Here is a 144,179-nt window from a genome sequence, read left to right as displayed (position 1 = left end):
CATGTTCATATTCTGCAGGGCACCTTCAGAATTCCAGTGGGCATCCAGGTACAGAATGACCTTTCAAAGATGGCACAAATGCAAGTGATGCCAATCTTTAGGTGGGTATCAAATGGTAAGTTCTTCCAGGAACTGTGGGAAGTTGGGGAGGGAATTGGATGAGAGGGATGCACTAGAGTTGGGGTAGGTAAATAATGAGGCAAGTTTGGCAAGGTTCAGTGAGAAAACTCAATAGGCCTCATGTGACAATCCCTTCGAAAACCTCAATGTAACTTGGACTTAACAAAAAAAAATTCAGCCTATACAATTTTTTTAAACCCAGTTGAGGTGTCAGAAGTCTTGGCTTAATGCTTCTCAGGGATATTACCATTGACAGTGCAGCATTCCTTTCGTATTGCAGTAAAGTGTTCAATCAGATTTTGTGCTCACGCCTGTAGAATGGGACTTGAACAAACAACCCTCTGACACAGAAGTAAGTATGATCTCACTGAGTACACCCAAGAACAGGACATATTCTGCAGTTATTGTATCAATTTATATGCGAGGTGCCTTTCCATACCTTCTTCTTTACTCTTGGGAAACATTCTATTTCAACATAATTACTGAGCTAGGATACTGGGGGCTGCACAGTGGCATCCCAGTGGGATTTCTGCTTTACTTAATCCATATACTGCAGGAAAAGGAGTATTATAAGCCTGTAAGGGAAACTAGAATAATCAGGCACAATGGAGAGCAAGAGCATCCAAGTATGACCCATCCAGCAGAGCACACCGACTTAGGGTTTCTGAAAATTGTCGCAGTTCTCTCATCTTTAGAGGCTTCACATCAGTAATGGAGGAGCTTCGTTGCCAGTCCCATCATAAACTAATGTACACAGAAAGTTCTCAATATTTATGCCTCAAGCTTGTTTCAAGGAGCCACAGGAGATTTTTGTTGCACCAGTCAATTTGTTCCGTATTCCTTTAGGAAACAAGTTACTCCCTTTGTCAGGGTAGCTCAATTTGTACATAACAATAGCACACACAGACAGGTGACTGAGAGGCCATCACATGCTACAGATTTGCTGGACTTTCTCAAGGGTGGGAGCACTATTAATTGAATCCATGTGCCAACGTGTGTGCTCTATCTAAGCCCCATTCTTAATATTAAACATTCTCTACTCACATAACTGATTTGTGATGACAGGCACAGCTACTTGCAAATAAGTTCTTGCATTATATGCATCAACTATTCCCCTGATTTATCACACTACTTAGAAAAGCATCATTCAATTTTGTCACTATGCACAGTCCCCCTGTGACTTTGTGAGTTTTTTCTCTGCCCTATCTTAACACTTCATGTGAGGTTCCCAACTTTGTCCCAGCAGTCTTATTGAAATTAGCTGACTCTGGAATCGCTGATGGGGTCAGCCTCCTCCAATTTCAGCAGGAAGAAGTTCCATTCCATTACACTTACACTGGCAAAGAAACACCCCAGTGATTTCCCAAGACTCAGAAAAAACGCAAAATTGTCATTGTAAAAACATCTATCTGAAATCAGCAAAGACGCATTTCCTTTCAGTGAAATAAAAGTTCTGAAATAATTGCCTTCATCTCCCACTCCACACAAGCTCTCCCTGAAGATTTTTAAATTAAATTATGTTAAGAGAAAGGTTAAGAAAAATTGAACCAATAGCAAATAATTGGATACTGAGGATGATAAAGAGCACTTGGCCTGTCTTTCACATAGCAATGTGTCCTTTCCAGCTTTTCCGCTGTAAATTGCACTAACCTCTTCATGAATCAATACTATAGAAACTAATTTGCCTTGTTAAATTATTAGAGAGACTTACACCTTAATGCTTAGCCTAAATCTATGCCATTAAGGAGTCCTTCTTAAACCCTTACAGAATTTGGGCGCATTACAAAGATTAGCAAGGATATTTCTGCATAAAGGAAAGATTGTGTTTGAAGAAGGAAGGTTAGAATGTCAACAGTATGATTACTAATATGAAAGAATCACTGTGATAGATGAATATTTGCTCCAGGTTAAATGTTTAGATCGTACAAACATCAGAATCAACACTATGCAACAACTTAACATCTTCACTCCTACTGGCTGTTTCTAAATTGACCATTTAAGACTTGTTTTCTCTTCTCCCTATCTGAACCATGATTTAAAGCTTCCTATCACTCATTGCATGTCAAGAAAACCCATGAGACTTTCTGTATAAATGGTCTCTGTCATTTTTTGGCTGCTCCATTGGGCTGTTTTTACTCCTTTTTTTACCTTTTTTTTTAACCTAATAATAATGTAAATCCTGCATTGTTGAAATTAGGAAAAGTCATCAACAACTGCTCAAAAGTAACCAATGACCTCTTCATGATTTTACACCAGAAAGAATAATATAATTGTGTTACTTATTGATGATCCATTCATTGCAAAAGATATTTATATAAAATTGATCTTCACCAGAAACATGACAGGGCCTCACCAGCCTGTGTCTGAATTTCCTTTCCTTTGAAATCAATTTCTCAATACTGGCAACAGATCAATTGAGGAATGAATGTGACGAGTGAATCCTGTTCATCACAGGTGAAGACCAGATCCAGTCCTGTGGGGATGCCAAGACATCCATGCTCGTCCAACCGAGTAACTACCACCCTTCATTCCACTGCAACTCTCACATTGACTCAATTGTCAATGCCATTCATTGCACAGCACTTTTAACTATTGGCCATGATGCCTTCTTTCTCTTGGGTCTTGCAAGTACTGTTAACATCGCCACCACAACCACAGTCCAATTAATCAGCTCCCCCAGAAGGCACCCCCTCATTCTGAGGATAGTAGTACTGAGGCTATCGGGGAAGCATCAGCATGGCTGCTTCCTGCATCTCCCCTCAGCAGCCCAAATATCGACGCTTGTTGAAAACACAAGCCTCAGAGAGTGTGGGAGCACAGTCTAGTGAGCACCTCACTGCAACAACTCTGATGTTGGGCAAGGAAGAAACACCCCATGCCACTGGTGCTGAAAATTCTACCAGAGACCTGACACCTGCTCAGCCCCAGGCAGGAGACGACTCAGAGTGTTGGCAATCCGAGACTTCATCCACATACACAGGGAGGAATAGGAACAGTGGATAGATGTTTGGAATGCAATGGTCCTCATTGCACAGCAGCTGTAAAGATGCAGAGAATTGTGTGATTTTTTTTAGATGCCTCCATGGACAGATTGGTGACTGTTGTAGAGAGTGAGATCCAGCTCCCTCGGAAAATGCTGGTGAGACTCACACACCAGCACTCTATCATCCTAGCTACTGGTCCTCAGGATCAAAGACACGCTGACAAAGAGGAAAGGAGAAGTTGACAGTCACGCCAGGTGCCCCTTCCTCACTGGGAGATGGGACAATACACCCAGTCACACACACTGAAGTCACATCTCTGGAAACTCCATAGGTGGCCAGGTCTTCCAGCTACTCCCTCCCTGCCCCCCATTAACACATGGGAGTTCATGCTGAAGTTCATTCCTCCGGCAAAAAGACCCTGGCACATCTGCACTGTCCAGAATCAAATGCTCCCCATGGTCAACCCGCCCAACCTGCAGTGCCAACAGACCCCACTGACAAACAGGCTGTCTGCAAACAAGCAGTGTAAACAGGAAACACACCAAACCATGTCGTGGGAAGGGGATGAAGAAAATAGCTTACTGAGAGCACTTCGGTGGCATGGGTGACAATGCATTTTATTTGGCACTTTTCTATGGTGCTGTGTTGATGGTATATGTGGTTATTTGTCTCTCTGAACATAACCGTGTCAGCCAGTATCCATATAGAATATACAATACATGGATTGATGGCCATGCTGAGAGCCCACTGCAGCATTTCAAAGCTGGAGGAACAGTGTATATACTGGGTGAATATACTTGCTGACACAATTGCTCCTTGTCCTACAACATCCCTACACATGCTCTGGCATCCACATCCAAAGGTGTTTCTGTGAATGAGTTAATCAGCAATACCTGGGGTAGGGATGCACACAGCAAATAGGGAGCCAATGCATTAGGATGACCTGGGATTAGTGACCCTGTATATCTATATACTGTGCAGTGCACAGATTCTGTGTGTAATGCTGTTTGCCTATCAAGGTCCTCACAACAGTAAGTCCTGAAGCCCACTCTTACTGGTGAAATCGCTGTATTCGCTCACTCTGAGCATGCTCACAAATTTATTCTTCCCTGTTGTGTACTTCTGATTTCCAACATAATGGAAGGAGACAGTGAGTGCTCCTCAGTCAGTATCTTCTATCCTTTGCTTCTACATGTTGGTGACCCCATAAGTATTCACATGCCCTTCTCGTAGCCCTTCTCGTGAACTCTATATGTACCAAACTTCCCCAGGCCACCACTCAACCTGTTTATGTGAGCCTGCACCTAATCATCTTACCCCCACGCCACCTGGCATTTGAGGTGGCCATGCCAGCTGTGGTCCTCCACCGTTGCCTCATTGAAACCAAGGTGGCTCCTGACTGAGGATGAACCCCCTCTGACATGAATCTCTTCCCGACCATGCTTTCCAATACCCACCCTGTCAGATGCAGTTGACACTCCTCCTTCATAATTGTCACCCCTATTTCACCCTAGCCTGCAGATCCCACCCCCACCCCCTGCAGTCTGGATGACTAACTAGCCCAGTCTCTTTCACACTGCAAAACTCCACTTTGTCTCTCTGAACGCATCCCATCCTCACCTTAGTTTCTCTAGACAGATTCAACAGCCTTACTATGACCTACCCTTTCAGCAATGTAACCAACCAGCCCTAGAAGAGAAATATCCAGACACCAATTGATGTCTGCACATTTTCATAACTCAAATATCCTTACCCTCCAGACTGGCTGCTGTAAAATCATCGGTCTGACTGTGACCCATGCCCCGGACTAGAGACATGGACGCCCTCCCTGAGAATATCCCTATCAGATGCGTATCCAGTCCCCTGGACTGGCATGGGAGTCTGCATTTGATTTACTGTGCCTTAACCCACAGACTGATGGGTGATTTCACGGAGATTGGCCAGGACTATTCCCCATTTTGAAGTTTGTTGAGATAACATGGCCATAGTGGAGCAGATCTTAAACAACAACAATACAGAGTGCATGAAAAAGAGAGAGAGCTTAATGGCATCGCATAACAACAACAATCTTTCTCTCAGTGCCAGCAGAACAAAGGAGCTGGTCATCAACTTTAGGAAACAGAGTAGAGAAAACACCCCTGTCTATATCAATGGTGCTGAGGTGGAGGTGGTTGAGACCTTCAAGTTCCTAGGAGTGAGTATCACTAACAAACTGTCCTGGTCCATCCACACCAATGCTACAGTCAAGAAAACACAAGAATGCCTCTACTTCGTCAGAAGGCTAAGGAAATTCAGCATGTCCATAATGACTGTTGCCAATTTTTATAAGTGCACCATAAAAATATCTTACAGCTTGGTATTACAACTGCTTTGCCCAAGAACACAAGAGATTATTTATAGAGAGTTGTGAACATAACCCAGTCCATCATGCAAACCAGCCTTCCTTCCATTGACTCTACCTACACTTCCTACTGCCTCGGGAAAGTAGGCAACATAATCAAAGACCCCTCCTACCCCATTCTCTTCCATCAGACAGAAGATACAAAAGTTTGAAAACACCTCTTGCAGCTATTGGACTTTTGAATGGACCTCTCACATATTAGGGTTGATCTTTCTCTGCACCTCTGTTACTGAAACAATATATTCTGCATTATGTCCTATTACCCTGAGTATCTATGTGAGATGTGATTCACCTGGATAGCATGCAAATCAATACTTTTTGCTGTACATGTAACAATTATAAATCAAATCAAATCAAACTAAATCAAGACTTTGAGATGTGGCTGCTTGCTAGCTGCACATGCAGTGTGTTTGCGAGGGTAAGCTGCTCGCTCAGGTGTGAAATTAATGTAGCACACTGCCAAACAGCAAGATTTACACCTTGTTCACTGAGGACTGAAGGCCATCAAAACAAACTCCACTAATTGGCATAGAAAGGCAAGGCATGGTATGGATGCCCTGAGCATGCAGGTAGGCACTAAATGAGCAGCTGTAAGAAACATAGCAAGAGCGATAAGATGCAGCCTGGTCCAATCCATACACCTGTCCCTGTGTGTTCAGATACTTTGCAGCAACCTTTCAATGCGGGTTGCTGGTGTGCCATACAATGCAAGTCTGTGCTTCTAGTTTGGTCTGCAAGTCCATCAGAGAAATGTCATGATGGTTATAACGAGTTGGCAAATGCTAGGGACCAATATCCATGAGCATGAGTTCTTTGCAGCTGGTGCCCAGTATAATACACTGTGCTGCTGTTTAGGTACTCTGGAGTATGTGATGAGCTAAAGCTCATCTAGCTTCATTCTAGCTTCCAATGCTGAACTTCTTTGTCGAGATGTTTCAACACTTTTTTGACACATTTTGTAAAATAGGAGGATGAATATTAATAAGGCAATTGGGCCATTAGGTTAGGCAGAACAATCTGAAATTCTGCGGAGGGATATAGATAGGTTAAGTGAGTGGGCAAGAGTCTGGCAGATGGAATACAATGGTGGTAAATGTGAGGTCATCAATTTTGGCAGAAATAACAGCAAAATGTACTATTATTTAGATAATGAGAAGTTGCAGCATGTTGCAGGGGTCCTGGGTGTCCTAGTGCATGAATCACGAAAAGGACAAGGGAGCAGACATACGGGAAGACCACCATTCCAACATCCTGATTTGGAAATATAGCACTATTCCTTCACTGTCACTGGGTCAAAATCCTGGAATTCCCTCCCTAATAGCATTGTGGGTCAACCTACAGCAGGAGGACTGCGATGGTTCAAGAAGGTAGCTCACCACCACCTTCTCTAGGGAAACTTGGGATGGGCAAGAAATGCTGGCCAGCCAGTGACACGCACATCCCACAAATGAAAAAAAATGGTTTAGGTTAATGGGCCAAAATTTAGCTGATGGAGTTTATTATGAATAAGTATGTTATCCATTTTAGTCATAACAATAGAAAGGCAACTTATGATCTAAATGGAGGGAATCTTCAAAACACTTTAGTGCAGAGGGATCTGGCTGTCCTCGTGCATGAATCCCAGAAAGCTGGTGTGCAGATGCAGCAGGTAATAAAGATGGCAAGTGGAATTTTGGTGTTTAATGGTAAATGAATAGTGTATAAAAGTAGAGGGGTATTGTTGAAACTGTAAAGGCATTGGTGGGATCATATCTGGAGTTTGCGCATAGTTTTGGTCCACTTACTTGAGGAAGGATGTAATTGCAGTGGAGGAAATTCAGAGACATTCAATAAATTTAATCCAGGAAGGAATGGTTTATTTTGTGAGGAGAGGATAGGCAGTTTTGGTCTATACACATTAGAGGTTAGAAAGATGCAAGAAGATCTAATTGAGGCCTATAAGATCTTAAAGGGGATGTTTACACTTGTGGGGCAATCCAGAACAAAAGGGCATAGTTTTAAGATAAGCGATGGCAGATTTGTAACAAATATGAGGACAAATTGCTTGTCTCAAAGGTTTGTGAATCTGTGGAATCTACTACCCATACCAGAGTGAATGGCAGCAAAACTGAATAAATTTAAGGGGTTGGATTGATTTTTCATAAGTAATAAATTACAGGATTATGGGGAGCATGCAAGAATGTGGCACTGAAACCAAGATGCAATCAGCCATGCTCATATTAAATGGCAAAGCAAGCTCAAGGAGCCAAATTGCCTATTCCTGCTCCTTGTTCTTGTGTTCTTGCTAATAAGGCGTTTGATAAATCTTAGTTTCCCTTGATTGACAACTGGCTCGCAATTGGCAAGAAATTCAACTCACTGTTCGTCAAAAGCATGAAGATGGAACAAGATGCTCCATGTTCAAAATACTCTCAAGAAAAGCTTCTCTGGCCTTCTCATCGGCTTCTGCCACAGATCTCACTGTAGTTCACATTGCTCAGACCCCTACATGATTCCACCCTTGGAATAAAGAAAAGGAATGGCATACTAGACTGATTCTTGGCATGGCAGGACTTACGTATGAGGAGAGGTTGAATCCGTTAGCATTACATTAGTTGCAGTTCAGAAGAATGAGGGGGATCTCATAGAAAACTATAAAATTCAAACAGGTCAGGACAGGCGAGATGCAGAAAGATTGTTCCCAATGATGGATGAGCCCAGAATCAGGGGTCACAGCCTAAGGATGAGGAATAAATCATTTAAGTTTGAGACAAAGAGAAATTTGCTCACCCAGATAATAAGACTGTGGAATTCTGTACCACACAAAGCAGTTGAGGCCAGAACGTTGCACTATTTCAAGAAGGAGTTGAATATTGTACTTAGGGTTAAGGTTTCAAGTGATATGGGGCTGGGAGGGAGACTGTGTGAAATGAGCAGCCGTGACCGTATGGCATAGCAGAGCAGGCCCAAAGGGCAGAATAGGTCACCTCTCTCCTATTTCTACTCCTTTCTAATTTATTCCTACAACCAATAATGCTGGGCTATTTATTACTTTACAGTTTTTTGTTTCCAAATAATTCAATTTTAAGCATCAGTACCTAGGTACCTTTGTACCTAAGATGGTGCTGTAATGCAGCGACTATAAACTTTTCACCATACACATTTCACCATACACATTTCACCATACACATTTCACCATACACATTTGAGTACATGTGACAGTAAAGTCAATCAATTATTCAGCATTTTCTACGTTTCTGTCTAAAGTACCACAAGGTACCCTAGACACAAACAATCAAAGTTCACAGTTCCTTTCTGGCTTTTCTAAGTACAGCATCTAATTTTACTTCTTTTTTCCAATAAAAACAACAGCCTTTAGTCCTTTTACCCCAAATTTAAATTGTGGTTTTTAATAAAAGTTTATTAAAACCTATCATGTTTAAAGAATCATATGACTTGGGCAGTAAAGTTGAACCAGTATTAATATAGTTTGATCAAGCCCTTTAAAAATATATCAGTTAGCATTGCAGTCATCCATTGTAAGTGCTAAAAGAAAAAGCAGATACTAAATGAAATGTCTTTCCTACCTCTTGATTCCAACTTGTCTGACTTTCTGTCTTGCTTCTTTTGCTGATAAGTTTTCTATCTGACTTATTTTTCTTCTTCTTCAACTTTATTGTATTACAACAAAACCTCTACCTTCCCTCCTGATCTCTTCGAAATGTCTCCCTGTGTATTTTAAATCGCTTTTGTGTTATCTGATCTTCTATTTCAGTATCAGTTCTAAAAGATCACAAAAGCACCATGCCTGGATTCTATGCCTATTGACAAATCAGCAGCAATTCACCCACCAAGATAATTGCTGCACATATCTCCAGAGCCTTTGTTATCCTTGGAGAGCTGCTTAGAATCAGTGATAGAGCTGCAGAAACTTACCATTATTTCAAAAAGATGGAAATATAGTGCTGTTGCAAACTGTTTCCAGTCAGTTAAATTGGGCCTTCTGACCGGCAGAAAGTACAAATGAAAGGTGTTGGTTAGCTTGATTGGCTGTACAGTAAGTCTCTGATCCAGAGTGATTCCTGTGGTGGCTGCGGTCAACCTTGCCTGAGGTGTAGTGACCCTCGGGTTAAACTCAAGCCTTTCAGACTATGGTTTCTTTATTTACTGTGATCCCTATATAAATATGTGTTTGGTCGTACAGATTATTAGCACAATTTACAAGATGCACCAAAATATTTGGAAAACAATATTTTTACTGTATGACGGGAGAGTGCTGATAGATGGCAAGTGGTCTGATCGCCTCTGCAACACTTTTGCCTGTCAGAATCCATGTACCAAAAAAGTTAGTTCTCTCCTCTTGTGTAGCATAAATATTAATTTCACTTTGCTTTAGTATTTCTTGCAAATAAATGCAATAATTTTGATAAAACACTTTTTCAGCAAACTCAACATGTTATATTTTTAACCTGAGGTTTTTTTTCTCAAATTTACTCCGAGTTAAACTTGAAATGTCAAGTCGTTACTGAAATTAAGTATTGTAGCATTTTGTAATATCTAATGTATGTGACGAGTGTATGAAAAGGAGATCATGTATAATTTGCCACTGATTATTTCAATATCTGCCACAAAAAAGAAGAAATGATACTGGTCAGTTTTTGCACAGTACAAAACATACTATTCAAAAAATATTAGAATGAACATTCCAAAGGTAAAGGGTTAAAATATTTCCTAGAAATTCTTCAGCTGGTGGTCATTCAGTGTTTGCCTGGCTCAGTAACTTTATTGCTTCTACAGGAATAATCAAACATCTTTTACTTGTGTGAGCAAACACTGTTCAAATTAGAGGTGTTATTTCATGGTTGAAATCTTCATTCATGAAACTGGACAACAGCAAGGAAGCAATAAGATTGGAATCCCTACATAACACAAATAAAAGTGAAAGAACAAGAGGATTTAGAATGAAGCCATTCATGATGCTTTAAATTCCACACTTATATCTGCCTTTAAAAAGGAAATGATTTGGGTACAGGCAAGGTACATTCTCTTGAAGGGGAAAGGCAAGGCAATCAAAACTAAGGGCTGCATGACTGATGTAAAAGTTAAAGATGAAGCAGAAAAAGGTGCTTGCGATAGACATCAGTCTGATCACAACAGTAAGACTGATTATAGAAAGTTGAGAATCAATCCAAAAAGTGACATGAGAGGCAGTCAGGGAGCATGGAAGAGCCTGGCAGTTACCATAAAAGGAATCTAAACATCCTCCCCTGGCACAAAGAAATAAAATGTGAGTAAGAAGAGGATGGTACATTGGGGAACCAACATGGAGATTAATGCATAGATCAGAAGTGCATGGCTGAGATAGTGAATGTGTAATTTTCATCTTAAAAAGAAAGAAAGTGCTGCTACTGTAATAATTAAAGAGGTATACAAAACACTTGGTAGTCTGAAACTTATAAAAATAAGGCATTAGGAAAACTTGCAGAGCTGAAAGGTTCCCAGAACCAGACTGTTTGCATCTCAGATTTGGAAGGAAATAACAATTGAAATTGTGGAGGTTTTGGCCATGATTTTCCTGCCCTCTTTAGATACAAGGTGGTGCCAGAAGATTGAAGAATTGAAAATGTTATACCTTCTTTCAAAACAATGTATGATATATCTCGCAACTACAGGCTTATTAGTCGAACCTCAGTGATGTGAGCCTTTTGGAAATGATAATCCAGGAAAAAAAAATGTTTGGTCAACAATGCATTGTCTAAGGGAAGTCAACAAATATTGTTAAAGGCAATCTTTTTTGACTTTTTGAATGAGATTAATTAGAATGATATTGTTGACGTTTTGCACAGTGAATGCATAGAAATACGAACTGATACTTCTTTTATGGGGAGAGTGAATTCTAAATTCTAAATATTTCTAAAGAGATGGTAGGAACTGCAGATGCTGGAGAATCTGAGATAACAAGGTGTAGAGCTGGATGAATATAGCAGGCCAAGCAGCATCAGAGGAGCAGGAAAGCTGACGTTTCGGGCCTAGGCCCTTCTTCTGAAGAAGGGTCTAAGCCCGAAATGTCGGCTTTCCTGCTCCTCTGATGCTGCTTGACAGAATTCTAAAAGTGGTTTTGGAGCAGAGAGATTTGAGAGTATATGTTGATGGTGAACATTCAGCTGTAAAGTAAGTTAAAAAGACACATAGGATCCCTATTAGAAACATTTGACATTATCCTGTGCTCAACAGTATACAATCATTTGTGATTATCTGCATTCCAAACTGTTCATTCAATCATTTCTTTATATCTTCTTTATATTTTCTTTATATTCTTTATTTCTTTATAGGTCAACTGACAAGTTGGTGATGGTGGTGGAGTGGTGGGGGGTGGGGGGGGGGAGATGAAGGAAGGGAAGAGGAATTTGAGACCTGAAACTGCTGACGGTGTAAAAGAGAGGATAAGACACCAGCCTCGGATAATTAAGGACACAGAAGAAGGTGGTGAGCCCCGAGATTGTTGGAAATGGGTGGTGTTTTAGCACTGAGCCTGGATAAGGGGGCCCATTTTTATCACTGAACTGGGCTAAAGTTGTGGGTGGTGGGCTGGCAGGCTGGTATTGTAGCCTGATATTGGAAACATTGCAGCCCTGAGCCTGGAGAAATGTAACTCTGAACTTAAGAAAAAGTGAGGTGGAGGTGATGGTTGTAGCCTTGCTCTGGGCAGGTTTGGGGTGGGGTGTGAAGAGAATGTGAGGTGGAGTGGGTTCAGACATAGATGCACCGTGGTATGTTGCAACAGGCTTGATGGGTTTGACATGGGTTTTGGGTCATCTCAACTCCCAGCACTACAGGAAAGTGATCTGGTGGAGGATTAGAAGGATAGGACGAACTGCAAGAAATAAGAGTCGATAGCCAGAGACTTTTCCCCAGGGCAGGAATGACTGGCACGAGGGGTCATAGTTTTAAGGTGTTAGGAGGAAGGTATAGAGGAGACGTCAGAGGGAGGTTCTTCACCCAGAGAGTTGTGAGCGCATGGAATAGCTTACCAGTGGAAGCCATGGAAGCAAAGTCATTAGTGACATTTAAGCAACTGCTGGACATGCACACGGACAGCAGTGAATTGAGGGGAATGTAGTTTTGGTTATTTTATTTTTGATTAGGATTATTCCACGGCACAACATCGTGGGCGAAAGGCCCTGTACTGTGCTGTGCTTTTCTATGTTCTATGTTCTAAGAAACACATGTTGTCTAGTAGAGATTTTGCTTTAGCATTTTTATTCACAATGCCTTTCTATATTCTTTTTCATCTTACTCTTTTAGCCTTGCTGAGATATTTGTTTAACTTAAGCAGCACCACAGACTGGAAGTTGAGTAGGATATGTTCTGGGCTAAGGCAACTCCTGTCAGCAGCCTCTTGAGCTGCTCAGCATTGCAAATGGCTAGAGATAGCAGTTGTGTGAGCCTTCTTTGTTGCCCTGGGTCATGTTGTTTCGCTGGCTCCAGGATTTCAGTGGCCAGCTTCTCTGGAACAACAACCAAGTAGACAGGGGACTATTGGGAAGGGATTTTGACCCAGCAACAGTGAAGGGAAGCTGATGTAATTCAAAATCAGGCTGGTGGGAGACCTGGAAGGAACTTAGAGGTAACAATGTTCCTATGCATCTGCTCCCCTTGTCCCTCTAGGTGATAGAGATCACAGGTTTAGACAGTGCCATCAAAGGAGTCTTGGCGAGTTGCTAGTTTTTATTTTTTTTGTTATACTTTTAAATTTAATTCAACTGCATTCTTATTTCTCCAATATTGCCTCATTTACATTCTTGGTCATATGTCTATCACCTCCCCAACTCTCACTCTTATTTTCACACAGTAAGTCACCATAACAGATTGGGAACAGCAGTCACCCTGGCAGAGTCAACATTGAGGTGCCAATGAATGATCAAAAGGAAGGGTAGTGTGCCAGTTGAAGTAGAAAGGGTGAGGGAAGCTGCTGGGGATAATTTTGAAAATATGTAGTAAGATATGTTTATTTTCTTCACAAGCAGTTCTCCAGTTGCAAAGAACTTCAATTCCCGAGTCTGTTCACTAGTCAGTCTGCACACAATTTGGAACACAATGCAGGATCATATAAATAAGCGTTTGTAAGTACAGGAAATGTCTGTATGTCAGATCTTTAAAATTACACCCTGCTGTGGGATGTCATTCAATAAGTACAATCGTGCACAAGTTAGACACTCATAAATTGTAAGAAATTGCATTCAGTGCTTATGTGCTCGCATACACAAATGTTATGCACTGCGACTGCTTTTGAATTCTCATAGACAAATTTGACAAACTGATCATTTTTGAATACTGGCTGTTGAACCATGATCATCTGTGTCTAAGAATCGTACAAAATTTAATCATTCCTGCTGCAGTTTTGAGGGTTTTAGAGCGTAATTGAGAACTTATTTTTCTCTGGTAATGATTCTAAGCTTTATAAATAATGATACATAATGTAAAAGCAACGCAGTTATGATGACTCCTTTTAAAATTCTGGTTTGGCATCCTTTGGAGTATTGTGTCCAGTTCTGGACATCATACTTTATGAAGGCCTTGAAGGCATTATCCTGAGTGCAGATTTCTGAAAATGATCCCAGGGATAAGAAATGTCAGTTATGTGGATAAATTGGAGGGGGTGAGGATCACCTCACATTCCTTTCCTCTCTGCTTCTCCTTACAGAAGGGAAAATTTATGGAAAATTTAATACAATAATACACAATCATGTTGGGTCTTGAAAATTGGATAGAAAAAAATAACTTTCCACAGTGACCAATGGTGTGAAAACTAGAGGATACTAATTTAAATCGAATGGTGAAAAAGCCAGAAACTATTAAAAAAAACATTTTTACACCGTGAGTGATTGGAATCTGGAAGCATCACCTGATGATATGGTGGAGGTGGATTCAACTGTTAACTTCAAAAGAGTGCTGGAAAAGCACCTGAAATATGCTATAGACATAGATTTTTTGGGTGCAGGAAGGACATGACAGGCCCAATGGGCTCCTGTGGTTCTGCAGTTTAATCATTCTATAATTTTACTTTTGAGATCCATCCCAAAAGCTAAATGGCATTAAACATTGTGCAGGATTATAACATGCTAAGGAATGTGGGTCTTGTGTCTATGGCAAATGGGGATGAGAGCATGTTAAAGCCTTGAAAAATGACAGTGAGTCAGGAACCCAACATGACCCCACCTTCAGTCGCGAACCATTTCAACTCCCCCTCCCATTCCTTAGACAACATGTCCATCCTGGGCCTCCTGCAGTGCCATAATGATGCCACCCGTAGGTTGCAGGATCAGCAACTCATATTCCGCTTGGGAACCCTGCAGCTCAATGGTATCAATGTGGATTTCACCAGCTTCAAAATCTCCCCTCCCCCCACTGCATCCCAAAACCAGACCAGCTCATCCCCGCCTGCCTAACCTGTTCTTCCTCTCACCTATCCCCTCCTCCCACCTCAAGCCGCACTTCCATTTCCTACCTACTAGCCTCATCCCGCCCCCTTGACCTGTCCATCCTCCCCGGACTGACCTATTCCCTCCCTACCTCCCCACCCATACTCTCCTCTCCACCTATATTCTCCTCTATCCATCTTCAGTCCACCTCCCCTTCTTTCCCTATTTATTTCGGAATCCTCTCCCCATCCCCCTTTTCTGATAAAGGGTCTAGGCCTGAAACGTCAGCTTTTGTGCTCCTAAGATGCTGCTTGGCCTGCTGTATTCATCCAGCCCCACACTTTGTTATCTTGGATTCTCCAGCATCTGCAGTTCCCATTATCTGTGATGATCCCACCTTCTTCTGAGTTTAGCCCAAATGCAAGCAAGAAACCCACGCGTAACGATCAGATAAGTAATCAACTCAAGACTTAATCCAGAATTCATTAGCAATCAACACAATATGGAATTAAAAGTCTAATGATGACTGCAAATTCATAATCAATTGTTTGAATATACATTTGGCTCAATAATATCCTTTAGGGAAAGAAACTTCCATCTTTACCTGGTACAACCTACATGTGACTCCAGACCCACAACAATGGCGCAGAACTGTGCTCTGTGCAACTAGGGATGAGCAATAAGTGCTGGCCTAGCCAGACCTTATCCCATGAATTAATGAAACATGTATTTCTTCAGTTCTGTGGAACTCTTCAAGGTCAAAATGCAACAGAAGTGTGGGGAGTGCTCCTTCATTTAAACTGACAGGCCAGGAAGCCGTGACCCGGTGAGAGAGAGATGCTGCTCACAGTATTTCTTCGGAAAGAATACTTACACTGCATGACAGGTGATTTACAATTTTTTAGAAGTCAGTTCACCTGTTCTGGACTTCACTCACCTCAACTGCAATTCCCTGATAACAGGCTTCAGAGCAGCTTTGGAGCAAATTATGCAGCTCCACTTTGTACCTCTGATGTGTGTTATGAAGAAGCCCGTAGGGGTGAATAAATCTCTTTTCACTCCTGAAGTCAGTATAACAAAGTTATACATTTTTAAACAGATGTGGTTTCTTCCAGATTCAATATGCACTTGAACATGCATTAAAGCTATGAAGTACATCCCAGACAGATCTTCTGGGTTAATCAGAATTAAGGAGTGCTCACTCAGGTGAAGTATAACATTTATTAAAAAATTCAAAAAAAACATTTCTGCAGCATAAACAAACACAGTCACGGTATGCAAATAAACAGAACAATGTATGGGGGGTGAGGAGTGATGGATTTGAAACAAAGTTTTTATTGCTTTTAGTGAAGGATGTATGCAATGAGTCGTTCTTCAGGAAACAATTGTATAAAGCAGATATCTACATTTCAAAAAGATCTCAGTTCTCAGTCAATTTTAATTCAGCTTTTTTAAGACTGTGACTGAGATGAGTACATTGTCTCTCTGTGGTCCCACAAGTTCACTGGTCAGAACATATGTGAAAAAAATTGTTTTACCCAGTTAATGGTAGGGCTAAATATATATGCTCATCTAACTATAAAAAAACAAATTTGTCAGTCGGATTTTGTTAATGAATAACAAAGCTACTGATCTATTATTTTTTGAAAATTATTTAATAAACAAATAAGGTTTATTAGCACAGTCTGAAAAATGACTACAAATATGCACCTTTTTAAATAACCTGATGCACAAATACAAACGCACATTTGTTGAAAGAAAAATAAAGAAACATTCTCTGCAGAGATCAACATTAAAAAAAGTACATTGGCTAATAATTGTTCATTTGTGAAGAAAAGTAGAAATATTCCAGATAGCTGCCCTGGTATACACAGGTGCATGTTACTAAACACAGGCAGTTGTCTCTGGGATTTATTCAGTGCAGTTCATGCAGGAGATACTGAAGGGAAATTTTCTATATCATAGTTATCCTGTTACCCTTTGATACAGCTGAGCTGTGGTGACTTTCAGGTTAAACCACAACAAGTCGTCTTTCTCCAATGAGAGAGCAGATCTATGGTCAACTAAGACGATTGCAACTTTAACTTTTATATAGAAGGTTTGAATTCTCCGCATTCGATATTGAAATTTGGAATCACAACTTTGTTCCTGCAAGATGTTTTATGTCCAGAGAGAATTAAAAGTTTCATTGTGAGCTAAACATTCCAAATGGTGAATTTTTATGTTTGGGTAATTACACTTAAAAACATCTCAGGAAGTAATAGAGATCCCTTTGTAAAATCTTTTGACGTTGGTGACTTTCACATCAGGTGACTTTGGGAACTTTTTAAAGTGGCCCAGCACATTTTCAACTGTTCTTCTCTCAAACAAAAGCCCAAGGTTTTTATTGAGTTAATGATATTTTAAAGATTAACAGGCCTTATTTTAAATCATAATGATATGGGAACCAAATGGCATAGCACCAACAACATCAACAGCATGAAGTGTAGCGTCAGTACCAGCACATGTCATTTTACAAAACAGAAGAATTGGACATAGCTCTTATAGACATAGGAATAGATGTCATGATATAACTGAGCATCAGGAAGGCACACATTGTCAGTATCATTAAGGTGCCTGTCAGCAGAGAGCCATCCTAATTTCTCCCTTGATTTCTGGACTTGCAACTTCTTCATATGTGAGCTAGCACAAAGATGCCAGTCAGTATGAGTTTTCACTGCTGAGGTAGTGATGTGAGGGGATACCTGGAGACAGCAGAATAAGCAAAAATGGAATGCATTTTGGTTTAAGGCATCCTGTGTACGACAATGCTGGAAATGTCAGAGTGTGGAGATTCTCACCTGTGAATTAATGTCACCTAGCTTCCTTGCCCTTCTGAGGTCCTTGAAACTCTTAGTTCATTGTCTACATTTTCTGAGGGATTACATCCCTTCTCCAACTCTTTACACTTTCTCAACCACTTTAATCGCCACCAGTTGTTTTAAGAAAGTGGTCTCTTTCATCCCCATCCTTAACAAACATCTCCCCACTTCAATCCTCAGATCTTATAGCAGCATCTCCAAATAAGAAACTGAGACACAAGGAGCAGCCTTCCCTTGTTCTCCTTTTCATTTCTCCTATGTAGTTCAGCCATTTGAACCCATGGTGCAATCCATTTAAACACAACACTTTCTTTTGTAGATTTAGTGCATCATCTACCCACCTTCCCTAGTCAGAAGTTATATGATACCAGGCTGTAGTCCAACAGGCTTATTTGAAATTGTAAGCTTTCCTACAGGTGCAGTGAGAGAGAGAGCACATAGACACGGAGTTTATAGCGAGATCAAGAGGCGAGAAATCAAAATATTTTACTTACTGTCTACCACTTTTGGTTACCTGCGGAGAATTTTTATCTGACACTCCACTCACACCAGTTGTACAATCTTTTGATGCCTCAGCTCTTGATTTCTTTGCTTATAAACTTTGTGTCTGTGCACCCTGCTGTCTCACTGCACATGAAGAAGAGGCTTTACTCCAAAAGCCTGTGATTTCAAATAACAATGTGTTGAGCTGGATGAACACAGCAGACCAAGCAGCATCAGAGGAGCAGGAAGCATGACGTTTCGGGCCTAGACCCTTTTTCAGTTTCTTCAGCTTTACAAGTTGAAGATGGGTCTAGGCCTGAAACGTCAGCCTTCCTGATCCTCTGATGCTGCTTGGCCTGCTGTGTTCATCCAGCTCTACACCTTTTTACCTCAGATTCTCCAACATCTGCAGTTTCTGCTATCTCTGAATTCAAATAAGCCTGTTGGCCTCTCACCTGGTTTTGTGTGACTTCTGACTTTGCCCAGCCTAGTCTAACACAGGCACCTCCACATTATACCTTCCCTAGGCCAGTGAAAAATCTAAAACCATGATATTACTGTCATGATTCAATTAAAGTCTCATGGTACATCCCGCTGACAGAACAAATGGATTCCTGTCTCTCTGTCAGCACCCCCACTGGCCAGAGCTGCTGAGAATTTCCAGCATTTTCTGTTTTTATTTCACAGAATTAAAATGCCCTTCCCATGTACAGTTACACCATTGTTCACGTCAGATACAACAGCCCAGTAAATAAGTCATCAATTTATTACAATTAAAGTATGCAATTTAACCTCATTTTTACTTTACAAAGGTTTCAATTGAAACTAAACAGATTGTGGAACAATGAAATGCACACAGTTAATGAGTGTCTAAATAACATTGTGGTTTCATGTTCGATATTTTTTATTCAAAAGCCTTGCCTACCAATTTTACTTCAAACAAAATTTATATTAGTTGAAGTTGATTTAGAATAACAGATACGATTTAATGGCAAAAAAGAGCACAAGCTATATTTCCATGGTTACAACTGGAGCACAGAAACTGGAGGAGTACAAATTGAGTAGATCATAGTCATTTGTGGTGTGTCCCCAGTCCAAGATTTTGGGGGGAGTAGCTCAGCTGCATGTGGGCTCTTGCCTGGGGCTTATCCATTCCCGTCTGCTTTCTTTGTTTTTTTTTTCTTTTTTTACCTATGCTCTTTCTCTTTTTTTGTGCTTTTGTTTTTGTTTTCTCTGCCAGGTTGGCCAGCAGAATCGGTGTGGCAGCAAGAGCGGGCTGTACGCAGTGTGGTGGCAGCCACATTTTTCAGTCCCATGTTAATTTCTTTCTCTCTATTTTGCTTCCTGTACATGATTTTAGATTGAATTAAATGTTCCAACTTTACTTTTGGTTTTATCCCTGTCTCAGTAAGGATACTTCAGAGTGATAGGTAAAAGTGAATGGTGCAGCCTACTCTATTCACATATGATCCAGATTCCCTATAGAGGGCACTAAGCTGAAATGTCTTAAAAGTGCCATAACTTGTCAAGCTAGAGCCTACTAAAAGTCTACCAGCAGCTATAAGCAAAATAAAAGATGGGTGTGGTTCATTCACCACCAATAGCAAAGTCCAGGTCATGGATATCTGCATAAATGCAATTAATATTACTGTTATTATGTTAATTGATTGGAACAACTATAAAAATTGACACATTGTGATCCAAATAATAATTAATCTTAAAAGTGCACCACCTCATAAATAGAGGTGTAAACATTTCAATAAGAAATATGAGCAATTATTATTATTTTTGGTTTGGCATATACTGCTGCATTGCCAGGCAATTGACCAAAAAATGTAACTGGTGCTAAAATTGTAGAAAAGATCATGCATAAATTTTATAGAATATGACTTGTTTAGTTGGAAAGGACACCAATTCCTCTCGAAATCTTTCTGATTTAGAGTTTGGAATTAATCACATTCTCAATTATTTAGTATGGGAAGCTGAATGCATTTATATTCTTGGTGCTTTATGAACTTCACATCCTAACCAGTAAATCTGGATTGGATTTTCACACTCACACTGCAGATGTTTATATGCCAGCCCTATAAAATTGAATCTCATGAATTGGATGCCACTCCTATCAATAAAATGTACCAATGCAAATGGAATGCTGTATGTCTAATCGAAAATGCCTTATAAAATAAAACTATTCACCACAGGTCATTGACTTTGATCAATGGCTTATTCAGGCACATAAAATACTCACAGGTACAATAAAGACCAGCTAAAGGTATGGAGCAGTCTAAAAAATCTCACAGTGTTGCTCTTGGTTGAGTTCTAAGCTATGAAGAATAATAATAACTCTAAACATTAATAAGTTATGACTTGAACAACTTTGAGTTTCATAACATTCTCCATGAATTTTTTATTTTCCATGTAAAGGATCCATAATTGAGATTCGTAAATTGTTTCTGACATTTAGCTATGGCCATACTCCTGCCCAAGCTATAATAAACACTACTTACAGAGAAATACAATACTCTCTAAGTAATTTTATTTATCAAGGGAGTAAAATGTGCAACTGGGATGTGGACAGTGTGATCGTCATTCTTACTCAGTGTCTCTGGTATCTGAATTACATAAGACAAGTCAGCTGGTGCAGGAATAATATTATTTAAAGTGAATCTCCATTGTGCATTGTAGCTATCCATCATGACAAGTGAGGTATTGGGCAAATTAATGGGTCCCCGTACGCATTTTCAGATCGTCTGCTTTCATCTTGTTCATCCTGTGCCCGGTCACCTGAAGCTAACTTAAAATTCCACAACAATCCACATTACATGCATTTTATATCAACTATTCATTTATTTTTGTTTACTTTCATTAGCAATACTTGGACTAAAGAAGCCATTTAAGTTAATAGAAAACATTATTTCTTACTATGGCTTAAGTACTCTGGGTTCTCAATTGCAAAATGGTACTTGGAATGTGTTAAATATATTATATAGTTTTAACATCTCAGACTACCAAAAATGGTTTATTTAATATGATAAAATAGTTAAGGAACTAATTACACACTACAGTTGGTGGTGATGTCAGCAGTAATATTTTATTGAACTGCATGACTTTACAACATTTAATTTTAAATTTCTCAAAAGGTAATAACCAAATAGAATTACTAAAATAGAAGTTGGTTGGAGATGCTGCTGTGATCTTCAATGGATTATCAGGTGAGCAAAGACAATAATGCAATTGACATTACTGGTAAAACAACCTACTTTTGAGAAAAATCTGATAATTAAAGATTTAACACAGAGAGGCTATACAGACAAATGCTAAGAGGTTTTAGAAGTTTTGAGAAAACAATTAACAGTAAGATTTACTTAAGTACAATATTCTTCCCATTGATGCAATATCGAATTACTATTAATTTGTTCACAATTTTAGCCTTGCTTTAAATTATTTTACTTTTACTTTAATTTTTGTCTCAGCTTCTTGAAACATATATTCTACACGTAACTATATATAACTAAGGTCATACTGAGGTAATGAAGATAGTCACATATCTGATTGTTTGTAAAAACCAAAAGAACTGCGGATGCTGTAACTCAGGGACAAAAACAAAATTGCTGGAGAAGCTCAGTAAGTCTGGGACCATCTGTGAAGTAGAAAACAGAGTTAACATTTCGGATCCGGTGACCCTTCCTCAGAGGAAGGTTCACCGGACCCAAAACATTAACATCTGATTGTTATTGTAATTTTCCAAAGTAATACTTCAAATGTCATCAAGTATCTGCCATTTTCCTCACTTACAAATTCCTGGTTTGAAATTTGTTTCTTCAGTTTCTATTGAGTTTAAGTTTTTATAGTTTTGCATCAGAAATATCAGGAATGAAGCTATGGGATTCTACTGCATACAATCAGAATCATTAATGAGAAGACAAATGAATAATCAAGTAAAGGTGCTCTTTAGTATGAGTAACTGGGCACAAAATTCAGCTCTGTTCTTCAAGCTCAGAGTGCTTCTTTCCCCTCAAAAAGACATCTGGAGCATACTCATTCTCAATTGCATACTGGCTGTGCCAGATGCCATTTCATTGAATGTGTTAGAACAAGTACGTGTAGCATCTGTCTGAAGTATGCAGAGTAGGAAGATCATAACATCAATCATTCTGTAACAATGATTTGACACCAGTGTTACCACTTTTGAATGCAATGCTCCAGCTAATGATGTCTCTTACAAAGTAAAACTGAGCATGTATTTGGCTGCACAGAACAATCTGTACCAGCACTATTTAAAAGAATCATCAACTATTTTTAGGTTAATTATGGAACCCTTTTTATTGGGCTAAATAACAATGTGTCGGGTTCCTTGGAGGATTCCTTGCCTCTTGGCCTGGAAAGATCTCTCTCCAAATCTTACCAAACTCACCTCATTAACTACCTATCCAGCCTTTAAGGCATCTCACTTGCCCAATTCTGTCCGCATTGTACTCACATGCCAGTCCCAGAATCATTCAGTATTAATTAGATGTCTGCAGAAAATCCAGCATCCCTTGGATCCACACCATCTTTAAAAGGCATCAGCACCCCTGGGCAAGTACTGGAATTATGAAGCTGCCCTGCTCAGTGACAGACTGTCAGAACATGCCATAGAACAGAAAGATTGCACTGTAATTCTTCAACATAGATCTGGAAAATCTGACCAAGGAGGTGGTACAGAGGAGGAGCACCCTCTTTCCTACTGCATTCTTCAAGGATCATACCTTCAACAACGCCCTTGACCATGTCTCCCGCATTTCCCGCAACATATCCCTCACACCACACCCCCGCAATAACCGCCCTAAGAGAAACCCCTCGTCCTCACATACCATCCCACCAACCTCTGGATACAACGCATCATCCTCCGACACTTCCGCCATCTACAATCTGACCCCACCACCCAAGACATTTTTCCACCCCCACCCTTGTCTGCTTTCCAGAGAGACCACTCTCTACAGGACTCCCTTGTCCGCTCCACACTCCCCTCCAACCCCACCACACCCGGCACCTTCCCCTGTAACCGCAGGAAGAGCTTTTCCAGCAACTTTGTTTTTGTCCCTGATTTACAGCATCCGCAGTTCTTTTGGTTTTTACAAAATCAGATACGTGACTCTTCATTACCTCAGCAGGAAGTGCTACACTTGCCCCATACCTCCTCCTTCACCCCCACCCTAGGCCCCAAGATGACTTTCCATATTAAGCAGATGTTCACCTGCACATCTGCCAATGTGGTATATTGTATCCACTGTACCCGTTGTGGCTTCCTCTACATTGGGAGAACCAAGCGGAGGCTTGGGGACCACTTTGCAGAACACCTCCGCTCAGTTCGCAACAAACAACTGCACCTCCCAGTCGCAAACCATTTCAACTCCCCCTCCCATTCTTTAGATGACATGTCCATCATGGGCCTCCTGCAGTGCCACAATGATGCCACCCAAAGGTTGCAGGAACAGCAACTCATATTCTGCTTGGGAACCCTGCAGCCCAATGGTATCAATGTGGACTTCACCAGCTTCAAAATCTCCCCTTCCCCCACCGCATCCCAAAACCGGCCCAGTTCGCCCCCTCCCCCCACTGCACCACACAACCAGCCCAGCTCTTCCCCTCCACCCACTGCATCCCAAAACCAGCCCAGCTCGTCCCCGCCTCCCTAACCTGATCTTCCTCTCACCTATCCCCTCCTCCCACTTCAAGTTGCACCTCCATTTCCTACCTACTAACCTCATCCCACCTCCTTGACCTGTCCCCTCCCTACCTCCCCACCCATCCTCTCCTCTCCACCTATCTTCTCCTCTATCCATCTTCAGTCCACCTCCCCCTCTCTCCCTATTTATTCCAGTTCCCTCTCCCCATCCCCCTCTCTGATGAAGGGTCTAGGCCCGAAACTTCAGCTTTTGTGCTCCTGAGATGCTGCTTGGCCTGCTGTGTTCATCCAGCTTCACACTTTGTTATCTTGGATTCTCCAGCATCTGCAGTTCCCATTATCTCTGATCCCACTACCAGACCTTGGCAACTAGATCTGAGGTCATCACCTGGGTCAATGCAATCTCCAAGGTCTGCAGGAATGGCCAGTGCAGCTGGAAGAAGATCAATTACTTTGTTTACTGCACCACAGTAAGTGCTACACTCTTCTCTCTGCCACCTCACTCTCGATTTCTTCTATGGCATTCACCTCACCCCCTGCCTCAAAGATATGTGCCCTAACAATTGCACTTTTTCTTTTAACATCTTCCTTTGCTCACTGCCAATCCCCCCGATCCCTAACCTCCAACACCTTTAACCCTGCATACCTACTCACCCTCCCCAGATACCTTAATACCTGCGACAGCACTAATGACCATGCCATCCTCTTTTACCTCACTCCATCTCTCCCTTTTGATCACTACAAAGGAATAGCCCACATCAAACAGGAAAACATGGCATCATGCTCCTCACCCAATATGATGAGAGAATCCTGGTCCTCACAGGAAAAGACGAGCATTGCCCCTGTGGGAAAGCCAAGACATCTATGCCTGCCACCTGAGTAGCTACCACTCTTCAGTTCATTGCAACTCTCACAGTAAACCCATTATCAGCATCATTCATTGCATACCACTCCTTACCAATTGCTGCTACATCTCTTCTCACTTGTGTCTTGCAGGTACTAGCAGGATAGCCACAAGGCCAGTAGAGAAGACACACCAGAAGCCACCTCCTCAACCTCCGAGGATGACAGCACTGAGGCCTCAGAGAAAGCATTGGCAAGGTTGGCTCCTGCACACACATCAGGTCAGACACCAACACTAACAGCAGCAGATAGGTGTGTAGGATGTGGTGGCCCTTGTAGCCTAGAGGTTACAGCTGTGTAGCTAGATGATTGAGACCCAGCAGCCTCCAGCATGGAATCATCTGGCTGCCTCCATGGTTGCATTTATAGGCGCTACCCAAAGTCAGATCCATCGCCCCAGCCTTTGACATCGGCCTAGCCAAAGACAAAGTAACAAGGGTCACAGAATCCTGCGTTCCTTGCATATGCCCTTCCTCACAAGTGGGCAGGGTGGTGCTAGGAGACATCCAACCAGAGTAGGTACTACGTACAGGACCCTCAGGCCTTCTCTCAGGACACCTCCACCCTGCCTGCACTCCCCAAACCTGGAGTTTCAAGGCCAAGAAGGTCAAATTGCCACTAACAAGAAAACCCTAAGTGAGCCTAGGCCATCAAAATGCCAGACCAAAGCTGCAGGGCCATTGGGCTCCATTGGCAGGCAGTTTCCCTGAAGTCCAACTCTGGAACCCAGCGCTGAACACTGAGACCTAGTGGGAGAGAGAAGAAGAAAGAAACACTTTGAATGCTCTTTAGTTCTCACAGTATATACAGGATCACTTTGTGTAAATTTCCTGAGAGGACCAACATATCCTTGGTTTTTTCTCTTGGTCGTAATGTACTCATAAAATGTGTATGGATTTTCCATAATTAACCTTAATTTTAGTGGCTTATTCATTATAACAACCTTTCTTTGATTTCCTGATTTCTTTTTACACTCCACCCTTGTATTCCACCAAGCTTCCTAGCGTATTGTAGTTTTATGGTTGTCATAAGCTCTATTCCTATCCTGTTTGTTTTTGCATAATCAGGGGACTCTAGAATTGGCAAGAGCATCCTTTTCTTTGTGAATGTAATGAATTGTTAGCACATATTGAACTAAATAATTGTGATCTGACAGCCAGTACAGAGACATGCGTGCAGGATGAGAAGAGTTGCATGCTAAATATTGAGGGATATAGGATATCCAAGAAAAATAGGAAGCTCCATAAAGGTGAAGAGGAAGCAGGGTTGATCAAGGGTAGCATTTGTGCAATAGTTAGTAACGACTTTGATGCAGAATATCAGGATGCAGAATCAGTTGAGGTGGAGAGAAGGAATACTGGGGGTAGGTATTCACTAGTGGGAATGTTCTCTAGGACCGCGGCCGGTCACCATTATATGGGACAAATATACAAGAATATTTGATATGGGAATAATAATAATAATTAGTGACTTTGGTCTATAGAACAAACTGACAAAGGGCATCTTGTGGCACAGAGGTGGTGCCCCTTCCTCTGGGTCAGAAGATCTGAGTTCAAGTCCTGCTTATTCATTAAGTGTGTCAGAACATACATAAACAAATTAGTTAAAAACTGCATATTAACTCAAAACCAGATTGCCAGTATTAGCCTAGATGTGAAATTTTTGAATTATTTTCTTGGAGCAGTAGATTGTGGACAAACTAGAAGTAGAATGTACTGCAGAGATTGGTATAACAGAAGTTGCTGGAAAAGCTCAGCATGTCTGGGAGCAACTGTGAAGAAAAAATCAGAGTTAACATTTCCGGTCTGGTGCCAGACTTCACCATTCTTCACCGATGCTGCCAGACCTGCTGAGCTTTTCCAGCAACTTTTGTTTTTGTTTCTAATTTAAAGCATCCACAGTTCTTTCAGTTTTTACAACAAATTGATACCTGGACTGAGTGAGTTATCTAATGAAACTAGGTCGCATAGGTTGGGTTTAGAAGTGTAAGGTTGACATGACTGATGAGTTTCAGATCTTCAATGGTATTAACAAGGTGGATGTGGTAGTAATATTTCCTCTTGCTGGTCAGTCTAAAGTTGGAAAACACTGTTTTGTAGTTAGGTATCACCCTTTTAGGACTTTCCTTTTAGTGAGATTGTTTTCTCTCTTGGAGGGTTACATTAGCATTGAGCTCTCTATCTCAGAAGATGGTGGAGATGGGTCATTGGATACTTTACAGAGGTGGATAGATTCTTGTTAGGAAAGAGCATGAAGAGCATTTGTGGATGCTAAGGGTTGTGAAATTTGAAAATAAACAGATCAGTCACAATCTTATTGAATGCCGGAGCAGACTCATTGGGTCAAATGGTCAATTTTTACTTCTATTTCATATCTTTGTATGAGTTTCTTGAATGTTCTTGGAGTTGCATTTGGAAATGTGGAAAATATTCTATCACCGTCCTGACTTGTGCCGAGCAAACGATAGACAGGCACTGCAGAGACGGAAGGTGAGTTATCCCCAACAGTATTCCAAGCCTTGGGCCTGCTGTTGTAGTCACAATATTTATGTGGCTTGTCCAGCTCAGTTTCTGGTCAATAACAATAGCCTGGATGCTGATATCAGGTATTCAGTAATGGCATTACTATTGAAAGTCAAGGGGCAATTGTTAGAGTGTCTCATGTTAGCTATGACCATTGCCTAGTATGTATTTTGCATGAATGTGACTTGCCACTTATCAGCTCAAGCCTTATCCAGGCCTTGCTGCATTTGATTGCTTCAGTATCCGAGGAGTTGCAAATAGTGTTGAAAATTTTGTAACCAGTGAACCCCCTCATTTCTAATCCATTGACAGAGAAAGATCATTGATGAAGTATCTAAAGGTGCTTGCATATAAGACAGTACTGATGGAGTTCCTCAAGAACTGAAATGATAGACCTCCAATGACCTCAACAATTTTCCTTTGTATTAGGTATGATTCCAAGCCTCCGACAAAGAGTTTTCCCATTGGCTACAGTTTTTTTTTCAGCCTGCTTGTTGCCATATTCAATCTGAAGGGGAATCAGTCTCATCTCACCTCTGCAGTTCAGCACTTTTGTCCATGCTTGTACCAAGGCTGCAGTGAAGTTAGGCAATGAGTGTTTCTGAGAGCACCCAGAACGAGTGTCAGTGAATGTGTTATTCCTTTGCAAATGCCACTTGATAACACTCTCAATAACCCTTCTATCAGTTAGTTTGTGAGAAACTCATTTGGATCCACATGATCCTGTCAACAGGATGCCAACAACTGCCAACATGTGATGAGTAAAATAGTTGCCTACATCCTAATTTTATGGCTGGATTTACAGGGCCTATTTGAGCTAATTTGGTAGCGGGAAAATCACTAGGTACTCAAATGAGAAAAGGCAATAGTCTTAAGCAAGATGTATTTTACAGCTTGATGGCAATCAGGCACAAGTTAAAATATGAAGATAGACATTATTTCAAGACTGTTGAGAGACCTAGGTTTGCAGGTCTGTCCACTTCAAAATCCTAAGATGGTCTGACTTTCACCACCCAAGTCCAATGATATCATTTGATTGGGTGGAGCTTAATATAACCTTCAATATTCACCCTTACAGAGCCATTATATGGTACAAGCATTATAACTGGTTAGGAACTGAGTGGGTAATGAGCCGATTTATCCTTCGTTGCTTATCACTCTGGTTTCCATGCAGCAGTTAGGAATGATGTTAATCCCTCATAATTAGTGTAAATTTTTTGTTTTAAAATTGGCAGAAATCCTTCAAGCCACCTGTCTTAATTTATTTAAACTTTAATACAAGGACAGTTCATATTGAAACTACTAATTTGACACCAGCCTTACTTTCTGTGTAACTGTAATAAAAAGCCTTTTGTACTTTGCGATGAATGAACAGAATGACAGATGGATGAATGGTAAGCCCTTTATATTGAGTATTTTATCATCTGTGCATCAATTTTACTTGTGCCTCCAGAAAGTCATTTAAAGATCATAACTGGCTGGGTTTTGATGAAATAAAAACTAGTTAAATGCAAAGTGTTAATGGAACTGACTTGCTGAATCATTGAAAGGAAGCAATTAAGGAAAGATGCTATTCCCTGGACTCAAAAGCAAATTTTATGAAGAACAATTGCTTTGGGATGTTTAATTCACTTCTATTTACTTAGGGGTTTTGAAAGAAAAGTTTAACAATGTATTTTGCTCATTCTGAGAAACAAAATTGTGGAGAATTTGGCAATTCACCAATTGTAGCTAGACGAAGAAACAATTAAAATATTAGATTTCCTGATAGAGATTGGTGAAGCTGATAAAGGTTTCTTCATTTTAGGAGTGAAATTAAGCTTTGACAGTAGCACAAAATAAGTTCATAGTAAATTTCTAACCAATTTCACACCATACCTGATTTTCTTTCTCATTTACATGAATTTCACTCCCCAGCCTTATCAATTTGCCAAATCTCAAAGCACCACAATCTAATTCACCATGTCTTAAGGCTACAAATTTGCAACTCACTGTGTCTTAAAGCTACAACATTCAATTCATCATATATTAAAGATGCAGTGCCTAGTTCCTAATCTCTTAAAGGCACAAGTATCCATTTCACCATGTCTTAAACCTGTAAAATAAAACTCATTATGCTTGAAAGCTGTCATACTCAATTTACCATGTCTTAAAGTTGGAATTATCCAATTCACCATATCTTAATACTGTAGGATCCAATTCATCATCATGTTTTAGAGCTTCAGTAACCAATTCTTTTAGCTTTTGATGACCCTTACCTTGTGAAAAATAGTGACTATTGTTTGAAATCAGTAATTTCTCACAGTATGTAGTTTGAAAGTTGTTGAAAAATGTTGTCATAAGTATATTTTATTCTATTTTGCCTGTAACTTTAAATTTTATATCAACGTGTGTAAATTTAATACATAATTCCAAACATCTTACAGCCATGTCACCTTCTACATGCTAAGAAGCTAGGCCATCAGAAATTTTTAAAAAGCAGAAGCTGGAAACACTCAGAAGTTTGGCAGCTTCTTTGGAGAGAAAAACAGAATTAATATTTCTGATCAATTAGTTTAATTAGTATGAATAATTGAAAGATAATGTAATTAATGCAAATTTATTGACAATACCATTCTCGCAAGTGTCTTAGTTGAAGATCTGAGGCATAGAATTTCTCTCAAGCTCAAAAGCATGTTGTAAAATCTATGTTCAGGAAAGCCATTACCAGACAGTAATCCTAAATTCTTCAATGGATAAAGCAATGCTCCCTGATGTCAAATACCATTTGGAAGAAGCACAGAAGTTGTCAATGGCACAGAATGTACTCTGGGTGAGAAACTTCAATAGTATTAGTAATGGCCAAATGGCCCAGATTCTGGAGGACATTGCTTCCAGACAGGTGATGGGAGAACCAGCACAAGGGAAAACCCTACTTGAAATTGTCTTGACTGATCTGACACTGAAGCATTAATCTATTATTGAAGTATTGTTGGGAGTGACCAATGCAGAGTGTGAAAATAAAGTCCTGAATTGAAACTGGAGAGGATACCCTCACTCATATTGTGTGACAATACTACTCAGCTCGATAGGATATATTCAGAACAGATCTTGCTGCTCAGAACTGGACATTGATGTCATGGAGTTGGCGATCATCTGCAAAACTTTATTCAACCAGAATCTGTATCCTCATGGTAGAACATCTCTCTATGTTTATCATTATTATCAAGCTAGGGGGCCAACACAGAGGATTGTTTAAAAACCTGCTGGAGTAACACCAGACATGACTAGAAATGAGATAAGTAACTTTATGAAATCACAGTTCAGGACTACATACTTCCTAAAGCAGAGAAGCAGCTTACGTTAGACAAAGTTAAGTGATCCCACAAAGAAAGGTTCACATTAAAATGCTGTAGGTCTACCACATTCAGTGGTGAATACTGATGGACAACTAAACAAATAATAAGAGGATACAAATTCTTATTCTGTACGATTCTAGGGTTTAGCTTGTGACTGCAAAAAACAAGGTTGAAGCATTTGCGGCAATATTGATCCATCTTGTCATTCCCTTTACACCACCAGCAGCATAGATTCCAGTTTTCAGTCAATTTAATAGCAACAAAAGGATCAGTCCACTAGATACAGCAAAGGTTATATGTCCTAACTGCATAGACACTAGAGAGCTAGAGGCCCAAATGAGCTGAACGTTAAGCTAAGCTTTTCCAGTATAGTTATAACACTGTAACATCTACCAATAATGTAAAAATTTTCCCAAGTATACCCTGTCCACAAAAAAAATTCACCAAAATCAGTTATTTCTAAATTATCAGTAATATTACCCTTCATTGGGGTGATTCTATGCAAGCCTGCCCCACTTTTCCTGAAGTCATCGCAAATGTTTCTAAAATTTTATCAAAGTTCCCGATTTACCTGCCTGATAGAATTGGGTTGACAGAAAAGGTGGCCCAGATTTCTGTACTTAACAAGCGCTGTTATTTATTACAAATAAATAGATTTGAATCAGAAGTAAACAATTATAAACTGTCAACTCTTCTGTTAACACTCTAACACTCTTCTAAAGCCCCTCAAATTCACAAGCAGGCAGACACAGGGAAAGCAAAATTGAAAAAAATACAAAAATCTGCCTAACAGGAATATTTAGTAAAAGAAAGAAAGTTGTGAGAATTTTCACAGAATATTGATTCAATCACAGAAATTGCTGGAGAAACTCAGCAGCTCTAGCAGTATCCGTACGAAGAAAGCCCAGTGACTTTTCAACAGAACTGTAGATGCTGACAAACATGTTGAATTTTGCCAGCAATTCTAGTTTTGTTTTCGATCTCCAGCATCTGCAGTTCTTTGTTTTGATAGAGTAATCAGCTGGATGAACTGTGTCTAGTTTTTGGGCAGTACACTTTAGAAAGGATGTGAAAGTATTCTGAAGGGTGCAGCTAAGATTTGAGAATGGCTTTGGGTCTCAGGGACTTCAGTTACATGAATAAAGTGAAGAATAAAGGATTTTTCCACAGAGAGGAGAAAATCATTATAACCTTCTCAAGTGCATTTGGGAAAAGGCAATAAATGCTTACCTGTGATGCCTGCATCTAGTGAATGAATAAAAAGGCCGTGACAAAAAATAAATAGCAAGGTTGTTTTACAACAAGAATTGGCAAACTCAATTTATCTAAAGACAATTTCAATGTTTACTGCAGCTTCTTATTGTTTTTTCATTTTTGTATGTTTTCTTCCACAAGTGTCATTTCTCATTTGCAATTTGCTGTTCTGCTCCAGAGAGTTTCTGGAAGAGCAGGACAGTTGAGATAGTTAAACAGTCAAAATGGCGAGGCTATACAACACAATTAATGTAGCCAAGGAAAGAAATTGTCAAGATAGCTAGGATAGTTAGGCTAATCAAGTGAATCAACACAGGCAAGCCAGTCAGGGTAGACAAAATGGAGAGGATAATCAATGTATTTAAGACTGTGAGACAGTTGGGGCTGTCAAAGTACATAGGATAGGTTAGATTCGTAAAGGTATTCAAAACAGTCCAAGCTATCACAACAGACAATAAAGCCAAAGATCGTCAACACAATCAAGACAACTAGGTAATCACGATAGTAAATAAAATCAGATCATCTGAAGCAGCTAGTGTGGGCAGTAAAGTCTATACAAAGTCAAGGCTGTCAATACTGCTAAGAATATGAATCTAACAGCGCCAGTCAGGGCACCAACAGCAATCAGAGTAGGCAGGACAGTATAGACAAAAGAAAAACAGTCGAAATAATTAATGCCAACACGACAGGTAGAACAGATTGAACAGACAGTGCTGTCAGGGGACCTAAGGGATTCAAGGCAGCCAGAAAAGTTAAAGCAGTCCAAACAGGAAATATATCATGCCAATTAGACTTAATGTTCAATCAGGAGAGCCAATGCAGATCAGACAGTTAAGGTTAGAAATCAATTAGGTTAAGTGACAAAATATAGCCTGCAAACCTTTATTTGATTGCTGTGGTTTATGGCATTTTCTGGTGATTAAGATAAGTGTATCATTACAATCCCTCAGCCTGGTGTTACGCTGTACCACAGAGCTAGAAGGTCTGGCTTCAAGTCTTAGCAACTCAAGAACACTTCTGAACAGGTTAATTAAAAAATAGCGACAAATTAAAATCTTTTGGAGCCTTCAGGCATGATTCCACCTTGTGAATGCATTAAAACTGGTGTCATTATTACAAATGCTTATATTCGTCAACATGGACCTTTGATCCCAGAGGTTCATCAAGAAGCTCTTTATCCAGTTTGTACATAGATTAAAATCAGCCATGATTATTCCTGTTCCTTTATCACAAACACTTATGAGTTCGTCATGAACATTTTGCCCTACATTATGTTTAGAGGTTTGATGAGCAATCCCACTACTGGCTTCTTTCTACTACATCCTGATCTCCTAAGTCAAAGACTTGTCTAATGATTGCACAAATGTCATGCTTAATTAACAGTGCAACCCCTCTGCTTTTTCCTAGTTTCCTATTCTTCTTGATTTCTTAACACTTTTTTTTCTCTGCGATAATATCCATAATTTTCTATAAATCCATAGTAATTTTTATATTTGCAACAATGTCCACCAAGCGGCTTACTGCAAGCGTGCATAAGAACGACAATAATGCTTATACAAAGTGGAATCAGGACAGATCATGCAGTGCAGATGACAGAAAAAGAAAGCCTCAGGTTAAATTTTAATTTCAGCCATAAATGGCAAGAACATGTAGCAGAGGAGTTGGGCACTGCTGGAGAAAAAAGGCAAGTCCAATGATACTTATCCTAATGATATTTCTTTTTGCTCGCTGATTAACTCAATATTAAGATTTACAATTTGTTCTTTCTACATTCTCATTTAAAAGGTTGGGATAAGACAAACATAAAGACAAAAAAAAGCTATTCTCTAAGAGCATAAAGACTTTCAGGTTAAATTGAATTATACTTACAGCTTTAAAATTGATTACAATAATTCTAACCAGTATTTTGATACTATATCAGTGTAAAAAAGTATGCTGTAGTAAATCATGCACCATCCTCTATAAAGAATCATGACCGAAGAGGGATAACCTCATTCCAAATTGATTTAAATGTTGAGATACATCAGTTTCCCTTGGTTGAATTCTTAGAGCAGTGAAACATAAATTCATAGAAATTACAGCACTACAAAAAGCTACTTGCCCCAGTATGTCTGCATTTGTGCTGCCTCTTTTGATAACATATACTGTCATTCTATTTCACTGTATCATTTTGTGTTCCTTTTCTTCCGTACATATATCATTTCCTTTAAAATAATACAATTGTATTTTGATGCAAACTCTGCCTTACGTAATATGTAACAATGCATTCGACAAGAAGGGGTATCATTTGATTAATGTTCAGGTGATCTACGGTCACCATTACCATTTCCTGGATATGTCTATCCACTACCCTGGCAGCTGTGGTGACTCCTATATCCTGAAACACACTCACGTTATTGATGTTTTTGAAGGTTCATACAAGGTTGGTTGCTGGGGACAAGGAGTGATTGTGGCTTATGAAACATTTGGTGTTGTGGAGCAAAGATGCAACACGGCCTGTACTTTGACCAGAGCTATCATTAAACAGACGATAACAATACTTGAGATGATACTTGTACTGTTCTGGGGTAGCCCTCTGTTGTAGCCCGGATTAAGTATGCTGCATCATGCTGTCGTGCTGTGCTCTAGACAATTGAAGGAGGTAACAAGGTTACATAATAAATGCTGAAGGACTGGAAGAATGGGAGCAGTCTTCTGAGGATGATGATGAGGACAATGAGGAGGAGGAAGCTCTCCCTGTGCATGGCCATTGAATATTTTTAAGGGTGATTTTGATAGATTCTTGGCTGACAAGGGGTCAATGGTATGGTGGGCAGACAGGAATGTAGAGACAACATTTGGTTCAGCCAGGACCCTATCAAAAGGTGGAGCAGACTTGAGGGACTAAATGGCCTACTCCTGCCCTTAAATCTTATGTTCATATGTTTGACAAACCTGAGTCTGTGGCACATTTAGTTTATGACTTCTAAATGAGTCACATAGCAGTGAATGAAACAATAAGAGTGTCATTAAATATTGCACACCAGTACTAATAACCAGGAGATTCAATGATAGTGTCAGTATATTGATTTTGAGTATTTTAGATTAGTTCTGTTGATATATTCAATATTGCATGCATTAACTATTTAAATTAGCATTGACTATGCTGTTGCTAGTTGAATTCAGTTTTGAAATTAACCTCTTGCCCTTATGTATGAATTATTTACATATTAAAGATAGTTATGTAACTATCTTTACTTTATTTAGAAGTTTCAGTAATTAGTGTTGTCTGGAATCTCACTTTGATTTATGTCTTCCCATTACGCTCACAGACAAGTTGTTCAGTAGCGAATTACTTCTGGATTTGTTCTAAATGGTATTCACACGTCTAATGCCAGAGAAAGTGATTATAAATTGGGGCAAATATGGATGTGAGTTTGTTCGCTGAGCTGGAAGGTTACTTTTCAGACGTTTCGTCACCATTCTAGGTAACATCATCAGTGAGCCTCCGATGAAGTGCTGGTTTTATGTCCCGCTTTCTATTTATCTGTTTAGGTTTCCTTGGGTTGCTGATGTCATTTCCTGCATTGGTGATGTCATTTCCTGTTCTTTTTCTCAGAGGATGGTAGATGGCCTCCAAATCAACATGTTTGTTGATGAAGTTCTGGTTGGAATGCCCTGCTTCTAGGAATTCTCGTGCGCGTCTCTGTTTGGCTTGTCCTAGGATGGATGTGTTGTCCCAATCAAAGTGGTGTCCTTCCTCATCTGTATGTAAGGACACTAGTGATAGTGGGTCATGTCGTTTTGTGGCTAGTTGATGTTCATGTATCCTGGTGGCTAGCTTTCTGCCTGTTTGTCCAATGTAGTGTTTGTCACAGTTCTTGCAAGGTATTTTGTAAATGACGTTCGTTTTGCTTGTTGTCTGTATAGGGTCTTTTAAGTTCATTAGCCACTGTTTTAGTGTGTTGGTGGGTTTGTGGGCTACCCTGATATCAAGAGGTCCGAGTAGTCTGGCAGTCATTTCGGAAATGTCTTTGATGTAGGGGAGAGTGGTTATGGTTTCTGGGCCCGTTTTGTCTGTTTGTTTGGGTTTGTGGCTGAGAAATCAGCGAACTGTGTTCATTGGGTACCCGTTCTTTTTGAATACGCTGTAGAGGTGATTTTCTTCTGCTCTTCGTAGTTCCTCTGTGCTGCAGTGTGTGGTGGCTCGTTGGAATAATGTTCTAATGCAGCTTCGTTAGTGGGTGTTGGGATGGTTGATCCTGTAGTTCAGTGATGATGTTACCTAGAATGGTGACGAAACATCTGAAAACTAACCTTCCAGAACAGTGAGCAAACTCACATCCAGAAACTCAACATGAGCTACAAATCTTCTCAAAACTCGCTGGGGCAAATATGTTATATTAAGTAAATAATTGATGTAAATGGACATGAATGTTGAATGTGTATTGTATTAAATATTACAGATAGATCATTGTGAGAGCCAAGTGTTCAATTCTGTGCTGTATGAGGCATTTAAGATTTTACAAAAGGAAATGGTTGAGAATGGCATTACTCGGATACCTTAGCATTTTTTTCCAATTCTTGTCATTGCAATGTGCAGACGTTGAGAAATTGCACCCTTCATCCATCTGATTTTCCACCAATGAAAATTAATGGGTAGAATATTGGAGGCAGTGAATTAGTGATTTTCTAAAATGCACTTGCATGGTATCGCACTGTGGTGACAGTGAGGAGAATCTATGGACTAGAAATTATAACATCGTATTTGTTATTTTGGGCAACTAACCCTCCAATACTGTAGACATGAAGTTCATGCTCATTATCAGTAAGCAATTTCTATCCCACTATTTTGAGGCCGAAAAGAAAAATCACCTTTGGGGCTTGTATCTGAAATAGAGTTTAGGCACTGTTCTGCTGATGTAGTGACTCAGTCTTCGAAGTGTTTTCATCATTGAGCTATCCAGCTTCCTGGGGACTGTCTGCAACTCACAGGACAGATGACATTTAGGGACAAGTTAAAAGTTTGATACAGCTCAGACCTAACCATTCCAGTAATTTTTATAATTCTCTAATTTTTTTTGCTGCTCAGTATTAGCCTTTCATTCTATTGCTGAAATATTTAAATTGCATTTTCCTGTTAATTACAGACAAGGGCTGTAACTCGAACACACTTTCATACAGAGGAAGCATATATTGATTTATGAGAAATCTCGCAATCTATAAAAGTCTAAAAGCTATATATTCTACTGAGACAATCTTAAAAAAATCTATCCGTCCTATGCATATAAAATAACTATTCATGAAAAATAGGAAGATACTTATTAATGCAATCAATTCTTGATTGCACATTAAGAGTCAAAGCAATGAATCTGTACCATCCTTATTTATCAAAGCTGCATCATTATTACTAAATTCTTTCAGGACGTTGTAGTTGGCAAATCAAAATAAGGCGCATGTTTTGCTTCTTGGCATTCAAACAGTATTTGGTAGGGTACTTAACAAGAGATTTATGGTGACAGTGAAAGCTTGTCACTTTTAATACTAAGTATAGCGGTGACTTATTAATTGGTTAGACAATAGAAAACCAGGAGAAGATAGCAATGGCAACAGTTCTAATTGGGCAGATGTGACTGCTGAAATCCCCAGGGAACTGTACAAAACTTTACAGGTAGAATGGCTACTTTTGCGAATAATCCAAAGTTGCACAGAGAGATAGAGTGTTTAGATGTTGTCAAAGAGAAATAGCTGAATAAAGGAGCAGAAGAATAGCAAAATAAAAAAAATCAGATATCTCACATAGTATTTACTAGCACTGGAATAACAGGAAGAATTAACCATAGCAGGAAGCGGATCATTGTGGGTGAAGAATGAGCTATAATTTAGGAGAATAATCATAAATATCTCCCTGAGATTCCACTGCCAGGATAGTTTTGGGAGACAAAAACAGAAATTACTGGAAAAATCTCGTCAGGTCTAGCAACATCTATGCAGAGAAATCAGAGCTAATGTTTCAGGTCCAGTGACCCTTCTTCAGAACTGATGGTAGCTAGGAAAAGGATGGCATTTATTAGAAGATGGATAACCATATAGACGTACATGGAATAGTGTAGGTTAGATGGGCTTGAGATCGGTATGACAGGTCGGCACAAAATCGAGGGCCGAAGGGCCTGTACTGCAGTACTGTTCTATGTTTTATGTTATAAGATGGGGTGGTGGGGTGCAGAAAAAATGATTGGTGGACGTAGATCTCAAAGAGAGAGAGGGAGAATAACAGTTCAACAGACAAAGGTGCCATTAAAGGTCAGTCTGGGAGAATGAATAGCTGCTAATAAGGACTATTTGTAGCTGACAATGGGCTGCGAGTGGTAGCAGCCCATGTGATGACAAGATGACAAGTGTTGTCATCACAATGTTTGCACAAGTTTGAAAACACGTACCAACAGATTCAAAAACAGCTTCTCCCTAGCTGTTAACAGAGTTTTGAAAGGACCTCTCACTTATTAAAGTTGTTTTTTCTCTGTAGCTGTAACACTATATTCTGCATTCTATTACCTTGATATACTTATGTAGGTTATGATTTGCCTGGATAGCATGCAAAACACTTTACATTGTCTCATGGTACATGACAATGATAAAACTAAATCAAATCAAATCATTCACCGTTCTTTTGATTTTTTTTGTCTTAGGAGACATGTGTTGTGATAAAACATAATGTTCTTTTGCTTGTAAGTGGGGTAATTAATGGAAAATAATGTATCACAGACATATATTTTACTCAGGGAATGCTAGTAACTTGAGCCAGAATTTTTCAGATTGTGGTATTTCCATTCTGACTGTATAAGTGTTATTGAGGAACATATCACTGCCCTTGACATATGAACCTCAAAAGGTGCTCGCCATAAAACATATTTTTGCTTCAGAGCAGCCTCCAGACAAGACAGGCCAGGCACCTGATTGCTGTGTTTGCAACATCCCCAATGAATCCCTCTAATTACCTGTAATGAACAGGACTAACCATTGTCCAATCCCAAGAATGTAGTTTAAAATATAACCAGAGAGTGACTGGTTCAAGCCAAATAACACATCAATACAAAGCTTTCAGCACCAACAGGGATGGCACTGCAAGGGAAAGCAAGGCAGAGATGCTGTAATCATGTAGCTAGGTGCTACGTGAATGAGACAGCAAGCTCAGAACATTGAGATGCAGTTTGGTCCAATCCTAAACTAGACATCTGTCCATTCATTCAAAGAGTCCTTTCGGTACCGATTGCTGGTGTGCCCTCTAATGCAGGCCTGTGCTTTCTGAATATCCTGCATGTAGATCAAAGGGGTGACATGCAGATCCTGAGGGGGTCAAAAATTTTGGATGCCAGTGTCTATAGATGAGAGCTGTGTGTGGTCACTGCCCATGGGATGCTGCTTGGTGCTGAACAACATGGAGGCTCCTTGTAGTCAGTAGAGAGCTGAAATCATCTGGTATCCTGTTTGTTTGTCATTACGACAAGATGGAATATTTACGTCAATGAGGCAGGCCGTATCATTAACATAGTTTTAATAAACAATAACCCCCTTCATAGGCAACTCACAACTCCCTAGCGAGAAACTCACTCCACCAGCTAGCAAATGCGAGTTGCTCCTGACATTCAGATAGGACTTGCCAGACTTTTCATGTAACTCTATCACAAATCTCACCACAGCCCTCATCATTCGGCCACTTAGAAGATTCTGCCCATGATTTCAGTCTATAACATGAACTGAAACTAGTCGAAGATATCTTTAGGTAACAAGGTGTAGAGCTGGATGAACACAGCAGGCCAAGCAGCATCAGAGGAGCAGGGAGGCTGACATTTTGGGCCTACACCCATCTTCAGAAATGGGGGAGGAGAAGGAGGCTCTGCAATAAATAGCATGAGAGGGGGAGACTGATAGAACAGGGATAGACAAGAAGATAGGTGGAGAGGAGACAGACAGGCCAAAGAGGTGCAGATGGAGCCAGTAAAGGTGCGGGTAGGTGGGGAGGTAGGGAGATGATAGGTCAGCCCAAGGAGGACGGACAGGTCAATGGGTCAGGATGAGGTTAGTGGGTAGGAGATGGGGTTGGGTCTTGAGGTGGGAGGAGGGGAGAGGTGGGAGGAAGGGCAGGTTAGGGAGGCGGGGATGAGCTGGGCTGGTTTGGGGATGTGGTAGGTGGAGGGGAGATCTACCGCATTCTAAAACCTGCTCAGCTCGTTCCCGCCTTCCTAACCGGTCCTTCCTCCCACTTATCCCCTCCTCCCACCTCAATCCCCACCCCCCCCTCCTATCTACTAACCTCATCCTGCCCCCTTGATCTATCCAAGCTCCTTGGATTGACCTATCTCCTCCTTACTTCCCCACCTACTCTCATCTTTACTGGGTCCACCCACCTCTTTGACCTGTCCATCTCATCACCTACCTTCCCCTCTATCCACCATCTATCTGCCTCTCCCTCTCTCCCTATTTATTTCAAAACCCTCTTCCCCTCCCCCATTTCTGAACAAGGGCCTAGGCCCGAAACGTCAGCCTTCGTGCTCCTATGATGCTGCTTGGCCTGCTGCGTTCATCCAGCTCTACACCTTGTTATCTCAGATTCTCCAGCATCGGCAGCTCCTGCTATCTCTGAAAAGGTATCTTTAGAGTTAGCACGTCTGTTGACATTAATTACATCGACAGAAATTAACATAGGTGTGATATCATTCTATTAAAATACTTGTTTTGATGTATTGATTTATGTGCAGGAACTTGATTGCTTTTCACAGACTCAATATGAAATATGTTATTTATTGACTATATTGTCCACAAAATCTGTTGCACTCTTTATTCTCAATTCTATGATTTTCAACAGACAAATATAAAATGGTCTAATTGGAAATTTAAAAAGAGCCTATGAATCAAATAATGTTTATGGTCTAAACATAATATTTAAAATCAGTATATCTGCTAAAGAAACAAAAAGGAAGCAAAGAGTATTACATCGGGACATCTAAGTGTCCCAAAGCACTTACAACCAGGTATGAATTAAGTTCAATCCCAGAAATAATGTAAATAATTTGGTTATAATGTAAATAATGTGTTTACCAATCAATGCATAGCACAACGCCACAAATAGTAATTAGTTAAAAGACCAGATACTATGCTTGAGGAATTATGTAGAATTCCTGAAGTTATTGGAAAAGAAATGTCAGAAGAAATGCACAGTTACACCCTGACATGTCAACTCAATTTGAAGAATAGTAAAGGTTTTTATTCATAGAATCCCTACAATGTGGGAACAGGCCATTTGGCCCATCAAGTCCAACCAGACTCTCTGAAGAGCATCCCATCCAGACTCACCCTGCTAGCCCTATCCCTGTAACCCTGCATTTCCAATGTCTAACGCACTATTCCACTCATCCTTGGACACTAAGGGCAATTTAGCATGGCACATCTACATAACCCGCACATCTCTGGACTGTGGGAGGAAACCAGGGCACCTGGAGGAAGCCCACGCTGACACAGTGAGAATGTGCAAACTCCATACAGACAGTTACCTGAGTTGGAATTGAACCTGGGTTGTGAGGCAGCAGTGTTAACCACTGAGCCACTGTGCCACACCCAGAATTCAATGACTTCCAGCTGATGTACAAAGTCAATTACTTTATTCTGCACGTGCAATGTTAGGAATCCAAGAAGCTGTCATGATACTTCTATCATGTGGCAATTCAGTGTGGTTACACTCATTACTTAGCCATATATCACAGCAGTCAATTAGTGTTCAAGCCTATTCTCCAAGCCCTTGGCCCGCCCGCAAAACCTGCCACACATGATGACTCCAATATAGCTGTATCTAATGCCACTCTAAGGCATGGTACACATTTGACAATAAGAAATTCTAAGTCCCATTGAGGTGTCTGAATAAATTTGATGGACAGCAACAATATATCCTAAACATTGTTTGTCAGGAATCATTATAACTGACTCCAAATCTTCATAATATAACTGTAAAGCTGAAAAATACATTAAGGCTCCTATTCAGTGACTCTTTATTCCAAAGGCATCAAATGTATTACGTGAAAGGACTAATTTTAAAGAAACTGAAAACAAACATGTTAAGAGCTTGTCCCTGAACTGTGCTTTCTGTTTTCATGCCAAAAGCACTATCTCTGGCTCTGACAACCCTGGAAAAAGCATTGCATCAGTCAGAAGCTACCCAGGGTGTAGAAAGAAGTTACTAGCAGTTACTGTGACCAGCCTTGACTGCGCCCAATCAAGCTGGCAATGTCCATGGCAATGGTTTCAAGTCCATGCAGCAAATTCAGTGAATACCCTGCAAAGAATACCCAGCAGAATCTAGAAATCAGGAGTCTAGGAGAAATCCCAATAACCTCAAAAATCCCTTTGCTACAAAACAATCATGAAAGGATTGCTACTTCCAGAAGCTGAATGCAATGAGGCTGAAGAGAGATTGAATGGCTGTCAGCCTGTGTGGCATGGCGATAATGAATGAGAAAGAGAGGACACAGGTTGGAATTGCTAACAGACAGCAATTAGACAGCATAAATGATAGCCCAGCAATTTCAAAAACTTCAATTACCTTGGCAAATAATACAAACAGGTACAGTAGAAGCAGAAATAAGCTATTTAGCCTTTCAAACTTGTTCTGCCATTCAGTAGGATTATGCCTGATCAGCTTGTGTTTCAAATTCCACATTCTCCTCTATTCCTGACAACCTTTGGCTCCCTTGCCTAATTCTAAGAGTCTATCTACCTCTGTCTTAAAAATATTCAAATACCCAGCCTCTAATTGCCTTCTGAGGCAAGGAGTCCCAAAGTCTAAGAAAGGAATTCTCCTCATCACTGTCCTAACAGGTCAGTTCCTAATTTTAAAACAATGTCTTTCAGTTATGAACTCGCTCACAAGAGGTATTATCCTTTCCAGATCCAATTTGTCAAAACCAGTCACAAATTTCAATCAAAGCAACACTCTTTCTTCTAAATTCCAGGAGAAACAAGCCCAACTTGTCCAAACTATTATCATAAGTCAAACTGCTCATTCAGGTATCCAAATTGAAAACCCCTTCTGAACTGCTTCCAATACATTAACATATTTCTTTAGATAAGGAGACCAAAACTTCACCTTTTTTTGAGATGTGATCTCACCAATGCTCTATAAGCTGAAGCATTACAGCTGTACATCTTTGCTCCGTTTCTCTCAGAAGTAAGCACAGCATCTCATCTTCCTTTTTCATTATGTGTTGTACCTGCACACTCGCACTTTATAGTTCACACACTACAAAACATAGACGCCTCTGAACCTCAGAATTCTGTAGTTTTTCTCTATTCAAATAATACTCTGCTTGTTTATTGTTTCCTGGCAAGTGAGCAACTACACATTTTCGCACATTAAAGACCATCTGCAAAATTTCTATCCACTCATTCAATATATCTTTATCAACCTGCAACTTCCTTATATCTTCTTCACAACATGTTTTCCTAATTACATTGGCGTGGTCTGCAAATGTGGTTACCGTGCCTTTGCTCCATTCACCGAAGGCAATGATGGAAATTGTAAAACGTTGAGGTCCCAATCAAAGACTTCTGTGAGACTCCACTTGTCACAGCCTGTCAATTGAAGGCCCATTTATGCAGTCTTTATTTTCTACCAGCCAGCCAACCAATCTTCTAACTATGTTAAGATGTCATCCACTTTTTATTTTCTGAAATAATCTTTGATCTGGTAACTTCTCAAATTCCTCTGGAAATCCAATTACATTATATTTAGAGGATCCCATTACTCCCAACATGTTACTTCTTAAAGAACTCCAAAAAAATTGGTTATACATGATTTCCCTTTGATAAAACCATGTTTCCAGAATACCTTGAACATTTCTAAGTGCATAGCAGAATCTCTTTCATAGCCACTTCTAACATCTTTCCCTCAACAGGCATCAAGCTAACTTCCCTACTGTTTCCTGTTTCCTGCCTCTCTCCCTTATTTGTTACTTTCTAATTTGATAGAAGCTTTTCTTTTTCTCTCCACAGATGCTGCCATACTTGCTAAGGTTTTCTAGAAGTTTCTATTTTTACTTTAGATTGCCAGCACTTGCAGTATCTTGCTTTTATTGAAGTGGTGTGATATGTTCTGGCCCCAAACTAATTCATCATCTTCTGCAGTTTGATGGTACACCAGTTAATGAAAGACATTGAGGAGAGAATTCACATATGCTTCTAGATGGATGGAAATCTTTGCAACCTCACACACAGGTCATCTGTGAACAACTTATCACTGATTACTACATTCTCCTGATCCCAGTCAATGAGCCCTGCAATATTATAACAACACGCTTTTTTTCAAGATGGCAGAACTCTTTGGACTAAAAATCATAAGAGCATAAGAATTAGCAACAGGGGTAGGCCATCTGGGCTATCAAGTCTGTTCTGCCATTCAATAAGATCATGGTTGATCTTTTTGTGGACTCAGCTCTACTTACACAACCACTCACCATAACTCTTAATTCCTTTACTGTTCAAAAATCAATCTTTGCTTTAACAACGTCCAATGAGATAACCTCAACTGCTTCACTGGGCAGGGAACTCCACAGATTCGCAGTCTTTTGGGTGAAGAAGTTCTTCCTCAGCTCAGTCCTAAATCTACTCCCCCTTATTTTGAAGCTATGCCCCCCAGTTCCAGCTTCATCTTCCAGTGGAAACAACCTCCCTCCTTCTATCTTATCTCTTCCCTTCATAATTTCATATGTTTCTATACAATTCCTCCTCATGCTTCTAAATTCCAATGAGTATAGGCCCACTCTACTCAATCGCTTCTTGTAAACCAACCCATTCAATTCCAGAATCAACCTAGTGACCCTTCTCTTCCAGAACCGTCCAGTGCCAGTACATCCTTTCTCAAGTAAGGAGGCCAAAGCAGTCCACAGTACTCCAGGTGTGGCCCCACCGGCACCCTACACAACTGCAGCGTAACCTCCCTATTTTTAAACTCCATCCCTCGAGCAATGAAGGCTAATATTCCATTTGCCTTCTTAATTACCTGCTGCACCTGCAAACCAACTTTTTGTCATTCATACCAAAGGACATCAAGCTTCCTCTGCATCTAAATAATAGCCCATTTTGCTGTTATTCCTACCAAAATGGATGACCTCACATTGACCAAAATTGTATTCATTCTGCCAGGCCCTTGCCCACTTATTTAGCCTATCTATTTCCCACTGCAGACTTTTAGTGTCCTCTGCACACTTTACTCTATTACTCATTTTAGTGTCATCTCCAAACTTTGACATACTACATTTAGTTCACAACTCTAAATCTTCTATGTAAATTGTAAATGGGGTCACATAAATGCCATCTATCTGCACCCCAAGAAGAATATGGGCCATCAAGTATCGGTATCAAGGGACCTTGTCTGCGAGCTATCAAGCATTATCAGTTTGAGGATTATCATCTCTTCTGATTCTGTTATTGGGAAGGAAGTGGATAATACACTTTTAAAAGTAAACAGCATGCTCAGCACACTTTAGTGATGAAGATGAACCAATTTTTGCCTCAGAGCAAAGAGTGCAAAACACTAGTCCTCATTACCCTTCTCTATGGCATGTTTTTATGGCTTCTGCGTCACCATGGCTTCTGTGTTCTAGAGTGCCACCACCAGCCCTGCCTCTCCAGCATCCTGATGATTCACTAGTAGGACCAGATTGTAAACATTGAATCACTGAAAACAGCTAACGTCACCAACATTGAAGATTTATTCCACCAAAGTCTATTATGTTGAGTGAATCACATTGTATAGATGGATGACAGTTGCATGCCTAAGATTACATTGTACACACAGCTGGTAAATGGAACAGATGGGCCTCATTCAATTATTTCCTGGACTCCCTGAAAAAGTCCCTCTCTATATGTGACATTGACTGCCACAGGGGAAGTACAAGCCATACATTGTAATGCTGGCAGATGTTATATCAGGTGTGCTGCTGACACCTTTGAGGCAGAGAAAAGAGTCACCATGAAAGAGAGAAGAAACAGAAGGATAGATTCAATTTTTCCGAACATCAACTAACCTTCACCTGCACCTATTGTGGGAGAATGTATTAGTCACACATGGACCTTATCAGAAACCAGCAGTCTTCTTACTGATGAGTATTAATTTCCAAAAATCACCAAGAAATACCTAGAGTACCAATAGCTCCAAACACATATAGGAGCCCTCTCTCTTGTTTACTGTTTGATTTCATGTGATTTATCTTTTTGTTCTTTTTAGGCAGTCCTTCAGAATTAAGGCTGATTTGCTTCCACTCCAGTTCAATGGTTTCTGGGATGTTCGTTATATCTAATGCACAATCTGTAGACTTTGTCTCATGGAGACGAGGTTGTCCATGGCGCGTCAGACAGATAGGTTTTTGAGAATTTTATGCACTCTCTCTAATGCTTCAACTATGCTTCTACATTTCTAAACATTATTTGCACCTACCCAGGCAATCCTTCTCCAATGACAGGGTACTGTATTGGTAATGTCATTGGACTAGTAATCCAAAGATCCAAGCTAATACTCTCATAATATGGTATCCGATGAAAACTAAATTCAAGATATAAGAAAATTGGAATTAATAAGCTAATCTCAGTAATTGTCAAGATAAAACTATCAATTGTTGTAAAATACATTTGGTGATTAATAACTTTTTGGGAAAGAAATCTACTATCTTTTTTTGTTTTGGCATATATGTGTTTCTAAACCCGCAGCAACATTGTTGACTCATAACTACACAGCAAAAGTGCCCTGCATGTCATTCAGTTGTACCAAATTCCTACGAAGTCTTTACGAAAAGAAAGAAACTGGACAGACCAGATACACTAAGCTAGGTACCAGAAGTAAGAATGGAAAATCTAGCCATGTATCAGGACAAGTTCATAGATGCATGAGAATACCACTACCAGTAATACCCCATCAAATAACACTCCATCCTGACTTGGATAAATGTCATTGTCACACCTTCATTCTGTTATAATTCTCAAACTCGCTCCCTGAAAACATTTGGGTGTCCCCTCAATCCAAGAGCCTATGACTCAGGAAGGACCATCTACGCAAAAGAGATTAGTGATAGGCAGTTAGAGTGATAGGTAGAAATTTACTCATAGTCCAAGTACAACAAGTTAATGTTCGTTGATCACGAGACAACATTTTCCATTAGTCATGGGTATTTCTGACCTCCATTCCAAGAACAACAAACCTAATATTTGGTTGCTCACAGGACAACAATTCCCATTAGTTAGGCATTTGTGATCTCCTCAATGATCCTTGAAGTATTTCCTTTGACTTGCCAGGAATTTTCTGCCATGACCAATTTCAAATGGGGAAGTGCCTTTGAGGATCAGGTGTTGGACACAAGAATGGTACGTCCAAACATGATGACCTTGATGTATTAAGTGTGGTGGAGTGCTCATCAAGAAGAGGGAGACAGCCAGAGAACAGTTTGAACAGATCATCAACTAAGACTGTTCTCAACTATTTTCCTCAATACACTGTCCAGTTAGGCCTGCTGTCTTCCCAGTCCTGAGTGATTAAAGAAGTCATTCAATGGTTAAAAAATTAAAAAGACTCTAAAAACTACTGAAATTTTGACTCACTCTGAAGATAACATAGGGTGGAGATACACTGCTGGCAGAATCTTATATCGCTCAACTAGGAAGAGGAAGGACATTTTAATTGCATTTAAGCTCAAAAAGGGAAGCCAATCTGAGTGTGGTAATTCATGTTTACCATATTGAAGATCATGGAAAAGATCCTCAACATCTCCTTCCAGTGGCCAAAGAACATCTTCCAGAAGCCACAGTGTGCTTCTCATCATTAAGAGGATTCATGGACATGATCTTCAATCCTTTGCAAAGCCAAGAAAAATGCAAGGCATTTTTTGACCTCTTGAAAGCCTTTCACTCTGTCAAGCATGAGATCTTATGGAACATCCTCCTCAAATCTGGCGGTTCTGAGAAATTGGTTGCTGTCCACTGCATACTTAAGATGCAAGTCATGAATCTTCACCAACCAAACCACTACAAATCTATGTCTGTGAAGACCAGAGTCTAGCAAGGCTATGTCACTGTTTTTTTTTCCATCTTCTCCTTGTAATTCTGCTCTGAAGGTAGTATGATGTTTAAATACCACCTGCCACAGCAGGACTGAGCACAGGGTAATTGCAAATGTTCTGAAAATATGGGAACTCAAATCTTTCCCATGTTGTGTAAACTTTGAAGGTAGGAAAGATATCAGACAACACAGTGAATAGTTATTAAGAAGAAGTTTCTTCACTCACTAATATATTGGTCATCAAGCAAATGCCATGTTGCCTTTATCTCCATTCAGTAATCCAACATCTGGATTATGGTGCTGAAAATGAACTGTTGACTGGACAGCATGTTGGCTCAGTGGTTAACACCGCCTGCCTCAAAGCACCCAGCTATGGGTGACTGTATAGAGTTTACATGTTCTGTCTGAGTCTGCAATGGGTTTTGACTAGACTCTCCACTTTCCATCCACAGCTCAAAAATGTGCATGCTAGGTAGATTGGCTGCCGTAAATTGTCCCGTACTGTCCAGGGATGTGCAGGTGAACTCCATTAACCACAGTAAATACAGGGTCATGAGGGTAGGGATGGGACGGTGTGAGGCGGGGCAGGGCAGGAGGCAGGATTCGGTCTGATTGGGATGCTTTGTATGGTCAGTGTGGACTCGATGAGTTGAATGACCTCTTCCCGCACTGCAGGGATTCTATAATGAAGAACACAAGTATGAGAAATCACACAAAAATATTCCAAGAGATTTATTAAAAATGTTGGTTAATAAAAGAAGAGTCCCTCATGTTATGCATCTAATTTATAAATATAAACCAATGCTTAAATTATTCTTTGGTGATTTTCCTTTATTAAAAAGGATTGTTGGAGGCAATTCTCATCATAAAAATGCTTGTTCTTATTCCTAAAATTGCACCTCTTAGTTGGATTTAGTGCTATTCAACTGTTGTTAACTGACTGAAGTATTATGCATTAAGATTGCTTTTATAGAACAATCCAGAAAACACAGCCCAGGCTGCAGCTTCAGCCAGAAAAAAAATCATATGAGCATAACCATATGTGGAGCTGAAATAAGATGACACATTTATAATGAAGCTATTAGTACATTCTGAAGCTTTTGTTTTGACCACGACTCATTACTGGCGATGAGCTGTGATACACATTCTGAATTCCAATCAATCTGTGTTTGGCTGCCTTATTCCAAATGAGAATATTGTCCCAGTTTATGAAAACGTGACTATTCTAATGAGAAAAATATTGGCCCGCGCACTACTTTTCTATTTTCATACATTTTCCATATATGTTGTTCTAACTGCTGTTTCTAAAGTAAGTTTGCACACATCTACAGTTATCTCAAGTAGACACAACTGAAAGAAAATCTTTTAACAAAGAAACATTACAGAACTTCTTATTTCTGTATCAATTCATGTATTGATTTAAGAAGCTGCCTGCCAGTGACTGAGAGATCTGGGATGAGCAGAATCTATCATGCCACCATATTTAAAAGTTATGGAAACCTTTTGCTGTCTTCCAATTGGGTTTAAGAGGTGGTGCTCAGAAGTAGCAATTGAGGTCATTTCTCAGCTGCCAAATCCTACTAACTGTTGCCTGACCGCAAACTGACAAAGTCTCATTCTGACCTGCAGTCATCACACATTTCTGTTTGCAGCGCTGACTACTTTCATTCTGTAAAAGCAAAGCACTGAGGATGCTGAAGATCTGAAATAAAAGCAGAAAATGTTGCTTTTGTCCCATGCCTGCCTCAAAAGAGCTCATAATTCTGTTAAGTGATGTGTGCAAACTGGAGGCTGTATCGATAAGCATTGCTTTGAGCATTATTACCAATCTCCTCTAAAGTTAATCCAGACTGCTGACCCTTCTCTAAGCAAGTTTATTTTGGAACAAAAATGGTATTTGCTGGAGAAACTCAGCAGGTCTGGCGACATTTATGGTGAGAAATCAGAGTTAGTGTTTCAAGTCTAGTGACCCTTCTTCACCTTCTTCAATGTTTTGAAGAAAAGTCACTGGACCGAAAATATTAATTCTGCTTTCTCTGCTTTCTTTAATATAGATGTTATCAAACCTGCTGAGCCTCTCCAGCAATTTATTTTTCATTTCAGATTTCCAGCATCTGCACTTTTTTGTTTTATTTTAAAGTTCATTTTGGAGCTTATGCATGCCCAGAATGACTCGAGTGATGTATTTCCTGAATTTTAGTCAGCTTCAAAAAGAAACACAAATAGTAGTAAGTGGCAGCCAAAACAACGCAGTGTGGAGCTAGAGGAACACAGCAGGTCAGGCAGCATCAGAGGAGCAGGAAAGTCATTGTTTCCAGTCTACACCCTTCATTAGGACCTCCTAGTCAAAACTAAGATTCAGTCACAAATCCTGAAATTAACCTCAGATTCAAATTCAGAACACACAGGCCGCGAATACTATAACAAACTTTGTTGCCTTTGCGCTAGGGGAAGACTTATTCAAGAGTGCAAACAGAGGCAAAAGCACCGAAGATCCTGAATGTTATAATCATCTCTGTCTCTTTGTGTTGTCCTAGGCTGTGGCATCTTTTGACATGACATCTCGTGTTCTCATTACTGACCAACAGCATTGAGAACTAAGACTTATATTGTTCCTTTACCCTACACTAGGTTAACTCAACATCAAGAGAAGTATTTCTTTGAGGGTGAAAGACATCTGGATGCTGATTTATGATAGGTGTCATTGCTTTAGGGCATAGGCTAGAGATAGAGAAACACCCTGCTTAATAACTTGAATTAACAAATAGCGATATGTTGAGTTACATCAAGACAACAACATTTCAGGTTCTGAAGAAGGTCACTGGACCTAAAACATTAACTCTGCTTTCTCTCCACAAATGCTCCCAGGCCTCTCAAGCAACTTCTGTTTTTGCTGCATCTTTCAGGTTTTCACACCTGATTTTTACCGAAATAGCATAAAGGCACGAATACTGGCCCATTAATTTTGGTGGATGGTCTAATACTATCTTCTGTAGGGACCTATGATCCTTCTGATGCCAGGATATACCTTTCCTCTGGTATTTACGTTGGCTTTTCAAGAAAGGGGACAGAAATTATCAAAGCATTGAGAGCTGACAGCGTGCACAGTTTTGTATAAAGCATTCAAAGTATCTAGTTTAAGAGTAATTATCTCTCAAATCTCCGGGAAGCCTTTTTCTCTCCTCGCCTAATTCAGATATTCATTGAGATTTAACCTATTTGGCCTTAGAGTGCTTGGGATGGCTAAAGCATAATTAAACTTTTTTTTCTCTGCAAATGGATTTAAATGGCTTAAGAAAGTGTATAGAAACTTGACAAATGAAGTACAGGATGAGAAAATGTGTTGATCATTTTGTCAGAAAGAATAGAAAATTGTAATATTATTTAAATAAAGAGACTGCAGAATGTTTCAGTCCGGAAAGATTGGGTACGCTTATACATGAATTTCAAGAAGTCAGCATGCTGGAAATTAAGAAGCCAAATGGAATGTGACATTTACTGCAGGAGTAATGGAGTATAAAAATCGAGAAGACTTGCTACAATTATACCATTGGTGCCACTCAGAACTGAGAATAACATCTGGCTACGTGAGTCTCCACATAAGAGGAGCACGGTTTTGGAACCGCAGATTTTTCTACAGCAGGCGTACGTTGTTGCATGGGGAAATGGAATTCCGGGCTGGCTTCCTTCTTCATCTCTGCTGCTGTGGTTTCATCTCACAGTTACAATGTTGAGCTTTATGCCATGATAGATTAGGAGGTGCCAATCAAGCAGTCAGCTACTTTCTCCTCCTAATCCATGGTATCAATGCATCCATGCTTTAGGTCAACCTTGAGCGTACCCTTATAACGTTGTTCTTTCGCCAACCTTTGAGCAACAATAAACACAGCAGCTTGGAGAAGAGAACGTGCTGGGAGAGGCAGTTTCCAGGCATTCAGTTGCAATGGTCTGTCTTTGGAGCTGATTCTTCAGGAGCAGGTCTTTGACGATGGTTAATGCACCTTCATAAAGAACGTGCACGTTGGCCTGGCAGTCCTCCAATTTGTGTCCCAGGATTTGCCAAAGACAGCAATGGTGGAAACTGTCAATATAACAATAGAAAACAGTCCTGGCTTTTCTGTACTAGAACAGTGTAGTCAATACAACAACATTCTGACCGGAACTTATGTTGAATTCTAATGCTCCTTAATGTCAAAGACACATTGTCACAGCTTAAAGAATCATTGAATCCTTACAGTGTGAAAGCAGGCCATTTGGCCCACTGAGTCCACATCGACTGTCCATAGAGCATCCCACCCTGACTCACATCCCTACCCTATCGCTGTAACCCTGCATTTGTCATGGCTAACCCATCTAGCCTGCGCATCTCTGAAATATTATGGGCAATTTAGCATGGCCAATGCACCTAACCTGCACATTATTGGGCTGTGGGAGGAAAACGGAGCATCCAGAGGAAACCCACGCAGGCATGGGGAGAATGTGCAAACTCCACACAGTCAGCCAAGGGTGAAATTGAGCATGGGTTCCTGGTGCTGTGATGCAGCAGGGCCTATCACTGAGCCACCATGCTGCCTGAAGATGACAGCACTGACACAAGTAACTCAGTCCTGGACCTCTGCATCAATGCTGGTCACTTCAGAGAGTGAATGGTTTGGTTATCTCAGTTGGCTGGATTGGTTTTGCGATTTAGTGTGATACCAACCGCATGGGTTCAATTCTTGCTCTGGATCAGATTGCCATGAAGGATTCATGTCCTCAACTTCCCTCTTCGTCTGCCTCATGGTGATCCTCATGTTAACTCACCATCAATTATCTCTCTCTGATGTGAGAGTGTACGATAGTGTGAGAGAATAATGGTGACTTTACATTTAATCTTTGGAGAGGTTGCTATTGAGGTAAGGGAAGAGCTGCATATGTTCCAGGGTGATCTATGTATGTTGGTGGTGACAGGGATGTTCAACTATCCTGGGCAATGGTGGTAGTGGACTTGCATCCTAATAATATTAAAGGACAGGTCAAACATCTAGGGCTAAAAATGTCAAGCATCCTTGACACTAGTCATCTGCAAAATGAGAGTCATGGGTGTCCATTTTGGTGAATTTTGTTCTGAAGGAGGGCCACTGGACCCAAAACATTAACTCTGTTTTCTCTCCACTGATGCTGCCAGACCTGTTGAGATTTTCCAGCAATTTCTGATTTTGTTGTAGTTTATGGCGAGTTTTGAGTTTTTCCCCAAAACTACAAAAGTTGAAGAGCTTCTAATACAGATATGACTGGATGCTGACACTATATGGTAGGCAATCTAGAATGAGGTGAAATATGATGCCCAGCTGGATGGTAAACAAATGTTATTCTGATTTCTTTGATGTGAGGTTTATCTCATGAGGAAATATTTATCAGGTTTGGCCTGTACACATTGGACTTTGGAAGAATGAGAGTTGATGTTATTGAAACATATGAGATGCTGAGGTATTTGACAGAATAGATGCTGAGGGGATATTTTATCTTGTGGGGGAATAGAAAACTAGGAACACTGTCAAAATAAAGCACCTCCCAATACAGTGGACGATGCATCAAATGAGGATCTTCAAGTTTCGGTGAAGGGATTCTAGGGTTATTGAGGGCATTGTAGTGTGTGCTGAGGAGTTAATTGGCCTGGTCCTGCTCCTGTTTTTCTTGATTGTTCAGTGTGGAAAGGTAAACTGTTGGTGCTACTGAGACTGTGCATATTTCTTTATTTAATAGGTGCACATAAAAACCAAGTTCTTCAAAAATACATACAAACTCAGATAAAGTTACCATCAAAAATAAAAATGGTGAGGCTCCAAAGATCCAAATGTCTGTTTCACATTGACAATCAGAAAAGTTTGCAATATATTAATGTGCAAACATTGGACAAAAATCAAAGTGAATCATGGGCTGCCTGGCTATAGGCCAAGACTCCAGACTCTAAGAATAGCACCTGCATATGCCCAGGTCCTGCATGTATAAGTGGATTGGTGTGCATGGATAATGAGCTAGTCAGGTGGCTTCTATATTGGCATGTCCTGAGAGAGCATTGAAACAGTCCAAGCTTTTGACTGTTTCACAGGGAGGTATAATTCAGTGATTGTGTAACTTACACATGAGAATTCAACAGGCAAATTTAATAAAGAGACACTGAAATAAAATATTTTTTAAAAATGAAGCTAAATTTTAATATAAAGTTAAGTGTATCCAACCAACCTTTAGTTTTTCTAATTCATTCACAGGATGAGGGGCTCGCTGGCTAGGCCAGTATTTATTGCCCATCCCTAATTGCCCATGAGGGTAAATAACAGTCAGATTGGTAACCAACCTACAAGTTTTCTTATTCATGTCAGGCCTTGTAGCTCACCTTTGCTGTCTCGAGTCCACATACCAACATGGATGACCATGTCGGCCAGACTAGGGAAGGATGCTAGTTTTCTCTACGAAAGGACATTAGTGAGACAGATGCTTTTTTTTCTTGACAATCAGCAATGGATGCATGGTCATCAGTAGACTGTTAATTCCAGGTGTCTATGAATTCAAATTCCACCATCTACAGATTTTTTTTTCTTGGGTCTCTGGAATAATATACCAGTGATAATATGACTAGTCTATCAAATATAATTCCATAAAGACAAGCAGTCAACCTATTCCCTTAAAACTTTGCTCCTAGATTAGATTACCTACAGTGTGGAAACAGGCCCTTCAGCCCAGCAAGTCCACAACGCCTCTTGAAGCATCCCACCCAGACCCATCCCCCTATAACCCATGCACCCCTGAGCATAAACGGCAATTTAGCATGGCCAATCCACCTAACCTGCACATCTTTGGACTGTGGGAGGAAACCGGAGCACCCGGAGGAAAACCACACAGACACGGGGAGAATGTGCAAACTCCGCACAGTCACCCGAGGCTGGAATCGAACTCAGATCCCTTGCACTGTGAGGCTGCAGTGCTAACCACTGAGCCACCATGCCTAGCAGTCATGTGCTTCTTGCTCTAACATTCCCGAACTTTTGACAGTAAAGACAAATGTCCAAGTTCTCCAAATGCTCTTTATTGGTCTTCCCTGTTATTGGCATTTCATCCAGATAAATGGCAACCTGGGGTATCCCCTTTTAAAATGTTTTCCATGGTCAGGTATTTATCGAGGGCCAAAGGGCCTGTTCTGTGCTGTATTGTTCTAAGTGCTATGTCCCCTGGAAAAGGGAACAGGCTTATGATTACCCAAATTACAAGCTTGTATAATGATATAAACCCGCTTATGGGTATTAATGATAGCATACATTTGGGACTCCTAATCCAGTCGCAATTGCAGGTAGGCGTGGCTCATTTCCAGCTTCGAAAGGACAGCCATCCCACCCACTTTGCACACAAGTCCTCAATACAAGGGATCAGGTATTTATCCAGCTGTGAGGAGTGGTTGACCATTTGTTTAAAGTCCCGACAAAGGCAAACCAAGCCATTGGCATTCACAATTGACACAACTGGTGCAGTCCGTTCTGAAAATTGCACTGGTTTGATGATTCCTTCGCTCTCCAGCCTCCTGATTTCTGCCTCTACTTTTGCCCATAAGACAAATGACACTGAGCGGGCCTCGCACAATCTCAGAATTGTTTCCTGGTCAACATGTTAAGTGGCTTTGGCCCCTTTGATTGTCCCCAGCCATTCTTGAAATACTCCTGGGTATTTCATTAGAACTTCACCGAGGCAGCCATTTTCCAATAAAAAATATTGAACCAACCCAGTTGAATCTTCCTCAACCCATTCTGCCACCATAGGCTTGGGCCCAAGCCTTTCACTCCCATCAGTAGTAACTGATGCTTATAGGAGACCGGAACTGAAGTTGTAACCTTAATTTGCAATGGGTCGCCAGTGCACGTCCTCAGTCTGGCTGAGGTTTTGCACAAGCTTAAAAGTTAGAGTCACAAGCAAATCTTGTTAAAGATACAGCTGTACCATGGGAACAGGGTGACCATTTAACCAAACATTAATTTTAATTGGCTCTGATTTGGATGTCACTAAGCAATTTAATTGTTCCAACCCACATGTAGAGGAACTTTCCAGGGTGTGCACTCTCCTAGGTACCAGCCTACAAGTTTTCTTACTCATGTCAGGACTTGTAGGATACCTTTGCTGTCTGAGTCCCCATACCAACAACAACTACAATGGTTTGCCAGCCGAGATCCTGGAGAAGTGTTTAGGCACCTGGCCAAGACTTGGTTTTGTTGTGAGGTTCTGCTGTGGTCTGGCCTAGGGTGCCTCTACTCAGGACATGCTCTGGGTAAGGCTCTGTGACTGCAGACATTCAAGTGGTGTTCCCCAAGCTCACTTGGGCAGGCGAGGGTGCTCACTTCCATTGGGATGTCCTGTGGTTTCCATGCTCCACATGTCACATTTTCTACTGACAAGGCCACCTGCAGTGTGTGTTTGAAGTCCAGTTGGACTTGAGCTGGCAGGTGCTTATCCATGGTGACATCATTAATCCCACATACCAAACAGTCTCTCAGTATCTCATTCAGGGCTGACCCAAAATCACATGTTTCTGCCAGTCATCGCAACCTTGTCAAAAATCCTGAAATGGATTCCCCCACTTCTCTAACAGCCAAATAAAACTGATAGTGTCTCAGGATTAGAGGAGGTCTGGGATCGTAATATTCCTTAACCAGCTCCATCAACTCTTGAAAGGTTTAGTGCGTGGTGCCTCTGGGAAAGTTAAGCCCCTGATAATCAAAATGTTGCGGGTCCACACACATTCAAAAGGATTACTGGTTGGTTTTCATCTGCCCAATTCCATTTGCCCAGAAAAAAAATTGCATTCTTTCCACATACAAGATGCAGTCTTCGACAGCAGGTTTAAATGAGTCAAGCATCCCAAATAAAAGCATAATGCAAGAAATGCTTACACCTCGCAACTCTCAACTGCAAGATGATAGTTGGAAGCTAATGTTCTTCAGGCACAGCTTGTTCTATCCTGTCACCCCTGAAATAACTGCACTGAGGCCTATGTCCAAGTTGTTCTTTGTTTACTAATGCACATTACACTGGCTGTGGCCAGCCAGCTTGAAGTCAATCCTCAACCGAGGAGATCTAATCTACTGGTTCCATTGGTCAGCCAAGGCTTTCCCATGGGTTAACAACCCCAATCATGAACTTTGCAGTTAACAATGTCCATCTGGTTCCAATCACTACAAACAGTATGTGAAAAATGCTAAAACAAGGTGGCATCAGATTAACATAGAACTGGAGCCTGGGTTTGTAGGATCCATATAACACTCCCCCTCTTCCCTTCCTTTGACAATTATTTTGGTAAACCCTGTTGCTGCTCACTCACAGTAGTGTAGATTTCACATTACAATATACTTTATAAGTGGGCTTCCTCACTGATGGCATGAGGCAAGTTTGAAGTGGATGGAAATCCCTTATTTCTCACAGTCTGTCCTTGAATCAGTTTCCTCGTAGAGATGGCATGTGGCTGCCTCAATATAAAAGCAATAGCACCCCTCTCACTAAATGCCTTTTTGAGCTTCTTTTTGCAGCTGCACAAAATAACTACTTAGTGATGCATAACCACCTCTTGCAGTTTATGCTAATTCCTAGTCACTGAGTTCTACTCAGCTTGTCATCTAAGCGTGGTCAGTCGTTCCTTGTGCCTAGGGTAATGCCGTCAGAGTTATTAATTCAAGTGCCTGTTTGTTCTGTCTGTTGTCATTCAAGGGAATTTTTGTAATTGTCTGCACTAGCATCAACGACCTGTCTTATACATATATACACAGCCAAGTGGGAAATCCTAGAAATGTCATCAGTGGACTCTTAAAAGGAATTATAGACAAATGATTATTCTCACAGCCACTTGTGATACATGGCCATTAGGTCCATCTCAAAGATGTTTTGCTGATCGGAGATTACAGATATCTATTACTAAGCATGACAACCTTATCTTGTGTAAGCACTGCTCTTCTGGGGTTTTAGAAACATTGAATATATCAAGGATTTGGTTGCTTTAAAAATTGCCTTGTGTTAAACAAAGGTTAAATTGAGATTAGCTTTGCAATCAATCATTTTTCTAAATAAAAGCAGAAGTAGAAAATTTCAAAGAGTGAAGCTCAATCACATATTGATCATTATATTTTCATTGCCAGGATTCAATATTTTAGTCAGTAAAGTGTGTTTATTATGCAGATGAGATCTGTCTGCAGGTAATATGTTTGGCAATCAGAACAAAAGGATGGTAGATTTGACTGCATCTTTTACTTTGATTGATCTTAACATTTTCCTATAGGCTGCCCCAAAGAAGTCATCATCTGAGTGTCCTAAATTCATCTATAACCTCACTGCCTAGTGGTCTGCCGCATCAATTCTCCTCAGCCCTGGCCTGGCTGCAGCCTCATGACTCATCACCTTGCAAATTCAACTCTCAATACTTCTTCCAACAGGGTTTAGGACAGGAGGGTGTACAAAGTGCAAAACACTGGAGCCTGGGTCCTAGGGGATGCTGAGACTCAAGCAAATAGCTTCTGTACAATATGATTCTAGAGTATCTTTCAGTGACAGCATCTGATTGGCAGGCTGTCCTGGACTGCTGCTGTGATACAGGTTGACCATACTCTGCTGAGGTCCTTTCTGCCACATCTGTACAAGTTGTGTTTCTTAGTTCTGAAACCCAAACCCCTATTGGCAACTTGTTTTGATTGCTGTAGTAGCTCCTCAGAAGTGTGATAGTGCTTTAGGAGGGGGCATGAGGTGCTTTGAAGGTCAGTGAGAGGTCTTTGTTTGAGGTTCACAGATCAGAGGGACGGTGTTGAGATATTACGCTCTTACCTGAAGGTGAAATTGCTGTGATCCAGGCTGGAAAGTTTAATGTGTATCTAGGCATTAAATCCCAGATAAGATACATATTTTAAATTCTCATTGCACATTGAGCAAATGTGAATGTATGCCGCATGCTGAAATCTGTGCTGCCTTTGTTCTATAAGCTGTGAAACTAGAGACTTTAGTCAGTGTTTTACACATTGTAGATGTGCAAATTGTACCAAAGCGTTTCCAAATTACAAATGCACTACCAAGCTTTCCCAAATACAGCCAAAGCAGAAAGCTCCTCTCCCTGCTGTGGGCTGCTAAGTCAGTAGCATGGTTGACTTCAACTATGTAATATTATAGATAGTAATGGTTCCGAAAGGGTTATTATTGGAGACTACTTTAGGCTCCACCTAAACTGTTGAGGTCATACAGTTTTAGTAGAGAATCAGGAGTCTAGTTTAAAATCTTCATGGGGTCAGGTGTGTCATTCCTAACTCTTAATAGTAATTACATCTAACTGAACAATGTAATGCACACCTATTGCAACTATGCAGAAAACTGTATCTTGTTATTAAGTCAACTGTTCCAATTCATGAAGACTCATTCGTAGTTCATCCTCTACTATTGCCAAATGAACAAACCCTTAGAACCAGCATAGAAAGGAAGATTGGCAGCCAGATTCTACCCTAATCATTATTAGAAACAAACAACATCTTCAAACAAACATCACTAGGGCAGTGAAATTGACAATCAAATTAACTTTCTACTTCCATTTAAAAGATGGTGTCTGGTGAGTGTAGGTAAGGGCTTGATTGTGATGTAACCTACAATAGTTGCAAGAACAAATTGCCTAAAAACATTATTCAGGCATAAAACTTTGAGTTTTATCCATTCCTTCAAGTGATTGTGTTTCCAAAAGTACTTGTGGAACTCTGCTAATGCCATAGCTGAGAAAAATGCAGAGTGACGAATAAAATGGAGATTGTTCATTGCTCATCAAGATAGGCACGTGTCCAACAAAGAACACAGGTAAATCATCATCATCCCATCTGCCTTCTCCAACCCCACCCCTCCTCTCTCTATTTATTTCAGAGCTCCCTTCCCCCTGCCCCATTTCCAAAGAAGGGTCCCGAACCGAAATGTCAGCTTCCCTCCTCCTCTGATGTTGCCTGGCCTGCAGTGTTCCTCCAGTTCCACACTGCGTTATCTCTAACTCCAGCATCGGCAGTTCTTACGATCTCTAGGTAAATCAAAGATTCTTTAATAAAGGTTTTAATTGCTGTTGAGGCAGTTAAAGAGATTGTATGACTGAAAAAAGTGGTGCACCAACATTCTTTTCTGAAATATTGAAATATATAATTTAAACCACAAGTCTATAAGACATAGGAGCAGAAATTAGGCCATTCGGCCCATGGAGTCAGCTCCACCTTTCAAAACCATTCTCCCGCTTTCTCCCTGTAACTCTTGATTCCCTTGATAACCAAGAACCTATCTATCTCTATCTTAAATGTACTCAATGACCTGGCCTTCACAGCTTTCTATGGCAGTGAATTCCATAGATTCACCACTATCTGGCTGAAGAAGTTATCCCCTTATCCCCGTTCTAATGGGCCTTCCCTTTACTCTAAGACTGTGCCTCGGGTCCTAGTCTCTCCTACCAATGGAAGCATCTTCCCAGCATCCACTCTGTCCAAGCCATTCAGTATTCTGTAAGTTTCAATTCAATTCCCCCCTCATCCTTCTAAACTCCAATGAGTATAGCCCCAGAGTCCTCAGACGTTCCCTCACATGTTGACTTGGACAAGTATGTCTCATAGGTTAATTTTATTTTTTTTCATTCTGGAGTAATATTTGTGCAGACCTAGTATCTGAGTCTGGCTGTGAGGTCAAATCAATTGATGGTGTTTCTACATTAGTGGCCTGTAGTTTCTCTTTCTCTTTTTCTTGGGATTGTTGTGGCGAGGCAGATGGAAAATTTGGGTATCTGAAAGCAGAAATGAGGTTCTCAAGGTGTAAGCAAGAAGTCCATCTGCAAATATTGTATCATTCTAGGTAGCAAGATGAGGGGAGGCACTGGAAATTCAGCCAGACATAAAGGAAGCAGCACATCATTATTCTAGTGATAATGGGAACTGCAGATGCTGGAGAATCCAAGATAACAAAGTGTGGAGCTGGATGAACACAGCAGGCCAAGCAGCATCTCAGGAGCACAAAAGCTGACGTTTCGAGCCTAGACCCTTCATCAGAGAGGCGGATGGGGAGAGGGGACTGGAATAAATAGGGAGAGGGGAGAGGTGGACCGAAGATGGAGAGAAAACAAGATAGGTAGAGGGGAGAGTATAGGTGGGGAGGTAGGGAGGGGATAGGTCAGTCCAGGGAAGACGGACAGGTCAAGGAGGCAGGATGAGGTAGTAGGTAGGAAATTGAGGTGCGGCTTGAGGTGGGAGGAAGGGATGGGTGAAAGGAAGAACAGGTTAGGGAAGCAGAGACAGGCTGGGCTGGTTTTGGGATGCAGTGGGAGGAGGGGACGAGCTGGGCTGGTTCTGTGATGCAGTGGGGGGAGGGGAAGAACTGGGCTGGTTTTGGGATGCAGTGGGGGAAGGGGAGATTTTGAAGCTTGTGAAGTCCACATTGATACTATTGGGCTGCAGGGTTCCCAAGTGGAATATGAGTTGCTGTTCCTGCAACCTTCGGTTGGCACCATTGTGGCACTGCAGGAGGCCATTATTCTAAAAGTTCTTGGTGATACCATATGCAATGAACTCTTTCACTAAATAGTCCTAACTTGTATAGCAACATTTCTTCTGTCAGGCTTGAGACATGAAGAAGTACCCGTTCTCTATCATTTCAACTTTGTTCCTTTGTATTATGGAAAATCTTATCCAGTAAGGGAGGCTGGAGAATGCCTGTGTTTGGGTGAAATGCATACTACAGCAGAGTAGCTGCGAAATATGTGGAAGCAGATGGTGTGGTGGGTATGAGGCTGGCATCTTTGGAGATGTGTGAAGGTGGGCCACAGTGTCAGATGTTGAGCTGAGCACTACTTTGTCTAGTGACTGATAGGCAAGCGTTTGCTAGTCAGTTATATTGAATAGCATGAAAGGTTGATGGTGGAATCCTTTACAGATGCAGAATAGATCCTTTGCAAAGGAAAATATCCTTTACAGATGCACTCACATACCTTGATTACACATGTTATTTAGCTTATTCTGGTATTGCTGGCATGTCCTCAAACAAAACAGCAAAACAGCACAGGTTCAGGACCTTCAGCCCTCCAAGCCTGCACCAATACATGCTGCCCTTCCACACTAAAACGGTCTTCATTTACAGGATCCGTATCCCTTTATTCCCTTCCTATTTATTTATTCATCCCGATGCTTCCTGAATGCTACTATTGTCTAGGCCCGAAACGTCAGCTTTTGTGCTCCTGAGATGCTGCTTGGCCTGCTGTGTTCATCCAGCCTCACACTTTATTATCTTGCTGCTATTGTGTCTGCTTCCACCACCTCCTCTGGCAATGTGTTGCAGACACTCTCTACCCTTTGTATTAAAAACGTACCTCGCACATCTCTTTTAAACTTCCCTTCCTCACACCATGAGCCTGTGTTCCCTAGTAATTGACCACTCCACCCTGGGCAAGAGCCTCATACTTTCCACTCTATCCATGCTATTCACAATCTTATAAACTTCTGTCAGGTCACCCCCTCAACCTCCTGCATCCAAAGCCAGTTTACGGGAGTTCTCCACTCCATCGCCCCACCTTACCCCATCACCTACTCCCATTTCCTTCAGTGGATATTTCTTGACGACCTCATGGCCAGGCCTCAGAAGCGTGCACTCACATCCCACCCAGCACCATGTCTAATGCCTCCAGCACCACATCCTTGAACTACATCGCCGTCTTTCTGCTCTGGTGCTTCATTTTCATTTTACTGCATTGACAGGCTGCTACAGCCCCTTTTCATTCTGTGCAGCTTTCATTTAAGAAGGGCAGACTGCTTCTAAGAGCTGAGTGACATGCTAAGTTGCATATAAGTGGGCTCCCATGTAGTGTAGCCAGTGAACAATATGCGTCAGGAGGCAGCATGGAACTTAAATGCAGCCGCCTAAAAGAAACAGATGTGCCCTGAATGCAAACGCATTTTTTTGCCATAAATATCCACCTTCACCATTGCAATAAGCCACCTTCAGTTCCGTGGTCAGCTCCATGAGTAGCAAGAAATTTTCAGGTTAAATTAAGAGTGAAGTTAAGTATTGATATCTCCTAAGGTGACATGTCGTTACATTAAAGCAGCTATCTACTTTCAAGTATAAAATCCCTGACCTTTACATTTTTGTTTATTCACTGCATTCAAAAGTACTTTGGTTAAACTCAGACCTGGGTGCACTGGATGTGGTAGTGGTCCACTTTAAACCGCACAGCATGCCTCACCTATCTTCTCCACTGACCCACCAGCTCCCAAAGGGTATGAATTGTTCGGTTAAAACATCATTCCCACTGTCCAGGTAGCTGAGGCCATAATCTTCGATTCCAGAGCATTTTTACCATACCTACTTATTTCCAACAGTAGTATTCACTTTACACAGAAAATAACAAAGAACTACAGGCTATGATCCACAAAAGCATTAGTAAAAGTTGGTAGTCATTGTAAAGTATGGGAATGACTTTAGTCATGCGTCAATTTGCAGGTCTGTTTGTGAATTACCTATTTTGGCTCCGTGCCAACTTAATTTTAAAGATGTTTGTCAGACACCCGCAACTGATATCTGTTATCAGCAGTGGTCTGAAAGATAATTATATCCAATGTGTCTGATGTACTTGATAGGCTGAAGGTGATGTCTGTGCATGCTGTTCACATTTCCAAGCAGTCCTGAGGATCATCTGTATATATTCTGACTGATGTCATGAGCTGTCTGGAGGCTGATGTCTTTGCATACTGTGCAATTTCCTGGCAGTATTGAAGTTTCTGTCTGTATTAGGTATTCAGTTTCTTTGGTAGACCAGAGAGCAAGGTCGGTACATGGTGTTCAATTTGCTTGGCAGTCTTAGAGAGTCCTGTCTGTATGATGCCTGATATCCCTGGCAGTGCAAAAGGTGATGTCTTTACCTGCTGTTTGCTTTCCAGGACAAACCTGAGGGAGTTACATAGGATCTTCCCTTTCTGGAAGAAAAAAATTAAAAGTCGATGACTTTTCAACTTGGGCACAATCAGTGATCAATTGGGCTCAGAATTGTGGTAATTTAGTGAAGAAGAATTTTGCTCAAGTTACCATTCATGCTCATTTGCACCTTGATGAACATAAAACTCTCCATTGACTAACACAGTTAGGCAGTGTTTTAGCAAGTAGCTTTTTTTTCAATGTACTATTTGAAAACATTGTTTGATGTATTAAAGTGTGCTAACCTGCTTTAACATCATTAATGTAGCTGTAATGGATTTATCGTAAGAAATAATCATTTTTAATCAGTGTCTAGTCTGTTAGCTGTGAGTAACCCAATTCTAAATACCTGACAATGACTTTCTAACTATTTATTACTTCCACTGGCATATAGTTCAGTTTCTCGGTAAACTAAAGTGCTTTTTAAATTATTATATCTACTATAGCCCTTGCAACTTAACAAGCAACCAAACTTTAAAAGCTTTCTCAAATGCCCAAACAGGCACAGCTACTGGTAATTTGCATTATTTGGCTCCAACTTCTTGGCCTACTGGAGGGAGGATGGAGGTGCCCTGCTAGAAACATGGCAGGAGGGGAGCCTGCTGTTGTGCCTTGTTACTAGAAGCACAAAAAAGCGGCAATGTGGCAGCAAACCAGACAGCCAACTGTAGTTCTTAAATGGCCTGTTGTGGGCCATTTCCCTCATCTGTAGATATTTTGCCTGTGTTGGGACTGCTCACCACAAGATGGAGAGACCACTGGTACAGATATAATAATTTAAAAAGCCCTTTAATTTACTGAGAAACTGAACTATATGCCAGTGTAAGTAATAAATAGTTAGAAAGTCATTGTCAGGTATTTAGAATTGGATTACTCACAGGTAACAGGGGGGGCGCTGCTTTATGGACACACCACGGCAGACAAGGGTCCAGTCCCCATCCCCCACCAACCACCACACCCCCCCCCCCCCATACACACACAGGCTCACCACCCCAGCAACACTCAATGGTGCTGCCAGTGTGTTACTATCCTCAACCCCCACCAATCATCAGGGCATGATTTTCCACCACAGGCTCCAGCTCAACCCACCTGTCTTTTAGGGTGCCATGTCTTTGCCTGTTCCTTGGAGCTGCAGTTTCAGCCCTGGTCACTGGGAATGGTGTTGCTGCTGAGGATGTAGAGCTGCTGTAAATGGATTAACAGCTCCAGCGCGGGTGCAGTGGAGGTCAGAAGGATGGCTACTGTCTTTCATTGGCTGTTTTAATTCGGAAATATATCACCAAGAACACTGCCACTGACCATTATGAGGTTGGCTCCCGCTTTTGTCCCTCGTCTCTAATGCGGAAATTTCACTGGTAATTCATTTATTCTGTAATGTTGTCAGTTTTTTTTGTGGTCGCAGTGATGAGGAGGTGCCAGTCTTGGACTGGGGTTGACAATGTCAGAAGTCACACAACACTAGACCCAAGGCATTATCTCTGATCTTTTCTTCACAGATGCTGCAGACATGCTGAGCATTTCCAGCGACTTCTGTTAATGACCAACAGATTTATTTGAAATGCAAGCTTTTGAAATGCAGCTCCTTCATCAGGTGACTATAACATTGTGAGACTATAACCCTCTCTGATGAAGGGTCTAGGCCTGAAACGTCAGCTTTTGTGCTCCTGAGATGCTGCTTGGCCTGCTGTGTTCATCCAGCTTCACACTTTATTATCTTGGACTAAAACATTGTGTTGTGTGGCTTCTGAGCATTCTTGTCTGCGACCAACCACTTTTGTGACTTTTTTAACACAGCTGAAAACATCATAGGAATTTGGTTAACACTGAGCTTAACATTTAAAATTCTGCAACCTTTTACTCTAAGTTGAACAATTTTGGGCCAAATTTGAAAAACAGAGCGCACTGTAATGAAACTCCATGCCTTAAATGTCTGTGCAATGCCTGATGGCTTGACCTTATTATCATACCTCTTTGAATATCTGGAAACATTTTATGTAGTTACCCTTTCATGCTTTCAAAAGATTTGAGTGCAATGGAGAACCTGCACAAAACCTTTAAAAAGCTGCATTTTTAGCCCTCATTATTAAAATGGAACAAAAGCTCACCTCAAATCATCATGGCCATGTGATATCAGTAACATGGCACACATAAATAAACTTGGTCAAATTCATCTGGTGGCTAGGATTTTCTAAAAGGTAAAACATCAATCCCATAATTTTCAAGAGGAATCTTCCGTTATGCCGTCATTTGTAGAAAAGTCTTGGCCCGTCCAATATCACCACCAGTTCACTGGCAGTACAGAATTCAAACGAGTAAAGTACAGATTTGCTCACTCTCCCACACACACACTGTACTTCATATTCAGAATGTGGAAACCTTCTGAAACACAAACCACTGCTCAATGTATGATCACTTATTTTTGGCTAACGTTACAGGGTCTAAATTGGATTAACCCTGGAACTGGACATAGTATCACAATGTCAGATCATGAACACCCATTTATCCTGCCTTTCTGAATTATTTTAGGTGCACAGGGTCTTCCGTGGGAAAGAATAGAAGAAGCACAACACAAGAGACTTTCCAAAGCTTTCAGATACAGCATTGAAGGCCTTGGTGGAGAAGGCATTTGGGAGCTTAGATGGCCTGTGTCTGTCGAAGGCCAAAGTAACAAATACAAATGTGCAAACAAACATATAAATTAGGACAAAGAGTAGGCCTTTAAGCTTGGTCTATGATTCAATATGCAATCACGGTTAATCCGTTTGTAACTTCAAATCTACATTCTGCCCTACTGCTGATACTTTCACCCCTGGTTTAACAAGTATCTATCTATATCTCCTATAAAAACATTTGAGGAGTTTGCTTTGACCATATTTTCAGGAACAGAGTTCCAAAGGGTCACAACCCTCTGACAGCAAAAAAAAGGTCTCATCTCTGTTTTAAATGGGCAACTCCAGATTTTTACATGTGACCCTTGGTTCTAGATTCCTCATGAGGAAACATCCTCTCCACAAACCCATCAGGATTTTAAGTTTCAATCAGGTTGCAGCTCACTCTTAGAAACTCCAGATGGTACAAGCCTAGGCTGTCCAGCCTCTCCTCAGTAGGCAACCTGCCCGTTCCAGTTATTTGTATAATAAACCTTCTCTGAACTGTTTCCAAAGCATTTACATCCTTCCCCAAATAAGGTGATCAACACTTTGCGCAGCATTGCAGAAGTGGCCTCTTCAGTGCACTGCATAACTGAAGTATAACCTGCCTGCTTTTATGTTCAATTCCCTTCACAGTAAATAATAATATTCTGTTAGCTTTCCTAATGACTTGCTGTACCTACACGCTACCCTTTACAATTCATGCATGAGACTATTCAGAGCTCTGCAATCATGCACAATTTAGATAATATGCTTCTTTATTATTCTTCCAGCCAAAGTGGCCAATTTCACAGTTTCCCACATTATACTTCATTTGAGAGATCTTTACTCACTCACTTAACTCTATCTACATCTTTTTGTAGCCTCCTTATAAGTTCATCACAACTGATTTTCTTACCTATCTTTGTGTCATCAGCAAGTCCACATTATTTATATCACTTGTAATCATTTGAGGAACCTGTACAGATCTCCATGGCACATCAATCACTAAATATCATCAACCTGAAAAGGAATCATATATACCTTCTCTATGCTCTCGTTAGTAAATCAACCTTATATCTATGCTAACATACCATGCACGAAACATGAACCTTTATTTTACACAATTCCCTTTGATGTGACAGCTTGTCAAAAATTTTCTGGAAATCTCAATACACTACAGCCATCAGCTCCCCTTTTCTTTAACAGGTGTTACCCCATCAAAGAATTAAAGTAGATTGCTTAAACATGATTATCCTTTCACAAAACCATATTTTCTCTGGCTGATTACATTGAACAAATCCAAGGGCCTTGCGGTAACATCTTTAATAATAGCTTCAAACATTTTCCCTTTGGTAGATGTTAAACTAAGTGGCTTGCGGTTTTCCGCTTTTTGTCAATCAGTTATCCAAAAATGGGTGGGAACATTCACTATCTTTCAATCTATGTGGCTTTGGAATATCAAATCAAATGCATCAACTATCACACCAGCCACTTTTTAAGATCCTCGAGTGAATTATATCTGGACCTCAGCACTTTTCAGTAAAGTTTGCTCAGTATCACTTCTCTAGAGATTGTGATTTTCCTAAGTTCCTTCCTCCCTTCCATTTCCTGATGTTACTCGTATCCTGTATTATAAAGACAAATGCAAAATTTCTGTTCAATTCATCTCGTGTTTCCTTCTTTTCCATTAATAATTCTCCGGTCTCACTTCATATAGGATCAAAGCTCACTTGTTAACCATTTTCTTCTTTAAATATATTAACTTTTACTATCTGCATTTATATTTCTGGCTAGCTTTCTCTTGTCATATTTTTTCTTTCTTTACTGTATTAAGTTTTTAGGTCATTCTTCTCTTTCTTTCTATCCTGACCAATCTTCAAGTTCATAGAATTCATTGAATTTTGACCTGTCTTTGCACAAATATAAGCTTTTATCTCCTAGTTTCATATTATCGTTACATTTCTAATTTGCCATGGATGATGCACCCATCCCTTGGAATTTCTTTTCTCTTTGGAGTGCATTGTTTTATATTTCTATTCCAGTACCCCCTTAATTTTCTACCACTGCATCTCTGTTGACCTATCCTTTAATTTAATTTGCCAATTCACTTCAGTCAGTTCTGCTTTCACGTCCTCATAAATTTAAGAAAATAGCCTCTCACAAACTTCTCTCATCTTCGAACTGATTGTAAAATTGAATTGTATTATGCTTGCCTCTATCTGGAAGCACTTTCGAGATGAGATAGCTAACAAATCCCATCTCATTTCATAATATTTAGTATGGCCATGGAGTTTAATGTCAGAAATCAAGCCCCAACTACCTGAAGACAAGGCCACAAGTACCATCCACTCTGATGACGTCATATGGTGGGAGGTATAGTAGTATATTGCAGGAGACAGACCTCAAGCTACCCTCTGCCAATGGTGTTTGCAATGTGCAGCCTATTTTAACCTGTAAATAGTTGCAGAGAAATGATAACCTACAAATTTTTATCCCGCAAGTTCTCATACACACTCACTTATTAAGCCCCTAAAGAACCAATAGGCTTACAAAATATGAAAGGCAGCAAATGCAATATTTTGACATATGCCAGTGTATTTGAGCCAAAGGGAGGCTACTGGATGACAAGGAATATTGGTTGACAACAGAACTCCTGGTTCTGGTGCCCAAACCATGTAACTTGTACAGTTAAAGCCAAACCGTCACATGAAATGTGATAGAGCAGATCATTGAGTGTTGAAACAATGCTTCCACTGCCTGCACTACTCTGGAAGAGCTCTGCTAGACTCAACAGTGATGGCCTTTAATACGGTACATGACTTCATGATCCTTGCCGCCAGCTATGCCATGAGCAACTGAGAAACAGGAACTACAGGAAGACAAGTTTGAGCAAGAAGTATTAAAGCAAAAGAATATTAAAGCATATTAAATCACAACTGGCCTCCTTCTGGTTATAACCTCACAAGTGGTTAAAGGTCTGCTGACCTTTCACTTTCAAAACACTTTCAAATGTCATATCCTACCAGTTGCACTGGGGAGGCGGTGGTCTAGTAGTACTATCACTGGACTGTTAATTCAGAGACCCAGGTAACGTTCTGGAAAACAGGGTTTGAATCCCACCACGTCAGATAGTGGAATTTAAATTCAATAATTATCTGGAATTAACAATCTAACGATGACCGTGAATCCATTGTTGGTTGTCAGAAAAACCCATTTGGTTCACAAATGTCCATTAAGGAAGGAAATTGCCATCTTTACCTGGTCTGACCTACTTGTGACTCCAGACCCACAGCAATGTGGTTGACTCTGGGCAATTAGGGATGGGTAATGAATGCCGCCTAGCTAGAAACTCCCTTTTCCCGTGAATGAATGAAGGAAAAAAAACATTCCTCAGCTATTGCTCAAATCACCACACTCCCTCACTGATATCAATAATCTTTAATAATCAGAAATCACACCATACATTTACATGCTTCACTTCACTCTTTCACATTTAGTACCACTACTATCCTCACATGACATTGCAGACATTGCCTGTTATTCCACCATAACAGCCACATCACTGTCTCAAATACAACTGGCATATGCCAAATTATTGTGTGTGCTGCTCTTCATATATTGTAACTCTATGGGTTCTTCAGAGGGCTTCCATGACCAAGTGTGCATGACAGTTTGAGAATAAAAAAAATTATGTTATCATATCTTTGCCACTATCATAGGTTATTAGAATAGACACTACATTACAACAAAGGCTATTGGGAGCACAAATAGCTTTAGGTTAGTTTTTCATAATATCCTAATTGACTTCCTATCTTATGACAGAGTGGGTGGTGCTCATTGTAGTGTGATCAAGCATTAACCCTCTAGCTCATTCTCAACTCAGATGTAACATAAACCATTGTAGAATGACTGTTGCATGATTCTTCACGTCTGATAATACAGCGAACTTGCTTTGAGGAAGTTGAATTGCTTTTGATTGTGATACCAAGAATTTTTTAAAAATTTTCAGCCACAGGATGTGGACATTGCTGGCTCAGCCAACATTTATTGTCCATGAAATAGCAATGGCACGCTAGCTCTTGAAGCACCGCTGTCCTTTTGGTGGAGGTACACCCACAATGCCTTCAGGGAGACAGTTCCAGGATTTTGCCCATTAACACTGAAGGACTGGGTTATATTTCCTTCTAGATGGTAAGGTTGTGGATTTGGAAGGTGCTGGCTAAGGAGTCTTTGTGGGTTTGTGCAGTGCATTGTGTAGAGGGTACTCTTTGCTGAAATTGGCCATCGGTGGTGGAGGGTGCGGAGGCTTGTGGGTTTAATGTCAATCAAGCAGGCAGCTTTAACTTGGACTGTGTCAGCTTCTTGAGACAAGTTGGGATTATTCTATCAACTCTTGATTGTGCTATGTAGATCGTAGAGAGGTTTGTGGAAGCCTGGAGGTGAGTTACCCGCTACAGCATTCCTAGCCCCTGACTTGTTATTGTAGGCACAGTGCTTAAATGCAAGTCCATTTCATTTTCAAGTCAATAGCAACACCCAGGATGTTGACCAATCATGGTGATGGTGATGCCATTGAGATGTTAGAATCTTTCCTGAAGATGGTCAATACCTGGCATTTGTGAAGCACAAGTGTTACTTGTCACTTATCTGTCCAAACCTGGATCTTGGCCATGTGTTTCTGCAGTTAAGCATAAACACCTTCAGTGTCTGAGAAGTAAGGAATTGTGCTGTGTTGAGTAGTGCTCAGCAGACATCTCTATTTCAGACTTTATGAAGAAGGAAGGATCATTGTTGATGCAGCTGAAGGTAGTTGCGCCAAGGCTACTACCCTGAGAACCCCTGCAATGATGTCTTAGAGTTGAGATTACCAACCTCCAACAATCAGTACCATCTTCCTAAGTGCCAGATATAACTCCAAACAACAAATCCCTCAATTCCCATTAACTCTGCTTTTATGAGGACTCTTTGATGCAATATTCAATCAATAGAGCCTTGATGTCAAGGGCAGTCACTCTCACGTCTCATCTCTGGAATATCACTCTTATCTTCATATTTGGACTAATGCTGTAATGCAATCAGGAGCCGAGTGGCCCTAGCAGAGCCCAAGTTGGGCATCAGTTACTAGGTTCTTTCAAAGCAAGTCCTGCTTTATAGTAATGCCTTCTATCACTTTATTAATGACCAAGAGGAGTCAAATGGGTTAGTAATTGGCCAGGTCAGATTTGTCCTGCTTTTTGTGTACAGAACATATCAGAGGAATTTTCCACATCATCAGGTAGATATCAGTGTTGTAGCTGTGCTGAAATAGCTTGGCTAGGGTGCAGCAAGTTCTGGAGCACAAGTCTTTTGTACTATTGCAGGAATGTTTTCAGAGCTCATAGCCTTTGCAGTTTCCAGTGCCTCCAACTGTTTCTTGCTATGATGTGGACTAAATCAAATTGGTTGAAGGCTGCTGCCTGTGATTCAGGGGACCTCCGGAGGAGTTCAAGATAGATATCACAAAAGCTTCAGCCTTATTTTTGCACTGACATGCTGTCCTCTCCCAGCATTGAGTTAGGAACGTTTGCAGAGCCTCCGATCAACATGCAACACTTTCAAAGCAAAGTAATACAAGGGGTGTAGCTATAAATGTATCTGTGATAATGGGAACTGCAGATGCTGGAGAATCCAAGATAATAAAATGTGAGGCTGGATGAACACGACAGGCCCAGTAGCATCTCAGGAGCACAAAAGCTGATGTTTTGGGCCTAGACCTTTCATCAGAGAGGGGGATGGGGTGAGGGTTGGAATAAATAGGGAGAGAGGGGGAGGTGGACCGAAGAGGGAGAGAAAAGAAGATAGGTGGAGAGGAGAGTATAGGTGGGGAGGTAGAGAGGGAATAGGTCAGTCCAGGGAAGACGGACAGGTCAAGGAGGTGGGATGAGGTTAGTAGGTAGGAGATGGAGGTGCGGCTTGAGGTGGGAGGAAGGGATGGGTGAGAGGAAGAACCGGTTAGGGAGGCAGAGACAGGTTGGACTGGTTTTGGGATGCAGTGGGTGGAGGGGAAGAGCTGGGCTGGTTGTGTGGTGCAGTGGGGGGAGGGGATGAACTGGGCTGGTTTTGGGATGCGGTGGGGGAAGGGGAGATTTTGAAGCTGGTGAAGTCCACATTGATACCATTGGGCTGCAGGGTTCCCAAGCGGAATATGAGTTGCTGTTCCTGCAACCTTCGGGTGGCATCATTGTGGCACTGCAGGAGGCCCATGATGACCCTGTAACCGCAGGAAATGCTACACTTGCCCCCACACCTCCTTCCTCACCCCTATCCCAGGCCCCAAGATGACTTTCCATATTAAGCAGAGGTTCACCTGCACATCTGCCAATGTGGTATACTGCATCCACTGTACCCAGCGTGGCTTCCTCTACATTGGGGAAACCAAGCGGAGGCTTCGGGACCGCTTTGCAGAACACCTCCGTTCGGTTCGCAATAAACAACTGCACCTCCCAGTCGCAAACCATTTCCACTCCCCCTCCCATTCTTTAGATGACATGTCCATCATGGGCCTCCTGCACTGCCACAATGATGCCACCCGAAGGTTGCAGGAACAGCAACTCATATTCCGCTTGGGAACCCTGCAGCCCAATGGTATCAATGTGGACTTCACCAGCTTCAAAATCGCCCCTTCCCCCACCGCATCCCAAAACCAGCCCAGTTCGTCCCCTCCCCCCACTGCACCACACAACCAGCCCAGCTCTTCCCCTCCACCCACTGCATCCCAAAACCAGTCCAACCTGTCTCTGCCTCCCTAACCGGTTCTTCCTCTCACCCATCCCTTCCTCCCACCTCAAGCCGCACCTCTATCTCCTACCTACTAACCTCATCCCACCTCCTTGACCTGTCTGTCTTCCCTGGACTGACCTATCCCCTCCCTACCTCCCCACCTATACTCTTCTCTCCACCTATCTTCTTTTCTCTCCCTCTTCGGTCTGCCTCCCCCTCTCTCCCTATTTAATCCAGAACCCTCACCCCATCCCCTTCTCTGATGAAGGGTCTAGGCCCGAAACGTCAGCTTTTGTGCTCCTGAGATGCTACTGGGCCTGCTGTGTTCATCCAGCCTCACATTTTATTAGCTATAAATGTATCCTTGTTTGGACCAATGGGTTTTTTTACAAAGCTCCTTGCTGTGTAAGTAACTAGAAATGACCCTGGAAAGCACTGCAAGCCAATTATACTGTAAACTAGAAGAAATTAGGCAGCAATTAAGCTGTAAGTAGTTTAATAATATCTTTAAATGGAATCAGTGAAAGTTTGCTTCTGCTGATAAACACAGCTGTCAGCTGTGCAATATTGAGAGATGACACTGGTGGCAGTGTTGAGCTTCAACATGGAAACACTGGCATCAAGTCAATGTGGCACATGTTAATCGATGTTATGATTTACCTATTCTGCACATTTCTGGCACCCATTTGCCCCTCAAGTGCACTATTCCCCTCACCAATATAATGCCTGTCACCACCCTACAGGTGCATATATGCAGTGGTTGTTGCATCAAACAGCAACCATACCGCCAAAGCACTAGGTGCTTTTGGTGCAGATTTCACACTGTAATATTTTGATCTCTCCTTTGTTTTGTCACGTTGATGTCCAAATACTGTTTATTTCTGTTTTCTTGTCAAGTTCAGAGTTTGTCAATGGTCAATGGTTAATGTAATGTAAACACCATGAGTAAACTTCATAAAACTAAGTCAAAAAGTATTTGATATTTTTAACATCTTTCACATTCATTTTACAGTTTGTGAAAAGAATTCATAGAATTTTTAAAGTGCCACTTTTCATCAGTTACAATTTTCTCAATAAATATAACAATTACAGAAATCTATAAATTACATTCTTGATCTCTGTGTGATTATAGCAAAAACATCTATATTAATTGTTGAATTCATGTAACTTTCTATAGCAAAGTGAATAGTGTATCAACTTGTTCAGTCAGCAATACTCTCCCCTCTGGATTTCAAACCCAAAACAATTTCCATCTATAATCTAGCTGCCACTTCAATGTACTACTGAGGGAGTGCTAAAATACGAGGTATTTTCCTGAGAATGAGATATTAAACTGTTGGTCTGACTTAGGCAAATTTTATAGTTCCCATGCGTTAGCTGAAGAAGAATTAGTCATCCTGTATGCTGGATAACATTTCTCTGTCAACTATTATCACCAAAATAAATCTACCACCTCATCATTCATCCCACTTCTGTTTTTAGAACATTCTTTGGTACAAAATGCAGCTACTTTGAGAGTTCTTGCTGAGTGCAAAGTGGTCAATGCACTTCCCACAATAGTACAAAGATTACACTTCAATGTACTTTGTCAACTTGTGTATTGTCGGACAAAGTGAAGTTCTGAAAAGTACCGCAGGGAGAACATGACATTCAAGATAAACAGAACTAACAAGCAGATCAGTCCACCATGTCAGTTGAGACATGCCACATGAAAATGGTTATAGTGAATTAAAACAAAACTAACCAGACAAGAAGTTTGCATAAGAAACCCATTCTTAATAATGAGAGCCAAGCATGTCAGTGCTAAAGACAAGGCTGAAATATTTAGCATGCGGAATAAAATGCCAGAGGAAGTATTAGATGTAGATACAGTTACATTTAAAAGACATATGGACAGGTACACAGATAGGAAAGGTTTAGAGGGATATGGAGCAAGCATTGGCAAATGGGACTAGTTTAGTTTGGGATACCTGGTTGGCATGGGCAAATTGGACCAAAGGGTCTGTTTCTGTGCCGTTATGACTGTATGACTCTATAATTCCCAACTCAGTCTCTTCCTGAGTTCCCAGCATTGCAGATGCCAGTCTTAAGCCAATTCAATTCACTCTATGCCATGTGAAGAAAGAGCTGTCGACATTAGACACAGTAGAAGTTATGGATCCGACCAAGTAATCCCAGTAATCCTACATTACTGAAGAATGGCAACACCTGTAGGAGTGTGCAAAAAATCCTTGTCATTTAGAATACTTGACCAAAACCCTGGATTTTTAACAGAACTTTTAAAATAGTTGGTCTATGCTCTGGAATGCACAATCTCGGGGTTAGCTGTCTGAAACCATGGTTCGGTTAGAAATTCTATTCATGCCTTTGCCCTAAAAGAACAATGAACTAGACCTAAAACAACAACTTCAGACATCTTGGACTCTTCAGAGGTGCCAAGGCATTCAACTTCACTTAATATTCATTTGCAGAAATACTGGACATTCCTCTTAATCAAAACCATTTACACCTACTCTAAACAATCAGAAAGCCAATTCAACACAAAGGGCACAACAGAAACACTATGGATAAGACTGATTTGCAAGGTGATAATGGTGCACCAGGTCCATATAACTGCTGGCCCTGATCTGGGAGTGACACAGAGAGAGAGAGAGTCATCCCTGCAGCTACCAATGGAACAGGGATCTCAGAAAGCTACTTCCCCAAGAACTATCTACACAGCTATCTCCCTGAAACCTACCAACACTGAGCTGTTCCGCACCAGTGGAACCAACAGCAACTGACTACAACCAGCAGATCTGACAACCAACAACCTCTTGAAAATCGCTAACATTACTTACAAAGACTCAGGCACATCTGAGTTGAAAACCGGCTCAAAAACCACCACATAGTATGAAAATTCAAGTTCTAAAACCAGACTGATCACCCTCCAAAGTCTTCAATGAAGCACCAACTCCAGCAAGTGGGAAAGGCCAGCTGTATTTCAAAATTGTGTTTATCCCCAATGGTGAACTAATTTCCCCGAAAACCAAAGTATCCAACCTCATTGTCAGGGAGGGGAAGGTGGGTTGGTGACAGTGCAGGGAACCCCAAGGTCGGGAAGTCTGATTAAAATGTCTGCATGTAAAACTACTGTTTAGTTTCTAAGCATAATTAGCCTTTGTTAAGTTGATAACTGACTGTGTCAGTTTCACTGTTTTAAATGTGTCATTTTAACTCTTGGCTTTTATATTCACCTTGTTTTATTACATTTTATTGCCGTTTATTACTTTTGTCTTTTCTTATGATATAGTCACCCTTGCATTTAATAAACGCAGAGATTCTTTGCCCCATATCCCTGTCTACTGCTTTCTTCACTTAACATTCCTAAATTAAGCCCTGCATCAGAACCAGGGATCTGGGAGTGATTCAAACCACCTAAAAATCAGCAGATTACTGATTGCAAACCAGAATCCTTACACACCGGACAATATAAAAACTGTCCAGGGCAGAAAATGTAGGAACATTGCTAAATGGAGGCACAAAGTTGAAACTTTTCATCTTTCACTCATCAGCATCTGAATGCAAGAAGCTAATAGACAGAGCTCTTAAAGATAGTGGAATCAAGGGTTAAGGGGGTAAGGCAGGAACAGGATACTGATTGTGGATGATCAGCCATGATCATAATGAATGGTGGTGCTGGTTCGAAGGGCCGAATGGCCTACTCCTGCACCTATTGTCTATTGTCTAAACACATCCACCATTGTGCAGTTGGCTGTTTGCAATTGGCAGCATGATGATTATGCTCAATGAGAACATGCTTGCAGGCCTTGAAACACTAGGTCCGACATTAGGTGTGATTCTGGTTTAAGACAAGATTTACAGAAGCATAAGGTGATTCACTTAATTAGTAGGGGCATCGAGAACAAGCCAAGGATGCTTGTGTGCTTTCTTAACTGATCCCTCCACGTATCTTATAATCTTCAATAAAGATGTGGATATGTAATTCATAGTGCAGCATTTGATCAACAGGCATCAACTGAAGTCAATTTGAGCATCCTAGCACAAAGCAAGATAGTTTTAAACACCTCAGCCCTAACACTATAGAAACTCCTCCAGCTAATGTCTCAAGTCCAACCATTCTCAGCTGCTTCATCAGTCACATTCCCACCGTCACGTGGCCAGACATTGGGATGTTCACTGATGATTGCACAATGTTCTGCAACATCATGCAGCATGATCTGAGAAACATTTAAATTTGGACAGGTAAGTATCAAGTAATATTATTAACTTTAATACAATGCCAGGCAATGACCATTTACAACAAACAAGTTTAATGGCATTACCAACACTAAATCCCCCTACCATCCAACATCCTGGCTGTCACCATTACCAAATTAATTTGGCCAGCCAGGTAAGCACTGTCACTAAATGAGCACAGAATTCTATGGTAAATTAATTACCCTCTTGATCTGAAAGCCCACTCATCAGAAGAAAGAGAAAGTTGAGAGCATCATGGAATATTTTCCACTTCCAGAAATAAGAGCAGCACCAACAATACTCAAAGAATTTAGCACAATCCAGGTCAAAGGAGTCTGCTTGATCATCAGTCCTTCTAAATATTCACTCCCTCCACTAACAGTGAACAGCACAGAACAGTGCATCATGTGTAAAATATGCTGCAGTAATGCACCAACCCTCCTTGGACAGCTCTTTCAAACATGCAATCACTATTACCAAGAAAGACCAGGATAGCAGATGCATGGGAGCCCTATCTGCAGCTCCCCTCTAAATTACATGCCTTCCAGACTTGGAACTACATCACCATTTCTTCACTGAGTTGTAATCTTGTTATTCCATTTTCAACTGTATTGTATCGCACCACAAGGACTACAACAGTTCAAAAAGGCATTTACCTCCAGTTTCTCAAGTGTGATTAGGCATGGGCAACAAAATTAGCCTCGCCAATAATGCCCACATCCATCATTAAACTTTGAAAATACTTTATTTTGTTTTAGAGGAAGTGTTATTGCACTGATTACTGTGTTGAATTTTGCAGACAGCAGTGAAGCAATGGCACTGACTGCAGGTCTAGGAGAGAGCTGCACACAAATGTCTGGCAGTCACAGTGCTCTGGATTTCTCATTTTTATTGGCAATTTAAACCTGCCACCAAGTCAAGGAGATCTCCTTTTGTCAGCAGCAGTAACATCAGTGAACAGGATAAGCAGTTAATCACGTTGAAGTACAAACACAGAGTATGCCAATGAGTTCAAAGAACTCATTATCCATTATTTTTAACTTGTATTTTTAAATAAACAACAACACTTACCTTTATGTATCACTTTTAACATCATCAATCATGTGGATGAAGTCCCTGATTGCTAACACCACAGGGTGCTCTCCTGCCTGGGACTGTGCAGGTGCCTGGTCTCCAACATGCTGCCAAGTGCCAACAGCCTGAAGCATTACTTCCTTGGCCAGCCACAGAGCTGTCATAGTGACACCAGATTGTTCTCCACACTCTCCAAGCTTAACATTCTCATTGAGGTGTCAGTATCTGCGCAGTGGGAGGTTCAAGCCTTGTTAATGCTTCTTCTGAGGTTTCAATGCTTTCCTGGAAATTCTCTGCAGAGGCCAAACGGATGTTTGTTGTATCTACAATACACAAGCGAGACAAGGCATCATGATCACTGGTTACAGGTTGAATACAATGAACAGCAATGACAGCAGGGTTATAGTGAGAGTTTCAGTAGAATGAAGAATGCTACATTTGGTGGGACATGGATATCTCTGTATCCCCTTGGCAATGGTCCTAATCTTCTCCTCCAAGGGCTAAGGCTCTTCCTCAAAAGGTGTAAAGGATCAAATGGTGGGCAGTCCATTGCCCAGAACTCTGCAGTGTTGTGGGCTCTCTTCTCCAAAAATCAGAGGGATTGAGCAAAATGAAAGAGAGTGCCTGTTAGTGCTGATGCCGGTGGTAGAAAGATGGTGAGGTGAGGAGTCAGCAACATGGGCATGCAGGCTTAGTGATGTGGGAGGTTGAGGGGAGAGGTGAGTGAGAGAAGGAAGATGTTGCATGTAACTGTTAGAGTGACAGAGCGTGAACCTTGGTGCAAGGTGGATGCAGTAGCAAAGAGAGTGAGTATGAGGTGGCAGAGAGAAGAGTGGGGCACTTACTTTAGTGCAGAAAAGTAGGTCTTTTCAATTTACGGCACTACTGTGCGTTCCTTTACACCGTGGGGGCCAAACTGACTAGATGGGAGGACAACCAGTGAGGTACCGTTATTCAAAATGGAAGCAATACATCTGCAAACTACAGACCAGTCAGTCTAATCTCTGTGGGGGAGCATCAATTAGAAACAATTCTGAAGGATGGAATTAATCTGCACTTGGAGAGGCAAGGATTAATCAAGGACAGTCAGCATTTCAAAAAGGTAATCAGGTATGTAAATGATTTGATGTATTCTACTTGGATTTGAGCAAGGCTTTTGATAATGTCCCATATAGAGAATGATGGTGAAGGTAAAGGCACATGGGATTAAAGGAAATTCTGCCTAAATTAATCCAGAATCAGCAGAGAGGCAGGAGTAGAGGGATGCTTATTGTTACTGAAGCCTGTATCCAGTGAGGTTCTGCAATGAGCAGTGTTGGGGTCCTTGCTATCTATAAATGATTTAAATTTAAACGTAGGAGATCTGATCAGCAAATTTGTAGATGAGACAAAAATAGTGGGGCGATAAATGGTGAGGAGGATACCCTGAGATTACTAGAGGGTATAGATGGGCTAATCAATGGCAAATAGAATTCAATCCAGATAAGTGTCTCATGATGTACTTGTGCAGGACAAACACGGCAAGGCAAGACAATACATGATGAATGATCGGACTCTGGGGAACACCAAGGATAAGAGGGACCTCATTTTGCATGCCCTTGAGGTAATGGGAAAGGTAAAGTGGTTAAAATGGCATATGGAATACTTGCCTTTACTAGCTGAGCCATAAAGTTTAGGAGTAAAGACGTTATGCAGTCACTGTAAACATTGATTCAGTCACAGTTAGAGTATTGTGTGCAGTTCTGGAATTCACTGTATCAAAGGGATATGATTGTACTGGGTGCAGAGGAGACTTACCAGAATATTGCTTCGACTGCTTATGAAGAGAAATTGGGCCAGGGGACATAGATTTAACGTAAGGAGCAGGAGATTTACAGGCAATGTGTGGAAACATTTTTTCAACAAGAGGGTGGTGAGGATCTGAAACTCACTGCCTAATGGGTGCTAGGGGCAGAAATCCTCATAACGTCTGGATGTACACTTGTGTTGCAAATGCATATACGGCTATGGGCTGAGACCTGAAAATGTTTGGCTCTTTTTGACCAGCGCAGACTTGATTGACCAAAAGGCCATTTCCTGAGCTGTATACCTCTATGACTCCGTGACCCAGATGGCAAGCTCAGAGCAGGCTTTCAAGATCTAATGTGTCGTGACCTCGGTTGCCAATCTTCCCGAGAGAGGACCTTATACCATACCCCCATCAGGACCTCCAGGTTCCTGTCTGAGAATCATGGTGCCATTTTCCCCTTGTCATGTTCAGATTCTGCCTGTCAATTGGCAAAGCAGCTTAGGAATGCCAATGCTCATCTTTTGACAATTGTACGGATATAATGGATGTCAGTCTTTCAGCAGATATCTGTTGAGTGACAAGTTGATCTGAAAATGGTGAATTGTAAAATGTGGCAGAAAACAGATGTAAGAGATGTCACAGGGGCTTGGTAGGTCACTAGTGAGGTGGGTTTGTTAAGATACAGCTAACGACCTCTCCAAACCTTGCAGCAAAAAACACAACTTAGCCAATAAAAACATAAGATTCAGCCCACAAACCTAATGAAAAGAAAATGATGTATAGTGTGGTAAATAAAAGAGTTGGTAGAAGCCTATTAGAGTCAGGCAGCAGTAAATCCATTGACAAAGGAATGGCAATATATTTCCAAGTCAGGATGGTGAGTGGCTTGGAGTGGAACTTGCCGGTGGTGGTAGTGGATATGATGTGGGATTACTCCCCACTTGCACAGATGGGCACAACTCCTACTACACTCAGGAAGCTTGTTATCATCCAGGACAAAGCAGCCAACTTTATATACACCACATCCACAATCATTCACTCCCTTCACCACCAACAGTCAGTAGTAGCAATGTATACCATCTACCAAACCCACTGCAGAGATTCAACATGGTCTTTACACAGCAGATTCCAAACCCATGACCACTCAAATGACAAGGGCAGCAGATACATGGGAACACCACCACCTGCAAATTCCCCTCCAAGCCACTCACCATCCTGACTTGGAAATATATCACCATTCCTTCAATGTGGCTGGGACAAAATCCTGGAATTTCCTCGCTAAGGGCATTGTGAATATGCCTACACACAGGACTGCAGCAGTTCAAGACAGCAGCTCACCATCACCTTCTGAAGGGCAGTTAGGGGGCACGTGATAAATGCTGGCCACCCAGCTACACCCACATCCTATGAATAAATTTTAAAATTAAAACCATTACAAGCCATAAACCACCAGCAGACAAATAGATATTTCTCAAAAGTGGAAAGCCCTGAGCCACAAGCCTCAAGGCAAACTAACATCCAGATTTTGAATGAGCATTGTTTTTTACTTTCTGGGAACTTATTTGTACAGAACTCCTTAAATGGCTTCAATGTATGCCTCCCACTGCTCTGACACTGACCTACCATCAAATAACTCCTTCAGTTCATTTTTGCTAAATTAAATCTCAATTTAGAGAGGATTATAAACTTCAAAAAGCATTTTTTAAATGTGGACATTTTTATCATAACAGAGAAATTCGACATCCCGCTGGATCAAAAATTAGCCTGTGGGTCACTATAAATTAAGTACACCAATGAAAACACAGTTATGCTTCACTTGACGAAGTGAAACTTTTTCAAGGGTTTTATTAGTGACAAGTTAACAACATAGATGTGGAAGTTTTCCTCAATTTACAGATTAATCAGGGATTGCACTCTGGGGGAATTTCAACAGTGCACCCTCTTGAGTAGCACAGAATCACTCTGTATTTCCCTGTTATTCTGAACCAATGTGGTCACTAGAAGTTGTCATCAATTTCAGTAGCAATGCAAGAATAAACATTGACATTTTCACTGCCTTGACCACAACAAAATCTGGGCCATGGTGTGAAACGCTTTGAGACACCTCAATATGTTAAGTGCTATTATTTCAGTTGGAATTGAGAGAGTCACATCTTCATCAGTGACCGATTATAGCTGTCACTGGGAAGACTTCACTTTTTTTCAAGATGGCGGCAGAGTAGGTGGGCTGAGCCCAGAGCTCATCTGCTCCAGTTGGCTTTCATTATCTTTTATTCTTCTTTTTACCTTTGCTCTTTCTCTTTTCTTCTTCATTTTCTTTTCTTTTAAGCCTCAGTTGGCAGCAGAAGCATTTGGACGAGCCAGACACAGTCCCGCACCAGCCTGGGGTCTCCAGGTGAGTGAGGAACAGGTCCCAGGCTGACTTTCCCAGCCAAGACTTGCAGGCCAGGCTGAGGCTCCAGGTCCAATCTAGGCCCAAGTGCCTGAAGGAGGAGAAAAGCACTCTTGCCCTGGCATGGAGGTCTTCCTGTGTTCAGTCTCCAAGTGTGTCCGTCTCCCAGTGTGGCTGTCTTGTCCAGGCGTAGAGGCCTTGTCTCAATGTAGATGTCTTCTTCATCTTCGGCACCCAGGTGCTCCAGTGGCCCAGCAAGCAGCCTTATCCATAAGTGGCAGTCTCAGCCTGGCATGGCAGTCATCTTCAGTGGAGGATTCTGGCCTAGTACCCAGCAACCTGGCGTGGTGGTCTCATCCTGACTGCATCTGCAGGGTATTCCATTGTTCCTTAATCAACTTTTCCTAGCCCAGGAGCCATTAACTGTGATGAACTTTGCCTCAGTTTTACTTTAATTTATTATCATGTGTGACTTCTGTCATTGACTTAGGTGCAGTGATGGGACAACTTATAAAACTTTTTACTGTAGTTTTCATGTAAAAGTACATATGACAATAAATTTCTATTCTATCTTTTGTCCTTGTGTTGAATTCAAACACAAATCCCAGAGGTAGAAGACAGTTACTGAATGCACAACCAAATAAATGCAATAATGAAAGTGGAGGCTTAACATCTTTGCAAAATGAATATCTTATGTATATTTGTTCCCTGCTGTACTGAGAAATGTGTTTTTAATTATTCATTCAAATCTTCATCTTTATCACAAAACAACATTAAGTTCGTATGATGCTATTCCTGATTTGATGAATATTGGTTACTATTTGTTGAATGCATTTTGTTAAATTAGGTTAGTTCCCTTGAGAAAAATCATCTGGAAACATTGACAGAACCATTAGTTTCATGTGACAGAAATTTGATGACTTTTTGGCCAAAGCTTAACTGAAATATCCAGTAAATAATGATGATAAAGTACTGTAGTCAGTTAAGGATTACCTAGTGTAAACTGTGTAAATAGGTTCTGCAGCCTTCACAGCAGTTTGTTTACTGCTAAGTAACATATTTCCTCACTATATTTGTGGCTTATTTTGTTCTACAACATTTGTAATATTTAATTATTTACTCAGCTGTATTATTTAGGTGAAAGGTTTATTTATCTAGAAGACCTATTACTGTATGTATTGATGATGTGTCCATTGGTACTACACTGAGAGAAAACCACACTTAGCAATTTGCATTAATTTTTCAGAAGCATGTTGTTAAGTCGAGTATCTATTTTACTATAATAATCTTTTCTTAGTCTAATTCCTTGTAACTGCAGCCATATCACAGCAGTGATCATGTACATATGTGCTTTTGATATGCTGCTAGTGATGTTGACCTGCACCACCACTGAGACCACACTGCAAATAAAACTTGGCATCTTAGCTATGTTGTCTTGTAAAATATTTTCAACAAATCAATACATTCAGCTGAATGATTTTGTCCTTGTGTTGAATTCAAATCCAAGGCCCAAAGGTACACAGCAGTGTCTGAGAAAGCGATTGAGGCAGTACGAAAGGTACAACAGCGCTTGGCATGTTTTTTTTTGTTTGGACCTTGAGACTAACCAGATTGACTGCATGATCTGTGACCTATCCTGCAGATTTCTGTTTTCTTAAATAGCTCTCTTATTTCAGTCAATCACAAATGGAAAGATGACGTTGCTGCTTTGCATGAGATCATGTGCTATGAGTTTTGCCGATATTCTCTTCCCATCAAACATATTTATTTTCTCGATATTGCACTAAATAGACAACATTGGATTTTTGCCTGTTCCGTGGGGTACTGAAATATTCAGCGTAACCCTATTAAATTAATAAAACATAAAATTGCACATTCAGAATATCTCTAAAATAGCATTATTCTAATTCTTTTTCTAATATTGTTTTTAAAAAAGAGAAGTGTTAATCTTGTTGGGAGGTGGATACTGTGATACACCAAAAAAGAATTATCCATTTTATTTGTCTGCACTATATATGCAGATTTTTTTGTGAAAATTATATAATGTTTTTGAGACTGTTGCTTTCATTTTTTGCAAGCTTAGATTGAAGTGTTCAATGTATCAGTGAAATTATACAGTTTGAGGAAATACAAAGCGTGCGCATCAGCAAAGTATACCACGTGTTCAATGGGATGGTTATTTATTTATTATCCTCACAGCACATACACAAGGCAGATTAAACTTTGGACAGCATTTTTCTTGATCGATTTTCAATGCTTTGAAAGGAATAGAAAATAGAATCCATCATCGTTACTAAGTTCATAGATAACTCATAAATTACAAATTCTACTGGCATTGAGGCTTTTTTAATATATATTGAATTTATTTGTATGGAAGGATTGTGATAGATAGCGGTGACCTTGGAAACAATGGTTAAGCACCGTTGTGAGTTTGTGACTGATCATGACAAAATGTGGCAGCCAATGCGACAGTCTGTTCAGTTACAGATTGTCTATTTTTAGAGAGCTTCTCTAAAAGTGGTTCAGAAACCGTTGGCTGAAAAGTATGTAACTGTGCATATGACAACAGACTAGATTGTATTAGAGCACCAGAAACAGAGGGCCACCTAAGTGCACAGAACTTTAGTTCCTTCTTCCTAATTTCTATCCTGTCCTTTCGACTACCAGTGAGGTGTTTTAATTAGTCTGATTTTGTCATATACTATTTCATTTAGTTTAAGTTCCCTTTTCACAATGACCTAGGAGCAGGAGTAGATTATTTGATCTTTTGTGTTTGATCCACCATTCAATAACTTCAATGGATGAACTAGTTGTGATCTCACCTCCATCTTCAGATCTACAACCCATAACGCTCAATTCCTTTCTCTATCAAAAATCTAGCTCTGTCTCGAATAAATGTAAAGATTCAGGCCCCACCACCAGCTGAGGAAGAGAATTCCCTATTCCACTGATGCCCTGAGAGAAAAACAAATCATCTCTTTGCTGCCTTAAATCTAAGATCTCTTATTCTTAAACTGTTGCTTCATCTTTGTCTTCCCCATTAGTGAAACATCCTGTGATCTATCCACCCTATTCATTGCCTTAAGATCTTATTTGCTTTAATTAATTTATTTGTCGTTCTTCTCAACTCCAATGGGTTAAAATAACCTTTTCAACGTCTCTTCAGAGCACAAATTTTTCATTCTAGGTATGAGTTGAGTGAACCTTCTCTGAACTGTTTCTAAAGCTATCAGATCTTTGTTTTCAAATAAGGAGACTAAACACGGTTGAGATTCAGCCACAGAACTTCGGAGTGCTGAAGTGAACTATTTAACAGGCCTGCCTTAAAGTCATAAGACGTTGTCTCAATTAAAATTCAAGAAATAAGCTCCTCTATCCCTTGCACTCACAGCCCACACCTGCACACATTCCAGATACGCAATCTATATCAATTCACGTCCTGAACCAGACCCCATGATCATCATACCCTCCAGGCCAATCCATCCATCTTAAACACACCCCAGGGCCTCTCATTCCCTCCATGGTTACCTATTCCCCTCCACCAACCCCATGTTTTTTTTAGCTTCTACACTATCTTGTAATCAACACATGCTAAGCCATGACCTCCCACTTATCTCCTTGATCGGCTATAACTCCTAATTTAACTTGGTTCTAATTGATGCCCACACTAATTCCATGGTCCCTTATAGCTTCTACTTCATGCCAACTCATGCTAATACAACAAAAGCATGTGCCATCCTTTGTGGGCCCATACCCACCAAGGGTAAAGCTTAGGTTGAAATGAGACAAAATAAATTTCTAATTCTCAATTACAAACTGCGCATTTTAAATACTCTCATTGTTAAAATAACAAATTAATTCATTCCATTCAAACTATTCAATACATAGAAATTATTCTAATTAATTAATCCTCCATAAAACAAGTATTTGTATTCGTAGATCCCCACTTCAGGGACAGCTCATCCCTTTATAAACACTTGCAGTGTCAATCAAATTGTGAACATTGAACATAGAACAGTACAGGCCCTTCGGCCCATGATGTTGTGCTGAACTGTTACCCTAAACCTAAGGTCTGTCTAACCTCCACCGCTACCTTATACTATCATCCATATGCCTACCTAATAGCTGCTTAACTGCCCCAATGAGGCCGACTCCACTATCCTCTCCGGCAATGCATTCCAAGCCCCTACCACTCTCTGAGTAAAGAACCTACCTCTGACGTCTCCCCTGTATCTATTTCCACTCACTTTAAAACTATGCCCCCTCGTAATAGCTACCTCCACCCTAGGAAAAAGTCTCTGGCTGTCTACTCTATCTATACCTCTGATCATTTTGTACATCTCTTTTAAATCACCTTTCATCCTTGGTCATTCTAAGATCTGACTGAGGTTTTGTCAGTTTTAAGAACTGACAAGGCTGCCAGTATGCTAATGATAAGTTATGAAAACAGTCAAGCAGTATTACTTGTCTAATGTTACCCTCAGATTTATGTCAATAAATGGCCCTTGAAGTGTATTGTGACACAGGGGTTGTGCCCCTACCTCTGGATTCAACTCCTACCTGATCTGGAGCTGTGTCATAATCAGTCTCAAAAGGTTAATTAAAAGTATGTATTAAGTAGCTTTTGGAATCTCAAGCCAAAATAGACAAAGGAGGCAGTTTATTTTTAATGTAAAATCTAAACAGCAAGGGATTTAAATGATTTGGCAGCTTGACAGCTCCATAGATTGTATCCACTTTTTGAACGCATATCTGCTTAAATTTAATGATCCCAAATAGGAATCTTACCTCTCTCAAGAGCTCCAGTAGCATTCATAAGTCTCACAAGTTGTGCTTATGAAACCACATTGATGCTTCTGAATAGTATCTGCTTCGCACCTACCCACCGGGACACTGGGGCAAGGTTCCCAGATTTGGGCTTCGGTGCTATTTCGGTTAGAGTCCAGAACCCTCCCATTTCTGAAAGAGTGGGGGCAATTTATTTCTTCTTGATAGCACCCTATGGCTTTGTTGCTTTGAGGCATCTCTGCAGGTTTTGGCATTAAAACAAATAACTTCCTCCATTAACGCTGTTCTGGCTAAATACCCAGTTTAAAAACTGTCAAAACAGCAGCTTTTCTTCCTCTCAGGTCAGAAACACACATTATATGGAAACAGTCCACAGCATGTAATACAATCACCTCTGAATTGACGAATGAGTGGCAGACAGTAGGCTGGGATGACAGACACACTCCAGGCAACTATGTTGTCTCCCTACCACCCATAATGTTTTCTAGGGCCGGGGGCCCAAAGAAAAGTTTTAATGATCCTTCATAAATTGAAAGACCTTTCAGAGTCAACCACTCCCAGTATCACCTTTTCTCAAGAAATTTTCAGTTTTTCACTTCATTAATTACGTGACCAGCCTTTACAATGTCCAATGCACAGGACTGTGCAACAGGAGAGGTGGAGGTGCTAGCCACTGCCCAACTTTGTGATGTTTATGCCACTTGCAGCATATTTAAACCCAAACTTCACAACATATCAGATGCAGCAAGGAATGAACTGTGCCCTCCAACATGATGGTCCTGCACTCTTACTCCAAAAGGCATGGGCCAGAGAACCAAGTTAGCTCCTCAGTTCACCCACAGAGACCCAGAGGTACTGACAGATAGGGTGGTCAAAAGAAGCACAGTCCTTTCTTCTGCTGACTGGCAAAGGAGAACAGACAGACTAGATGTGGCTCCTTAACCCACATGAAGAAAAAGTGCTGGAGTTGACAGGAGAAGAAGGTGACTGTTCGTGTGAGGAAGCTGAGACCTCAATGTCCTGCCAACCGAATGAGCTTCCTTGTTCTGAGCAGCTCTTCCATTAATGCCAATATTTTCTCATTCTTATCCTTAACAAGGTTTGATCCCTTTTTCATAACTACTTCCCTCTGGTTTCCTTGCAGATCCTAGTGGGATGTAGATAATCACCACAAGAAAGACACCAGTATTGAAACCCTTGACTCCACCTCCAACTTTGAGGAAGAAGCCAGTAAGCCCTCAGCTAATGCATTGGTTATACCCTCCACCTGCTCCCAAGATTTCACCTCAATAGATTTTCCTTCTAGATTCATTTCAGGCACAAAATATAGGGAGCACATCACTGATTTGTCTCTACAGCTGACCAAGGAAAGAATCCCCAAGCTTTCTGAGACTGAGAGGACTGCTAGTGAGCAGGCACCTGCTTCCCTCCCAGTATAAGGCAGTGCTATGGTGTCAGCCACTAATAACTTTGTCAAAATGCACAAAGAGGCTCAGGATCGGCAGACAGGTTTGTCAGAGTCCATCGGTCATCTAGATCAACAGACCGAGGAGTCCACTAACATTATCAGGATCATGCTAGCTCCAGCATTCATGTGTCTATCCAGCTCAATGGATAGCCAGCTCCCTCACACTCAGTGTCTGCAGGATATGCACAGTGACCCACACTCCTTCACTCTAGGCATTGGTGCTCAGCATCAAGGGCAATTCATGAGGACAGCGAGGGCCTTCATCCACAGTGCAGGTACTACTTCTTCTCAGAGACAGAGGGTGTTGCCAGCAGGTAGTCGGAGGGAGGAGGAGCCATACACAGGGCCTCAGAGACGTCCTCCAAGGACACGCCAATGGAGGCTGATCCCTCCACTTGCCACTCACTCGCGATGCCAAAACCTACAGAGAAGAGTAAAACTACACCTGGCAGGACAATCTCAGTGGGTTTGCGTCTTCAGGCCCCAACATCCCCAAGCATAACTAACAAAGTCTCCCAGGCCAAGAGTTTCCCCCCACCCCGGGAGCAGATGTTGGGACTGCACCAATGTGTAATAAGAGGGAAAGGAAATAAAATCCTGTCCTACAGAGGGCGTGGGTGACACCTCATTGCAAATAATTTTACACTTGTGTAACTCTACGTTCACTCGGACTCTTAAGATGCCTGCTCTTGTCTCTTAGTCGTTGTCAGATCTAGTGAAATCATACACATGTTTAATTTAAAAATGTAAACAGCAAGGGATTCAAATGATTTACCAGCTTGACTGCTCCACAGATTTTATCTACATTTTGCCCAGATTCATGTTGACTTGTAACAATCCCAAATAGGAATCTTACCTCCCTCAAAAGGTTCAGACCTTTCCCTCAAATTCATAAGCCCCACCAGTCATGTTTCTGGAACCACAGTGATAAAAATTGCTTCTGAATAAATTATATTTCACTGCTTCTATGAGCAGCCGAGATATAAAATATATCCTGCATCTGCTTCCTCCTTCCCCAGTGAGAATGTCAAGTGCCAGGCACTGGAAGAAAGACTGCCACATTCGGCAGTCCCTCCAGACATGAATGATAGAAGTTGTAATGACCAAATATTGCTAATCTCTCCCTAGAAACAGACTCTGACAGCAAATTGCCTCAGATGTCATGGATCAAGTTGCTGATAGCAGCCAAGGCACTACGCTTTCATGTAGACAAGATTGATGCTACAGGCGAAGTGCAGGGTTAGCAGTAGAGCATGTCCTGCAAAGCTCATCCACACAAACACCCACCTTGAGAGTGAGAGGCTGGAATCAGTAAATTGCCTGAGGCAAAGTTTAATTCTATCTTTCAGCTTTTCAGGAGTACACAATGCCATTCAGTGCTGGGATGTGAACAAAACATCTGAGAAGTATATGCATGTTACAGATGCTCAGTGTGCAGAATCTTCAGTGAATCCACTTATTAGTCTGGAGATTCATCTCAAAGCCTAGACTATTGAAAAAGGCTATAGCCTTAAAATCTTGTGGCATCTTTTGGGAATTTCTGATGAATAATTGAAACTTAAAAGATTTGAATAGTTTCAGTTAGATTCTGTCTGCCTTATCAAACTAAATAATGCATCGTGCTATTGTGTCTCTCAGATGATTGCTCTTGATCCCTTATTACCTCTGCATCCAGGACATCCTCCCTTTCTTGCCCTCAGTTGCAAACAGCCCTTTCAAGGCTATCATTTTATGGCCCAACGACTTTGGAACAAGGACGGAACCTATGTATTCTCCATCATGTACACATCATAACAGCATCCAGGATATCTGGCGCACATCTCCAAAATCTGACACTGATAGTCTCAAAAAAGTAGACCATTGATGGAGTGGGCAGCCTTTTTGTTGACCATCTCTGAAGGCTGGTGATGGGTTCAAAATCAAAGCAACATTTGTGTAGTCTGTAGCCCCCAGTACCTACAGGAAACCAGAAATATTGCCAATCCAGTGACTGAACTGTTTTACTTGACTCAGCCCCTGCCCCAGGGGAAGGATATGAGCTTGTGTAACCCAGAGAAATTGGCATTGGTAACATTACAGATACATTTATAGGTTGAGGATTCACATATGCCACACAGGTCCCCAGTTGCTCCTTGGAACAGACTGTTTGCATAAGGTTTCTGGGCACATGTAACTGTGACGGGCACCAGTCTGGGATGGCCAGCTTAGTGCAAGCCCTTCTCCAGCATATGGCACAGTTTGGTGATGGCTTAGTCTTTACTTGAATCAATTTTCCAAAAGTTGTAAACAATGAAAGTGAGGCTGGTAGAGTCAGTCATTCTCCTTCATCTCCTTGTTCTTCTTCTGAATGCTGTGTAGCAGGTGCTCAAGGATGCTGTACATGCTGGGCTTGGTGACACTGTTATTACAGATGTCTTCGTCAAAACTATTATTGCATGTCCAATTCTCCGAACAAAGGTTCCATCTCAGATGTATGAGTCAGTAATCTGTGGGAATAGTTAGAAAAAGAGCAACTTTGATGATACTATGGCTTTAAGAGGTGTATTATCTTAGGCATGAAGAAAGGTCAAGACAGAGGTGCTGAGCAGTCTGTTCCAGAGCCAATAGACTAAACAGCTTGGGAGACCTTGAGATTTTTTTTTCATAAAGTTGGAATAAAAGAAGCAGCCTGAATAGGTGGGGTCAAGTTCCCACAGAACCAGGGTTCTTAGCTTTAGATATCATTATTTTTGGGGTCTTGAAGCTTGATGTGAAAGCTCTTATTCCTCTCTCTGTTACAGTTAAAAGCTGGGATTCGCTTCTGCTGCTAGAATTGCATGCGAGACAATCTGTTTTATTGAATTTACCTTTGCTAAGAGTGTGTTTATGGGATGTTACTATATTGAAACACTTAATTAGCAGCAGTTTATATTGTTTTATTAAGTATTTTGATAGAGTTACACCTAAGCCAATCCTTTTATTTTTATTTTGTCTGTGTGTAAAAACGAAGTATCTTTTGCTTAACATTGAGTAGTTTGACCAATTGAATTGTATCTGGCATGCAACTCCGTACGTTTACCTTTAAAGTAAGAAAAGTTAGGGTCTAGACTATCTCCTTAATATATTTTGAGGAAGTTTGGTCTGGTCCATAATAAAGCATTTCAGAAAGGGTACTCCTGACTGCTTACATTGATCACAATGATGAGATATGGGTATGCTTTGATGCAGTGTTTGCAAGAAAGCCAATGTTACGCCTCAACATGGATGCATGGGCATGAAATTTTATTCAGATCTATGTTACAAATCCAAAGAGCTAATTCTACATTCTGGAGTGAAATTTAGGTACTTATCCACATAACTGCACTCACTCCAAAAAGGAGCCCACCATTGATCATCCCTAAACACACACAGTTCAGTGTGACAACACAGCAGCTGTGAAGCACTGTCAACCAATATTGAGAGTGAAATGGTTATGCAGAAATGGCAAACCCAGATGATAGCTTTAAATTTGCATTTGTATAGCTTTACATATCTGGCTGGATTGTGAAGGGTGGGGGTGGTCAATAAATGTAGAATATTTAAAGGTTACATATTAACTTTTAAAGTTCATTGTTGCAAAAATACTGACATTTCAATGAAATCCAACTCGATGCCAGATTGCTGGCATAACTGAATCAGTGGATGCATAATTAATACAAGTATTCTAACAGAGCCTTACACAGGGTTGTGGCTAATTATCTAAATAGTTTATCAACGCCATTGTGTAATATTTTGATTGTCTCAGCTCTGAGTATCTGAGTACTGTCCACTTAATATGAAGAAATCTGAAACACAGCATAATACTGAATACATTATAATGCTTGTTCAAGAACATTCATATAATTTTTTGATGTAAGATAAATGTACAATGGTTCATCACTGAAAATCATTACTTATAATCAGACAAAAAAACAAACAAAATAAATATTAGCAACAATAATAAAAGGCTTTATTAAACAGGACCTAATGGACATGGAAATGGAGCAGGGACATTTACAATGTGGATTCTAAACCTGAAGACCTTGGCAGCTGAAGGTTCCACATTAATGATGGAGCAAAGAAAAAATACATGACACTAGAGTTGGAAAAACATAGAATGCTTGGAATACTACAGTGTTGGAGAACTTAACAGAGGGCCGAGGTGAGAAAGGCATTTAAGGAAGTTGAAAACTTCTTTTTAATTCAAATCTAATTTGTGCTATGAGATTAAATTGATTTCAACAATGTAAAACACTATGAGAACCATGCAACTGATATATGATCCATACTTGCATTATTTAATGGAAAAGAACTTTGTTAATGAGACTTTGAGAATATGTTAATTCAGTGATAAATATTGATTTCAATAAATATAATGACATTTACCATAGCAATATCACACTTTTTTGTGGCAGTAAGTGGCTAATGAATGTGATTATTTTATTAATATCTGAATGAATCATAAAAATTAGCATTTAAATTAAATTAAGTTCCCTAATTTTTCACAACTGTGCACAACGAGACTTGCAACCTTGAGTTGTGCTTTGTTTTATTGACTGAACAAAGGAGTACTTGACTGGATCTGTACTGCTGTGAACCTTGTATTTTGCAATGGATTATAGCTGAAGAAATGCTCTATCAGTCTGGGGACTGTCAACATTATATACAGGATAATATTGCTGACTGCTTCCTTTGTTGAAATTGGAACTCCATGCAAATGACTTCTTAAGAGTAAAAGAGGATCATTACCAAGATGGCCACAGAGGAAAGGACAGCCAAGCACATGGTGAAAGTTAAACATTAGGACATAAATGGCACATTTGAAAGAAGCAAAAATGTCAGTTTGACCAAAGCTCTTGGAATTTTTATTTCACTCTTGTAAGACGATCGAGCAAGTGGTAAGCAATGCTTAAACTATAGAAACCTGAACATGCAGTGATGACCATTACCCAATAGAAATCAAATACAAAATTGCACGGTGGATCATTCGCAATGAACTCATTGATATTTTTGCATGAAGTCAGTGACAAAATAGATATTATATATCATGTATCATTTCTGGGTTAATAACAGATTAACATTTTTGTTAAAACAGAGGATAAAGAAATTTAATACAAATACATAAATTCATCAGTTCCTAAAACAGCATAGCATAATTTAAACTACAGAGACTAAAGTTGTTTCAACCATTGATAATGTTGAAACATCTAGTACTCCCCCTAACATATTCAGGAAGGGCATAACTTCTAACAAAGCAATGACGTTATCTTGGGAGAAAGAAAGCTGACGTTTCGGGCCTAGAATCTGATGAAGGGTCTAGGCCCGAAATGTCAGCTTTTGTGCTCCTGAGATGCTGCTTGGCCTGCTGTGTTCATCCAGCTTCACACTTTATTATCTTGGATTCTCCAGCATCTGCAGTTCCTATTATCTCTAATGACTTTATCTGCCTTTCCTCCCTCCAGGCTGTGCTGCCTCTTCCAGTCAACACAAACGGAATTGATGTCTTGTTCTGCCATGCTTCCAACTGGATGTGAGTTTGCTTGCTGAGCTGGAAGGTTAGTTTTCAGACGTTACGTCACCTTTTATTTTATTTGAAAAAATATACTTTATTCATAAGATGTACAAAAAAAAACATATTTATACACCTACCCAGTCATGCAAGCCGCTCCAGGTTACCCAGGGCGTACGTACACCAACTAAAGGAAAAAAAAACAAAGAAGAAAAAAACAAAACAAAGAAAATACCCCGGCAGTCGTCACCCCGCACAGTCCCCGTTGGCCCCCTGACCAGTTGGGGAAGGCGCCAGCTGGGCCTAGTTACCAGATAGGGCCCTTTTTCAAATTCTGGACGAGGGGTTTCATACCGTGGTCTTTCCCCACCGCGCCTTGGCGGCGGCTGCCCCAAGCTTTAGCGCGTCCCTCAGCACGTAGTCCTGGACCTTGGAGTGCGCCAGTCTGCAACACTCGGTCGGGGTCAGTTCTTTCAGCTGGCACACCAGCAAGTTGCGGGCAGACCAAAGAGTGTCTTTCACCGCATTGATGGTCCTCCAGGCGCAGTTGATGTTGGTCTCGGTGTCCGTCCCGGGAAACAGCCCGTAGAGCACGGAGTCCCGCGTCACGGAGCTGCTCGGGACGAACCTCGACAAATACCACTGCATTCCCCTCTAGACCTCCTGTGCATAAGCACACTCCAGAAGGAGGTGATCGACAGTCTCGTCCCCCCCGCAGCCGCCTCGAGGGCAGCGTGCGATGGCGCAGAGATTCCAGGCATGCATAAAGGACCTCACTGGCAGAGGCCCTCTCACCGCCAGCCAAGCAATGTCTTTGTACTTGTTTGAAAGTTCTGGCGATGAGGCATTCTGCCAAACGACTTTGGCCGTCTGCGTGGGGAACCACACGACGGGATCCACCCTCTCCTTTTCCCGAAGGGTCTCGAGGATACTACATGCTGACCACTGCCTGACGGCCTTGTGGTCAAAGGTGTTTCCTTTCAAAAATTTCTCCACGAAGGACAGGTGGTACGGGACGGCCCAACTACTCGGAGCGTTCCGCGGCAACGAGGCCAGGCCCATCCTTCGCAACACTGGGGACAGGTAGAACCTCAGTAAGTAGTGACACTTGGTGTTTGCGTACTGAGAATCTACGCACAGCTTGATGCAGCCGCACACAAAGGTAGCCGTCAGGGCGAGGGTGGCATTCGGTACGTCCTTTCCCCCATTTCCCAGGTCTTTGTACATGGTGTCCCTGCGGATTCGGTCCATCCTCGATCCCCAAATGAAGTGGAAGCTGGCCCAGGTGACCACAGCGGCGCAGGTCCAGGGAATAGGCCAGGCCTGCGCCACATACAACAGTACCGAAAGCCCCTCGCACCTGACAACCAGGTTCTTACCCGCGATGGAGAGGGACCGGAGCATCCACCTGCCCAGCTTCTGCTTCAATTTGGTGATACGCTCCTCCCAAGTCTTAGTGCACGCCCCAGCTCCACCGAACCAAACACCCAGCACCTTCAGGTAGTCTGTCCTGATGGTGAAGGGGATGAAGGAGTGGTCGTCCCAGTTCACAAAGAACATGACCTCGCTCTTACCCCTATTGACTTTGGCACCCGAGGCCAGTTCAAACTGGCCGCAGATGTCCAACAGCCTACTCACCGACCGACGATCGGTGCAGAAGACGGCGACATCGTCCATGTACAGGGAGGTCTTGACCTGAAGGCCTCCGCTGCCTGGGATAGTCACGCCCTTCAGGCTCACGTCCTTCCTGATGGATGCGGCGAAGGGCTCCACACAGCACACGAACAAGGCAGGAGAGCGCAGGCAGCCCTGCCTGACTCCAGATCTGATAGGAAAACTGTCCGATTCCCACCCGTTGATTGAGACTGCGCTAACGATGTTGGTGTAGCACAGCCGGATCCAATTGCGGATGCCCTTCCCGAACCCCAATTTGGAGAGGACGCCCCTCATGTAAGCGTGAGAGACCCTGTCGAAGGCCTTCTGCTGGTCCAGGCTGACGAGGCAGGTGTCCACCCGCCTGTCCTGTACGTAGGCGATCGTATCCCTGATGAGCACAAGTCTATCAGCGATCTTCCTGCCCGGCACCGCACAGGTTTGGTCAGGGTGAATCACCGACTCCAGGACAGACCTGACCAGGTTGGCTATGACCTTGGCCAGGATTTTGTAGTCCAGGTTCAATAGTGAAATGGGGCGCCAATTCTTAATTTCTTCCCTCTCCCCCTTCCTCTTGTAAATGAGGGTGATGATGCCCTTCCTCATGGACTTGCACATTTCCCCTGCCCGAAGCGCACTAACGTACACCTCCAGCAGGTCCTGGCCGACAAGGTCCCACAGAGCGGATTACAGCTCGACCGGTAAGCCGTCGCTCCCGGGAGTCTTATTCCTCTCCGAGGACTTGAGGGCTCTGGTCAGCTCGTCCAGGGATATTGGCCGGTCCAGCCACTCCCTCGTGCTGTCGTCTAAGACCTCCGTGATAGACGACAGGAACGACTCGGAGGCCGTGCTGTCCGTGGGCTTCGTGTCGTACAGTCCGGCATAGAAGGATCTGCTGATCCTCAAAATGTCGGGCCGAGACAACGTCACCGAGCCGTCGTCCTCCTTCAGCCGGCTAAGCACAGAGCTCTCTTTGTGCACCTTCTGAAAGAAGAAATGCGAGCACGTCTCGTCCTGCTCCACGGTGCGGACCCTGGACCGGAAGATTATCCTGGAGGCCTCCGCGATGAAGAGCGAGGCTTACTGGCCCCTCACCTCGCGGAGGTCCTCCGTGACATCGACCCCCATCAACTGCAGAAGGAGCAGGTTCTGCACCCTTTTCTGGAGTCGCGACAGCTTTCCCCACCTCTCTCTCACCTTCCGAACACCCTTGAGGACAAAGAACCTCTTGATGTTCTCCTTCACCGTCTCCCACCAGTCGCCGGGAGACTCAAAGAGGGGTTTCACGGTTCTCCAACCGGCGTAATCCCTCTTAAGCTCCTCGACGTTCTCTGGGGTCAACAGAGTCGTGTTGAGCTTCCACGTCCCCTTGCGGGCCGGCTGGTCGCCCTGTAAGTGACAGTCGGCCAGCAGGAGGCAGTGGTCAGAGAAGAACACCGGCTCGACGCTGGTGGACCTGACCGAGAACGCCCCTGACACAAACAGGAAGTCTATCCTTGAGCGAATAGACCCGTCTGGCCACGACCAGGTGTACCTCCACTGCGCTCTGTCTGCAGGGGTGCTGAAGATGTCGAGCAGCTTGGCATCCTTCACCATGCCCATCAGGAATCTGGAAGTGACGTCCAGTTGACTCCCCCCACCAGCTGTCCCCACGCCAGATCTTCCATCTGCATCGATGATGCAGTTGAAGTCTCCGCCTAGGATGACTGGCCTGTACGTAGCCAGCAGGGGTGGAAGCCACTGCAGGACGGTCAACCGCTCACTCCGTACCGCTGGGGCGTACACGTCGATCAGCCTCAGGGGAGCGTTCCTGTAGGTGACGTCAGCCACTAGGAGGCCGCCCCCACCACCTCCTGAACTTGAGAGATGGTGAAGTCGCGCCCCCGCAGCAGAATAGCCAGGCCCGAGCAGCGACAGTCGTTACCCGCCGACCAGATCGAAGGCCCACAGGTCCAGGCGCCGGACCATTTCCCGTACCTGCTGAGGTGCGGTATCCCGCACTCCTGCAGAAACAGGAGGCCCGCCTTGACAGTGGTCAGGTAGGCCAACGTGGACACACATCTTGCGGTGGACTTGACGCTGCGCACATTAATGCTCGCAACTCGTACCCCCATTGTGGGCAGTGACCGCAGTACCCTCCCCAAGCCCAAGGTCCAGCCCCTCTATCTGTCCTTTCATGCCCATTGCTCGGGCTAACTGCTGGATGCTCTCTGGGCTCAGGAAACCATCCGTGCTGCCTTCTGGGTGGCATCCCCCCGTCGGGGGTACGGAGGCAGGAGAGTCCGGCTCTCAGTCAGACTGGGGACGCGCTGTTTCCTCCTTCCCGCCTAGAAGTTCCGGGGGGCCCTCCAGTGCCCCAGCAGCACGTGACTGGGTGTCGGAGGGAGCCTCAGGACACCTCCCGTCACCTGGAAGCGGGGTGCTGCTTTCCTTCTCCCCTGAGATCTTTAACTTCAGCTTCGGGCGGGCCCTCTCTGAATCTCCCTCGTCAGAGGAGCTCTTATAGCCCCCCTGTAGCTGCCTCTTCCCGCCTGATGGTTGCGGTTCCTGGGCCCGTCAATGTACCTTCCTCCTCGTCCACTCCCCTGGGTCGCCTGTTGCCACCTCCATCAACTCCGGGTTGTCGGGGGCGGGTGGGGGTGGGGGGGTGGGGAAGCGGAGCCTAGAGGGGCACATTGCTGGCCTCGGGCCCATCCTGCGGGGCTGGGCTCTCCTGCACGACCTGGCCCTCCTGCACATTAGTGGGGTCCTTGCAGGGCCCTGGTGCATTCCTCTCCTCCGGTGGGGCTGGCCCCGCATTGCCCCTGCCGGCGACCTGGGCATAGGTGGTCCCCCGCTGCAGGCATGCCCTGTAGAGGTGGCCCGCTTCCCCGCAAAGGTTGCAGCTTTTCTCTTGTGGGCAATTCTTTGCAAGGTGTCCCTCCTCCCTGCAGATGGTGGTTTTGCAGTCGGCCGCCACGTGACCTGACCTACCACAGGCAAGGCCAACTTTAGGTTGCCCTGCAAAGGTCAGGTAGCCCTTGCTCCCGCCGATCGTGAAGCTGGACGGTGGGTGTACGACATTCCTGTCCGCGCCCATCCTCAGCGTCACCTTGACCTGCCTCTTACTCGTCCAGATGCCAAAGGGGTCCATGATGTCCGTTAGGTCCCCTTCCACCTTCACGTACCTTCCAAGGAAGGTCAGGACATCAACTGCTGACACATGCGGGTTGTACATGTGTACAGTCACCATACGGCTCCTCTGTGCTGGCATCACGAACAGCGGGACAGTGGTCAATACAGAGAGGGGGCCCTCACCTCCTTTCTCCTTGAAAACCTCCAGGAAGTGCTCGCAAAGCTTGGCACTCCTGAAGGTCACATCGTAAAAACCTCCACTGGGGAAATCCTGCAGGCAGTAAATGTCCGCAGCAGCAAACCCACAACAGTCCAACAGGACCCTCTTCACGAAGAAGGTGCGGTCCACAGGTGCACCTTCATCCACCTTCTTCACGGAAACACGGATGGTGTTCCGGACCCCCTGACCTGGGGCACGAGCACTTGCCGCAGCCATCGTTGCAGGTTGGCTGCTCCCTTGAACGATCGTTAGGCTGAAGCCAGCATTAAGATCCACCGGTTGCAAGGGTGCACAGCCAACCCGACGTCTTCCTTCCACCTCCAACCCAGCACTCTCCTGTTCTCGGTTCACAAGAGAATGGCTGTTTATTTTGTTCCAGATGTAAGCTGGTTCACTGAGCTGTAAGGTTTGTTCCCAGATGTTTTGTCACCATTCTAGGTAACATCAACAGTGAGCCTCCAACAAAGCACTGTTGTTATGTCCCGCTTTCTATTTATCTGTTTAGGTTTCCTTGGGTTGGTGATGTCATTTCCTGCATTGGTGATGTCATTTCCTTCTAAATATACTTCCAACTAAATATACAAGAAAAAAATGGAAAGTAGAAATAAAACTAGATATCCACCTGATGACTGAATAATTTTCTTTACATTGCAATAAGTATCTTCTTCAACAAAAGGCTATCAAAAGTTCCAGAATGCTTGGGAAAATAGCATTAACATCAAGTTGCTGTCTTTGTTCTCTTGTGCCTAAATTTTACAAACATAGGTTATACCTGTATTTCTATTTATAATATTGTGGATGTATATATGCACATGGTGGGCCCACAGATGTCAATGTAATTGCTAAATTATAAAGGAGAAAAGGCTTATCACATCTCTCAGAAATATTTCAAAGTGCTTCTCACAACAGAATGCAAAGGATAAGCTAGAGCTCACAAAATGAGGCCTTTAGTCAGTACAGATTCAAATAAACTGTCTTTTTGCAACTAATGTTCATGGTGTGAGCTATTTATGATTCCACCCTACACCAAGATAATCTCTTTCTTGCACTTTGTGCTGCTGACCAGGTTGGAAGCTTCCCAGAGTGTCATATAAAAGCACAATACTTTATTCCAAATATAATTGTTTTGAGTGGTAATTTTACAAACTTATCATTCATTTGCAATCATGTCCTCAGGAAATCCATGTCAACATATCTACCATTACAACCAATGTATTTCCAACTGAAGATAATAAAATGTGAGGCTGGATGAACACAGCAGGCCCAGCAGCATCTCAGGAGCACAAAAGCTGACATTTCGGGACATGTCATCTAAAGAATGGGAGGGGGAGTGGAAATGGTTTGCGACTGGGAGGTGCAGTTGTTCATTGCGAACCGAGCGGAGGTGTTCTGCAAAGCAGTCCCCAAGCCTCTGTTTGGTTTCCCCAATGTAGAGGAAGCCACACCAGGTACAGTGGATGCAGTATACCACATTGGCAGATGTGCAAGTGAACCTCTGCTTAATATGGAAAGTCATCTTGGGGCCTGGGATAGGGGTGAGGGAGGAGGTGTGGGGGCAAGTGTAGCATTTCCTGCGGTTACAGGGTCATCATGGGCCTCCTGCAGTGCCACAATGATGCCACCCGAAGGTTGCAGGAACAGCAACTCATATTCCGCTTGGGAACCCTGCAGCCCAATGGTATCAATGTGGACTTCACCAGCTTCAAAATCACCCCTTCCCCCACTGCATCCCAAAACCAGCCCAGTTCGTCCCCTCCCCCCACTGCACCACACAACCAGCCCAGCTCTTCCCCTCCACCCACTGCATCCCAAAACCAGTCCAACCTGTCTCTGCCTCCCTAACCTGTTCTTCCTCTCACCCATCCCTTCCTCCCACCCCAAGCCGCACCTCCATCCCCTACCTACTAACCTCATCCCACCTCCTTGACCTGTCCGTCTTCCCTGGACTGACCTATCCCCTCCATACCTCCCCACCTATACTCTCCTCTCCACCTATCTTCTTTTCTCTCCATCTTCGGTCCGCCTTCCCCTCTCTCCCTATTTATTCCAGAACCCTCACCCCATCCCTCTCTCTGATGAAGGGTCTAGGCTCGAAACGTCAGCTTTTGTGCTCCTGAGATGCTGCTGGGCCTGCTGTGCTCATCCAGCCTCACATTTTATTATCTTGGATTCTCCAGCATCTGCAGTTCCCATTATCACTGATACAATTATTTCCAACTGAAACTGTGATAGTTCTGCAAGATTCTTCAAACAGGTTAGTTGATGAATAAATAATGATGCAATTTGCAGTTTGCCTGCCGTTTTTTGAAAATCATACCAAGCATGAAACTTGTTCTCTCCCTCACCTTCTTCAGTATGTTACTGTACTACTTGGGCATCCCAATCATTTCCAAAACCCTCTTAGTACTCTTAATACTGGTGTAATCATATATTAAATACACAACCCTGGGATCAGCCATTATTAATTTGTTATTAATAGCTACCAGCTATTCATTATAAATGCAATTTTAAATTGTACTATGCATTATTTGCAACAAATATGTTGGCACATTCACATGAGGTCACTATTATAATAATCAAGTTAATATCGAAGCAGAGGACAAGGGAATTTCTTACAAATGTCGAAATGCTTTAGTTACTAATGTAACAGCAACATGTCACTGTCAATGTAAGCAAAGTTGTTTTAAATTATTTGACAGTCCCCTCAAATGGCTATTAATTTTAATATTTGTAATCTAAAAACAGAGTCTCTTATTAGCATTGAAACTCTGCACTGGAATTCATTAGGGAATTCTTTATGCAAATACAAGAAAATGAAATTTAGCACTTAGATTTGCTCCTTGAAGATATCCCCCAATATAGGAAATCTATCTTAAAATATTTCACACACTTTATTTAATCTGTTATTGAGCATCATAAGTGAATTACTTTTACAGCATAGGTATATTTAGGTGACTCAATATTAAGAATTTTATATAATTTAAGTAAAATTCTGCTCAGAATGTTTACACTTCTATAAATTAAACATGCCATGAAAATTCTTGGACATTCTGTCAATTCTCTGTTGTTCCTCCAGTGAGAGATCAGCTGGAGCTCTGCAATTTCTGGATGTTTTACAAGAAATGAAAACTACACCTATATCGGGTTTTATAATGCAAGTATTGTTGAGGTCACTGCGAGAGTTTTGAGATCTCTTATGTTGGGAATTCCTTTTTTGCATTCAATCAAAACAAGGTCTAGAAACAAAAACTTATCAGGGTCTGAGTGATGAGACTTGTGGTAGAATTGAACACGAAGTCCACCGAGGCCTGTCTTTATTTTGGGAGCATCTCAAACCATCTTTTTTTGCTGATGACACGTTACGTGGTGAGTTTCTCGCAGGGGAACTTTGAGTTGCCAATTACAGAGGAAAGGGTGTTGGTGAAGCTTGTTAAAGGCCCTATCTTACCAAACGACCTGGAGGTTGAGAAATCTTATTATGGAAACCAGAGTGGGTGCCTAGTGACTTCTGTCCCTGCTTGTGGGCAACACAATGGCGCAGTGGTTAGCACTGCTGCCTCACAGCACCAGGGACCTCGGTATGATTGCACCTTCAAATGACTGTATGTATGAAGTTTACATGTTCTCCCTGTGTCTGTGTGGGTTTCCATCAAGTGATCTTGGTTTTCTCCCACAGTCCAAAGATATGCAAGTTAGGCAGATTAGTCATGCTAAATTGTCTTTACTGTTCAGTTGTGTAGATGGGTTAGACACAGAAGTTGCAGGATTACAGGGATGGGATGGGTCTGGGTAGGATGCTCTTCAGAGGATTGGTGCGGACCCTTTGGGCCAAATGGCCTGATTCCACACCATAGGGATTCTATGGAAATTCTATGCTTGCACTGGGCACTCTACATCTCAGGCCACACTCTACGAGCACTGGCCACACACACACAGTCCATATCTATAGGCAATGGTATCTGATATGTGGCACATCTGCAATCCACTGCCAATTTTGCACCTCAACACTGGACCAGCAACTATTGTTGCAAAGCTGCAGTTAGGACACAGTGCATTCAGGAGCGCACATGCAGCTCAGTACCAGGCTGCATCTCTTGCTGTCACACTGCTCACTCACCCTGAACCTTACCTGCTACTTACAACATCCCTGCCTTTTCACTGCCTTGCCTTACCTTACCTTTGTATCTTCTCCCTCAGCTAGAAAGAGCAGACTCATTGTTCTGCTGTACTGCCTTGCAATTTAGTGAAAATATGACATGAGGAAGCTTGATATTGTTGTCAGCAGATCTTAGTCTAGTCAACGGATACAGCTTTCAGTCAAGTGGACTGAGCATAGTAAGTCAAGGGGAGTCTCTGGTATCATTCCAGGAGCATGGACACAGTCAGTCAATTGATACGGTCTGAGATGACACAGCTCCCCACGTAAGGGGTGCAGAGTTGAATGTCAAGTGGCCCACCACCCTCCTTATCTCTTTCAACTCTCTATGGGGCTATTTTCCTCCAGCAGTGAGGGAGGGACAGGTGTGGTATAATGGGTGATGCAAGTAGGTGACACAGTTATCAGGGCTGATGCAGGTGTCCAGGTGTCATGAGCTGAGTGGAAGCCTTGGTCCAGGCTGACATGGTCTGGTGTCATGGCCTCCATTACTGATACTAAGGTAAGAAGAAGTCTCACCTGTATGCCACCCCATCGGTCGCCTGTCCACAATTTCCACCCATCTGCCACATCCAAGGCAAAGATTTGTAATTCCTGATGGACAAGGCTTGTCTGGGTGCACATCAAGCTTTTAAAGCCGGTGCAGATGCAAGAAATGCTGGTCTTTCAGCGGTTATCCATAGGGTGGCAAGTTGTTCTGGGACCTGTGCTTGGTTACATGTGGCTAAGTTGGGTGTGAGAGATGCCAATGGATTGTGTAAACTGACACACCCTCACATATATAAACTCATGACTGTTTAACACGCAGGACACACAGTTCAGTTTCCTTCACACCCTCTGTAAATCACTGCTATTGTGGCCCCAATGCCCATTGGAGACCTGCAGCTTGTCATTGTCTGTTAGGGGAACATCACGGACAGGAAAGCAATCAGGCAATTACAAACATGAGCTTTCATTAACATTCAGCAAAAGCAAGCACAAACAAAATGACCAGAGGTACAGCTTTCCACCACAATGCCAATCAAATGCTGGAATCATGGCCACTGACTATTTAATATTGCATGATGGTCTATTGCACCCAATTCTCATCTACAGGAACAGGTTGCCAATCAGCTCCCATCTGGCTTGTGGCACCAAAATGTAGCTGAGCATTTCATATACGTAAAGAATTTTTCACTGTAATGTCCTAGTCTTCTTCTTTGGACGACTGTTCCCATTGTCCTAATTCCTCAGGATCTAACATGAGTCCACAGGATCATAACATCAAAAGATATAGGTGCAGAATTAGGTCATTCAGCCCACTGAGTCTGCTCCACCATTCAATCATGGTTGATATGTTTCTCAAGCCCATTCTCTAGATTCCTGTAGTCTGTAGATTCCTGGACCAAGCAAATCCAAGCAGTCAGGGCTGGGGGTAATATGGCAGGATCACTGGGAGCACGCCACCCAACATCACCTCATTGCCTGCTCCAAGCATGCACAGTACTGTGTGCCAGGACGATGCATCACTCTCTATCTGGACTATACTGGAAAGTCCCACAAACAGGTCCAATCAGTAGAACCACATCTTTAGCAGTCCTTTTGTTTGCTTCACCATGGCTGTACAATAGAAATGTCATCCATGCACATGTCAGTCTGGCAAAACAATGGGAATAATATAACTGATAACTTCAAGTGTGAATCAGCTATGACAAGAAAAAGCTGAATGCATTGTGGATTCCTCATTTAAAATATGTACGTGTTGCATCTTTTATTAATAACTGCTAACGCATCAATCAACTGCATGTGAAAGGATGAGATCCTAGTAAGCTGCAGTGCACTGAAAATAGGCTGCAACTCACACCAGCAGTGAAATATGGCAGATGACACATGCCCAATTAGAGACAACTTTTATGTGCATTAATTACCCAGGTACGATTACCTTCAGTATCTAAAAAAGTACTCAGCTGTTACTGACCTCTAATCTTTTGCAGCTATAAAATAGTACTTTATGTAAAAATATCAAACCTCTCCATAGAAATATTTATACCAAAGCATGTCAACAAGATCAGTCTGCAAACCGGGTGCTATCACATAGCATTCATTTTAATATGCCTTCTATCCTGAAAAGAAGCCACTTACTGTTGCTACCGGCACAAACAGAGCTAATCTTTCTGCTAACTTTCAAACCCTTTTATAATCGGGAATGTATAGAAACATAGGAGGTAGGTGCAGGAGGAGGCCATTCAGCCCTTCAAGCCTGCTCCACCATTTTTCACAATCCTGGCAGATCGTCCATCTCAATACCTTAATCCTACTTTCTCCCCACAACCTTTGATCCCATCCATCCCAAGTGCTCCATCTAGTCACCTCTTGAATACTTTCAGTGTTTTGGCATCAACTATTTCCTATCATCATGAATTCCACGGACTCACCACTCTTTGGGTGAAGATATGTCTCTTCATCTCTGTCCTAAATCGTCTATCCCGAATCTTCATACTGTGACCCCTGGATCTGGACACATCAACCAGTGGAAACATATTCCCTGCATCTGCCTTGTCTAGCCCTGTTAGAATTTTATAAATCTCCATGAAATATCTCCTCATTCAACTGAACTGTAGCAAAAACAATCCTAACCTAGTCAATCTACCCCAATACGCAATCCCCGGAATCAGCCTGGTAAATCTTCACTGCACTCCCTTCATCAGAAAAGGAGACCAAAATTGCACACAATATTCTCAGTGTGGCCTCACCGAGGCCCTGTATAACTATAACACATGCCTGCTCCTGTACTCAAAACCTTTCACAATGTGAGGCTTTGCACTTTGGAAAAAAGAATACAGGAATGGACTATTTTCTAAATGGTGAGAAAATTCATAAAGCCAAAGTACAATTGGATCTGGGAGTGTTGGTCCAGGATTCTCAAAAGGTTAACTTGCAAGTAGAGTCCGTGATTAAGAAAGCGAATGTAATGTCGTCCCTCATCTCAAGAGGTTTGGAATATAAAAGCAGCGATGTTCTTCTAAGACTTTATAAAGCTCTAGTCAGGCCCCATTTAGAATACTGTGCCCAATTTTGGGCCCCACACCTCAGGAAGGACATACTGGCACTGGAGCATGTCCAGCGGAGATTCACACAGATGATCCCTGGAATGGTAGGCCTAACATATGATGAACGGCTGAGGATCCTGGGATTGCATTCATTAGAGTTTAGAAGGGTGAGGGGAGATCTAATAGAAACATACAAGCTAATGCATGGCTTAGAAGGGGTGGATGCTGGGAAGTTGTTTCTGTTAGGCGGGGAGACTAGGACCTGCGGGCACAACCTTAGAATTAGAGGGGGTAAATTTAAAATGGAAATGAGGAGACATTTCTTCAGCCAGAGAGTGGTGGGGTTGTGGAATTCATTGCCACGGAGCGCAGTGGATGTCGGGACATTAAACGTCTTCAAGGCAGAGATTGATAAGTTCTTGATCTCACAAGGAATTAAGGGCTACGAGGAGAGTGTGGGTAAGTGGAGTTGAAATGCCCATCAGCCATGATTAAATAGCAGAGTGGACTCGATGGGCCGAATGACCTTACTTCCACTCTTATGTCATATGGTCTTATAGTCTTATAGACAGCCAACAGAATAACATACCTTTTGCCGTCTTTACTGCCTGCTGCACCTGCATGCTTACCTTCAGCAGCTGGTGCACGAGGACACCCAGGTCCCCCTGCACACTCCCCTCTCCCAATTTACAGCCATTCAGGTAGCAATCTTCCTTCTTGCTTTTGCTTCTGAACTGAATAACCTCTCATTTATTCAAATTATACTACATCTGCCATTGATTTGCCCATGCACCCAACCTGTCCAGATCATGCTAAAGGATTTCTATTCTCATCATAGTTCACCCTCCCACCCAACTTGGTATCATCTGCAAACTTTTAGATTTACATTTTCTTCCCTCATCCAAATCAAAAACAAATATTATGAATAGCTGTCGTCTCAGCATCGATCTCTGTGGCACCCCACTAGTTACTGCCTGCCGATTTGAAAAGGACCCATTAATTCATACTCTTTGTTTCCTCTCTGCCAACAAGCTTTCTATCCATCTCAATACACTTAACCCAATCCATGCGCTTTACTCCTGCACATTCATCTCTGTTGTGGGACTTCATGAAACGCTTTCTAGAAGTCCAAATATACCACATCAACTGCAACCCCCCACCTTGTCAACTCTACTAGTTTCATCTTCATAGAATCCTAACAGATTTGTCAAGCATGAACTCCCCTTCATAAATCCTTGATGACCCAGACTGATCCGGCCACTGCTTTCTAAATGCTCTGCCAAAAAGTCGTTGATAATGGATTTGGTCATTTTCTTCATTACCGATGTTAGGCTCACTGGTCAATAATTCCCTGCATTTTCTGTACCTCCCTTTTTGAATATTGGAATGACATTAGCCATGCCCCAGTCTGGTGGGACTGTTCCAGAGTCTATAGAATCCTGAAAGATGACCACCAATGCACCTGCTATTTCTGCAACCACTTCTTTAAATACTCTGGGATGTAGAATATCAGGCCTTGAGGATTTATCCATCTTCAGTCCCATCAATTTTCCCAGCACCATTTCTCTACTAATATCGATCTCCCTCAATTCTTCCTTCTCACCAAATCTTGCATTCTCTAACATTTCTGGTGTCTGATTTGTGTCCTCGTTTGTGAAGACAGAACCAGAGTATACATCACTTGCTCAACCATTTCTTTGTCCGCTATTATACATTCCCCCATTTCTATCTGTAGGACACCTACATTTGTCTTCATCAATCTCCTTCTCCTCACATACCTATGGAAACTCTTAGTGTCAGCGTTTATGTTCCCTGCAAGTTTACTTGCATAGTGTATTTTTCCCTTTCTTAATCAATCCTTTTGTCCTTCTTTGCTGAATTGCAAACTGCTCCCAGCCCTTAGACATATTATTTTCCTTGGCCAATCTATATGCTTCTTCCTTGAATCAGATACTATCTCTAATTTTTTTTGTGAGCAGTGGAGTGGTCCTCTTCCCCATTTCACTTTTGTGCCAGACAGGAATAAACAGCTGTTGCAGTTCCCCCATATAGTTCTTGGATGTTTGCCATTGTCTTACACTTTTAGTGAAATAACAATCCTGATCATTTTACCCAATTGTGCCTGGTGCCATCAAGATTAGTTGATAATGAACTTTTCACTGTTGTGAATGCCCATTCTATCCCCTTTACCATGGTCACTGTTCTTACTAACCAATATTGGAGGCACTTGAGGGAGGGCCCTCATTAATATATGTTATGGCCTTGTACCTTATTAAAGCCACAGACAACAGAAAATCACACAAACTAATAAGCATCAGACATATTTCAGGTGATATTGGATTGCTGAATTTAACTCCAAATATTGTATTTGGATATTTTTGCCTCATTTCATACCTGAAAACTAATAACTAAAATAAAGTCTAATTGTCCTGGTCCGTACCTTTTAATCTCTCATCGTCAATGCAACTCCAGTCCCCATATTGTCAAATCTGAGACTTCCTACATTATCCCTGGATAGCCAGCCAGGCAAGTCCCAGTGATCAGGGGTTGGGTGTTGTAAAGTGGTCTGGCAGGATCACTGGCAGCAGTCCACCCAACACCTCAATGTTTTCCTGTACCATATTGCTAACTTCCCAGCCCCATCCCTTAAGTCTTAGTAAAATCCACCCCTAAGTGTTTCATTTCTAAAGTTTCAGAACACTGCCCAGTGTGTACACCGTTCAGATAGGTTTCAACAACTGATCAAGATCAGCACAGTCAATAGAATTTGAAATTCAAAATATTATGATTAAACTGATGCATACATTGATACAATTTTCCTTTTAAAAGTTCATTGATGTAGATGAGGTCAGTCTCTTCTTCTGAGATCCTTAGTTCATTTGGTGCAATGCATTCAAATTAATTTCTTTGCAAAATTTGATGCCGGTTCATAATGGAAGGATCTCAGCACAAACAATGTAATTCTCAGAGAACTGGTTCTGTAAGAACCATTACCTTGTTGGGCAGCATCATCAGTGCAGCCTCTGATGTGGTGTTGCAGAGATAGTAGGAACTGCCGATGCTAGAGAATCTAAGATAACACGGTGTGAAGCTGGATGAACACAGCAGGCCAAGCAGCATCAGAGGAGCAGGAAAGCTTGACGATTCGGGTCGGGACCCTTCTTCAGAAATGGGGGAGAGGAAGGGGATTCTGAAATAAATAGGGAGATGGGGGAGGAGGATAGAAGATGGATAAAGGAGAAGATAGAGTGAGAGGAGCCAGACAGGTCAAAGAGGCGGGGTAGAGCCATTGAAGGTGAATGTAGTTGGGGATTGGGGGGGGTGGTTGGAATAGGTCAGTCCAGGGAGGATGGACAGGTCGGGGGGGGCGGGATGAGGTTAGTGGCTAGGGGATGGGGGTGGGGCTTGAGATGGGAGGAATGGTTAGGGAGGCGGAGACTAGAGGGACTGATTTTGGCATGTGGTTGAGAGAGGGGTGATTTTGAAGCTTGTGAAGTCCACATTGATACCCTTGGGCTGCAGAGTTCCCATGCGAAATATGAGATGCTGTTCCTGCAGCTTTTGGGTGGCATCATTGTGGCAATGCAGGAGGCCCAGGATGGACATGTCGTCTGAGGAGTGGAAGGGAGAATTGAAATGGTTCGCAGCTGGGAGGTGTAGTTGTTTGTTGTGAACAGAAAGTAGGTGTTCCGCAAAGCGGTCCCCAAGCCTCCGTTTGGTTTCTTTGATGTAGAGGAGGCCACAACGGGAACGGCGGATACAGTATATAACATTGACAGATGCGCAGGTGATGTGAAGCGTCAGTGTGTTTTCCCGCCTGGATTTTAAACTCTGGAGTCCATTGAGCTGGATTGTCTCACTTCCCTATATACACACCACTATGAAGGAAACCGGGAAGTGAGGCAATCCAGCTCAATGGACTCCAGAGTTTAAATACCAGGTGGGATAATACACCAACGCTTCATCAGAGGCTGCACCGAGGATGTTACCCAGCACGGTAAAGAAACATCGGAGGAACAACAAACCAGCTCGGCAAGTCGATCAACCTCAAATAGATGTATCCTTTCATTATCTAACTTACAAAGTTGATACTTCCACCAATCAAAGCATAATTTCTATACCAAATTAAAATCTGATAGTTGTATAACTTCCAGTGTACTATATAAAAATATGAACAATTGACAATGATTCCCACATACTACATCAAACGTATGAATTTTACTCCATAAGTTATCACATGAAAGAAACAAAGATGCAAAGGTATATTAAAGATTACCAGAAAGTTGCTTTGCAGGTGCAACAGATAATTAAGAAGGCAAATGGAATTTTGTCCTTCATTGCTCGAGGGATTGAGTTTAAAAGCAGGGAGGTTATGTTACAGCTGTATAGGGTGCTGGTGAGGCCACACTGGTGTGTGCAGTTTTGGTCTCCTTACATGAGAATGGATGTACTGGCACTGGAGGGAGTACAGAGGAATTAACTAAGTTGATTCCAGAGTTGACACGGTTGGCTTATGAGGAGAGACACAGTAGATTGGGTTTAAATTCATTGGAATGTCGAAGAATAATGGAGGTTCTTATAAAAACAAGTAAAATTATGAAGGGAATAGATAAGATGGAAGCAGAGCGGATGCTTCCACTGTCAGGTAAAACTAGAACAAGAAGGCAAAGCCTCAAAATTAGGAGGAGCAGAATTAGGACTGAATTGAGGATGAACATCATCACCCAAAGGGTTGTGAATCTGGGGAATTCCCAGTGAAGTAGTTGAGGCTTCCTCATTTAATGTTTTTTTGAACATCGGTAATGTTTCAAACAGTAAGTGAATTAAGGGTTATGGTGAGAGGGCGGGTAAGTGGAACTGAGGCCATGAAAAGGTCAACCATGATCTTACTGAATGGTGAAGCAGGCTCGAAGGGCCAGATGGCCTACTCCTGCTCCTGGTTCTTCTGATCTTATGTTATGTACACAAATTAAATTCTAGTTGAATCATTGCATATCAACAAAAAAATGAACCAACTTCTTCTTGCCAAGGTCCTGAGAAATGAAACTAGATACTGCCTACATTACAACAGTAACTGCACTAAATTAACTCTGAAACACTTTGGGATTCCTTAGCAATTAAAGATACTATATAAAATTGTTTCTTTTACATCCATTCACCAACATCAATTTATTAACACAGTTAAAACCATCATAAAATGAAGCACTGCAGAACATACAAAGTACTCAGGCAGATATTATTAACTGAGAGAGCATCACACTGTTTCAGTTCAAATGTGGTTTAACTGTTTACAGTACAAACTAAAGTTACACTATTAGTCCACCGACTATCACAGGTGCCTTTTGTTTCAAATTCGCTTGTGGGATGTGGGTGGAGCCAGCAGGGTCAGCATTTATTGCCCGTCCCTAGTGGTCCTGCATCCCTAGTGATGGCGAGCTGCCTTCATGAACCTCTGCAATCTATGTGCCACAAGCCCCACAATGGTATACCCACAATGCCCTTTGGGAGAAAATTCCAGGATTTTTACGTAATGACATGAAACAAATGGCCATAAATTCCATATCAGAATGGCTTGGATGGGAATTTGCACTTGGTGTATTGAGATGGATAGAAAGCTTGTTGGCAGAGAGGAAACAAAGAGTATGAATTAATGGGTCCTTTTCAAATTGGCAGCCAGTAACTAGTGGGGTGCCACGGGGATATGTGCTGTAACCCCAGCTGTTCACAATAAATGTTTTTGATTAGGATGAGGGGAAAAAATGTAACATCTCAAAGTTTGCAGATATACCAAGTTCAGTGGCAGGGTAAACTGTGCGAAGGATGCAGAGATCCTTCACCTTGATCTGGGCAGTTTGGGTGAGTGGACAAATCAATGGCAGATGCGGTATAATTTGGATACTCACTTTAGAAGCAAAAACAGGAAGGCAAATTACTATCTGAACAGTTCCAATTTGGGACACGGGAGTGTGCAGTGGGACATGGGTGTCCTTGTGCACCAGTCTCTGAAGGTAAGTATGTGGGTGCAGCGGGCAGTAAAGAAGGCAAATGGTATGTTGGCCTTCATTACAAGAGGTTTCCAGTACAGGAACCAGGATGTGTTTTGCATTTGTACAGGGCCTTGGTGAGACCACACCTAGAATATCGCAAGCAGTTTGGACTCCTTTTCCGAGGAAGGATGCTCTTGCTCTCGAGAGAATGCAGTGAAAGTTTACTAGGCTGATTCCGGTGATGGAAGGACTGACATATGAGGAGAGATTGATAAGGTTAGGACTAATTTTGCTACAGTTCAGACAAATGAGGGAGTATCTCATAGAGAATTATAAAATTCTAACAGGGCTAGTCAAGGCAGATGTTCCTGATGATTGGTGTGCCGAGAAACAGGGGTCACAGTATGAGGATTCGAGGTAGATGATTTAGGACGGAGATGAAGAGACATTTCTTCACCCAAAGAGTGGTGACCCTGTGGAATTCATGACCACAAGAAGTAGTTGATGCCAAAACATTGAATGTATTCAAGAGGTGACTAGATATAGCGCTTGGGGTGAATGGGATCAAAGGTAATGGGGAGAAGGCAGGATTAGGCTACTGGGTTTGATGATCTGCAATGATTGAAGAATAGTGGAGCAGGCTTGAAAGGGCTGAATGCCCTCCTCCTGCTCCTATCTTCTAGGCTTCTATTTTTCTATGTGTTCAAAATCAGAATAGTGCTGACATTGATTTCTTGAGCCATAGTATTGCTTACCTCATCACACTTCTGTAATATCCTTGCACATGTTTAACTGTCAAGCTGTAGAAGAACTCTGATTCTGTTCTCCTATTTTCAATGACTCAGGTAACAGTTATACACTTTAACTATTTTCTACTTTCACGTGGCACACTTCTTTTGTGTGCAATATCTGTTTCTTAAGGCTGTTTTCTCTTCTGAATGTTTGAGTGACAAATGTGTCACTCTTCCACAAATAATTTCACAAATCAGGAAATATGTTTCTACCTATGTTAGTTTGGAATAAACTATCTAAGCCAAAAGCCAGAATTCCTTCAAGAATTCAAATACCCCCAAAAAGTAAAAATGTTAACTTAACAAATTTTAATTAGTTGAATAGAAAATGATAAGCAGAACCCACCAGATAAAATAAGTTTTCTTCTGATCACTCGCAGGTATTCCACATTTTACACAGACATCCATTCTGTATAGATCTGTAACCTTTATGTCTGGACTTAACAGCTCCAGCTGTTAATTGAAGATAGATCTCAGATTTAAGAGTTCTGGCAATTCAATCTCAGCACTCTTAACTTTAACTGTGTTTTTTTTGACACGTTTAGTGAGAAGCATTAAAATACCACCTTTTGGCCTCCTCCTGAATCTCAGATTCAGTTTGGATTTTCAGATTACCTTAACAATTGCAGGGCTAATTTATTGTTTGGTGTTGGAATTATCTTTTGCAGATGCCAGTTTTTGCATAAATACCAGTAGCTTCTCCTGGATTTAGACTCCTCTCTTTTGATGATCTGGCTCTGACCTGAACATTATTAAGTCAGCTCCAATTCTGTCTTAAACAAAACTGACTGAAAGATTTGCACTTACAAGCTTTGGCCCATTTTTGTACATTTATTACATGATCAACAAGACATAATGATGAGGCACAAGTACAAACATTGATCCAAGTTGGACACAAATGTGGCTATGCCTCACAAAATTCAGAGCTTCTCCAGACATTTGGTAAGCTTTTCAGAACACCAGCAAATACAAATGGAGTGGTTCAGTGCAAAATAATAACTCATAGCCCGTGGATTTGCCTCACCAATTCTAAGATGGAATATTGTCAGGTCAGTACACCTGAAAATAAATGCAGAATTCATGATCATATAAAAGAAATGTCATCTTACACCACCAATATTTATTATGTTGTAATTATGATACTAAAATTTAGTGATCATGAAATTGGACTCTACTTTGTCATTGGAGTCAGTGCTATGGAAGCTGAAGGCCTTCCAAATGAAGTGCAGAGCCCTTCCTGCTGTTTCTAGACTGGTCCTTGTTGTATCCCATTTCGGGAAGTGTGCTTGCACAGGCCTGAGGGAGCCATGAGCACATGGAAGCTTGCCAAGTGGTTAGATTGTGATGGCAAATAGCCATACTCCAGAACAGGGTTATGCAAGTCCATTCTATCCTAGAATCCCTACAATGTGAAAGCAGGCCATTTGGTCCATCGATTCACACTTACCTTCTGAAGAACTTCCTACCCAGACATAACACCCATCGTATTCCTATAACCCAGACTTCCCACACCCAATTTACCTAACCTACACATCTTTGGATGTGGGAGGAAACATAAACACCCAGAAGAAACGCACACAGATGCAAGGAGAATGTGTAAACTCCATACAGACAGTTGCCCAAGACTGTAATCGAACTCAGGCCTGCTGGTGCTTTGAGGCAGTAGTGCTAACTACTGAGCCATCATGCCACCTGATAACACATTCATTATATTCAAACACCCCCAAACAGATATTCAGAGGCAGTGCACCTGAGTTTGCAACATGACAGGGAGATGGAAGAAAGCCTGTGGAGAAGGGAAGTTGTACCCGCATGAAGCAGGACTCCTCCATGCTTCTTGGACCATAAGACCGTAAGAAATAAGCCGTTCAGCCCCCTCAGTCGGCTTCACCATTCAATCACATCATGACTGATCCAGCATTCCTCACATCTACTTTGCTGTCCTTTCACATAATCGATCAAGAATCTATCTGTCTCAGCCTTATTTTTAAACAAGGACTCTGCCCCCACAGTTCTCCGTGACAAGGAGTTCCTGAGACTTACAACGCTCTGAGAGAAGAAATTTCTCGTCATCTCAGTCTTAAATTGGCACCCATTTATTCTGGAACTCTGCCTTCATAGATTTTCCCATAAGGGGAAACGCCAGCATTTATGCCGTCCATCCCTTTAAGAATGCTGTATGTTTCAATGAGATCACCTGTCAATTCTTCTAAGCTACAGTGAGCAGAGTCCCAATCTATTTAGCCTTTGCTTAAAAGACAATCTTTCCAACATGGGGATCATCCTAGCAAACCTTCTCCAAATTAACTCCAATGAAATAATATCTTTCCTTAAATAAAGGGACTAAAACTGACAGCATTCCAGATGTGATCTCATCAGAACTTTATACAATTTTGGACTTCTCTACACTTATACTCCACCCTTTTGAAATAAGGGCCAATATTCCATTAGCTTTCTTGATTACCTAGTGCACCTATCCGCTAGCTTTCACTGCTTTGTGCACAAATGCCCCAAATCCTCTTGTGTAGCAGATTTCTGCAGTTTTTCACCATTTAAATAGTACCTTGTTAATTTGCTCTCCCTTCCAAAATGAACAACTTCATATTTTCCCATATTATTCTCCATTTGCCAACCTTTTGTTCACTTATGTAACCTATCAATGCCTCTCTGTAAACTGTTTGCATCCCTCTCTCAATTTGCCTTTCTATCTATTTTTGCATTGTTTACAAATTTGGCTACAGTTCATTTGCTTCCTTCCTCCAAGTTATTAATACATATTGTAAACATTTGCTGTCCCAGCACTGATCCCTGTGCCATCCCACTGGTCACAGGTCATCAACCTGACAAAAGAAAACCCTTTAATCCCACTTGCTGTTGCTATCTGATAGGCCAGGGCATAATCCTGGCATCACAGTCTGCATTCTCATCTACATCCTCCTACATATCACTCCATCTGAGTCCTCTTTAACTGAACCTTTCAGTGACTTTGTGCTCCAGTGAGTTGCCAAAAAAATCTTTTCCTGCCTGATTGCAGCTCACCCACACCCAGTCATTCACACATGCAGACCCAACTCTGTATTACCCTCTAAAGTACCTGCAATGCCATAGTTATGATGGCTATCAGGATCCAATCAAGTGTAGGGTCTTCTCATCAGAGCATCAGTGTTGCTATCTCATTTCCTCTGGAGTATGCTGTGGCAGGTTTTTGGTCTCTAAATGCAGAATATCAGCAAGAGGAAGGTTAAAGTGAGGAAGAGGAGTGGGATAAGGTGTAATGCAATAAGTTAATTAGCAATCTGCCTGATAGCACAATCATGGTGAAGTGGCAATTGGGAAGGACAATAGGCAGGAACATATTATGGTCTCAATACTCTTGCGATGTTAAAGGCAATGGGTTCTGTCTACTCCTCCAGTAAGTGTCCTCCAAGGTGGACTTCAGGATTCACAACAATGCAGAGTCACCAAGCAGAGGCTGATAGCCAAGTTTGGTACCCATGAGGACGGCCTCAACGCACACACACTCGCACACACACATACTCTCACACAGATCCTCTCTCAAACACTCTGTCTTTCGAGCATTCACACTCTCTCACTCTCCCACACACACTTTTTCTGTCACACACAACACACTCTCTCTCACACACACACACTTTTTCTGTCACACACAACACTATCTCTCTCTCACACACACACACACACAAACGCGCACACACACATGTGAATCTATGGGATAAATTTGAATTTGCAGCTACATTCTATTGTGTTCAAAAAGCACACAACTTATAGACAGTTAATGTGAAGTTTCATAATTTTCTACTTTAGAAGTAAAACCAGTTGGACTCCAAACCAAAACACAGACAAATACTAAACAAGGCCTCACACCTAACATTCATTGTCTGACTAAAATGTCACCCCTTCTTTACACTGATGAAACCTTTAGTTCTCTCAGGGCAGTGACTTCAAGGGAATTTGGGAATCTACATATACATAGTAATCAATTAAAACCTTCTAAGTGATTAAAGATTTAATAGCATCTTAGTTTTGTTTAGTCCATCTCACAAGTGGTGTGACCCTTTGATCTTTTACTTATAAATTCTGATTCTGATACCATCTCTCTCACTAGCACCTTAAGAAGGAATAAGACTCTGAAAGCTTGTATTTTCAAATAAACCTGTTGGACTATAACCTGGTGACATGTGATCTCTGACTTGGTACAATGACTGGTCTTGACTCGGTGTGAGTATCTGAACTTCTTTTGCCAGGTCCATAGCACCATATTCCTTGCACTGACCTTCCTGACTCCTGCTTGGATTTCACTTGGAGGTCATGCCTTGAGTAGTTTCTCAACCCTGGTGGAAACATGACCTCTCTCCATTCAACCATGGGACCATGTCTTCCAGCACCTTCTCTGGGAACTTCAGAGCATGCTCTCTTCCCTTTTGGGCAATTTGTGCAGATTGTACTTGTAAAGTGTGTCAGGGCCTGCAGCCAGAAGCAGTTGTCCTTTAAGAAAGAGGGACTGCCTTTAAGAACAGCAAGCCTGATACACCACGTGAGATCCATGGTCCCCTCCTCAGGCAGACAGCAGGGCAGACCATTCTCTGATCAATATTGCAAATACATAAACGAGGAAGCAACACCAAACTTGTATGCCACCTGCCTCAACTGCAATGGACATGTGCAGGTCACAAACTACAACTCTTGAACTCAATACAACAATAACAAAATTTTAGCTTTGAAATAACTGCACAGAAGCCAGTATCCCATGAGCCTTTATTTACTTGTGTACAGTACACCGGCTGTGACCAGCCAGCTCAGAATCAGTTGCCTGAACTGAGGAGATTCTAAATCCTCAGTTTTTTTTTCTATAGCTTGGCGTCAGTCCTCTGAACAGATGAGATCCTAAATCTCCTGGTTAAATATTTTGTCTTTCTTCTTTTTCTTTGGCTATTAGCCCCCTTGTTGTGTGTCTGTGTGCAGGTGTGAGACACAGTGAAAAAAACCAATGTGTAAATAACTTTATTTACATCCCGCCACCAGGAACAACACCCATGTGACTAAGGAGTCAATAGCAAGCAGAGCCCCTGGGGGCAATTCCTTTGTGAATATATAGGGGAAGGTGAGGTTCGGGATCAAATCAAAATTGAATTGGAGGGGGAGACAAAACACTTCACACCCAGCAATGCCCACCTCTCCCGAAACGTACTGACAGTACAGATGGGCCCCGCATGCTCCTTCTCCAGGGACACCTGGGCACAAACGTAGCCATAGAAAAGGGGCAGGCAGTCGGCTGTAATGACCTCCTCCACAACCCACTGCCAGGACCTGTTAATGGCCAGCTTAACCAGGCCCTAGTGCAGACTCATAAGATCCTCCAACCTGCCCGGTCCCCTCCACACTAGGTGCCCAATGACCAGGAGCATCTGGCTGAAGTGCAACCAAAAAAACCCATAAGTAAGTCTTTAAGATAACTAAAGAGGTAGTGCAAGTACCCACAACCAAAGTACACATGGTCCACAGACTCCGCAGCGAAACAAACAGATGGGCTGGAAGTCCATGAACCACTGCAATCTGCAGTTACATGGGATTGCTGCATGCAACACCCTCCACCCCAAATCCCTGAGAGAAAGGGGGAGGACCCCCCACGCCCCACATGGAGAGACCTTCACTGCGGATCTCCACCACCTGGTGGTAAATGGACATGCCAAGTCATGTCTGGGTGACGGCTGAAGGAGAGGACGTCGATGATGTGCAAAAGCCATCAAAATGGGGCCCACCATATCACATCATTAAAAGATACATACATGAAATTCCACAGGCAGCTCATGTTGTGAGGTACAAGCTCCCGGCGGGGGTAGGGGGGGTGGTACGGAATCCTTGGGCCAGTGTGAAATTCCTGTCTAAGCAGGGGTACACTCAGATGGGATTCCATCGTACACCTGAACATCCTCCAACTGGTGCACTACATTGGGTCAGAGCACTGCCATTTTAAGGCGATAAATGATGGTGACCATGAACCAAAAGCCCACCACAGTCCTGTGTGCCATCTAGCCCAGGCCCCCGCTGCTGAATACATCCCCAACTCTGGTCACCTCCACAGCCCACCCCCTCCACAGCCAATCATACCTGCAATTACAGAGGTGTGCATTCCTGAGCAACAGCTCTCTGGCAATGGCCGCTACTCCTGTGATGTGAGTCAACTATGTTCCAAACAGTGATCAGATCAAGTTTTGGATTGTGGGAGAAAACCCACGGAAACACAGGTTGAAAGAGTAAATTCTACACAGTCAAGGGTGGAATCAAACCTGGATCTCTGGCACTGTGAGGCAACAAAGCTAACCACTGAACCATTCTGCTGCCCATTCCCTGGTTATATTGGCCAGTCAGGGCTTTCCTGATTGGTCCAGGTTGACAACCCCAATCAAGGAACTCATAGTCAACAAGATTAAACTGATTCCCAACCACTATAAGCTTGTGAATATACAAGAAGGACTGCTTATGTACTGATCCTAAGTGTGCAAAGCAAACCTTCAGTGTTTTTACAAACTAGAGAAGAAGGCCCTGTATATATCTTTGCCATTGATGTATATTCAACTAGTTGATATTATAATTTCCCTGACTGTTGAGCTACATTTGTCAAGGCACTCAATGGTCTTTAGAAGAACTCAGCTGCTCAATTAAATGTTGATCAATCTATTTGCAAGCTATCTTTACAACATAAAACAAGCAACGTCTAGTTACGGAATAGGTCAACCCTCTAGATCTATATGTGTCAAATTCAATTGAAATGATTGTTAAATCATACTTGCATTTTGGTTCATTTGACAGCTTAAATCACTAATCACCCAATGCTAATTTGCAAATAAATATTTCAATAAAATGCAACGAATCAGTTGCACAAAGCATAAAATGGAAATGAAGTCCCTTACCCATGTCAAGAAAATCATATCCACAATGCCCTTGAAAATGTAGCTCAGTGAAAACTCAGCTCCTTTAATACTACTCCAGTGACAACATATATATATGTCTCGTGACAGGTGACAGTTAATGATAATAAGCCAGAGACATCAATAGTTATCACTGCAAAACGATTATTAAATTCTAATATGGACACTGACAGCGCTATATAAAGTGTTTGCTAGACACAAGTTAGCATGGAACTCTGTCGTGTACAATTGGCCAGCTTGAACAAAAAAAAATTGATTAAATGACTGGTCAGGTACAACAGGGCAGACTTTATCATCATTACCTAAGTCTAGAACAATTTAGAATTTGGTAGCAATCTGGCTATGTCTGACTTTGCAAATAATTGTCTCACTTTGGATTTTGAAATAAAGAGCTGCAAGAAAGTAGACAAAACACGAAGTATATATTATAGAACATAGAACATAGAACATTCCAGCACAGTACAGGCCCTTCGGCCCTCGATGTTGTGCCGACCTGTCATACTGATCTCAAGCCCATCTAACCTACACTATTCCATGTACGTCCATATGCTTATCCAATGACGACTTAAATGTACCTAAAGTTGGCGAATCTACTACCGTTGCAGGCAAAGCGTTCCATTCCCTTACTACTCTCTGAGTAAAGAAACTACCTCTGACATCTGTCCTATATCTTTCACCCCTCAATTTAAAGCTATGCCCCCTCGTGCTCGCCGTCACCATCCTAGGAAAAAGCCTTTCCCTATCCACCCTATCTAACCCTCTGATTATTTTATATGTTTCAATTGAGTCACCTCTCAACCTTCTTCTCCCTCATGAAAACAGCCTCAAGTCCCTCAGCCTTTCCTCGTAAGACCTTCCCTCCATACCAGGCAACATCCTAGTAAATCTCCTCGACACGCTTTCCAAAGCTTCCACATCCTTCTTATAATGCGGTGACGAGAACTGTACACAATACTCCAAGTACGGCCGCACCAGAGTTTTGTACAGCTTCACCAGAACCTCTTGGTTCCAGAACTCGATCCCTCTATTAATAAAAGCTAAAACACTGTCCGCCTTCTTAACAGCCCTGTCAACCTGGGTGGCAACTTTCAAGGATCTGTGTACATGGACACCGAGATGTCTCTGCTCATCTACACTGCTAAAAATCTTACCATTAGCCCTGTACTTTGCCTTCTGGTTACTCCTACCAAAGTGCATCGCCTCACACTTGTGGTTAGCTCTGGCCTGCCCTTGGAGGGGGAAGAGAACAGATATGGACAATAAACGGGTGAATGAAAACAAACAAATAAAGATCCGAGAACCACCTGATTGAAAGAAGAGAACGCAATTTTCAACGGCAACACGTTCATTAACACGTAGACTCCCAACTTATAGGGGAAACTCTGCCGCCGCCCCCATAACCCCCACCCACACAGTCCTAGCCCCTGCAGCTTCCATCCTCGGCAGAGCTGGGGTTCTTGTCCTCTCAGGCTCCCCACCTTGGTCACAGCCATGTGATCCTGCCTGCACCCCCCACCTCCCCATGCATACTCCATCAGTTTGGAAACCCTCTCCTGCAGTGCTCCAGCTGTTTCTCCTGTTAACATCCTACACCCTCAGACCACAGCAACTTCCTCAGCTCATAAACCTCCATCCTGGCTCATAAGCACTTTCGGGTCCTGTATCTGAGGAAGGCGATGTTGGAGCGAGCCCACAGGAAGTTTACAAGAACAATCCCGGGGAGAAAGGACCTATCACATCAGGAGCGGGTGAGGACTCTGGGTCTGTTCTCGATGAAGTTTAGAGGGACGAGGATCGCTTTGAAACTCAGAGAATGCCGAGAGGCCTGAATAGAGTGGATGCAGAGAAGATGTTTCCACCAGTGGGAGAGACCAGGACATGAGCACACAGCCTCAGGGCAAAGGGGCAACACTTTTGAGCTGAGGAGAGGGAGAATTTCTTCTGCCAGAGGGTAGTGACTCTGAGAAACTCATACTGCAGAGGGCTGTGGAGGCGAAGTCATTGAGTGTACTTAAGACAGAGATGTACAGATAGGTTCCTGATTGGTAAGGGGATCAAAGGTTATGGGGAGAAGGCAGGACAAAGAGGGCAGGAAACATATCAGCCATGATGGAATGGTGAAGCAGATTTGATGGGCCATTTGGCCCAACTCTGCTCCTGTATCTTCTGAACGCACTGTCAGGATTAGTCCCAGCCAGGGTTTTCACTTAAATTTTGTTTTTAAAATATTATTGACATCCACATGGTTTGTTAAGTTGTTTATAGAATACACCAGTCGTGAAAACGTGTGTGGATATTCACTGAATTTCAATTGCTGTGCTGATTGAAAAGATGGCCAGCTGTAATCATAAACATTGTTGCTCCAGTGAACTTGAAAACTTCAATGTAATCTTTCCATTTTTCCAGTCTCTAAAGTGATTTATTTCTCAGGATCCAAAATCAGATGGAGTAATCTTTTTGCTTCATCTCCTTCTGACTGAAAAGTTGGAAGGAATAAATAAAAATACTTTGCTGGAGCATAATGACTATTTCACTGTCTGACCAATGAATCAGCTTTGAAGTGCCTTTGGAGCAAAGATTGAAAATCAGCATCATAGAAACATGTGGGAAGAATGAAAGATTGCTGGTGTTTATTGTTATATTAATACAACAGTTCTTAGTTTGGATGTTGAAAGTTATGATAGGACTTCACACCAGTTCATTATTTGCCTTTCCAAGCAGGAGTAATAAAAAATGAAAGTAAATTGTATAATTCCAAGGTTAGTTTCACATCTGACTATTTGGCTCAGTGGTTAGCACAGCAGCCTCACAGCGCCAGTGTCCCAAGTTCAATCCCAGCCTCGGACGACTGTCTGTGTGGAGTTTGCACGTTCTCCCTGTGTCTGCATGGGTTTCCTCCGGGTGCTCCGGTTTCCTCCCACAGTCCAAAGATGTGCAGGTTAGGTGGATCGGCCATGCTAAATTGCCCATAGTGTTCAGGGGTGTGTGGGTTATAGGGGGATAGGTCTGGGCGGGATGCTTCAAGGGGCGGTGTGGACTTGTTGGGCCAAAGGGCCTGTTTCCACACTGTAGGGAATCTATTCTAATCTATAATCAATTTCAGTATCCAGAATCAAAACAGATTTAATACTATGGTAGGATGGTTATTGAAACTACAGCCTGCATTGCATAAAAGTTTAGAAATGAGATTCTCTCTCGTCTTAGTATGTGAGTATCATTTTAGAAAATTATAGATGCTCAATTTAAAATGGTGACTATGCATGAGACATTAAGGTGATTTCTCGAAATGTAACTCCTGCTATCAGACTAGCATTAGTTCAAATAGATGGAAAATCAGTCAGGCCACTCAGGGATGACTGAGGTCATGCATTGTACAGGAGAAAATCATTGTTCCTTCAGATACTTCATCAGTTAACTTTCCTTCATCATAAGGTCAGAAGTGAAGGTTGTTCATTGATGGCTACACTGTATTCTGTATCATTTGTGACACCTCAGTCACGGATACAGTCCATATCCACATGAAGCAAGTCCTGAATGACAGGCAGGTTTGTGCTGAAAAGTGGCAGTTAATGTTTACACCATGCAATTGCCAGTTAATGACTGTCTCCATGAACAGACAAATCAACAACATTACTAACACTGAATCCCCTCACCATCAATATCCTATTGACAGGAAACTTAACTGGACTCACTACACAAACAATTTGCCAACAAAAGCAGGTCAAGGGGTAGGAATTCTACATAGAGTAACTTGCTTCCTGACTTCAAAAATCTGCTCAGCACCTACAGAGCAGAAGCCAGGAGTGTGATATAGAGTACACTTCACTTGCCTGGACTAGATGTGTGCAACTCCAAAACCACTCAAGAAGCTTGAGTCTTCCAGAACACATGACTGGCACCCCACTTACTACCTTAACATTCACTTCCATTACTACAACCCAATAGTAGCAATGTGTACTATATAGACAATGCAGTTACTTAAATCTATTCAACAGCACCTTCCAACACATAATCCTTAATACCTGTAAGGGTGAGGAGAGGGAAGCGGCAGGAATGGTAACAGATGCACAGGAGAAACACCACCTGCAAGTTCCCCTTGTTACGAAGATGTACAATTTCATATGTTAAGTTTAACTTCATTGGCTGATAAGCTTTTCAAATATTTTTGTGAAAAAATGACAGTTTCAGCAGAAAAGAGGACTTTTCACTGATTGACATTGACCCAAAGTATGGTGGTTGCAAAGTTGCATCACTTTGGAAGCTACATTCCATTTCATGGTGACAGAGGTCCTATGATGACCTGAGACAATAAATCCCTGGAAAGGCCTAAACAGTTTCCTTCATGCAGTGCAAATGGAAGTTCTAAGTATACAAAAGGGCATTAAAAACTATTCATCAGAGGCCATGAAACTACAGCTAAAATAACAGAATGGTGTTTGGAGCACAGAAATGAAGAAGACTTGTTATGAATGCACGGAGTTTTGGTGAGGCCACAACTGGAGTATTAATTCAAGATGGGCCTAGTTTCACATCTCATGTGATTCTGCTACGTTTCTCACCATAGTTGACAACATTCAACCCCGGAAAGGACCCCAACTTGTTATGGTATTCTCTAATTGGGCTGTGAGCATTGCAAATAAAATAGAGGGCATAAGTGCCACAGTCTCATAAACTTATTTCAATTTAGCATAATATTTTCCATTCTGCAATTATGTGATCTGTGTAATTCTTAACCTAAATAATCCTGCTGTTAAGGCACAGGTACTTTTAATTCAATTTAATTCATGTTATTATTTGTGGAATATGGCTACATTTATTATCTTTACTTTACATAGTATATGGGCGCTGTTTGATGAATGACTGTTATGACTCAGTATCTATTGATAGATTAAATACAACTGCTTTGTACAGTCACCCATGGTGCAGTTGTCAGCTAATATTATAAAAGATTTCAATTTATATGTCAATGAACAGGAAAGTCTAATGTAATTGGCATTGCAGATTCTGGAAAAAAAAGTTAGTCTGTAGGTAACAGAGATATTAATTTCTTGGAACCACCGCTTATTAAGAATATAAACACAATTTTGAACAATTACCAAGTGATTTAAATGGTCCATGTTTGATAACGAAGTAAAATACTGCGGATGCTGGACATCTAAGATTAAAAGAGAAAACAGCAGTATCTATTGAGAGACAAAAAGTTAGCAGACAGGGTATAATTCCCCCAGGAATGAGTTTGGTGGCAGGAAACTTAGTTGGGTTTCAGGTGAGGCCCACTGCCATTTGAGCTCAGACTGATTTAGCCCAAGAAAGGAATAATCACGGATCATCTTCATGCCTGTGTGCTAATTGAGTGCCAGAGGGGCGGTTAATCTAAGGGTGTTTATCGTGATTGTGGTGAGATCAGTCAGGTGGACCTTATAGAATATGAGTTCCCTGATTGGGGTTGTTGATCTTGTCTAATCAGGCAGCCCTGGCTGACAGACAAAACCAGGAGTATCAGAAATCCTGACACTCTGAGATCTGGCTTTGAGGAAGCTATTGCCATGTGTAAATAAAGGGTAAGTCGCTGGTAGGATACTAGCCTTTGTGGAGTTATTTCAGTGGTAATGGGACCAAAACATGCTTCTGAAGAAATTAGCTCACAACAGTCATCATGAAGTTAGGGTAGACATTTACAGCATCATGCTGTTATTTAGGAAGATTGACTTGTTCAATACTGCCATTGAAGACTGGGCCCACTATGTGGAAAGAATGCACTTTTTTTCTAGGCAAATGAGGTAGGGGCAGATGAAAAGCAATGAGTAATTCTTCTGACAGCTTGTGGACTCACAGAATTTTCAGTTATAAGGAGCTTAACTTACACAGAGGCACAGGGTACTAAAACCTTTCAAGAGTTGACAGATTTAATTAATGAATATTACAGCCCCAAGCTTCCTTTAATGCCGAGTTGCTATCATATTTACTCAACAATTAGAGAAGCAGGGGAATCTATATCAGGATTTTTGACTAGGTTAAGACAAATGGCAAAGGCATGTGACTTTGGTTTAACCTTTAATCAGGTGCAGAGAGATTGTTTGGCATGTGGGGTTAATGATGTAATTATACAAAAATGCCCACTTTCTGAAGACTAAGTGGACTTCAAGCAGGCACTAGAGCTGGTTTTATCATCAATGGAAAATGAAGAAGTGGAGTATCTGAGTTGCAGAATATCCCGATGGAAGTGGACATGCTCACCAGTCTTCACTGAGCTTAGAGAACACCACTTGAGCGAAAATAATTGTATAGCTTCACTCAGGACATGTCCTGAATAGAGGGCTTCTAGGCCAGCCCACAGCAAAACCCCAAAACAAGGCCAAGCCTCTGCCAAGCTGTTGAAATTTTCTTCAGGATCCGGGCTGGAAAGCTGCTGCTGCTTGCATGCAGGCTCAAGGGAACAAAGAATCAAATTAAGTAAGGGAACTCATAGGCCAGTATCCAGGACAGTGCACACCTGGGAAAGTCCATGTGAAACAATTAAATTGCTTAACAATAACCAAATCAAAACCAGTCAAAATAAACTTCTGGTTAAATGGTCACCCAGCTCGAATGGAGGCCAATAATCGTGCAACCATTTCAGTGATCGCACAGCCAGTCTTTAACAAAATTCACTCCAGACTCTAACCCTTAGGTTTGCACAAGACCTCAGCTAGACAGAGAAACTATACCAGGGAACCATTACGGATAGACGCTAGAACTTTGGTTCTAGCCTCTTATGAGAAGCAGCTGGCTCAGTTACCACTGATTGTAGTAAAAGGCTCAGGCCCAAGCTTGATGGGGCAAAATTGGTTGAGAAAGATTCACCTAAATTGGTACAACAATTTTGATTAGAAAATGGCTGCCTGAGTGAAGTCCTAATTTAATACATGGAGGTTTTTCAGGAAGATCTAGGGATTATCAAAGGAGCCAAGGCCACCTTACATGTTGAGCATGAAGCAATTCCATGATTCTGCCAGTCCCACCCAGTGCCATTTGCCGTACAGGCAAACATAGAGGTAGAAATCAGAAGGCTGTGAAACGAAGGAAAAAGCTCCATTTGTGGAATGGACAGTAGCCATCATACCGATTGAGAAGGCTGATGGGTTGATTTGCCTTTATGGGGATTTTAAACACATGGCAAACTGCTTTTTGCAACTGGATAAATACCCAGTGCCTCACATAGAAGATTTATATGGAAAACTGGCAGGGGGGCTGCCCTTCATAAAGTTGGACATGAGCCATGCATACTTGCAATTATGGCTAGATGAGGATCCTCAGATGTATACTACAATTAATACAAGGGTTTGTATCAATTGATGAGATTGCCATTTTGGGTATCATCAGCCTGTGCAATTTTTCAGTGGATGATGACATTATTTTACAAGGTCTACTCCAGATCACCATTTATCTAGATGACGTGCTATTAACAGGGAAGACAAAAAAGGAATACTTAGAGAGTTTAGACATAGTCCTTAGACTTTCCTCCTAGGCAGGCATAGTCCTTAGACTTTTCTCCTAGGCAGGCATATGCTTTAGAAGGGGAATATGTGTGTACAAACACCCCAAGTGCCCAAGTGGGCTACAGAGTTGACAAAACTGGGCTACACCAGTTGAAAGATAAAGTGACAGTGACAAAGGTGTACTGGCTTCCATATCCACATCGGAGCTGAATTATTTTCTTAGACTGATGAATTATTATGGAAAGTTCATACATAACTTGGCCTCCTCCTAAAAGAAGTCAATCTTTGAAATGGCCACATAGCCAAGCAATAGCTTTCAGTGAAGTGAAGAAACATTATCATCTTCTGAGGTATGGCACAGTATAATCCCAAGCAAGATCAGGTATTGACATACAATGCCTCCCCATACAACATTGGGATAGTATTAGCTCAAAGGTACCCTAATGGAGAGAAACACACGATGCATCCAGGACTATGCATCCAAGAGTTTGGTATATATAGAGCGTAAATACGCCCAGAAAGAGAGGGAAAGTCTACCAGTCATATTTGGAGTCAGGATGTTCCACCAATACTTTCACAGATGTAAATTTGTATTAACAACAGACCACAAACCCCTGCTAGTTCTTCTTGAAGAGGACAAGGCAGTGTTGCCCATTGCTTCAGACCAAATTCAGCAGTGAGATCTAACACTGAGTGTGTATAATTACAAGTTGGAAAACCATCTTGGAGGCCAAGTAGTGAATGTGGATGCATTGAGTAGCCTCCCCCTGGCAGGTGCACCACCAGTGGCAATGCCACTGGAAGAGTCTATAATGGGTTTAAATTTCCTGAACTCACTTCCAGTCGCAGCTGACAATATCAGACTTTAGACACAGAAAGGTCTGGTCCAGTCAAAACTGAAACAATTGATTGTGATGAGGGAAGTCAAAGGGCCATCATGACCAGAACTGAAACCATTCTGGACTCAGAAAGACCAGATCACAGTAAAGGGCGGCATAATATTACAGGTAGCAACAGTGATGGTCTCAAGCAAAGATCACTGCCAGACACTGGCTGAAATCCACCAGGGTATCCAAAGGTTTTCAAAATGAAGATGTTGGTGAGAAGTCATGTCTGGTAGCCAGGAGTGAATGCCGACCTGGCTGCATTGGTGTGGTAGTGCCCAGACTGCCAACAAAAGGCAAAAATTACCACCAGCAGCTCCCTCACATTCATCGGAACGGCCAGGCAAACCCAGCACTTGTTTACACGCCAACTATGCAGTGATAGCTCCAGCAGAGTAGCCAATGCGGAGAAGACTTTGCATCAGGTTAAATCTGATCTTCCCGGACCTGGGATCAAAGGTGAAACAGCATCAGGAATGTCAATGCCAGACACAAGACTTTGCTAAGAGAGAGTGACAGTTTCCTTCAAGGGATGAAGTTTGGCATAGGAGCCCTGGGAATGGCCCTGCATGGGTAAGAGACATGGTCGATGCAAGGTCAAGTCCAGTGATATAAAACGTTTGGATAGGTGTGATAGGCCTGAACAAGCACATGGGCCATATGAAAGCTGCAAACTCACAAAACATTCCTGGTTCCTCAGAAGAGTCAGAAAGGCTCATGGAATCTGTGCGTGCTCCCTCTCTATCAAGTGTTGAAGAGACCTCAGAATCTGAGATGGACATGGTGAATGTCACTACATTTTTCCATGCTGCCATTTAGGAAGCCGAATGAGCAAAGTCTTATAGAGCTTTCTTGCAGGTACCAGGCAAAGTCCCTCTTTCAAAGGCACTTACTAAGTGACTGTGGGACCTAGCTTTAGGAAAAGGAGAGAGGGTTACACCTCTTCCCCTTGCCTCCAATCCTCTTCCCCAGTCTCTTGCAAGCACCACCTCTACCTCCCTGCCATGACACCCATCCCACACTTACTCACATTTGGATAAGGTTACTCACTGATCTTGGGCCTCTCACAGTTGCATTACCACAACTGCTATTGCTCCAATTGGCATTGCCTGAAATGGAGAGCTGCCAGGTAACTCTCAGAGGTGAGGTTTCACTCCAGAGTCCCTTATTGCCAAGGCAAAGCCTGACAGCATCCATGTAAGTCCTTGGCAGTAGGGAAAGTTGGGCACAACTGAGGCAGTCCTGTTTGTCAATGTCAGAAAGGAATCAAAAATTGACTGTTCAGACCTGGGGAACAATAATGATAGATGTAAGAAAGGGATTTTCCATGGTGGGCTCATGCTTATAAAGCAAGTGGATATGACAGAGAGTTGGTACTCAGCCTCAGCAATACATGGTCATTTGCTAATCAATGACAGAACCTCCCTTGTCAGCATATTTAATAAGAATGTTACAAACTCATCTGAATGAAGGGAGTGTTGCAAGTTCAGAGGAATAAGATAAGATTAAATGAGCAAATTAGAAAGATTAAATCACCTAATGTCACATCAGCAGCTCAAACTGAAAAAAAAACCTAGTAGGGGATTAGAGCCAGAGAGAAGTGTCCAGGAGAAACAAGAATATTCGGGGGGAAATGGTCCACCAGGCAGTAGGAAAATTCCTAGCCAAGGCCTCGAATGTCGAGGAAAAGGCAGAAGAAGAGCTCATCATTATGGGAACCTCAAAATTCCTTGAGGTGCAATGCAAGGTGTAAGTTCAGGCCTATGCTTATCAATTGTGGTCAGCGGGGGGAAGGTCACATTCAATGATAAAATAAAAACATAACAAGAGTGAGATTGGAAGTAGGATGAGGTGTCAAAAAAATTGAAGTAAGAAAGATCTGGAGTGACATGGCATCCAAGTTCGCTGATGTTTGCAACCTTTGACTCCTGAAAGGAACAAAAACTTTTTTTTCTTAAACATCAGCTGGTTCTTTTGTTGACCAAGTTCATAATATTGTATAAATATATGTGAACAACTGTGTACTGGTAGCTTTAAATCTTTGGAGACGAGAGATAAATTGTAGATTTGGAATAAATACATTGATGTTTTTTCCCCAATTTTCTTCTGCCCTGGTTCTTTTTATGGAGTGAGCCTTCAAGACAACCAGAAACTTGTGCAATTCAATTACACCGAAAAAGTGTATGACATTCCAAATATTTTGCCTATAGATCATATCAATTATACATGTTTTAAAAATATGTAAGAAGTCTAATTGCCAACTAAATAGAGCTTTTGGCAAGAATCAATGATAAGCTTGTTATCAAATTAATTACGAGTTAGCAAGGACTGCCAGTTCAGAGAGCTAAAATGGACTCAATGTCTGTATCCAAACTCATTCACTTTGAAAAAACAAGCATGGAGAGGTAACATGAGTTCATAGAAGTGAAGAGATAATTTAGTTAATTCTCTGAGAAACTGGCTTCATTCATAATGCATTTTACGATCACTTGGTGCTCCATGTAATTTCTCCTCATTTATTTTTCTTAAAATACTCATAAAACAAAGCTTTAATTTCAATGGCTTTCATCCAACGCAGGTTGATATATGTTGGAATGGCATGGACAATTTAATCACAGTTCGTCACAGATCACAGCATTCTGAATCTGAGTCCAGTGGCACATTGGCTGGATTAAAGACTGTAATGGCCAATGGAATGCTGTTCTTTTAGGCTCTTTGCTGATGTATTCATACCTAAATGAGACAATTCTTTATTCGCACAAATAAAATTCCTTGAGCTTTCTTGTTAACAGTGGATGTATTGATATATTTCACTCTTTTCCGCAACAAACTCATCAGACAGACTTCCCAACTCCATCTTTAGGAATTGGGCCTTCACAAGCTAGCCACAGAACCTTTTGGAACTGGGCGACTAGGTTTCACCGTGTCAGAATTTAACTCTGTAAGGAAACTTTCCTATATTGCAGGCCAGCACCTGCCCTGTTCTTATTAGTCTTTGCAAATGTTTCACTATGGTGTGTTCCCTGATTAATCCCTCATAATTGTTGATCATACAACTTCTGCTTCATGAGGGAAATCTTACAAATTGTTTATACCCACTGTTTAAAGAGCAAATACTTCACTTTAGATATTGTTTTCAACTTGGCTTGCTAAACTTTGTTTTAGCTTGTGTACTTACTTTTTGTTGCTTGCTGCTGTCTTATTTTTCTGCAATGTAGCACAACTTTGGTGCAATAGGAATCCAACAGTAACATATTTGCTGCCACTATTTACTCTCCACAGCAACAAGCATTGTGATTGATATAGATCATTTCTATGGATCTTCCAATGCCTCTCACTGGTTTAGTAAGGAGGCAGCATTCTCATCTTCTATCAGGTATGAGAAGAGTTACCTTTGTTCTAAAAATAGCCCATCTTGTCAAACAAAGGTCCTTCTCTTGATTTCCCTCTCCATGGTAATTCAGTGCTCCCTTTGCAAAACAAATGTGGAAAAGGAATTTCTTTAGATTCTGGTAACAAGTTAACCTCATAAAATCCTTGCATTGAGCACGGTTTCACCTCAGTATATTTTAGATACACATAGTGAACTACTAGAGTAGGCAGTTCAGAGAAGTTTCACTCTGATGATCCCGTATCGAAGGATTGTCTTACAGTCCTTATTTCATGATGATTGGACTTTAAAAACAGGGAGGTCTTACTGTAACTGAATATGGTGCTAGTGAGATCACATCTGGAGTTCTTTGAGCAGTTTTGGTCCCCTTACTAATGAAAGATATTATTTATTGGGAGGCAGTTCAGAGAAGATTCACTAAGATGATTTCTGGTATGGAGGGATTGTCTTATGAGTAAAGGTTAAACAGATTGGGACTGTTCACATTGGAGTTTAAAAGAATGAGAGGTGATCTCATTGAAACATATAGGATTCTGAAGGTGCTTGACAGTGTAAATGCTTACAGAGTGTTTCCCCTCAAGGGAGGGTCTAGGACCATAGAGTGCAGTCTCAGAATAAAGGGACACCAACTTAAGACTGATATAAGGAGGAATTTATTCTCTCAGAGGGTTGAGAGTCTCTGGAACTCCATACCACAGAGAGCTGTGAGGGCACAGGCCTTGTGTATACTTAAGGCTGAGACAGATATTCTTGACTAGTAGGAGAATAAAAGCTAAGGGGAAAGGGATGGAAACTGAATATGAGGAATGGGGATTAGCCATGATCCTATTGAGCAGCAAAGCAGACTCAAAGAACCTAACGGCCTATTCTTACTCCTGTTTGTCATGGTCTTAGTGGTGTGTCATGAATAATTTGAAAATTTTTTATTAGATAGACTAAATTGTTGAAAAGTCAGAAGTCAACACAACACCAGGTTATAGTCCAACACTTTATTTGAAATCACAAGCTTTCGAATCATTGCCCCTTCATCAGGTGAAGTGAAGAAAAGCATACAGGGACAGAATTTATAAGCAGAGAGATCAATGGGTGTAGATCGATAGATCATATAAATAAATGGTGTGAGTGGAGTGTCGAATAATAAGTTTCTGCAGGTATTCAAAAGTGTTAGGCAGTGTGAGTAAAGTGTCAACAGCTGAATAATAAGTGAATGGGATGATGTATAATCCAATTAATTGAGGCATAGAGATAATTACAAAATATTAAAAATAAGGTATTGCCCAACACCAGCACTTCCACATCTTAAATTGTTACTGGCAGCAAAAAACATTCTGGGCATTTCCAGACAGACAGTGGCTAAAGGGAATCTGAATATAGGGTGAGGTTTGTCTGCAAACATTGGGCTGATTTTTCCCAACTCCTGAGGAACCTGGGCAACAGTGAGTCAGTTGGGAAAATATAAGAAGATCTGGAAAAGCAGGACTTTCACGGTCACCTCAGCCAGTACAGGAATTAACCTTGCAATGTTGAATCATAATGTCCAATTAACCTCCAAGGTTTGAAAGGTGAAATAAGAATCTCGATAGTGAGCAATGACAGGCCTCATTATTATCAATTTTATCTTTTCTTACTTCATTTATATGCTGTTTGCTATTCTCATACGTGGTAGAGAGAAAATGCATGATGACATATCACAATGTAAAAATTAGGCTGGGTACTGGGTGGCAGCAACTCACCATTTGCTCTCCCTAGCCCCCATCCTGGCCAGCCATTACCAATATCTCCAGGCTGATCTATGGGCAGTGACTGCCTTCCCCTCCCACCCACTCATTCACAGATGTCATCATCACACTCAAGCCAGCCCCACCACAAATTCAAGTCTAACTCATTTAGAATACTGGTCCCCACTTCAATAATGAATTTTGGATCACACTTAAACTTTTCATTGTAATGGTGTTTTTAGATGGTTTTGTACAGTGGGACAGGCACTTGTTTCTCACACTGGAACAGGGTCCATCTCAAGGTTTTTCTCTTGTTCCCTCAGTGCTTATTCATTTGCTTCATGTTTATTTCAATGCTTGTGATATCTTTTTTGTACTTTGTGGCCTTGTTCAGAACTTATAGGCTCACAGTACTTCTGTCTTGCCCTGCCTGTTAGCACAGACACCAAACCTGGACCATCTGTCATGTCTGACAGCCATGAGCAGTCAAGAGGGTGAACATGTTGCTGTATGACTACCTGCAACATCAAAGTCACCATTGCAGCACATGCCAGCGGCTTGCACAGGAATCACAAAGAATGTGCTTCAACCTAAGGGCCATGTCTCAAAGGTCTAAGGGAAATAGTCCTCAGTTGAGACAAGTACGAATGTCATCAGTCAAGAGTCCCTGCACTATCAACCTAGGGCATCGTCTGATCATAGTCCAGGGGCTTGGGGTGGTTAGGTCAGAGGTTGTCTATCATAACAGTCAGACTTGTAAAAGCAACAAAGAGATTAGTATTAAGTCAATCCAGATGTTGTACTGAAATCAATCAGGGATAACAAATTGTGGAGCTGGATGAACACAGCAGGCCAAGCAGCATCTTAGGAGCACAGAAGATAACATTTTGGGTCTAGATGCTTCATCAGAAAAAGATCTGGTCTCTCATCACTTACAGTTGTTCTTCCAAGTCAGTCAGCAGGGTGGGCCATGGCTAATCCTGAGCAATGACCATATATTATACTCCAAGAGGAGATAAGGAAACAGTAACACTCTGTTCAATTGGTTCTAAAACGGTATAGATCTAAAGATGGGTAACCTGTGTAGTTTCATTCTTGTAGCTGCAGCTGCAGTGGTAGTCGAGCAAACAGATGATGGAAGGTAGCAACGCAGTTACAAATGTGCGATTCTGTTTCCAATGCAGTGTCACCCAAGCCACTGATGAGCCCTAAGAATTTTTTTTTTAACATATCCCTCCACCACGTGCACAGTGAGATCCTCTTCCTGGATGACAGTGATTGACCTACTGCAGAGCTGGGTTTTAAATATGCTGCAGACAGTGGAAAGCTCAGAAGGTCCAAGCTGTGGCAAATACTCCTGCTGTTGATGAGCACACGAGAACACAAGAAGAGCAGCAGAGAGGCCTGGTATGTGCATACCAAGGTGAGCAGAGAAGATTTCTCTGAGAAAACGCCCTGGAATTCAAGGAGGGAAACCTTCCATGAAACACTACAACACTGAACGAAGTGTGCTTTGGTAAAAATTCAGCCGAGAGCGACATAAGTAGTTGAAATGCTTCATGCAGCAGCTGATACTAACATTGGAATGTGTAGCACATGATAGAGTAACTAACAATTAGTGCCAAGTTGTTAATGAGAACGTTAAGCATGTGCTTTAAACAAATGAACTCAAAACCTAATATAAAGTAACGATCATAAAATGTAAACCCATAAGAAAATAAAAAACTTCAGTGATTGTGTAGAGAATAATAGGTTTGTGAAGAGAACATAAACAGCAACATAGACCAGTTAGTACAAATGGTGCTGTAAATTCGATTTAAGTCAAAACTTTACTTTGTAATGAAATTTCTTTAGTTTTGGGCAAAAACAGTTGGGATCATTGAAAACAATATGCAAATAGACACAACTTTTATCCTAAGAGCAGTGCATTTTCAGAAAATGAGGACTGACTTAATTTATAAGGTCCTGATTCTGCAATCCATCATTGCAAATTGATCAAGCTATTTATTTAATACTTTGCCACCAGCACAAGACACAAAATCATTTCTGAATGAAATGAAAGTCCTTCTGCAGTTATCCAGTATTGAACAATAGGAGTCTTTAAAGATTAGATGACTCAGATAGAGAGTAGACACACTTACGACAGGGATAAAGTAAATTTCCCATTAGTCCAGAAGACCTTGGGCTGCTCTCTCATTAGAGAGCGATAACTGATGGTGGTTTAACCTGAGGATCACCATGTCCTAATTGAGGGATGAGGTTGAGAAAGCAGGACTTTCATCGTCACCTCAGCCAGTACAGGAATTAACCTTGCAATGTTGAAATCACTTCACTTCAAAAACCAGCAAACCAGCCAAGTGAACATATTGATCCCTAAAAGAGGGGAATCCACAGCTGCAGCTCCTTGGATGATACAAGATATAGAGGGAAAAATGAGAGAAAAGGGAAGACTGTGGTGATAATGGGGGTCATAAACAGTAGAACATTAAACTGAATGTAGAAATTACAAATATCTCAAACAAGGAAGCAAGTCACCATAGGAGAGGATGCTGCCAATGTAACATTAAAGTAGGAGACAGTTGCACTAACAGAATAAAAGCAGATAAAAAGGAGGTACTTAAAGTTTTGTAAGCTCTTAAATCAAATTTACAGAAATTTTCCAAGAAAAATAAGAGTACAAAATGGCAGAATTTAAAAGGCATCTGGATGGATATTTGAACAAAAAGTGTTTAGAGAAATATGAGCCGAATGCTAGCAAAGGGGGCATGATTAATTTAGGGTATCTGGTTAACCTGGACGAGTTGGGCTAAAGGTTTCCATGCTGTACAGCGCTACGACTCTGTAACTGTAGCAATCTGCCTCAGATGGAGGACTGTCAGTTTGGGAAATGTTACATCTCTGTTTAAAATAAAAGAGAGGAATGAATTTGGCAACCACAAGACAGTCAACTGACCCTGGGTGGTGAGATAACGTTACAGATCACATTCTGGAAGATGACTAATTTGCATTTAGAAATTATGAACTAACAAATGAAAGTCAGCATGGATTTGTTAAATTCTTCAGTGGAGCAATGCAAAGGTTCAATGAGGTCATGAGTTTCATGTACATGGGCCTGTCAGCATCAGAACAATTGCACCCAATGCTGACAAGATGGAAATCTGCTCACTTAGCTGAATATGGTTGTTTCAGGCCAAATTTACAGCAAGAATTGAACAATGTAACAATTCTAGGATGTGTCCAGGTGCACAGCACACATCTAGCCCAAGTCCCCACAACTGGATAAGAGACAGAGGTGCTGGGTCCAGACCAGCACTAGTCAGCCTATTGGAAGCTTACATTTCCCAGACAATTTCAGAGTCTGTGCGTGTGTCAGGGTTTCCATACGGTCGCAAAATGCATCACAGATTTGAGTTGCTGCACTGGATCCTGTAAGATTCTGGCCATGGGCATTAATTCTGTTTGACAAAGTACCACATAATAGGCTTGTTAGCAAAAATAAAGCCTCATTGGGATAAAATGTAATTGGGCAGTATGGACATAAAACTGTCTCAGAGATGGAAAACAGATGTTAGTCACAAACTGGTGAAGTAGGCAAACGTAAAGCAGGCAAAATTTAACAGATCTGTATGAAATGGTTCATTTTGCTAGGAAGAATGAAGTGAGGCAATATAAAACAAAAAGGCACAATTTCAATCTCAACCCAACACAGACAGAGCCAGAAGTGTATGTACACATGCAGTCTTGGAAGATGGGAGGGCAAGGGATGGTTTGTTTTATTGATAAGAGAATAAAATCTTAAAGCAAGGCAGTTATGTTTAATCATTATAATACACTGGTGACGTCTCAGCTGGAGTATTGTATTCAATTATATGCACTAAACTTCAGGAAGAAGGTCAGGGCCTTGGGGAGAATGTAGAAGAGATTTACCAGATGGTTACCAGTTTTGAGGAAGTCAGTTCTGTAGAAAGTCTGAAGAAACTGGAATAGTTCACCTTAGAGCACAGAGGTTTAAAGGAAATCTGACAGGAGCAAAATTATAAATAGTTTTGATACAGAAAATGAAAATAAACTACTTCCAGTGCTAAAGGATAACCACAGGATAAAGACATGAGATGATAGGCAAGGTATCAGAGTCAACATGATTGAACTTCTTTTTACACACCAAGCCATTGTGACATGAAATACATTGCCTGAACGACTGATGGATGCGGGTTTAGTAGTAACCATCAAAAATAAATTAGACAAGTCTTGAAGGAAAAAACAACATTATAGCACAATGAGGAAAGAGCGAGGGAGTGGGATTAATTGTATAATTCTATCAATGAACTGGCAGAGGCAGAATGGGTCAATTTTCCTTTTTCTAGACTATATCCAGTATTCTAAGAAACGTCTGTCGAATTCATGCACCACATTAAACTCCCCATTGTGAACCACAAGAGAATGAAACTTGAAATTTCACCATATGCAGACTGATTTTGTAGTTCCACAGATAATTATTAAGGTTGTATACTGTACACATGATTTGAAAAGGGAATGCTTTCCGTACTGCAAGATTGTTCTTGATTTTGTATATTATACTTCAGAGGAAATGGTTTTATGTCTTCTATTAAAATTCTGTGAGAACTAGAATATATCTTATATATTGCATTGGAACATCTGGTTAAAATGTTGAAGAGGAACTGCAGCCATCTGGCAAATAGCTGTATGTTTACTGGTGCTTCTCGGCCATGCACTGTTTCAACTCCACATTTGGAGTATTATGTGCAGTTTTGGGCCCCATATCTCAGGAAGGATGCTCTGACCCTGGAGCGGGTTCAGAGGAGGTTCACGAGAATGGTCCCAAGAATGAAAAGCTTAACATTTGCGGAATGTTTGAGGACTCTGAGACTATACTCATCGGAGTTTAGAAAGATGAGGAGGGATTTCATTGAAACGTATAGAATGGTGAATGGCCTGTACAAAGTGGATGTTGAGAAGATGTTTTCATTTGTAGGAGAGACTAGGGCCCAAGGGCACAGCCTTAGAGTAAAGGAAAGACCTATTAGAATGGAGATAAGGAGAAACTTCTTCAGCCAGAGAGTGGAGAAAGCTGGCATTGATTAGGCTTGATCTTCCTCAAACATAGAAGATTAATCTGCACTAAAAGGATCCCAAATTATTAAAAAGTCCAATTGGATTGTTTGGAAGAAATTATTTCTCCTACTGGGGGTGTCCAGAACACGAGCATAACTTTAAAATTAGAGTTTTGCAGTTCACGGGAGATGTGGGAGTGCAATTCTTCCCACAAGGGAAAACATCAAGAATTCTACCCACCACCCTCAAACAAACAAGAGCTGCTGAGGCTACATCAACTGAAAATTTTCCAAATTGAGATTGGTATATTTTAGTTAGAAAATTTAGTTAGAGATAAGAGAGAGATTGTCTATAATTTCATTGAATAGTAGATTAGGCCTGAGGATTTGAATGGCCTGCTGCTGTATTTTAGTTTGTGCTAATTCTCAAGTGCATCATATTTGCATTCTACAGGTACCTATACTTACAAAGCTACAACAGCGAGGTTGCACCCTGACTGATATTCCTGAAATTACAACTTAATTTCTCAATCACATTTCCATGGGTTTAGTTCAGTCCAGATGCTATGTGGACACCCTTAATTGTTTTAATTCTCACAGGCAATATATTTTCAAAGAGAGTCCTTGAAAAGCTGTCTCACAGCAAACATGGCTAACTTGTATTTACTCCTGAATGAATATCAGTCCAATTGAAACAGAAAGACATATCAATGGTACTGAAATTCCCAGCTGCACAGCTTCCATGACACCTTGGGCCAAGCCCAAGTTCCTGTCCTAACATGCTAACAAGAATTAGATTACAGTGATAAGTTTTTGTTACACTTATAGAAGTGCAGAATTTTACATTACCACCAATATCAAAAGGCTCAACACTACCATTTCACACATTTATCCTTTATACCTGTCAACATCTGCTGCTGTTATGTGGCAATAGCCATTTCACAGACATTTGCAGCTGGATCGACTATCATTTAGGCATGAGTATCGAAAGAGAAATACGCTGTCTCTTAAAAATTCATAGCCAGTTACTCCGAGGTTGCAGATCAAATGTGGAAATTCAAACCACTGAGGCTCCCCAGAACTAACCTCCTGTACTCCAACCCATCCAGCTCAGTAACCCCATTCCTCTTGTCCCCACCTCCACAGAGATACCTCATTATAAATATCTAGGAATACAGGATTATTTTAACAACGCTGGTTTTAACATCCCAAACAAATCCTTTCACTCTCACTAAAGAACTTTGAGGATTATCACCAGCGTGTGTCTGAGAGTGAATGATTCCTACACCAGCTCATCAAACTGTCTTGTATTAACCAGTTCAGATTGAGTTTCCCTTGCAGCCATCGATTAGAATGTAATAAGTTATTGAGTCAACATTTTGCTAAATCATCAAGGAGGATGCCAGGTGATGAGCCATGCACTAACAATTCCAAAATTATACCTAAATGGCAGAAAGATCATGTTTTATTGACATAGATTCAAGCAATCTCACAAACAACTTTATCAGGTCAAATCACTGCAGCCCTGCCACATTCAATTGTAAATTAAGTATCTCATAGAAAAAGAAGGCTCCCATAAAAGTATTGATCCACAATGACAACAGAGCCTGTCACATGAGGACTGAAGACTTGAATTTAAGAAATAAGTTAAGAGTAACTGCCTTTGATACTATAGGAATTGAGGATATTAGAAATTGGAATCATAACAAGCACAAAGGAAGATTATTGTGCTTGTTGGAAGTCAAGCATCACTGACCCAATACATTGTTACATGAGTTCTTCAGGGTTGCATTTTAAGCATATATTTTTATTCACTTGTGGGAAATGGATGACGTTGAGTGGGTCAGCACTTATTGCCCATCCCCCGTTGTCATTCAAAAAGTGGTGATGAGTAGGTGGCAATGAGCTGCCTTCTAGAACTGCTGCATTCCATTTGCTGTAGGATGAACAACAATGCCCTAAGGGAGGGAATTCCAGGATGTTGCCCCAGAGACAATGAAGGAACAGCAATATATTCCAAGTCAGGATGGTGAGTGGTTTGGAGGAGACCCTGCAGGTGGTGGTGTTCCCACATACCTACTGCTCTTGTCCCTCTAGATGGAAGTAGTCATGAATTTGCAAGATGCTGTCTCCAAATTGCTGGTGAATTTCTGTAGTGCATCTTTCAGATAGTACACACTGCTGCTACTGAACATTGGTGGTGGAAAGGCTGGATGTCTGTGGATGCGGTGCCAAACAAGTGGGCTGTTTTGTCCTGAATTGTGTCAAGCTTCTTGACTGTTGTTGGAGATGCACACATCCAGGGAAGTGAGGAGTTTCAATCAAATCCTGACTTGTGCCTTATAGATGGTGGACTGACTTTGGGGAGTCAGAAGGTGAGTTACTTACTGCAGTATTCCTAGCCTCTGACTTGCTCTTCTAGCCATTGTATTACATGGTGAGTCCATTTGAGTTTCTGGTCACGGGTGAACCCCAGAATGTTGATGGTGGGCAATTGTTTCATACATGGTCTTTCTTCGATCAGAAAGTCATAAATGGGAACGTTCACTATTTCTTAATTACTGTAAACTATATCAGCAGAGGGAAATGCAGCAAGAACAAGGCAAACATGGAACAGAATAGCATAACAAAGTCCTTCAGCAACAATGCCTGAGACATTTCACACTTATTACTAGATATTTCAAAAAACAACTAGTGGATGTTCCAGATGTCCACACTCTGTTCAGCTTTTCAAAATAAAAGGGAGCTGGCATTACTTTTATGCTTTTTAAAAATGAGATTTACTTCTCTCCTTCTGGACAATATTCAGGGTATTACTAAAGCAGAAGTTCAATGCCAGGCTCTTCATGGAGGCATTAAATATAACTTCTATCTCATATATGAACAATTTGAGGGAATTTTGAAAGTTTTTGTATGAATATAATCACGGACTTGGCCACCTGTACGTTCATTGTTGCCTGCATTACTGAGTGCAAGTTTGTGACAAATAATTAACAATTTTGCAATAGCATTTTCTTAAATGCATAACACATAGTTAAAAGTGCAAAACTAAATCAACTGATTTTTTTTAATCATTGATATTTTAAAATGTTTATTTAGTTCAAAAGTGTTGCATACTTCTAGCTAGCTAATACATTATTCCATTGTTTTAAAGTCTTGAAACTATTACAAGAGATCAGGAGATGACAGTGTCAAATTTAACACCAATTTCGCTAAAGCTGGAAATGAGATAAAAACATTCGGGTTAACATAGACATAATGGTAATGATCAGACTAAATAATTTTTTTAAGATCTGTTTTTTTCCAACACGATGATTCTTCTGTCTGATTTATTGCTGTGTGCAGGCCCTCTGACATATGTTACATAATGAGTTTCTAAGGTAAGTATTGCTATAGCGGATGTATATATTATACTCTGGCAATATAGCTAGTCATTGGTTTCCTTTATTTAATACTGTGTGGTCAATCTCTCAATCAGTAATATGCTAAAAGGCTGGATTTAATTCTGTGTAGCAGTCCGCTATGGATTCAGTAAATCTGCTGACTTTGCCAGTTTTAGAAATTTGCAAATGCTGCCGCTCTTTCCATTGCTGCTGTTTATTGTCAGGAAATCCTGATTAAAACGGGTAAGAGGTATGGTTACAGTCAATTATAATTTATTGCTCCCCAGTGGCTCAATGGTTAAAGACACTATCTGATTCAGTGTTGAGCTCAATGGACCAGCAATTTCCCAGTTTCAATTTCTGGTTTGTGCCGAGTCAGCTGCTGGTATTCTACAATTGTTCTCATCATCCCCATCCATCCAAGAAGTATTTTCTTGTATCTGTGCTAGAAAATATCCATGTAACGAATTGAATAAGACGGCCATGAATTTAAATCATACTTCAGAGATTAAAGCATGTAATTTATATTGATGCCTTAAGGTGAAGCTAAGGGACTCCTCTTCTTTTTGATGTTTTCTTTCTTGAATGTATTCTACAAATTAATTACCTTTATTACGTGAGCAGATTTGGTTATCACAGTCTGTGTGCAGATTAAAATCTCCCATGCTAATATGATTTCTGCTATCTACTTCCCTACTTTGTTATCATCAGGAGGTCTGTATAGGTAACTCTTATTCCAGCTCTGAACCTTTCTGAAGAAGGGTCTAGGCCCAAAACATCAGCTTTCCTGCTCCTATGATGCTGCTTGGCCTGCTGTGCTCATCCAGCTCTACACCTTGTTGTCTCTGAACCTTTAGCTGTTGTTTAACCCTATCCATGCTGTTCCCACCGTACAAACACCAGTACTGAAAGCCTGCCATGTTTCTGTGGTAATTGTGCCTTCTTCCATTATTGCTATTTCTCCTCATTTCCCAATTTCCCTCTGCTTTCTATAATGCTAAAGCCAGGAATGCTCACCTAGCAATCATTTTCAGATTGTAGCGATACAGCTAGACATGGTTAAATCATAAATAGTTGGCTGAATTTGTATTTAGACCTCACCAGCTTCAGTTTTTGCTTCCCTATTGAACTGACTCAATAGTTTTGCTGGTCAAATGACCAAATTCCAAAGACTGACAGCAGTCAAGAAAACCAGGAAGAAAACAATTTTCCTGGCTGCTGACCTGAGCAAATATTGTATTTCCATTAATAGTACCAGCATCTGCACCATTCTCAGATGTCAATCAGGAGCATCATCACTATGAAAATAAAATGGTTCAAAAGGAGCACTGACAATCTTGACACTGAAATTATGATGGATATTACAAACATAAACTAAGCTGTTTGATACATACTTACTCTAATTCCCAGACTCTGGTCTTCCCAGATTGAATTAACAATGTTATAACAGTAAAATTACTTACTGCTTTTGTCCTAACATGTCAGCAAGAGTGTGGTGATAAAGGTCAATAAAGTGTTTTAATACAATTTCATTTTGCACGTCAGCAATGTTTACCCTTAATACCACTGAGGAGACAGTGTGCTAAATTGAGAGAACGTTTAAATCATAATAACTCTCCTTTATTTAAAACAGTCTATTGATTTGAATAAGCTGAAGGCACTCTCTTTACAATTGCACATATTGTTTCATAATGAATTGTTCATGCTATGAATCACTGCTTCTGAACAT

Source organism: Stegostoma tigrinum, chromosome 18 (genome assembly GCF_030684315.1).
Source record: "Stegostoma tigrinum isolate sSteTig4 chromosome 18, sSteTig4.hap1, whole genome shotgun sequence".
Lineage (NCBI taxonomy): Eukaryota > Metazoa > Chordata > Chondrichthyes > Orectolobiformes > Stegostomatidae > Stegostoma > Stegostoma tigrinum.
This window is presented reverse-complemented; position numbering follows the sequence as displayed.